General features: G+C 48.0%; 1 protein-coding gene across 1 annotated transcript; it reads right to left on the minus strand.

Annotated features, from left to right (window-relative positions):
• Window positions 1-41569: 41569 nt before the first annotated feature.
• On the minus strand, window positions 41570-104384 carry LOC311241962 (NXPE family member 3-like; the record flags this gene model as incomplete). Its single annotated transcript, XM_084330920.1, has 6 exons — window positions 41570-42123; window positions 67771-67977; window positions 71082-71152; window positions 77454-77755; window positions 102643-103140; window positions 104373-104384. 6 exons carry the CDS (start codon window positions 104382-104384, stop codon window positions 41570-41572), a joined length of 1644 nt encoding a protein of 547 aa, XP_084187046.1.
• Window positions 104385-144179: the final 39795 nt, after the last annotated feature.

Below are 144179 nucleotides of genomic sequence, written 5' to 3' on the forward strand. Positions count from 1 at the left end.
ATGATCGCCGTGGACGAGTTTACACGTCATTCCTAGCCATGCTCATTCTGCCGAAGACGCCGTAACTAGTCTTTGATGTCAATATTTCAAAAATCTGTCATCGAAATCATATTTCCTTTCCGGAGCCCTGAGACACACTGCTGATCTCCACTCAACTCTCTAGCGGTTCAAGAGCCCCATCTGGTGGCCAATCGGCAGATCGCCAACCGGAAATTAACCTTTGAACCGGTAGTGCTCATCCATATGTGGTCCGGGCACTCGCTATCGTTAGAGAGACTCCGTATTGACACAGTGAACATCGATCGGTGCAAATAACTCGAAAAAACATGATTTGGACGTATATACTATTATACAACCTGGAAATGGATCGGGCATTTCTCCATCCCATAATAGAAAAAATTCTGTTCCACGCTCATCTGCCAGCGGCGCGAGGAAGCCACGGTGAGTTTCAACGTTATTTTCTAACGTCTTCTATACTAACTGATCTGATGAACATATGACCCACTCTGGATGAATCATCTAACGCTGCCCACGGAATTATAAACGATCCCCCGCCCATCCGGTCATCATCAGATGATGCGTAGAAACTTCTAGAACCACGTCCAGTTGAATTTTTTTTATCTCGCACAGATTCCTACCAAACTGTATTTGATCATCAATATAATGCATTTAGGGCTATAAATCACGTTATGAACAAAGCTGCAGAAAACGATAAAAACATACTTATACTTTAGACCATATTTTAGTATGAATATGTGAATGAAAAAGTTTAATGTTGCTACACCCTGAACAATACATATAGGACATTGAATGGGCCATAATAATGGCAATTTAGCAATAGAATTAAAAAAGTTATAGCCCTGCAAAGAAAGGGAACTTCTCCATAGACAAATAGAGCTGGCGAGGGATGGTAAATTATGAATTTAACCCATGGTGATTAAAGTGTTAACATTCTATTTATTTTTATTTTTATAAAAAAAAACAATACATTTTTTTATTTATTTTTTCTTCTCGCGAGGCCCCCCTTCTTGCGAGGCCCTGTGCGACCGCACTGCTCGCGCACCCTAGCGGAGGCCCTGTCTCTACCACAACGACAGCCCGAGCTGTGAGTGAATTACGCAAATTGATTGATTGATTGATTGAAAACTTTATTTAACAGATTGCAGAGTGGGTACAATACAGTACGGCTCAATACACACAATTGTTAAGGGGATGCAGACCAAAGCTGAGCAAAGTCTTTATTATATGCCTGATGCGCACTGTCTTTATGCTACAGAGATATACACTTTCAATTTTGACGGAGAGATACAATTGAACACAAACGTTTCCAAAGATATTAAACTTTCTCTGCATATTTTCACACCGCCAACAAAGTAGCCTAATGGGTCCATTGTCTCGGACTCGATTTGGTAGCTGTTATGTCTGAGCATCTGTCTCCGACACCTGAGAAGTACTCAGCCCCTCCCCTACGACCAGTGGCGCTGCTATTACAAATGTGCAACTTTTAAATAAAAACAAGAACACCCTATACATACTATTAATATATAAATTATAAGGCGGCATGTCTTAAACAAATCCTATGAAATGTTCAGAGATGGCTGCACCAACTGATGACTCGCAGTTCACTACTCTCAAGAAAGACAATAGACAGTTGTTCTGTGTGGCTAATGTCCGGACTGGAGTACAGACCATTGTGACCATTGTGATGGGCTACAAACCTAACGCAACTCCCAGAACTGTCACTCTCCTCCCTCGAATATCATGCAGTATCTGTCTCTAATCCTTTCACTCTCACCATTGTTACACTCTATCGCCCTCCAGGTCCCCTCGATCACTTCACAGATGAGCTGGACATGCTTCTAAGCTCCTTACCGGAAGATGGTACCCCGCTCCTTCTATTGGGCGACTTTAACCTGCCTGACTCATCTCAGTCGGTCCCAGTGGTCTCCCTCCTACAACAATTTGACCTGACTCCCACTGCCATGCCTCCCACCCACAAAGCAGGCAACTCCTTGGATCTCATATTTTCCCGTAACTCCAGCATCATTAACACCACAGTAACTCCCCTACATGTATCTGACCATTCCTTCATATCCTTCTCACTAACTCTCATGCTTAACCGAAAAGTCTTCACCCCAACTCAAACCGTCTCACTCAGACGCAACCTGCCCTCCCTATCCCCCTCCACCCTCTCCTCTGACATAATATCCGCTCTACCTTTGAGTGACACCTTCTCTGCTCTCCCCACAGAGATGGCAACCTCCACCCTCCTCTCAGCCCTTGCAACCTCCTTCGACAAGCTCTGTCCCCTCGTTGAGAAACCTGCCCGCCGTTCCCCACCCAGTCCATGGCTGACGGATGCAGTGAGAGAACAAAGAGGTCCTGAGAGCGGCTGAGAGGAAGTATAGAAAGTCACGCCTCACTGCTGACATCGACACATATCACAACTAGGGATGCTCGATATTGGCTTTTTTACCGATACCGATATTCCGATATTGTCCAACTCTTAATTTCGATACCGATACCGATACCGATATCAACCGATACCGATATATGCAGGGTTTCCCCCAAAAAAAATGAATAATTTCAGGTAATTAATAATTTCACTGGATGCATTCAAAAGGCTTTCTAAATGTAAGCATTATCTGTGCAAAATATGATAATTAAAAAAGTAAAAATTAACATTACATATCTCTTGTTGTTGAATTAAACCAACATGCATACTTTTGACAATAAATAAAATAAGAATTGGTTCTTACTTGCTTGCCTGGTTAAAAAAAGGTTAAATAAATGTAAAAAAAAAAAAAAAATTTTTTTTTTTTTTTACCGATACCGATATTTTCCGATATCACATTTTACTGCCGATATCGGCCGATAATATCGGTCGGCCGATAATATCGGACATCCCTAATCACAACCTCTTGTTAACATTCTCCAAAACCATTACTAATGCCAAAGCTTCTTTCTTTCACCATAGGATCGAGGCCTCTGCCAAGAATCTTCGCAAACTGCATGCTACCATGTCCTCCCTCCTCACTCCCCCCCCACCTCCTCCTCCCTCATCTTTTTCTGCCGAAGACTTTGCGATCTTCTTTGAGGAAAAAGTGGAGAACATCCGCAGCTCCTTCTCCCAACCCCCACCCATTCCAAACGCTGAATCGAGAACCTCATCCTTCACTCTGTCATCTTTCTCTCCCATTACAGAAGCCGAGACCCTGACACTGGTAACGTCGAACCGCCCGACTACATGCCAGCTGGACCAGCTACCCTCCCCACTCCTCCAGACCATAGCACCGGACATCCTCCCATTCCTAACTGCAACCATCAACTCCTCACTCAACTCGGGGGTGGTCCCCACCTCCCTAAAACAAGCCAGAGTCACGCCCCTCATAAAAAAACCAACCCTGAACCCCACCGTCATAGCCAACTATCGTCCTGTCTCTCTTCTCTCCTTCCTTTCTAAAACACTTGAACGTGCTGTATCCAACCAACTTACTGCTTATCTCTTACAGAATGACCTCCTAGACCCCAATCAGTCTGGCTTCCGGACTGGCCACTCCACAGAAACGGCCCTCATTGCGGTCACAGAGGCACTTCACTTAGCAAAAGCGAAAGGCCTCTCCTCTGTCCTGATTCTCCTAGATCTATCTGCAGCCTTCGACACAGTCAACCATCAGATCCTCCTCGCGGCCCTCGCAGGAATGGGAGTGGCTGGATCTGCGCTGACATGGCTGACATCATACCTCAATGACCGCTCCTACCAAGTGTCATGGAGAGGGACTCTGTCGGCCACCCGCCCCCTCCGGACGGGTGTCCCCCAGGGCTCGGTCCTAGGACCCCTTCTCTTCTCCCTCTACACTAAATCACTGGGTAACATTATCACGTCTCATGGCTTCTCATATCATTGTTATGCCGATGATACTCAACTCTTCCTCTCCTTCCCTCCCTCAGATATCCACGTCTCTGAGCGGATCTCGGCCTGTCTGTCCGACATCTCCGCCTGGATGACGACCAACCACCTCAAACTGAACCTAAGCAAAACAGAATTGCTCCACCTGCCGGCCAAATCCTCCCCCCTGACCGACCTCTCCATCACAGTCGAGAATGCAGCTGTGACCGCGTCGCCGACCGCCAAGAACCTTGGTGTTGTCCTCGACGACCAGTTGAACTTCTCTGCTCACATCGCAGCGACAACCAGAACCTGCAGATTCCTCCTGAGCAACGTCAGAAGGATACGCCCCTTCCTGACAAAAGAAGCCACCCAACTCCTCGTCCAATCAACAGTCATCTCCCGCCTCGACTACTGCAACGCACTGCTAGCTGGCCTCCCGGCCACTGCCACCAAGCCTCTTCAACTCATTCAAAACGCAGCGGCCCGCCTGATCTCAAACCTACCGAAGTCGGCCCATGTCACCCCACTTCTTAGGGACCTGCACTGGCTCCCCATTGCTGCACGTATCCGCTTCAAGGCCCTCGACCTAGCATACCGTGCGGCAAAGGGAACCGCTCCCGCCTACCTCCGGTCAATGGTCTCTAACTACACACCCTCAAGACCCCTACGCTCTGCATCTTCTGGCCGCCTCAGATCTACTCCTATCCGAGCTCCCGGAGGGTCATCAAAAAGAAGCCGCCTATTCTCAGTCCTTGCCCCACAATGGTGGAATGAACTACCCATCCCAGTTAGGACAGCCGAATCCCGTCCAATCTTTCGCCGTCGACTAAAGACTCACTTCTTCAACCATTATCTGAAATGATAAAAAAAAAAAAAAAAAAAAATGTAACCCCGACTAACCTTACTGTCATGCACTTGTCCTAATAAACTAACCTACACTGTAACACGCAACACTTTGATGAACATTGTTACTCAGCTGATATAGTTATACCCTTCTTGCTGTCTTGTCGCACAGAACTTGTAAGTCGCTTTGGATAAAAGCGTCAGCTAAATGACTAAATGTAAATGTAAATGTAAATGATGGAAAAGTTTGAGCTGGTTTCACCTGTTTGACTATCTCATCACTTATTTAGTCTCCAATCAGTGCTATGATTTCATTTTGAATTTCACTGCTGAGGTAGTGCACCTTTGTTTCTTTGTTTTGAATCCTCCTCAAATGTTTGAAAAGAAGGAGAAGAAAGAACTCAAAGTGTTCCGCCTTGCCTGGAATGACAGTTTACATAAATACAAAAAGGCACTATCACTTGCCAAAACCTCATACTTTAGGCCCTGCCCTACTTAACATCTCCAACACTTCACAGTCTATTGGCGTGGTGCTCTTGGCCTTTAACCCTTTCACTGCCACACGACAGCCGGTTAACCCTTTCACTGTGACAATACAGAAGGAAGCGGAGCTAATGATGCTAATGATGGAGCATCGCCGTCGGTTGTGTGATAGTAAAGGGCTAACCTGTCGTGTGGCAGTGAAAGGGTTAATGCACATATTAAAAATGTCTCCATAATATTGCAAGAATTCGCTCTATTTTAACTCTGGCCGACACTGAAACCCTAATTCATGCATTTGTCTTATCACGTCTAGATTCCTGTAATGCGCTTTTTTTCAGGCCTACCTATTTCAGGCGTCAAAAATCTTCAACTTGTGCGAAATGTGGCTGCACGGATGGATACTAACTAAAACAAAAATGTTTTATCACATCACACCAATGTTGTCCTCCCTACACTGGCTTTCCATTCAGGCCCGATCTGACTTTAAAGTGCTACTCCTCACTTACAACATTTGAAATGGGCTCGCACCGCTCTATCTATCCGATCTCATCTCTCGATACTCGCCCGCTCGTGCTCTGCGCTCACAAAATGCGGGGCTCCTATCGATTCCTAGGGTAAAAAAGAAATCCGCCGGCCACACCTGTGGAATAAATTACCCGCCGTCGTCAGTGGCGTCTGCTCTGTCGAAGCTTTTAAGTCCTCGCTAAAGGCCCAGCTTTTCTCTCTCTCCTTCAACCTACCCTGATCTCACCTGGTCGGGGATAGACCCTTGATTTAATCTGTCTAATTCAGTTAGGATGTCTGTTATTTGAGATTTTCTAACCCCTGTCCCTGTCTCTCTGAGTGGATATATTGATATAGAGATTCCAGTGACCGTTCTACCTCATACTGGACATGAGCACCACTGGCCCCATGGATCAGCTTCATACCGTCTTCTGTCCAACCTACAACGTCAAACCATACCTGCTCTACCTCAACCTTTAGCCCCGGGGCAAATGGCCCTGAGCCATGGTCTTGTATCTCATCCTGTATACTAGCGCTTGTAGTAGTTCTTAGTTCTATTTACTAATAACTAATACATAACATCATTTTCTTATACTTTGATTCTATTGCTACTATGTATGCCTATATATATGCTTACTTCATGTATCTATTGCTCCTATCTCTGCCCACTGCAGAGTCATTGACTGGAGTGTTAGTATGTCATTATACAGACTGCAGTGACTGTTCTACCCCACATTGGTTATGAGCACCACTGAGGTCATGGACCAGCTTCATACCGTCTTCTGTCCGACCTACAACGTCTAAACCATGCCTGCTCTACTTCATTGCTGGGCTAAGTACTTCTATTATATTCATATGTATGGTAAATGGCTGCTTTTTTATATAGCGCTTTTATCCAAAGCGCTTTACAATTTGTTACTCACATTTTACACATTCACTCACACATTCACACACCGACGGCGGAGGCAACCATGCAAGGTGCCAACCTGCTCATCTGGAGCAATTAGGGGTTTAGTGTCTTGCTCAAGGACACATCGACATGCTGCCCGGGAGGAGCGGGAATCGAACCGGGAACCTCCGGGTTGCCAGACGACTGCTCTACATCCCGAGCCACTGTCGCCCCACGCATATGCTTATTACATGTATCTAGTGCTCCTATGTCCGCCCACTACAAACACAGGAACTCTCTAACCCCTGTCCCCGTCTCCCTGTCTCTCTGTGAGTGGATGTCTCGGTGGTGGATGTCTCGTGGTGGATGTCTCTGTGAGTGGATGTCTCGTAGTGATGTCTCGTGGTGGATGTCTCGTGGTGGATGTCTCGTAGTGATGTCTCGTGGTGGATGTCTCGTAGTGATGTCTCGTAGTGGATGTCTCATGGTGATGTCTCGTGGTGGATGTCTCGTGGTGGATGTCTCGTGGTGGATGTCTCTGTGAGTGGATGTCTCGTAGTGATGTCTCATAGTGATGTCTCGTGGTGGATGTCTCTGTGAGTGGATGTCTCATAGTGATGTCTCGTGTTGGATGTCTCATAGTGATGTCTCGTGGTGGATGTCTCTGTGAGTGGATGTCTCGTAGTAATGTCTCATAGTGATGTCTCGTGGTGGATGTCTCGTAGTGATGTCTCATAGTGATGTCTCGTGGTGGATGTCTCGTAGTGATGTCTCGTGGTGGATGTCTCGTGGTGATGTCTCATAGTGATGTCTCGGTGGTGGATGTCTCGTAGTGATGTCTCGTGGTGGATGTCTCGTGGTGATGTCTCGTGGTGGATGTCTCGTGGTGGATGTCTCATAGTGATGTCTCATAGTGATGTCTCATAGTGATGTCTCGTGGTGGATGTCTCGTGGTGGATGTCTCATGGTGGATGTCTCGTGGTGGATGTCTCTGTGAGTGGATGTCTCATGGTGGATGTCTCTGTGAGTCGATGTCTCATAGTGATGTCTCGTAGTGATGTCTCGTGGTGGATGTCTCTGTCTCGATGTCTCGTGGTGGATGTCTCGTAGTGATGTCTCATAGTGATGTCTCGTGGTGGATGTCTCGTGGTGGATGTCTCGTAGTGGATGTCTCTGTGAGTGGATGTCTCATGGTGGATGTCTTTGTCTCGATGTCTCGTAGTAGCGGCGGGTGAGCTGGACATTAGGGTAGGCTATAGATGGGATGGGACCCCGCGCGGAGCGTGCAAAATTTTCCCTTTTTCTTTTTTGCTTGCACGCAAACGGTGCTGTCCAGGTTCTGATTTCATACAATACACACACCCACGTCTACTAGGCTACTACAGCGAGCCCCACTAATTTCATATAGTGCAAATTAATTGTTCAAATGAAGGCATCCAATATGATTAACCATTGTCTTACCTTAATGCAACAAAAAAAAATGCGACGTTTCGCGCATCAATGATCTTTTCTGCTTTAAGTTGGTCTGTGAGATCACTTTCTATGTGAAGTGGACTCAGAGTTGACCGTCTCTCCTGGCGCATATTGTTGTTCTTTTAGCCAGTTTGGGATGCGCCTCATTGGGAAAGGCTGTTCACAAGTTGCGGTGCCGACGGCAATGAAGGAAACGTTTTCCGTCATTTGGATCTCATCATGCTTTGAAAACAATGTACATAGTAGCTCTAAAAAGTTTCCACGGTTTGATTAACCCTGACTCAGTCTCATCATGCCCTCGGCCTCAGGTGATCCGTGTTATGCCCAGGCGGCATGTAACTTGGAATGGAGTTCCAGGTCTTGGCAGCTCTCACGGAGAGGGCTGATTGGCGGCACACCAGACGCGATTCAACACGGATGGACGGACGGGCCACTGCCGCCTCACTTCCGCTCCCATGTTAACGGGCGGAGCTGTGCACACTGGCCGCAAGCGGGCGCACGCCTCGCATGCGGCAAGCTATCTTTTCCGCTTTGGTTGGATTCGTAATGGAACAGCCAAGTCACCCGGTAGCGTGTAGCCTTTTTACAACGCATCCGCGTTTCCGGGTTCCCGTTTTGCGCTCTGATTGGCCGCTGACCTACGCTAGTACGCCCCCCTTGCTATGAGCGTAGAGGACGGACGCTGAAATCGAACAGCTGTTGGTCATAGTACTACTGGCTATATGGCGCTGGCTAACGTTAGCATTATGTCTACTGTCGTGAACCATTTTAGATCGGGGCATGTAGAGGAGTTTGGGGAACGAGTAAAATCATGTGCAGGTCCTCTTCTCAGACCTGTGGGGCAAAGCACTGCACACGCATCATGCAAGCTACACGTCGCGGCATGTTGATAGCACAATAGTAGCCAGTCAGTGACTGTGATGCACCGAGTGGGCTACTATTGTGCTATCAACATGCCGCGACGTGTAGCTTGTTAGCCGGCATGAATGCCCGATTTAAAATGGTTCTCTCCTCTTTGTATACTTTTGTCCTCACAAGTATTCTGCCAGGGAACTTATGGACACGACAATAGTAGTAGTTATAAGGTGTTTGATCATTGTAACGTTAGTTAGCTCATAGCTATCGTGGTAGCCAGGTGATGCACCGAGTGGGCTACTATTGTGCTATCAACATGCCGCGACGTCACGCTATCGTGGTAGCCAGTTTCTCGATAGCTATGAGCTAACTAACGTTACAAGCTCAAACACCTTATAACTACTACTATTGTCGTGTCCATAAGTTCCCTGGCAGAATACTTGTGAGGACAAAGGTATACAAAGAGGAGAGAACCATTTTAAATCGGGCATTCATGCCGGCTAACAAGCTACACGTCGCGGCATGTTGATAGCACAATAGTAGCCCAAACTCCTCTACATGCCCGATCTAAAATGGTTCACGACAGTAGACATAATGCTAACGTTAGCCAGCGCCATATAGCCAGTAGTACTATGACCAACAGCTGTTCGATTTCAGCGTCCGTCCTCTACGCTCATAGCGAGGGGGGCGTACTAGCGTAGGTCAGCGGCCAATCAGAGCGCAAAACGGGAACCCGGAAACACGGATGCGTTGTAAAAAGGCTACACGCCACCCGGTACAACAGTTCTGAACCCGAACGCGGAACTGCAAGTTTGTTGGTAAAAGACTACACGCGAACCTGGAGGTGAAAAATCGGAAAGTGGGGGTGGGGATAGACCATGGAGGGTTTTGAAGACCAGACTGGCATCGGTTAGTTTGATGATGCGGCGTGATTGGTTACTGCCGGCAGTCTGGAATGTTAACGGCCACCACACCTACTGCCATTGACACCTTGGTTGGCCGACCCTTGCGTATTGTCACCACCAGGCTGCAGCAGCCCACACACTCACACACAATATCGTAGCCTAGGCTGCCTATAATAATGCGCAGACTGGGTCGGCATTGCCTCCCCTGGCCTTATATACCCGCCGCCTATGCGGCGTTAGCTATCATATGTTTGTGTGTGCTGCCGTCGCCGTCCCGTGGGCTGTCGTACGCGGTCCGCGTCTATTCGAAACCCAAACGTGTGATGACCTGCCTTGTGCAGAGCAGACAGGTTTCAGATCACGTGTAGGCAGCTTAAAACGCCTTAGACACCATTATTCTGTACTAGAGATAAGTAATAGAGATAAGACTTGTAATACACAACAGAGTAATTCGGCCACCACATTGTTCGGGTGTAATGCCGGTGGATATGGTGCAATATTGCCCTAAATTATTCTCCCATAATTGAACTACGCAGTTACATAATTAGGCCACAAGATGGCCCCGTTGTATGACTGAAGTAATGGTTCAGTTTTGTCAGCATGTAGTGTATGTTTCAGTTACATACTGCTACGGTCTTTCATGGATCAACAATCATTTTAACATTCTCTTTAGTCTGTGTTACAACCCCAGTAAGTCAAGGGGAAGGGGTAACTAGCATAAACGAGGTCCAGCATGGTCCAGCTTGGTCATGCTGGACCTACTAAAGGCCTTCGACACTGTCAATCACACCATTCTGATTGACAAGCTAAAAGCAATTGGTTTTGATAGTCTATCAGTGAGCTGGATACAATCCTACCTGGAGGGGAGAGAACAGATGGTGGAGGTAAACTGTACCCTATCCCCCCCCCCCTCACAGTGAACTGTGGTGTTCCACAAGGAAGCATACTAGGACCGCTACTATTCCTAATTTATGCAAATGACATGTCGTCAGCTTGTGACTGCAACTTGTTCCTGTTTGCGGACGACTCAGCCCTGCTGGTCTCTGACAAGAACAAGTTACAGGTTGAAAAAGCCCTCAGCTCAGAACTAGGCAAAATCTGCATATGGCTCGCCGACAACAAACTATCAGAATAAATAGTAGGAAACATGTTTGTATAGGAAATTACTAGTTTTAGTTTAGTTTTTGTAAATATTGCCTTGGAATAGAGAAGCTGAAAAAGGTAGCAGGATGTAGCCTTCAATATATAAAGAAATTATATTGTCAACAGATATGGTTGAAAAACAAACAATGTTTTAAATGTAATTGTAGTTACAATTTCTTTAATTGAATGAACTTAAACTAGAAAAGTAAATACAAACTAAATTAACAATGTAACTTAGTTTACAGAAGGACAGTTTCCTTCTGAAGCACAACTTAATGCCTTATCCTTGATCCTTCCAGTCGGGACCATTGTCACATAGTGAGAGGTTCCACAGCTCAAGCAAACCCCCACCAATTGGTACAGGCTTGTATTTTGGTTTGGCTCTTCTCGTTCTTTGTTATGCTATCGGTATCCTATTATTATGCAAAGTCTAGGTGATAGATAAGTGCCGGCCGCCGGGTACTTGGCACACAGCGCGACGAGTCCAGTGACAATTGTGAATGCATTTTTGTGTGTGTGAGCGTGCACATCCGTGCGCGATTGCGCGTACTTCTGCTCAGCGAACTACTAGGACGCCGTGGTACCCCGTCCACCCATCACTGCATCCCTGATTGTTACTCAGCTGATAGAGTTGTGCCCTTCAGGATGACTTGTCGTACAGAACTTGTAAGTCGCTTTGGATAAAAGCGTCAGCTAAATGACTAAATGTAAATGTAATGTAGGAGGGGGTGGAAGGGGGGTTCAGACATTTACTTTTTTGATTACATTGGATGCCATCTTGTCACAGGAAAGATTTGCCTCTGTTTTACCCAGGTGTAATGATAGTTTGTTATCAGCGAGCCAGGTGCAGATTCTGCTGAGTTCTGAGCTGAGGGTTTGTTCAACCTGTAACTTGTTCTTGTCAGAGACCAGCAGGGCTGAGTCGTCTGCGAACAGGAACAAGTTGCAGTCACAAGCTGATGACATGTCATTTGCATAAATTAGTATGCTTCCTTGTGGAACACCACAGTTCACTGGTTTAGTCAAACTAAACAAAACTAACTCAGTAGGGAATAGACTTTTTCTAACTTTACAATAACACAAAAGTCAAATAAAAACCTAATCCTGACTACTTACACTATAACTACCCAAACATATGCCCAAAACATACAAAGGGTGGCATCACTTCTGACCTAGACAATACTAACGTGCACTAGCGGACTGACCATCGGGAGCAGCGGGAGTTTTCCCGATGGCCTGGCAGACTTGCATGGCCTGGCTGCCCTGGCAGACTGGCAAATGGTTTTTTTTTATTTTTAAATTTGTTTGTTTGTGCCCGCAGTCAGGCCACTGAACTCCGAAGCAGGCCAGGTTGGTATACATGTTTCTATTTGCGCATATAAGTTCAGGCAAGCAGGCAGGAACAAATGAGTTAACTTGTTATTCACAAGGAATTATGGTCCCAGTCCGCGACTTCTAACGTGTATTACAAAATGGGGCAGCTTAGACGCAAGTTTCTCAGTATGACATTTAAAGGTACATTTTTCGTCTATGCAGGCCCAGATATTTATATTCAGTGACTCTGCTCATTTGTGTACCATTTAGTGATGATATCTGTAAACTATTGTAATAAAAATGTTTTGCCCTGGAAAATATCATGAATTTTGTTTTATTAGAATTGAGAACAAGCTCTTCCACCCGATGGGACCGGTACCGGTCCCGAAATGACATCTGGTCATAAATCAATACTTTTTAGACTGTTGTATAAAAGTTGCGATTTTTATTTCAAACGTATTTCAAGTAATAACATCATGAACATGTCACAACAGCATGTAGAATGTATATTATCATCAATATGTTAGTTTAGCAATAGGTTAAAAGTGTCATTAGATAGATTTAACTTTTCGATTTGGTCAAGTCTATTCCGAGAGGGCGACCATTTTGGAAATTTTGAACCATGGGAATTGTAGTCTTTTTGCTGCCATTTTGTAAGAGACATCGCTAGCTGTCGATCAGCGTTGGAATTTTTCCAAACTACACTTCCTGAAGGGATCTATGGGGTTCAAGGTTCTTTAATAACACTTATTATTCTGGATAATATAACACAAAAGGTAAAGTTTTTGACAAATATTGAAAGGCTTTCAAGTTTCTCTTCCTATTGTCAACATGTAGGAACAATTAGATCTGAAATTAGTTTCAAAACGGTTGCACTGTGGGGAAAATAAGAAAGTACAGTAGATTACAGTAGATTTCATTATCTGTTCTTATGCACGCCTGGTGATACTAAATCCAAATGGAACTCGGGCATTTGAAAGATAATATATGTATATATAGCACCTGAGGAAGCGATAGCGAAACGCGTTGTGCAACAATAAAAAAGCAAAAACCAGTCCTGTGGAGTGTGCGGCCCCTTCTTTCCCTTGAAGGTATTCTCCTTTTAGTTTATATATATATATATATATATATATATATATATATATATATATATATATATATATATATATATATATATATATATATAAATGTGCGAATTGGCTATAATAAGGTAATTTATAAGCCTCCTATTCTATATTCTATAATAATATTTCAAATTGCATGGTCCGGATGGGAGAATTCAGTACTGTATCTACAGAACCTTCTGTTTAATCATCTTCCCTTTATTAATTTCCTTAGATTTTTTGTACACATGATCTCAAGAAGGTATTGAACGAGATCAGTGGCAGTTTTTAATGTTTGGTCATTATTAACATGGTGTTATTCACTGTCAAAGATGCAAAGAAAAATCATAATTCATATTCTCCTTTGTTTCATCACAATTTAAGCAAGCCTAGTAATAGACACAATATTTCTGACACTGTGAATCCATTCCCTGAGGTCCATAGATGTCCCTAGATACCAAGAATATTCCATTTACCTAGGTATATATTTTAGGTGGATTTTCAGAAAATATTCCACGGGTGGAACAGGTTAAGTTGATGTAGGGCATATTGCAAAGCAATAAAAGAGAGCTGCAAGTTTTCAATAGCTAACTGCACAGAATCCGCCATACAATAGATAACCATGTCATCAGCATATAAATGGGCTTGACAGGATCAATTTAAAGATGATAAAATGTTGTTTATGCACATTTACATTTACATTTAGTCATTTAGCTGACACTTTGTACAACAAGTCATCAGGAAGGGAATGAATGACTGAATGAAAACTTTATTTAACAGATTGCAGAATGGGTACAATACAGTACGGCTCAATACACACAATTGTTAAGGGGATGCAGACCAGAGAAAGACGTTTGTCTTGTTTACATCAGGGTCCCCCATTTTCAATTCATATTGACATTTATGACATACACAACATACATGACATTTATGGCATAGGGACATACAGGTATTTAGTACTGATACATTTGTGACATAAACGGTATTCAAATATACAGTACTGTTACCTGTGAGGGCTGTGTGTGTGTGTGTGTGGGTCATGAGCAGATAACAGGGACTCTTAAAGTTATCCGTGACACGGACAACCACTAGACTGCTTACGCAGATATTTTAGGAGAGGGGAAAATTAAACAACAGAAAACAACCTTTACAGGTGAAAATCTCAAAGTGAGTAATTAAGAAAATAAATCAAGTCCCAAAAAACAGGACTACTCTCAATAATGAGGTATAGTATAAAAGTAAATAAGCCACAAGGATACCTCCTAATAAAGGAGTTTATATTTGAAAAAGTAAAACAATAAACCTCCACTAAGGGAGTGTATGTGTAGAATCACGTGAGTAGCCTAAAATAAGAATGACTACCATAAAGCTCAATTCTGAATCAGAGATCAGACTACACTTCAATATAATGAGCGTGACCAAAAGGACAACCAACACTAGGAAATGAAAAAGCAGTTGACACTGCGATCTCCAAACTTAAATAGACTCCACATGGCCATAGGGACAGCTGGACTGCATCAGGTGCAATCAAGCCCACACACCTGCCGACCCATGAGGCAATTAACCACAGGAAACAGGGATTGACAGCTATCCCTCACAGAGAGGTGAAATAAAGCAAAAATAGACAGCTGTCCCTCACAGAAAGGTGAAATAAGGCAAAAACCATGACAGTTACCCATAGATCCTGACAGAGTATATACATATGATGGGGAGGGGACTGTACATTAGGAGGGGGTGGGTGGGTGGGAGAGAAATATACATACGGTGGGGAGGAGACTGTCTATTAGGAAGGGGTGAGGGGTTTGGACATTTACGGTGGCCAGTTTAGAATTGCAGCCTCCTGTAGGTGCTCTTTAAGAGCGGTTTTGAATGTGGGTAGGGATTCACATTCCTTTACAGCTTTGGGTAGGGCGTTCCACATTGATGTGGCATAATTGCGAAACGTGTTTAGTCCCTTGTTTGAGCCGAATCTGGGTTTAACATGATTTGTTGAGCTTCCTCTGGTGTTGTGGTCGTGGTATTCACTGACCTTTGGGAAGTATTTTGACATGTACATGGGTACCTTAGTCGTATAGTGTATCTTGTAGACCAGGCCCATTGCAAGTTGCTGTACTCTGTCGTCTACTCAAAGCCATCCTAGGTTGTCAAAGTGGACAGGGGTGAGGTGGGTTCTAGGGGTAAGGTCAAGTAGTAGTCTGACCAGTTTGTTTTGTGATGTTTGTAATCTTGTTTTTAGCGCCTTTGAGGTGCTTTGGTACCATGAGGTGCAAGCATAGTCGTAGTACCCTTGAATGAGTGCTCCTGCCAGAGTCTTCAGGGTGTTCTTGTTTACCAGAGAGGAGATCCGGTACAAGAATCTAGTTCGTTGGTTGACTTTTTTTTTATTACATTGGATGCCATTTTGTCACAGGAAAGATTTGCCTCTAGGATGGAACCCAGGTAGGTAATTTCATCTTTCCTTGTGACAATATTGTCACCCACTGTAACTGAGAAGCCGTCGGTCTTGCTGAGTTTGTTATTTGAACCGAAGAGAATGGACTCTGTTTTGCCCATGTGTAATGATAGTTTGTTATCAGCGAGCCATATGCAGATTTTGCCTAGTTCCGAGCTGAGGGTTTTTTCAACCTGCAACTTGTTCTTGTCAGAGACCAGCAGGGCTGAGTCGTCCGCAAACAGGAACAAGTTGCAGTCACAAGCTGACGACATGTCATTTGCATAAATTAGGAACAGTAGCGGTCCTAGTATGCTTCCTTGTGGAACACCACAGCTCACTGTGAGGGGGGGGGATAGAGTACCGTTTACCTCCACCATCTGTTCTCTCCCCTCCAGGTAGGATTGCATCCAGCTCACTGATAAACTATCAAAAGTTCAAAACCAATTGCTTTTAGCTTGTCAATCAGAATGGAGTGATTGACAGTGTCGAAGGCCTTTTGTAGGTCCAGCATGACCATGCCGCAGTATTTGCCCGCGTCCACCTCTTGTTTGATGTGGTCGTTCAAATAGAGAAGGCATGTGTCAGTGGAGTGGGATGTTCTGAAGCCAGATTGGAATTCGTAGATTAGATTTTTTTCCGCCAGGTACTTTTCGACCTGTTCGAAAAGTAGGGGGTCACTCTCGCAATTTTGAAGTCCTTGGGGACGTGTCCCTGTTTTATGGAGAGGTTTATTATGTGTGTGATGACTGGGGTGTGTTATGTCCTGTTATGCTACGTATAGGTTGTGACATACTAGCAGTTACATTGTAGGCTACTGTGCCTTTAATAGACGGGCGTGGTTAGCGCTTGAGGTAGGGCTGTGTTTGTAACCTAAGAGTCAGTCGAATAAAGTAATGAAACCACACGGTCGTGTGTTCATTGTCTCAACATAATAATTGGCGAACGAGGATGGCTGATTTCGTTTTACCACCGCCACCACCGTTTCTACCTGTTCCCGGTGACCCAGCGGTTCCATGGGTTAGATGGCTAACGTCATTGGAGGACTATTTATTGGCGTTGGGACTGGAGGATCTGGAAGAAGCTAGGAAGTGCGCACTTCTGCGACACTGCCTCGGACAGGAGGGGCAACGGATTTATGCTACGCTTACATTAGCCGACGATCAGTACTCTACTGCTACCGAGGCTCTGAAGTCGCATTTTAGCTCGGGAAGAAGCCGTCGGATGTACCGGTTTGAGTTCCGCCAGAGAGCACAGAGGTCTGGTGAGACTGTTTCGCAATATGTGTCTGCCCTGCGGGAGCTAGCCAAGCATTGTGATTTTAGGAACTTGGAGGATGGACTCATAGTCGACCAGCTGATTGAAAGAACATTGTGTGCTCAACTGAGGGAGAGACTGTTATTAGAGCCGGACGCCATGACACTAGCTGATGCAGTAGTGATTGGAAAACAGTTGGAGACAGCTATCTCTGAGGCGCGCAAGTTTTCCCGCGCGGTGCATGAGCCTGTGACGTCACCTCCACCCGGAGTTCAGAACGTGGCCCAGGAGGCAGCTGGCGCAGACGGTGACAACTTCGATGTGCAGAGAGTGGCAGACAGGGCGCCGAGGGAGAGGGAGAATGGACAAAGGCGTTGTGGTAACTGTGGCTCCCCTAAGCATGCAACCAGGGACCTGTCCTGCCCTGCTCTAGGCAAGCGCTGCCGTAACTGCAACAGGGTTAACCATTTTGCGCGCTGGTGTCGCTCTCCTCCTGATCACGCACAGTCTGGGGCTGTTCCCATCAATACAGTACAAAGCCCACAGGCCTCATTCAGTCATTGCACATGTCGTGTGGGTGGGGCCTCCATACCACTCCTCGTGGACACAGGGGCTAAAGTGTCGCTCCTGAATAAGTCCACTTATGACCGGCTCTTCAGTCACGTGCCGTTGACTACAGCAGCAAACGCCCTGTCGGGGTATGGCCACGCCCCGATCACCACTTTAGGGGTAGCCTGCCTACCTGTGGAGTACAAAAAGAGACACATCCCTGACACCGAGTTCTACATCACACGGAGAGGGGCTAACATCATGGGGCTAGACCTGTTTCATGCTCTGGACTTCACATTGACCGACGCTGGGGGTCTACGCGTCCTGCAGGTCACCGCGTCCTGGCCTGACCATCACCCGACACTGTTCGAAGGCCTGGGCTGTATGACTGGATTTGTGCACCAGCCCTCGGTGGACACGTCTGTCCGACCCGTCATTCAGCCGCTGCGGCGCATTCCCTTGGCCCTCCGTGATACGGTGGAGGAGGAGATTCGTCATCTGGTGAAGGAGGACGTCATAGAACCGATCAACGCCTCTCCCTGGGTGTCCAACCTGATGATAGCCAAGAAACGGGGGGGGCGCGGACTGCGTCTATGCGTCGATCTGACAGACGTAAACAAAGCCATCATCCCTGACAAGTATCCCCTCCCCACAGCGGAGGAGCTGACTAGCCATTTCCATGGCTCCACGATTTTCAGTAAAATGGATTTACGTCACGGCTACCTGCAGGTTCCCCTGGCACCGGGCAGTATGGACCTCACAGCGTTTGTCACACATGTGGGGGTTTTCAGGTACAAGCGCATGGCTTTTGGCCTGTCATCAGCCCCAAGCTGTTTTCAGAAAATAATGTCGCTCATTTTGGCTGGCATCCAGGGGGTCAGCATCTACTTGGATGATGTGGTGGTGCATGCGCCCACCGCTGCACTCCACGACGCTCGCCTGGAGCAGGTCTTCCAGCGCTTCAAGCAAAACGGGGTCACACTCAACGCGGAGAAGTGTACATTTGGAGCTACTGAGGTCGAGTTCCTGGGGTTCAGGCTCTCCAGGGAGGGTATCACCCCGATCATGTCCCACACCGAAGCAATCCTGTCCCTGCCGGACCCGCAGTCGCCGTCCAAGCTGTCTTCTTTTCTGGGCATGGCTGCCTACTACCTCCGGTTCATGCCACACTATTCTGACTCGACGGCCCCTCTGCGCCAGCTGTTACGCAAGGATGCGGTATGGGACTGGACCCCGGCCTGCCGGGAGGCTGTGCGCGTCATCAAACGGCAGCTCACGTCCCCGCCAACACTGGCGCATTTCAGCCTGACCGCGCCCACCTTGGTCACCTGTGACGCCTCTGGGGTGGCGCTCGGCGCCGTGCTATCCCAGGTTTGTGGAGGGGTAGAGCGTCCAGTGGCTTTTGCCTCTCGGGCCCTCACACCAGCCGAGCAGAAATACTCTGTGGGGGAAAGGGAGGCCCTCGCCTGTCTGTGGGCCTGCGAACGCTGGCATGTCTACCTGTATGGCAGGGCGTTCACCATTCGCACAGATCATCAGTCTCTGACAGCGCTGCTGGCGACCGGAGGGGCGGGGCACAAGCCTATGAGGCTACTGAGGTGGGCTGATAGGCTGAATCAGTACAACTTCGGACTCGAGTTTATGCCGGGGCGCTCTAACACGGTAGCTGACCTTCTTTCAAGAGCCGTCTCTACGACAAAAGAGGCGGGTGAGGCGAGTCCTGAACAGGAGGACGACGTGGACTGGGTCCACATGCTGCATGGACCGCTCAGCGCAGTAGTCACGCTGGCTGAGCTGCAGCAGGCTGCGGCTGAAGATGAGACATTTACAAATCTCCGTGCCTATATCCAGGACGGCTGGCCAGCCACGGTGGAGGACAGACTGCTCCCCTACCGCCGAGTCCGCGACGAGCTCTCCTGCTGGGGGGAGGTGTGCCTCGCCCGCGGTCACCGCGCTATTATACCAGAGGCGCTGAGGGCCAGGGTATTGCACATGGCGCACGACGGCCACCTGGGGGTGGTTAAGTTGAAACAACGCTGCAGAGACACAGTGTGGTGGCCTCACATTGACGGCGACGTAGAGGAGCTGGTGCGCAACTGTACCTGCTGCCTGCTGAGTGGGAAAACGGGCCAGCCGGCTACAGCACCCCTCACCCCGACCCCGTGGCCGTCCGCGCCGTGGGAGCACATTCAGGTTGACCTATGCGGAGAGCTTCATGGGGCCCCGGCACATGCCCGCTACCTGATGGTCGTGCACGACCTACACTCGAAGTGGCCAGAGGCCATCGAACTCAGCTCCATCACCACACAGAGCATCACCGACAACCTCGTCAAGCTGTTTGGGCGCTGGGGCCTGCCCAGTGTCGTCACCACAGACAATGGGCCTCAATTCATCTCGGCAGAGTTCTCTGAGTTCCTGTCACTGAGGTCCATCAGGCACATCAGGACGTCGGTCTACCATCCTGAAAGTAACGGCGGCGTTGAACGCCTAAACAAATCTCTGAAGAATGGAATCAGAGCCTGCCTGGAGGAGGGGAAAACCTTCAGCGCTGCACTCACCCAAACTCTCCTGACCATCCGGGCATCCAAGCACTCCACCACAGGGGTCTCTCCGGCTCTGCTCATGATTGGGCGAGAAATGAAACAACCACTAGACTGCTTGAGAGCTGAACCGGCCCCTGCATGCGAGAGCCCTGGGCTCGAGAAGGCCAGAGATCAGGTCCAAAGCTCACAGGCTCAGATGAAACGGAGGTATGATGCCTCTCACAGAGTACAGACTCCCACTATGTCAGCAGGGGATTGGGTCAGGATTAAACACGCCAACCGCAAGAACAAGCTGAGCTCATACTGGTCAGCACCCCTCCGAGTGACCCGTCAACTGGGTCCGGCCACCTACAGACTAGATGATGGTTCTCGCTGGCACTCAAACCGCCTGCATAAGGTGGGTGCCCCGACACTGCCTGCATCATCCATGAGCCAAGCTGCAACCCGCAGTTGGCAGCCCCGCTTGGAAGCAACCAGGGTGGGAGGTAACCCACCACAACCACCAGACCCTGCTCCCCAGCCTGCTCGCCCTCAGAGGGTGAGGGCTCCACCCGCTTGGCATGGGGACTATGTTACTGGGTAAATGCCACGGGTTGGTGGACTGAAGTGTTCAGTTTCTGTTCATGGACTGGAATGTTCTATTGCTGTTGCAAGAGGGAAGGGGGGGGGAAATGTTATGTCCTGTTATGCTACGTATAGGTTGTGACATACTAGCAGTTACATTGTAGGCTACTGTGCCTTTAATAGACGGGCGTGGTTAGCGCTCGAGGTAGGGCTGTGTTTGTAACCTAAGAGTCAGTCGAATAAAGTAATGAAACCACACGGTCGTGTGTTCATTGTCTCAACATAATAGGGTGATGGCGGCTGCTGAGTCTCTGAGGAATTTGGAGGGGACGTTGTCATGGCCAGTGGCCTTGTTAGGTTGGAGGGCGCTCAGTTTTTTGAGTACCTCATCGGTTGTTATCATTTCTAGTTTGAAGTCGTCTTTGCGGACCCCTAGGTTTTTTTTGTATGCTACTATGTGTTCTATCCCATAATGCCCTGAGTGGGAGGGTAGTTTGTTTACCAGTGTTGTGGCTATGTTTGTGAAGAAGATGTTTAAGATGGTTTAAGATGGTACAACTCTATCAGCTGAGTAACATGACAGTAAGGTAATTTAATTTAATTTGTTCAGATTTTGATTGAAGAAGTGGGTCTTTAGTCGATGGCAAAAGATTGGTTGGGTTTCGGCTGTCCTAACTGTGGTGGGAAGTTCGATCCACCATTGTGGGGCAAGGACAGAGAATAGGCGGCTTCTCTTTGATGACCCTCCCGGAGCTCGGATAGGAGTGGGGCTGAGGCGGCCAGAAGATGCAGAGCGTAGAGGGCTTGAGGGTGTGTAGTTAGAGACCATTGACTGGAGGTAGGTGGGAGCCGTTCCCTTTGCAATGGGGAGCCTGCAGTGCAGGTCTCTAAGAAGTGGGGTGACATGGTCTGACTTCGGTAGGTTTGAGATCAGGCGGGCCGCTGCGTTCTGAATGAGTTGAAGAGGCTTGGTGGCAGTGGTCGGAAGGCCAGCAAGCAGTGCATTGCAATAGTCAAGGCGGGAGAAGACTGTTGATTGGACGAGGGGTTGGGTGGCTTCTTTTGTCAGGAATAGGCGGATCTGTCTGACGTTGCTCATTCATTCATTCACCTACATTCATGTTCTGTTTCGTTATGGATCTCGCTCAGCATCAGACTGCACTTCACTTTGTGCACGAGCACTGAATAAAAAATTCCACCATGTACCTTTACATCCCAACATTCGTCTGGCCACACCCCCATCCGCTTACCTTCATAAGCAGGTGTGTGGTCACCTACTCGCCTCCTTCTTCACTTTCACCACAAGGAAGTGCCTTCGGTAGATCCCACACTTGACGAGGTTGTTAGCTGAAGAAAGTTGAGACATGTTTACATTGTGCTTATTTTTTTCTTCTCTCATATTTTCGATAGAAAAAACTAAGTCATAATGTCTACCCCGGAGAGTCGTGTTCGCAACGCTACTCTTCACCAGCGGTTCTCCATTTCCGCCTCCGTCATGTGTCTTGGAGCGGGGCTGAGACCTCTCTCGTGGTCGGCAGCCACGCCCGGTAGGCGTCCGATGGGTAGTTTGCCTCTCCAAGGAGCTGGTGCACCGGTGCCGTCGCCTGTGCGATGGCCTGGTTCCGGCTCTGGTTCCTCTGTTTCCGAGGAATCGTCCGCTGTTGGGCGGCCGGTTCCCTTGGTTGCAGGGGATTTGAGACGCAAACTTTTTGCGTCGGCTCGTTCCCGTCGCAAGATGGTGGCTTGCAGACGCGAACGGCCGGGTTTTGGTGAGTTGCTGGAGCCAGGTGAGGATGCGTCGGTCTCTACATGCCCGATGGAAACAGAGGACTACATGATAGAGGCAGACGGGTTCTTATTTGAAGGCCCGGTGGAGACAGCTCTCCCGCCCGCCCAGGTAACACTGGAGGGGGGTGAGATGTCTCCTTGGGGCGCCTCGTTCGAAGACGTTGGGGTAGACCCTCTGACTCGTCGGCGGGATGCCCTGCTATCAGCCACATCGGAGTGTGGCTCCTTGACCAGTAGTAGCCTGCTGTTTGTGAGGGATGCAGGCTCGGTGGAGGAAAGTCTGCAGGGGGAACTGCGGGCTTTGTTTCCCGAGCTCATGGCGGCGGCGGCAGTCGCAAACAGTGTGCCGCTGCCGCAGCCACTGCCTGTTCCTGTCGCTGATGATCTCATAGGTCATCTATGGCAGCGTCGCCCGGTGAGAGGGGTGGACGTTGTCTACCCATTTTTCCCCTCAATGGGGGCCTATGTCCGTCAGGACCAGGTGGTCTCCCACATCATAGGCCTTACTCCTGCCTACGTGCAAGTCACGCGGGTGGCGAGTTTGGTCGACGGTATGAAGGAGGGCGTGCCACGGCTTGATAGGCCGATGGCGGCGCTCCTTTGTCCGGAGGTGGTGTGGGAGCCTTTACGGAAGCCGGTTCCCCAAGGGAAATCGGCGAGGCGGTTGGCATATTGGAGTGACCAGTCATTTATTTCCGGAACACAATCTCTAGCTGCCGCGTCTAACATCGCGCAGCTGGCAAGATTCATGTCCGGGATATTGACGGGCGGCATGGAGCTGAGTGATGTACAACATGACCAGCTCGCCCAGTCGGCAGGAGCCATCCTGCATCTGACTCAGCCGCAGGCTATAGCCGCTGGGAAAGTGCACGCCCTGGCAACTCTGGTCCAGCGCCACCTTTGGCTGGAGCAGGCTCGTGTGCCGGAGAAGAAGAGAGTTCCACTTCTGACGGCACCCCTCTCAGATGCTGGACTATTCGGGACGGCCCTGCAGTTGATGACCTCGACGTGCAGAGAGATGCAGGAGGAGCGTTCCGTGCTCCAGCCTCATTTTCCCCCTCCCGATGTCGCCGGTGGAGTCAGACGGCTGCCACGTCGTCGAGCAACTTCCGCCGTGGCCGCCGCTGCCACCACCGCCACTGCTGGTCCTTCGATGAAGAAGGCCAGGAGGAGAGAGGGCGCCTCCGCTACAGCCGGCCCATCTACGCCCGGAGGCGACGGTAGGGACCGTCGAGACCAGCCGCCGATTGTTTACCGTCCCTCCGGTGCTCCACGGGGTGGCAAATCCCGAGCGGCTCGTGGCAGGCGTCGCTAGGACCCAGTGACTTTTTCCCCCTGTGGTCCCCTCTGTTGCCCTTCCCGGCCCACTATAATATGATTTTGTTTGAAAATAAAGAGTCCCCTCTAAAGGGGGACTGTATTTTTTGTTAACAAACTGTGTGTTTATTCACCAAACATATGATGGGGTTGCAACGTGTGAATCTTCACTAGTATGGGTTGATAGGAGGGTTACGTTCATGTTAAGAGCTTAAGCAAGGCCTGCAGCCTACACTCGGTTGAATTAGGGTTTTTTCTGCCTCGGCCTGAATCTCCACATAAAGGTAGAGGCTACTTGTATGTTCTGTTGCTTACACAGTGATGTTGAGCTACAACACTGTTGTGTTGGGTTTGCAGTAATGCTCATATGAAAACATACCACAGCTCAGCCGTTCTCTCTCTCTATCAGTGTTTTTTCTGTGTTACAACATGGATGCGGGTGTAGGATTCACACACACACGTGACTTGGTCTTGTTATAAACCCTGTTCACAGATTGTCTGTGGTTAGCGTGCATTGTATTAGCTTGCGCTATTCATTAGCATTGCTACTAAAGGTATCATATGGCTAAAGTAGTTGTTGCATGCAAGGGCTCGGCTTGTGAGGGGGTACCGGATAAACCCCTCCTTCCCTCTTCTGATTGGTCAGGGGGTTTATTCCTTTCTTGTTAGTCCAGTCAGGGCCAAGCTGTTAGGCGGCTTGGCAGGGAGGGGGAGGGGGGGAGGGTTTCCCAGACTCTGCACCTATTAACAGGCGTTGAGTCTTGGGTTTCCCCCCGTCATAGCACACGTCACTACGCACGTTGCTATTTGACGATGGCTTCCGTGAGTTAGACCCGTATGTAAGGTCTGTTATTGTCAAAGTGTCGGGATAGATTACGGTTCCACTACGCTCGATATATGTGTAACTTGAGTCGGTTGGTCACATGACTCAAGATTACCATGGCTTTTTCAATCTATGGCTCACGTGGGAAGTCTTTCTGGGGAGTTCGGTCTATCCTCTGTGGTGGGGATGACGGGATATAAAAATGTAAACAGTTTTTATCCTCAGCTGCGTCAAGTGGGATTCATGTCAGTCGGTGTTTCTTTCTTTTTTAATAAAAGAGTGTGGAGTATGTGAAGCACCACACCCTTCTTGTCGTTCTCCCAGGCGCCTTGAGGGTTCAATGTGGGGTCTGGTTAGACTGTTCATTGATGTGTTTTGTGTCCCGACGCATGCATGGTGCTAGCTCGGGGTGTTTCTGATAAGAATCATGCGGGTGGCTGGTACGCCTTGGTTGCTTGTTATTGATACAGCGTTTTTATAAAGCAACTGGGATGGGGTTTTTTTCATCTTCCGAGAGCCTGTTACTGGGTCTCGACGGATTCTCGTTCATATCTGGGGGATGTTAACGGAATAGATCAGAACATAGGTAGAGGGGTCTCACGCCCTTGGGGTGGGCCACAGAGCACGGTTCAAACCAGCCCGTCTGGGTGGCGCCCTCTTTTCATGTTTTAGATCAACACGCATATCTGCCCCTTCTCCTGGAGTAGGCATGTCGGCGTGGTTAGGGCACGGGACTGGTTCTGGTCACGCTGGTCCAGGTCAGTTAACCCGTTTGTCCGCCGGGGATGCAGATCTGCTGTTCTGGTACCCTGAGGGACTTGGGCTTTATTCAGGGGGAAAAATGCCGGGTCGGCCCGGGTGTCACAAGGTTAGGCGTTATGGAGTCCCTTGTTGGGTACATGTTGTACTCTGCACTATCATAAGGGGCTGGTTCTCTTTTCTTCGCTCCTCTCTCACGCATGGCGAAGAGGGGGCTGTTGGGGTGGTCTTTTGGACCTCCTCTGGTAACCCTGTGCTTCCCGAGCCGCCGGGCCCGGTCCGAAGTAAAGTTTCGTTGATACCGTAGGCCTGGGATAACCCTTTTGGAAACTGAAACGCTTGTACTGCGTACTTGTACTGTGTATACCCGCAGGTGTGTTTTGGAGTTTTTCTTGAGGGGTTATAGGAACAACCACCGTCTGTACCAAGAGGGTGGTTGATTCCCTGGTATGTTGGGGCAGTGTCAACTCCCGGGTTGCCCGGTTGAGTGTGCCCCTGCACGTTCATGACGTCTACCAATCATGTCAGCCTTCTCTGCCTCGACCCCTCTGGGTGGGTTTTTTTTAATGGAGGCTTTGTCATGGTGACCAACAACGCCAGCATACGCCCCTTCCGCCAGGGGGGGCTGTTTCAGCGTACTCCTTTGGCGCCTGTCTCGTCCGCAGTGCTCCAGGCTCAGGTTACAGCCTGCTGCCTGGTTTCCCCGGTGTGCTGCCTGCTTCCGTTGGTTAACCTTTTTGAGTGCTTACGGCCATGCTGACTGCCTATTTTTTCAGAGTCAGTGTGCCAGGCGGTGTGCTATTGGGGGGAAAGGGCCCGCTCTTGGAGGGGCCTTATCCGAATACGCTGGCGATGTGGGGGGCGGTGTCACTAAGTGACCACCTGGTGGGGTCTTGATGCCTGGCGTCATTGACCTCTCCGGGCCCCCTTTTTCCAGGGGATCCAGTCCCTTCAGTGGGTCTGGGTCTTCCTTCGCGCTCCGCTGCTACGGCCTTGCGACGGGGTTGGGTTTGCTCTTGACCCCGTGATTTTGGGGGCAGTAACGAGGTTGTTCCTTCCGTTCGTTCCCTGGTGGCATGCGGGTTGTGCGTGTGTGTAGTCGTGGGGTCAAGCCACGGTCTGCTCACCCTGTGCGTTGAGTTGCTTGAGTTCCTCTTCGCACGGTCGGATCCGTCTCCCTCCCGTAAGCCTCCAATAGGGGGGGTATCCTCCATTAGGGTTATAACCAAGTTCTGCGGCCCTTGATCTCGCCTTGTGGTGAAAGTTTGGGAAGGAGGCGAGTAGGTGACCACACACCTGCTTATGAAGGTAAGCGGATGGGGGTGTGGCCAGACGAATGTTGGGATGTAAAGGTACATGGTGGAATCTTTTATTTAGTGCTCGTGCACGAAGTGAAGTACAGTGCAGTCTGATGCTGAGCGTCACCATAACTCACAGAACTTGGTTATATACATAACCTTACGTTATCTACTGAGTTAGTCTTCTATTCATTCATGTTAACTACTGAGTTAGTCTTCTATTCATTCATGTTAACTACTGAGTTAGTCTTCTATTCATTCATGTTAACTACTGAGTTAGTCTTCTATTCATTCATATTAACTACTGAGTTAGTCTTCTATTCATTCATGTTAACTACTGAGTTAAACTTCTATTCATTTCATGTTAACTACTGAGTTAGTCTTCTATTCATTCATGTTAACTACTGAGTTAGTCTTCTATTCATTCATGTTAACTACTGAGTTAGTCTTCTATTCATTCCAAACAAACTGCTGTTGCTGCTGTGTGACAGATGTTTTTTCCTGGAATGAGTTTAGAACAGTTCTGTTTCGTTAAGGGGCTCAGCTTGGCATCACCTTACTGCACTATCTCGCGTACGTGCACGCGCACTGAATAAATTCCACAAATGTACCTTTAATACCAGTATTAGTCTGACCACACCCCTCATCAGCTTACCTTCATAAGCAGGTGTGTGGTCACCTGCTCTCCTCCTTCTCGCTTTCACCACAAGGAAAGTGCCTCGGTAGTACCCCACTTGACGTGTTTGTTAGTTGAAAAGAGTTGTGACTGGTTTACATTGTGCTTAACCTTTTCTTCTCTCACTTTGTTGTATAAGAAAAGGTTTGGGTCATAATGTATTCCGCGGAGAGTAGACCCGCTAGACCTACTCTTCACCACCGGTTCTCCATTCCCGCCTCCGTCGTGCGCCTCGGTGCTGGGCTGTTGCCACTCTCGTGGTTGCCGACCCAGCCCGGGAGACTGCCGGTGGATAGTTTTCCTCACCGACGAGCCGAGGGTTCGGTGCCGTCGCTCCGGCGATGGCCTGATCTCGACTCTGGTTCCTCTGGTTCTGGGGAATCGCCCGTTGATGAACGGGGGATTGTTTTGGAGCCGGAGGATTTGTGACGAAAACTTTTTGCGTCTGCTCGCTCGCGTCGCAAGATGGTGGCGTGCAGACGCGAACGGCCTGGGTTTGGGGAATTGCTGGAGACCAGCGAGGATGCGTCCGACTCTGGATTTCTGATGGAAACTGAGGACTTCATGGAGGAGGCGGACGGATTCTTGTATGATGGTCCCGTGGAGGAGAGTATCCCTCCTCCGGAGACCCCGGAGGGGGGAGAAATGGCTCCATGGGGCGCCTTGTTCGAGGATGTCGAGGAACCACCTTGGCCTCATCAGCAGGATGCCCTACTGTCGGCCGCATCGAATTGTGGCTCCTTGACCAGTCGCAGCCTGCTGTAGGCGAGGGATGCGGGGTCGGTGGAGGAAGGTTCGCAGGGGGAACTGCGGGCCTTGTTTCCCGAGCTCATGGCGGTAGCTGCCACCGCAAACGGTGTGCCGCTGCCGCTGCCATTGCCTGCACCTGTCCCTGATGACCTCATAGGCCATCCCTGGCAGCGTCCCCCAGTGAGAGGGGTGGATGTTGTCTACCCATTTTTCCCATCGATGGGGGCCTATGTTCGTCGGGGTCAGGCGGTGTCCAACATCATGGGACTAACTCCCGCCTACGTACCAGTTACGCGGGTGTCGGGGTTAGTCAAAGGTATGGGGGAGGGCGTGCCTCGGCTTGACAATCCGATGGCCGCGCTCCTCTGTCCGGATATGGTGTGGGAACCCCTATGCAAGCCGGTCCTCCAGGGGAAGTCGGCTAGGCGATTGGCTTATTGGGGTGACCAGTCATTCATCGCTGGTACACAATCGCTGGCTGCGGCGTCTAACATCGCCCACCTGGCTAGATTTGTATCGGGGATAATGACGGGCGGCACGGATCTGAACGAGGTAAAATGCGATCAGATCACCCAGGCTGCGGGAGCTGTCCTGCACCTTTCCCAGGTGCTGGCCATAGCCATGGGAAAAGTGCGCGTCCTGGCCACCCTGGGCCAGCGTCACCTTTGGCTGGAGCAGGCCCGTGTGCCAGAGAAGAAGAGAGCCCCTCTTCTGACGGCCGCCCTCTCCGACGCTGGCCTGTTCGGGAAGGCCCTGCAATTGATGACCTCAACATGCAGAGAAATGGCAGAGGAGAGATCCGTCCTTCAACCCCATTTTCCGCCTCCCGTCCTTGCCGGTGGGGGCAGAAGGCTTCCGCGACGTCGAGCTGTCTCCGTCGCCGCTACCACTGCCGCCGCCGCCGCTGCTGGCCCTGCCAAGAGGGCCAGGGGACGAAACGGCGCTTCGGCCACCGCCGGCCCATCCCAGACCGGAGGAGACGGTAGGGAACGTCGTGTCCAGCAGACTGTAACCTACCGTCCCTCCGGGGCTCCCCGGGGTGGCAAGACTCGAGCGGCGCGAGGTGGCAGACGCCGTTAGGAGTGACTTTTTCCCCTCTGTGTCCCCTCCCCTACACCCTTCCCGGCCCCTCTGTGATATTGTGCCTTACACTTATTATTAATTAATAAAAAAAGTTCCCCGACATAAGGGGGACTGTGTTTGGCCGAACAAACTGTGTGTTTCTTCATACAAATCATATGGTGGGGTTGTGTAAATATGAATCTACCCTGTTTACGTTGGGGGGTGAGTTGTGTTGTGTTACGAGGTTAAGCAAGGTCTGCAACTTACACTCGGTAATAGGTTCTATTTAGCTTGATGCTCCACATGCAATTAGAACTGGTGTTATTCCATTGCTTTAACTAAGTATATGTGTTTTCACAATGCTGTGTTGTTAGTTGCAGTAATGCTCGTACGCACACTTTTCACGGCCTAGCCGTTACTCTCGTTCGGCGTTCTTCCTATGTATGACATAGGCAACGGGTATGGGATTCACGCACAGGCGACTTGTGTTTTGTTGTAAACCCTTTTACACTTTTTGTGGGTAGCAGGCATTGTATTAGCTTATGCTATGCATTGTTTCTACCGGAGGTTTTTCAAGATGGCTACGGTTGTTTTCTGTGTGTAGGGATAAAGGGTGTGTTTTCGGGAGGGGGTGTCGAATAAACCCCTCCTTTTTCCCACTTGATTGGTTTAGAGGATTTTTGATCTTTTCTGCTGAGCCAGTCAGGGCCAAGCCAGTGCTTGACAGGGGGGGGGGGGGGGGGGTATTCTACCGACTCCTGGATCCGGTGGGTTTTTCCCCGCCCGTTGTAGCGTTGTTGCTATGGCGACGCCTTCCATGAGCTGGTGTCTTAAAGATGTCGAGGTTGGGCGCAGGGCTTACAGGCCTGCTGCGCCCGGTTTATGTGTCAAACTTGAGTCTATTGGTCACGTGTCTCACAGTTTACATATCTTTTTTCTTGACCGTAGTCTCATGTGGGAAGGTGTTTCTGGGAGAGTCTGGTCTTACACTCTGATTAAAAGGAGTGACTGGATTAAAATCATGTGAAAAACAGGGTTTTTACTCCCAGCTGTGCAGTTAGGTCATACGGGTGATGCCTTTTCTTTATTTTATAAAGAGTTGAATGTGTCTTGATGGATTGGAAATGAGGGTCCCTGATGGAAACAAGACTAACGTCTTTCTCAGGTCTGCCTCCCCTTATCTTTTTGTGTGTATTCCTGTACTGCAGTCTGTTGGGTAAATATTTTCATTCATTCATTCATGGAGTTGATTGCATCTCGCCCCTCTTGTCGTTTCCCTGGGCGTCTTGGGGATTCAATATGGTGGTCTAAACGGCCTATTGTTGATGTGGGTATGTCAAAACGCACACATAGTGCTGGTTCAGGATGTGCTTTTGGGCCATTTGCTGACTGGCGCGCCTTGTTTGCTTGGGTGAAACAGCGTTTTTATGGAGCAATTGAGATGGGGTTTTTTCCTCTTCCGACATCCTGTGTGTTGTCGATGGGTTCCCGTTCATGTCAGGGGATGATGACGGAATGGGTCTGGACATTTGGGGAAGGGTCTCACGCCCTAGGGGTGGGCCACCGGACGCGGTTCATACCGACACGTCTGGGTGGCGCCTTCTTTTTTGTGTTGGGATCAAACGCGCATATCTGCCCCTTCTCCTGGGGTTGGCAGGTCGGCGTGGTTAGGGCACGGGACTGGTTCTGGTCGCGCTGGTCCAGATCAGTTGCACCCGTTGTCCGCTGGGGATGCAGATCTGCTGTTCTGGTACCCTGAGGGACTTGGGGTTTTTTCAGGGGGAAAAATGCTAGGTCGATCCGGGTGTCACAGGGTTGAGCGTTATGGGACCCTTGTTGGGTGCGTTGTATTCTGCACTGTCGTAATGGCTTACGGCCGTGCCGACCTGTACGCGTCCGATCTCGTCGGATCTCGGCCGCTGTACGGGTTGGTCTTGGTTGGTACTTGGTTGGGTGACCTCCTGGGAATACCGAGTGCGGGGTGCTGGGGCTGGTCTTCCTTTTTTACGCTCTTCTCTTGCGTTTTGGCGCTGAGGAGCCTGTTGGGTGGTTTAACCTCCTCGGGGACCCTGTGCTCCCCGTATCACCGGGCCCGGTCCGGGGTGATGCTCGTTGACCCGTAGGCCCGGGATAGCCCTGTTGGGAACCGGAACGCGGGCTGCGGCAGTGCCGCAGGTGTGTTCGGGGTTTCTTTCCTGAGGGGTTATGGGACCAACCATTGCATGGGGTGATGCCTGGGTGGTTGGTTCTCTGGTGTGTTGCTGCAGTGTCAACTCCCGGTTCTCCGGTTGAGGGTGCCCCTGCACGTTCATGACGTCTGCCGATCGTATGGGCTTTTCTGTGGGCAGCTGTCAGGGGCCGAGTGGTCTACGGATCCCACTTCTGACGTGCTGTTTGAAAGCTTGGTTATGCGACAACGCCAGCATACACCCCTTCCGCCGGGGCGGCTGTTTTCAGCTGTCCTTTCTGGCGCCTGCCTCGTCCGCAGTTTTCCAGGCTTGGGTTGACAGCCTGTTGCCTGGTCTTTCCCCGGTGCACTGCCTGCTTCCGTTGGTTACCTCTTGTGTGTTATGACCATGCTGTCTGCCTGTTGCAGGGCTTGTGTTCCAGGCGGTGTGCTGTTGGGGAGGACAGGGCCCGCTCGGCTGAGGGGCCTTTTGTCCGGATACGCTGGCGATGTGGGGGGCGGGGTCACTAGGTGCCCCCCTGGTGGGGTCTTGATGCTGGCATCATGGACTTCTCCGGGCCCCCATTCCAGGGAGTCCAGTCCTTTGGTGGGTCTGGGTCTTCCTTCGCGCTCCGCTGCTACGGCCTTGCCACAGGGTTGGGTTTGCCCTTGACCCCGTGATTCTGGGGGCAGTAACGAGGTTGTTCTTCCGTTCGTTCCCGGGTGGCATGCGGGTTGTGCGTGTGTGTAGTCGTGGGGTCAAGCCACGGTCTGCTCACCCTGTGCGTTGAGTTGCTTGAGTGCCTCTTCGCACGGTCGGGTCCGTCGCCTTCCCGTGAAGCCCCTAATAGGGGGGATACCCTCCATTAGGGGGGGTCGGGGGGGCTCGGCCCTCCCTGTTCTGATGGTTGTGGGGGGCTGTCAGCGGGGTGTATTTGTCAGCCAGCGGCTCCGCTTGGCCTCCCTTGTGCAGTAAGGTGATGCCAAGCTGAGCCCCTTAACGAAACAGAACGTTAGGTTATAGCTATAACCAAGTTCTGTTAGTTAGGGGCGATGCTTGGCATCAGACGGCCGCTGCAGCCCTTGACCTCACCTTGTGGTGAAAGCTTGGGAAGGAGGAGAGCAGGTGACCACACACCTGCTTATGAAGGTAAGCTGATGAGGGGTGTGGTCAGACTAATACTGGTATTAAAGGTACATTTGTGGAATTTATTCAGTGCGCGTGCACGTACGCGAGATAGTGCAGTAAGGTGATGCCAAGCGTCGCCCCTAACTAACAGAACTTGGTTATAGCTATAACCTAACGACAACTACCCCTACCAGTGATTAGAACAGGAACGTCCTACCAGACATCACTGATTAGAACAGGAATGTCCTACCAGACACCACTGATTAGAACAAGAATGTCCTACCAGACACCAGTGTTTAGAACAGGAATGTCCTAACAGCCAAGAACAGCAAATGTAAAAGCATTAGTGAACTGATTATAGGTAAAATCACTATTGTGTTTCATCAGTTGGTGACAGAGAGTGGCAAAATAGACATTTATTTATATAAAATGTATTACTTTAGGATCTATTCAGATCTATTCATTACCTGCATTACTGCACAGAGGTATGGGGTAACACATACAAAACAACCATAAATAGATTGACTATCCTACAAAAAAGAGCAATAAGAGTAATAAACAATGCAGGATATCGGGACCACACACACACACAGTTTCTACAATCACACATTTTGAAGTTCATTGATATGGTAAACTTTAAAACTTTAAAAGCAAGAAATAATCAATTACTGGTAAATGTAAGAAGCAAATGTCTGGCTACAACCTCAGAGGACCATTGAACTTCAAAAAACCTGTGATGAAAACCAACCTGAAAAGAATGTGTATCTCCTCTTACGGAGCCACCCTGTGGAATGGGCTAGAGGGGTCGGCAACCTTTTTGACATGAAGTGCCAATTTGAAATGCTCTTGTTAACTAGTGTGCCATATCAACAATATTCCATCCATATACAGTAGGCTACATGCATCGTAACAGCATTTTAAAGACACATTTTAATCTCATAATCAGGTATTTTTAATGATCATTTTTACATTATTATTATATTATTATTAACCATATTATTATTATGGTTGTATCCTAGGGTGACCATATTTTGATTTCCAAAAATGCTGGCTCCAGCCTCGAGATACATAACCCTAAATCTGAATTGGGGGACACAAAGCTACATTGGGGGAAACAAAACGGCTACATACATACATGAGATGACCATTTCACTCGCATTTGCCTATTCAGGGCTGAACAGTGCGAGATATATGTTGCATGTGCTACAGCAACATCGATCTGTGCGATGAATGGATTTACTTCAGTAGCACTGGTGCAATAGGCATTCGCTTCATATCGATACTCTTATTTTGAAAATCCTGTGGCGGGTCTCATTTCCGCCCCAAGCGCAGCTCCAGCTATAATAACTGTGGCTCCGGCAGCTAGCAACGTTCGGTTCATATCGATACTCTTATTTTGAAAATCCCGTGGCAACTCGGCTAGTCATATCCGCCCAGTCCGTGCTGTCTGCTGGCATTAAAGCAGAGCAGGGCTACACAGCAGTGCGCCTATTTTGCGACCCGAAATAAGTCTGTGGTGTTTTTTTTTCTCACAACAAGTCAAATGCATCGTCGCCATTCCTTTATGCCCACATCGCCCGAAATTAATGTTACGTTAGCGTAAGCTAACAAGCTAATCATGATCAGAGGCAGAGCCATAGAGAACAGCAGAAAGTGTGGACTGGGGAAAGGGAAATGGGGGGGGGGGGGGCACTCTCCCTTTCTCTGTGTGTGTGCGCGTTTGGAAAGACGATGAAGTCAGGAGTATATTATAGTAAACTGAGGATTACTGAGGATGGACAGATAATGTTGATATTCAAATATAAAAAAAAAAAAATTATAATAATAATAAATGAATTCATGATCATCATGCAACATAAAACAATTGTAGAAACAGTTTGGGAGAGGAAGGGGTTTTAGGTTGCGTGTTGTGAGTTCCAAAAATATTTACTTGAAGTTTAAAGCTCAATATATCAAAACGTGGCACTTTACAGTGAACAGGAGGTCTATTTGTATTAAAAACAATAGATTGTTTTTTCATTTAAATGTCTGGAAGAGCTAAATTTATTTTTTTCAAATTATATTTTCGTTACCTTTTTTGAGTTGATCTAAATGTTACTTATTGTGTTAAATGGGCTTATGATATCATCTCATATCGATTGCAGGCACCTGCATCGTATCGTGGCAGATATCGGCAAAGAATCGATATCGTATCGTATCGTGATGAAACTGGTGATTCCCACCCCTAGTAGAATCCATACATCCAACACCAAATCCCATAATTCCGTAACGTGTCTGACTGTGTGACATCAACTTGTCAGCATGAAAATGACAGCCAAACATGGCACTGCAACTAAATAACACAAATACAATAGGCACATTTGTGACTGTTACAAATATAACACGTTTTATACTTGTGCTACAAGATTTTGGCCTGTGCTACAAAACTATCAACCTCTGTAGCACCAGTGCTATGTGCAAAAAAAGTTAACGTACAGCCCTGCTATTCATTGTAATTTTAGAGCGAAAAATAGACGGAAAAAAAGAGAATCCGACGAGGGGGATTCGCAAGCCTCATCTAACGAGGTGTCGCAAGGTTTAACTGAGGCGGCTAACGTTAACATGACAGCACTCACGTTACCAGGCTAATGTCGAGCAGCTGTACTGTATTGTACCCATTCTGCAATCTGTTAATAAAGTTTTCAATCAATCAGACATGACGTAGCTCACGTCACACTCACACACACTCACTCGCTCGCACGCACGCACGCACGCACGCACGCACGCACGCACGCACGCACGCACGCACGCACACACACACACACACACCTAGAGAGAGTTAGAGTCTTTATGGACAGATCTCCAATAAAATAAGGTTGTTTCTCAGTCTCTAAAAACACATCAATCCCAGGTAAGTGCATACATGTGCGCATGCATGAACATGCCACATATATGCGCATATGCTCTATATATGCACATTCAAGTTCATGTTCACATGCAAACCCATGTGTAGGAAAATAAACAGCTTCCTACCAGTCAGTGTGATGTGATCCCTGTTTTGCAATGTTTGACAGAGCTGCACAACATGATTCAGAGACACAGACAAAACCAACTGCCACCTCCAGAGATACACCTGGAAAGAGGACCTGGACGCCCAAGGGTAGTAGTCGACATGGATCGCTTGGTTAATCTCCTTGAGATAGGGCTGCCTGTGGCTTGCATCGCCAATTTGTTGGGGGTGTCATATGCCACCCTCTACAGAAGGATGCAAGACAACAACATATCAGTCAGGGCATTGTACACCACCTGTACCGATGAAGAACTGGATGCAATGGTCACAGAAATTAAGACGAGGATGCCCCATGTCGGCTATCGACTTGTGAAAGGGAGTCTGCAGGCACAGGGACACCGTCTGCAATGGGACAGAGTCAGAGCATCCACGCACCGTGTGGACAGTCTTGGGGTTTTGTCCAGAATGACTCAGTTGGGATGCGTCATCAGGCGTACATACTCTGTGCCCTGTCCAAAGTACCTTGTGCACATAGACACAAATCACAAGCTGATCAGGTAACCAGAGTTTAACGTTTTCTTTTCGTATATTATATATACAGGCATTAATATTTTGATTTATATAAAAAAATTAAATATATATTTTTTTAATATAAAGTTTCCCAATAGGGATGTATCAGTAGTATTGGCAGTGGTAGTAGTCGTAATAGTAATCCAGTCTATTATTTAAAAAAAATTCTAAAAAATAAACTAGTTCAACACAGGTAACCACATTTGCTTAATTTCTTTGATGGCTCAAATGTATGCTCTAGTGTCTCAAAGTGCACCAGATTGATGCATTTAACTTTAAAACTTAAAAAGAAAAAGTCAGGACAGTAGGTTCTACAAGTAGGCTCCCTTAAAACGCTAACGCTATTAAAAAAAATACAGTGGAGGTTAAAATAAGAATATGACTTGGCCTATAAAACAATGATTTAAAAAAAAATAAACCTTACAGATGTCTTCCATAGACTCACAGGAATTGTGTAAAGTTGCCCAAATAGTGCAAGGAATAGCAATGCATGTCCCCTTTAACTGCTGCATCATGAGATACTTGGTACTCAGCACCACACTCAGACCAAAATGTTTCCAGGGGCACTTCACTGAAACGAGCTCTCCAGGTGGTATCAGATGAGATTTAAATGAGTTCTTCCAAGAGTTTGGATGGAGATGTGTCAGGAAGCTTTGTCTCAATGTTGTCTGTAAAGGGGTTCTTTATCCAGAGTAACTTGGTGATCCTTTTAGAATCCACAATCGTAAAAACGATCCACACACACACACCACTCAATCTGTGTTTCATAAATCATAAAAACACGCATCCTACCTCACCATTTTTGTACCAGATGTACATACTGTAAATAGAGGTATACTGAACAATTGTTGTTTACACTTGTTTTACTTGACTCTTGACTTTAATTATTTTTTTACTTATTATACTTATCTATACTATCTGTTATTGTCTAGCACAGTGGTTCCCAAAGTCGGGGTCGCGACCCAAAGGTGGGCCGCGAGCAGCCACGGGTGGGCCGCGAGATGATTTAAAAAAAAAAAAAAAAAAAAAAAAAAAAACTTATTTTTATTTTTTATTTTTTATTTTTTTATTATTATTTTTTTGTCAGGCCACTGAACTTAGAAGCAGGCCAGGACAGTGTTTCTAGTTGTATTCTAAAATTCTATTCTATTGTATTCTAAAATGTGACTATATGGTTTTATATTAACTTAATAAATAAACAAAAACGAAAAATCTACTTATTTCAACGAACATTTCAAACTAAATAATTATGCACATAAAACGCTGAAAACAACCGAAACAACAATAGTATTTTAATGAGGCTATTATTATTATCATTATTATTTTGCAACAAGTTAGCCCTCTCATAAATAGCACATATAAATGAATAACTAACTTGAACTAACTTAATAGGATTGAAGTGATATTTGGCTTAAAAAAACGGTCGCATGGCAAAAAAAAAAAAAAAAAAGCCCGACGATGTGCATTGGGCCGCGGCTCTCTGATGCCTTATTTTCTGGGCCCTGGCCTGAAAAGTTTGGGAACCCCTGGTCTAGCACACTCTCAGGAGCAGAACAGAAAGAAACATTTCATGCAAGGTATTCTGTATTTCTGTATGACAAATAATAAATTAACTTGAACTTTTCTGTGTTTTATTAAATAATGATTTTCAGGGCGCCAGGGTGGTGCACCATGTAACTGTGCTGCAGTGCAACGCGGCCGTCCTGACCTTTGCTGAATTTCTTCCCCCATATCTCTCTCCCATCCTTCCTCTCTGCCGGACTTGTCCAATAAACAAATGAAAAAGCGACCAAAGACATATTAAAGAAAATTTAAAAAAATAATGATTTTCAGTTTTGAGAAATGGTCAAACTTATCCAAATATGGTATTTTTAGGGAAAACTGCAGCTGCAACAGATAGCACTTTAGTGATAATTTTCTGTAATCATATTAAAACTATTTTTATTTTTTTGAGAAATCTCAAGGCACCCTAGTGTGCCGCGGCACCCCTGTTGAGAACCGCTGCTCTAGGAGAGAGTGGGGCCGGTTTGATTGTCTGACTCGGCTTCCCTGTGTAATGGGAATTATTAAAGGACAAACGATGAGCCGTTTACATTAATCATTCTGAGTCATTATTAATAATAATAAGAAGGTTTATTTAATAAAGAAAGTTCATGACAGCGTGGCCACGCTGCCAGGCCAGTCACCCGCCAGAGACAGACATGTTTACCCCCTAGCGTCTGACAGGGACTGACCTAGAGGCCTGGTCAGACATACAATTGAATACATGAAATTACGTAGAAGAAAACAAAATGGCTGGTTAGAGAAATTAATAATACGACTATGTTATGGCTAAGCCTGGAAGGAAAACAGCTCCATCTTACAGTTCCCATGACCTTGGGTTATGGCTCTATGGCTGGTAGAAACAGCAACTTCGTTATGACTGATGAATGATAGAGTAATCTTAAAGAGACATACACACATTAACCAGTAAATCTGGTCAGACTGAAACTCAAGCTGTATGACATGATAAAATAACAGAGACTCATAATGACATGATAATATATTCCACGACAGTTCCCTCCTCTTGATCATTATTAATCACAATCATTATCATTTCATAAAGACAACAAAAAATATTATCATTCAAACACAGATTCTAATAACCCAGCAAAAACTATTTTTATTATCTAAAAAACAGTCACTAGAGGGAGAACGAAATCCACGATCAATGAATGATGACGGATGACAGGTAAACAGGTGGTCTCCGGCAAAACCCCTGTCTGGATGGTCGGGATTTCACAACACAGTGTCCAGGCTCTGGGCGGTCAAGGGTGCAGAATACAGATATCACCAACCACCAGGCTGGAAAGAACACAACAAAACCCAGGAAAGTATTTTGCCGAACAATAACAATTCCCCCCGCAGAGGAGAGACTCAAGGCTGCTACTCCCCAGAGCAAAGAGATGGCACAAACCAAAACAAACTTGCAAAATTTATGAAACATAATGCAGAGGCAGTGTTCCCAAAACAAAATTTCTGAGATAATGTAATGTGATGTGGGTCAGACTTGCCTCTTAATCAGTTGTTGAATCTCAGGCAGGTCCCCCCTCTCCTCGCACCAAACACCCCCGGGCCGACCCAGTCCGATGGTTCCCTCGTCGTTGCCGATGGACCTGTTCTCTCGCACTGCCCCTGGTTCAGTTAGGATTGAACTGTCTTAGTTCTTTATCTTCGGCCAATGACTCGGCCAGTGATGGCCCAGCTGTGGTCAGCTGTTGGGCAGTGTCTGATGTAGCTCATAGCTGCGTCGTTGTGTCCAGCTGCAGGCCAGAGCAGGCTGGCATATACCTCTCCGGGCACAGCTTCCTCTCACTGGGCAGTAGTAGGGCCGGCGGGCATTGGTTTGGCACAGAGATGGAGGACCCCCCCTGAGAAACTACAAAGGAGAGGGGTACATACATAGGTGTATGTGGGAGAGAAAAGACAAAAGAGAGATATGAGTGGCTGGCTGTAATCTCACTATTCCAATCTCTTTTTTTTTTTTTTTTTTTTTTTTCTCAGCCACGCTTAAAAAACATTTGCCCGTTATCACACATTATAGACAGTTATCCACTAAAACGGTAGAAAGGGTCCACTCCAGGCTTGAAGTTAGGACATTCTATAGTACCTCGATCAGCTCCAACAAGCAGGCAGATTCCCTAAGTCATGACAACAACAAACAACGTCTCTAAGAGTCTCGTCGGCAAACAGGTCATAATGATTTCTGCAGGTCACATGAAATTAGATGATGGCCGTTGCTAGCAGCTACTATAAACATGCAAGTACTGAACAGGTCAAAACAGACTGAATGGCAAATGACGGGTAGGTCTGAAAAACATAGGTAAATTCTCCCGACTCACAGTCCCGCGTTCCCGCCTCTTGTGAGAAAAGAAAACCCTTATAGTACAGACAAACAAAAATGGAATTAACCCTCAGAGCACTGCCTCCCTTGTCCATGACCCCATGAGAAAGTACCCTTATACCCTAGTTCTTACCAGGTAAAATAATTAAAGATAATCAACCCCTGTGGAACATACTGACTCTTTTTCCTTTACACCTATTCACAGCGTTCCAAAGGGCCCTTTAAAACCCCAAAACAAATCCTCTCTCAGGATCACACAGCTATCTCCCTCTACTAACAGCCCTCATTTACAATCCCACAGCGCAGTCCAATTCCTGCCCCTATGTGAAAAAGCCAAATACAGAGCCTGCAGAGCGAAACTAGCGCTATATATAATTTTGAAGCCCAAAAAACCCCCACCCCTCTTCTTCGGGATGCAGACTTGAACTCAACATATTTTATTATACTCGTGGTAGGCCCCCGCACCCCGTCTATAAGGCACGAGCCTAATCCCTGCCTAATACATTCGGGACGTACCAAGATTGAGAAACTATAGAAAAACCATCGCCAGTCTACCAAGCACAGTAATACACCAATACAATGAAAAAAAACAACCACTGCAGAGCACATAGTAATATACATTTAAAAAATAGCTCTGACCGGCACCATGTTCTAGTTTAGACCTCTAATTATAAATTTAAAAACAAAAAATGTTTTAAACAGAAATCAGAATGTCAACAGCTCACGAGTGTTCCTTATCACGCGTCCCCAAGGTTCATGCCGGAGGTGACAGCCAAGCGGACGGCGCAGCTGGTTCTCTCCCCTCGGTGTCTCGCACGGAGGAGCCTCGAGACAGCGCTCCCCCGGAATTCCAGGATTCACCCTTTCTGCAGAGTCCGTTTGGCGGCCGACCTCGACACCCATCGGTTAAAAAAAAAACATCTCGTCGCCATCTGTAATGGGAATTATTAAAGGACAAACGATGAGCCGTTTACATTAATCATTCTGAGTCATTATTAATAATAATAAGAAGGTTTATTTAATAAAGAAAGTTCGCTGCCAGGCCAGTCACCCGCCAGAGACAGACATGTTTACCCCCTAGCGTCTGACAGGGACTGACCTAGAGGCCTGGTCAGACATACAATTGAATACATGAAATTACGTAGAAGAAAACAAAATGGCTGGTTAGAGAAATTAATAATACGACTATGTTATGGCTAAGCCTGGAAGGAAAACAGCTCCATCTTACAGTTCCCATGACCTTGGGTTATGGCTCTATGGCTGGTAGAAACAGCAACTTCGTTATGACTGATGAATGATAGAGTAATCTTAAAGAGACATACACACATTAACCAGTAAATCTGGTCAGACTGAAACTCAAGCTGTATGACATAATAAAATAACAGAGACTCATAATGACATGATAATATATTCCACGACACCTGTTAACTGACAAGTGTGACACATTATGATGTAAGCGGAAACATCACGTTTTAAACCGGGCCAAAAACGGTCTCAGTGCACGGGCATACGTTTTCCTCACTCCCTGATGCCTTGCAGCCAGCTTCCTTCTCATCCCCCTCTCTGCCACCACCTCTAGTCTGACCAGCTCGACTCCCACCACGGAGCTTTTACACCTTCTTCTGCGGGCAAACGTAGGACAGCAGAACGTCGATCATGTTCTTGATGATGGGGGGCTGAGGGTGGAGGCTGTGGGGCAGGTGGTGGGCCAGTGTCATGTCCCAGGCGTCCACCAGGTGGACCCTCAGCCCCTTGAACATGGCGCGGAGAACCCTGTCGCGCTGCAGCGAGAACCAGTCGCTGTTGGTTATGGTCTCGTAGAGGGTGAGTGCCTTGAGGTTCGCCGTGCGGACGACCACCGTGGTCGCGGGTGAGCGGTCCAGGAGGCGCGCCACCGCTCTCCGGATGTTCCTCAGCCGGCGGATGTAGAACTCGACCGGGAGCGTGCCGAAATGGGACCAGACGCTGAGGACTACCACCGTGTGCGCGCCCCCGACCATGCCGTCGATCTCGTTGGCCGCGTAGCGTAGCTGACTGGTCGGAACGTTGTTGAAGCGGATCGGGGGGCCGTGGCAGCGGTACGTCACCAGGATGTTGCGGCCGGTGTCCACCGCCATGAACGGCCCCACCTGCCTGTCATTGTGCAGGTTGATCTCCTTCAGCTCTGAAATTGACAACATAAATGGTAAATAGACTGCATTCATACAACAGCTTTTATCCAAATCGCTTTACCATTTGTTCCTCACAATCACCCGTTCACTCGCACATTCATTCACACACCGACGGCGGAGACGACCATGCAAAGTGCCAACCTGCTCATCGGGAGCAGTTAGGGGTAAAGACTCTGGCAGGAGCACTTGTGGTAACATTGACTTGGAAATGATAAACTAATGTGCAATGTGTAAACTGTTGGGTGACCAAAATGCCAGATAACAGGGTGGGGGTTAGATCCTGGGGGCAATTTAAACTGACTGGTCTACGCTAAACATCGTAAATAGTTCACCAGAGAACGCTGTGTAGTCACCAGGCCAAAGCTGGGGGTGACAGTGGCATCAGATAACAGCAGAAACAGGAACAGCCAATCGACCCCCACTATGTTAAACTGTATCGCCAACAGGAACCAACCCCCCACCAGAGCAACTGCTTATCTGTGAAACTCAGAGCCACATTCCAGGGGTCTGAGTGGGGCCGCTGAGGTCAGAAGATCCTTAAGACTTAAGAAAGAGCATATTGGATGTATATGGTGTAGACAACAGGATATTAATGTGTAGAAATGTTCATCATGAATTTCACACAATACAAATAGGAACATGTCAGTCATATTTCATAAATCAAGGTAAAAGGTTTAACTATCTGTAGCACATTAGTGCTTAGTGCCAACTGAAGGACACATTGAATATCACACTAATCTGACTTATTAGATAAAAAAGGGATATTTTAATGTCATTACAAATTCAACTGTCTGTGAAGATAATGAAATATGTTCTGCTAATTCTCTGTTGAAATGTTTATATAAATAATCTGCAAATCTCTATATCATTAGTTCAGTCTGGTAAATACAGGTTTTGTCATCTTATATAGAATGTTTGGTATTAAACTATGGATAACGACTACATTGTTTTAGTTCTGGATATATGTAACTCATTACACTGAAGATAAATCTTAGAAATGTTTAATTATTCAACTGCCCATACAAGAAATTACTCTTGAGGAATTAGCCTCTCTGCCACAAACAGCAGGACGCCGGGTGTGAAAATGACATGACCATATTTGGAAGAGGCAGACCCAGGCCTCTTGGTTTAGTATCAAGACACCTGATTGGAACAACTCCATATTTAGATGAAACTGTGATTGGTTAAACCCAGTCTAAACTTGTGAGGTCATGGCTAGTATAAAAACCAGAACACAGTGCTAATTCAGGAGGCCAGACACCCCCGTCTGAGCCTCCAACCGCCGCGCCCACCAGAGAATGTGCTTTGCAAATACGTGAGTAAACCATGGAACCACTGTTTTGTGTTGTATAGTGTAAATGTAAAGGTAGTTAATCTTGGACCAGGTGAACCATGTGATTGCACAGTACATTCATTTAATTTACAAACATGACTAATATGTGTGTACAGACTTGTTTGATGTGAACAGCCAATATGATGGGCTCAAAGTATGTATAAGCATCAACAACCCTTTGTGCATCATGTTTGATGGAATATGAAATAATCCCTGTATGTAATAACCTGCTCTCTACACCTTTTGGGCCTCTGGCAATAAATATTATTTTGAATCCTAGTTCGGTTGTCCTGACTGCACAGTTTATTTCCCCGTCATAAGGGGGAACCATTCCACATTCTATTTCCTCCATCCAGCTTAGGAAACCTGTGTATACTGTAATTAACCTAGAAATGTACATGGAATATACGACACACTCATTCAAGGGTACTACGACTATTGTTACAAAGGATCAGATTAAACCGAATATATATATTTATTGATTGATATATATTGCATAATATTTGTATATCGTTTGATATCCCTTGTATATTCCTTGTACATATACACGGAATATCCCTTTAGCCTAGTACAGACCATAATATTTCATTCTCCTATTGGACAGCGGTCCACAGGCGCCAAGGCCATGCCTCCAAAGTCAGGTTCAAAGTCACCGCCGGGGACATGCCTGGACATGAACGGTATTGCGCAAGGATATGAGACTGGAATAAAGCTGGTACTAGTTTATTCACCTAAGCGTATAAATACGGCGCAGGTGAATACAGAAGCACTTAGTCAGAAGTCTTAGTAACTAAAGTTGAAGCCTCACCCACGATACGACGTGCGGTGAAGTATGGCCTGTTTGGCCCCAAATAGAGCATTGAGACCGCGTGCGAATTAATAACTGAATTGTCACAGTTTAACGCTGTACCGTCGAGTGCGACCTATTCTATTAAGTCAGTAATAGTCTATTTGTGTATAGTGTATCGTGCGGCTAAAGTTCTACAGTGACCAGCATCACCAACGTTTCTTCGTATCAGCTAGAGTGCTTATCCAGGCTGGGCTGCTTATCATGGCGCTTTCACCCGAGGAGCCCTAGACGAGGACCGTGTGGATATGTACACTGGATTATCTACCCGACGACTGCATAGCCCTTTTCGGCTGGATTATATTTGCTTTTGGTCCTGTAATTAATGGAGCGGAGAATCGCCGACACCCACAAGTGTGTGGGATTTACCCTGTGAGGAGCCACGTCGAGTCTGCCCCTCAGAAGCCTGAGGCAGGCTAGCTTTCTTCCATGTGGAGCTACATGCTACGGAGAACAGCTGTATTCGTCTGTGGATCAAGATCTTATTGCACCGTCTCCTGTACTCGGAGTCTCCTTATCATCGTTGACCCAGGCTCTACTACCGACAGACCCTCTACCCTTGCTGGCTTACAACCGGGGGGACCCTTCCAGTATCTCCCGCTATATTACTAGTGTACCATAGATATAATTCCCTAAGATTCAGGTTGTATGATTACCTCCTGCGTAATATGAGAATGGACATTCGTTATTGATTTGCCTACGCACATTCCTTTGCCTTATAAGCGCATTCAAAGTGAAGTAAAGTAAAGTATATTATGTACCTTTTGCTGCAATAAATACTTAAATACAACTTTGTGTAGAACCGATTCATTGTGGGGAAGTGTTCATCATTAGATACCTGTGTACTGTATGGCCAGTAGGAATGTACATAAAGACGGTAGTGGTTTAATGAAACCATACTTATCAATACAGTCAGGGAATTGTACCCCTCAGTTACAATTGGTCCTTCGAGCCGGAGGGTAATTAGCGTAATATTAATATAGTGGTATTAATATTGACATGGCCAATGATGAACACTCCACAAAACGGTTCTCCTAAAATAGATCGCCCGCAGCGTAGACGGCAGACACCTCAGTACTTAGAGGATTACGTTGCCAGCATACTACCTAGCTTTCTACAGACGGTAAACGCGGAAAAAGTAGATAGTAAAATTATGTCCGACCCTATCGACCAGGCTACCCCGCCAATAGAGACCCTAGTAGGTTCTAACGTAACTGACCAAGCTCACGGTGGGGACCAGGAGGGACCTGACATGACTTTACCCCCCGCCAAGACCGAAGAAGTAGTCCCCGGAGAGCTCCAGGATAAAGACAGCCCTCCAGGGATGGAACTCGACCCACTACTAGAAGGGGCGAGCACCCCGGAGATGGATCTCCTCGACTCGCCACAGGAGAACGGATCTCCAACGAGTACTACCAGGAGCGGATCACCTCAACCAGCGTCTTCCCCCAGCGAGGCGGACAAGATGCTGGCACAGGCCTTCCTCGCCAGCCTGGCAGCCTCAACAGAGCGCGATCGAATCCAAGCACAGACGCTTAGTGAGCGCGAACATTCTTCCATGGAAAGAGAACGCCTTCAAGCGCAGCAACGGAGTGACGAAGACCGTATACGTCTAGAGATTAGACGCCTTCAGACGGAAGAGAATATGGGAAGAGACCGGGCCGAAGCCCAGCGCGCCGCCGCCGAAGCCCAGCGCGCCGCTGCCGGTGCCCAAAGAGAAGCAGAGCGCGACCTCGCTCTCACCAAGCGCGAAGCCAAGCACGACCGATTACAAGCACAGATAATGGAGCAGCTGATTACCAGGGCAACACCCCCTCCCTCCGCACGGGGCTCCAGGGCCTCGTCAAGACAAGGGTCAAGGGCACCCTCCCCTACCCGATCAAGCGACCCTGAGCCCGTCCACCAGAGAGAGCCTATACCCCCCTCCGAACCCCTTCCCCGACCGGTCCAAGCGAGACCCAGCTACAAGGAAGAAACGGTCTATACCGCGGAGAGGCTAAATAGACGACTACAGGATCTAGATGACCTGCCAGAGGAAGAAGAAGAGGGAGAGGAGGAGAGCCAAGCCCAACAGCAGCACAGTACTCCACAGGACCAGGAGGTCCAGTACAGCCCAGGCTTTACCCCCGCGGCTCTGCGCTACAGACCCCCGACTCAATTCACGGGTGAGCTTGACGCACGACCAGCCCCGAGGAACAGCACCTGGGTACGCGGGCCATGGTATCCAGCAGGTACCAGCCCACCAAGACACGTAAGAGGAGACTCACCTAGGAGGCCTCTCTTCCAACGCTCACCGATGTGCCAGCCATCCATGGCATCGTACATTGGCACACCGACGTTCCCGGACTTCACACACGAGAACAGAGCACAGTACACAGAGCTACGAATGTGCTTAGAGACAATGATGTCCGATGTAGCTGATGAACCGTACAAATATGCTATCCTACTAAAGCACCTCAAGGTGCCCCGAGCGCACAATATTGCGCTGGCATATGCCACCTCTACTACCCCATACACCGCGGCTCTAGCAGCACTCGACCAAAGATATGGACGCATATGGGACTACGTAATACAAGAGATAAGGCATATTGACCGCCTACCCCCAGCCACAGACAATCGCTCACTAGATGACCTGTCTATCAAGGTACAATCCCTGGTAGGGATGCTGGGGGCGCAAAAGGAAAAGGGTATGCACGAACTGTACGCAAACTCTAATGTCGAGAGGATTTTAGAGAAGCTTCCGCCCGCCCGACAAGAGCGCTTCAGGCGGCAAAGAGACCACCGTGATCCTAACGGTCCCGAGCCATCCCTCCTAGACCTAGCCGACTTCCTGGCGAGAGAAGTCAACAGCCTACGGTTGGATACGTTCATGCGGAGCACACCAAGCTCCAGAGAGGGACCTAGGAGAGCAAACGATGGCCGCAGATTGGTGACCGTCATGCACCAATCAGAATCAGTACCGAGCAGCAAGAACCACAGTACCCCCTCGATGAAAGAGAAGTGGAAGATGGTGTGCCCGTACTGCGAAAAGGAACACTGGCTGTCACAATGTGACACGTTCAAGAAGATGACCACCGACGAGGTGAGTCAATGGATAAAGTCCAACCGACGCTGTTACCGATGTGCGCGCAGTCACATGGCAGCCGATTGCCGCTTAAAGAAGAGGTGTAGTCGGTGTGACGGAGCCCACTTAGACGTCCTACACGACAGTAACAGAAGAAAGCCTGCACCCTCAAGCAGCACAAAGGCAAGTGTTATGTACATTGACCCCGCCAGCAGCGGGGGCGCCCGGGTGCTCTTAAAGGTGGTCCGCGTAACACTGAGTTACCAAGACAAGGTCATGGACACTTACGCCGTCCTTGACGACGGGTCAGAGAAGACCCTTCTCCTCGCGTCCGCTGCGGCCCAGCTGGGGCTGCGGGGGAGCGAAAACCAGATGACGATTCGGACAATAAGAAGAGATCTAAAGACGATAAAGGGCGAGAATGTCTCCTTCACTATCGCAGCAAGCGGGCAGCCAGAGAGACGGTATAGGATCACTAATGCTTTCACCAGCCAAGACATAGGCCTGTCGCAGTACACCTACCCCATCGCCAAGCTGATGGATAAATATGTGCACCTGCGTCAACTACCTATACCGCTCATAGACGGTGCCACCCCGACCCTGCTGATAGGCTCCGACCATGCAGACCTCATCGTCCCGATGGACCGGGTCCACACAGGGCCCAGAGGCTGTCCTGCAGCAGTCGAGACCCGCCTAGGATGGACACTACAAGGCCCCCTCGCTAGGTCTCTTAACCGAACAGCAGCCACTAGCTGCCTCCACTCCAGAGTGACAGAAGAAGACACCACCCTCCTACAGCATGTCGAGAGGCTATGGACACTAGAGACAATGCCCTTTAAGAACGAAAAGAAAGACATTCGTTCCAAGGAAGACATTTACGCTATAGCCCTCCTCGAGCAGGGGACAAAGAGAGTCAAAGTCAACGGAGTGATGAGATACGCAACTCCACTCCTGAGGCGAGAGGGTATGCCTACCTTCCACGCCCCAAAAGAAGCGACGGAGCGGTATCTACTGAACACAGAGCGGCGCCTAGCCAGAGACCCCGCTCAAGAGACTGTGTACCGCGCTGAGATTGACAAGCTAATCACAGCGGGACACATAAAGAAAATTGACATTAAAGAGGCCGATCAGACGACCGAATCCTGGTACGTGCCGCACCACAAAGTCCACCACAACGGCAAGGATCGTATTGTGTTCAACTGCAGCTACCAGATCGGATCACAAAATCTGAATAAAGAGCTCTTGCCCGGCCCAACACTCGGCCCCTCTCTACTAGGCGTGTTACTACGTTTCCGCCAAGACAAGGTGGCTATCAGCGGCGACATCAAAGGGATGTTCCTGCAGGTGAGACTAGTGGAGGAGGACAAGCCCCTGCTGCGGTTCCTATGGAGAGAGAGGATCGGGGACGAGCAACCAGCCATCTATCAATGGGAAGTCCTCCCTTTCGGAACCACATGCAGCCCATGCTGTGCTACGTTTGCACTGCAAAAACACGTCGCAGAGGACCCAGCAGCCGATGAAGAGGTCCGACAAAGTGTAGGAAATAGTTTCTACGTGGACAACTGTCTGCAAAGCGTCTCGACGCCAGAAGAAGCCGAGGCCCTTCTACTCAAGCTTCGCGCCTCCCTGATCAAAGGCGGCTTTGATCTCAGGCAGTGGGCCAGCAGCGACCCGCAAGTATTGCGCAGCCTCTCCCCCGAGGACAAGGCCGCAAGCAGCGAGACCTGGATGGCGACCATCCCAGGAGAAGCCCAAGAAATGACATTAGGACTAGTCTGGCGCTTCAAAACAGACTCACTCCATTATAAACACACACCCCTGACCAAGGAGCAGGGAAGGTCGACTGCACTACCGACCACAAGACGGAGTGTATACAGAACACTCGCCAGACAATATGACCCGTTGGGATGTATTCTACCTTACACCACCAGGGCAAAGATGATTGTAAGAGCGTTATGGGACAAGGACCAGGGCTGGGACGACCCCATACCCGAACACCTTGCCTCCACATGGAGAGAGTGGGAGACAGAACTCAGCTCACTCCCAGGTGTCAACATACGCCGCAGCTACTTCCCACCCACAGTGAGGCCGGAGACGTGCCAGATGGACCTGCACGTCTTCAGCGACGCCTACGAAGTAGCCTACGGTTCGGTGGCCTACTTGCGTGCCCGAGAGGAGGGAGGAGAAATACATACTGCTTTCATCCTGGCTCGCTCAAGAATAGCCCCACGCAAGCAACAATCTATCCCGCGTCTAGAGCTCTGCGCAGCCCTAGCAGGAGCGCAACTCGCCACGTTAATCCAACGTGAACTCACCATCCCGGTGCAAAGAACAATCTTGTGGTCAGACTCCACGACAGTACTCACATGGATCCGGTCTGATTCGTGTAGATACAAGGTCTTCGTGGGAGTCAGAGTCACAGAGATTCAAGATTTAACAGAAGCAGCAAGCTGGAGGTATGTGGACACAAAACACAACCCAGCTGACGTCATCACCCGGGGAATGTCCCTGGATGACCTCACCCGTCACAATCTATACAGTGACGGGCCAGAGTTCCTCAAGCTCCCGGAAGAAGAGTGGCCTACACCCACCCCACGGGAAGCGAGTAAAGAGGAGGCAGAGAACAAGAAATCTATGTTCTGTGGATTGACCACACTCGTCTCCACAGACCCCGACATAGACGATTGCCTCACCCTTGAGAGTGCGCAGCTAAAGACATTCCTGTGGCACCACCCAGAGGTTCAGCTCACTACTGACATTACCGCAGCTAACTACGAAGAAGCAGAACTTCTTCTCCTGCAACGAGCCCAGAGACACTCGTTTCCCGATGAGCTAGACTGTCTACAGGGAGCAAAGCCCGTCCCGTCAGACAGCAGATTGCTCCACCTAGCCCCCGGGAGCGACGCCCATGGTCTCATCAGAGTGGGTGGTCGTCTGCGGAGAGCTCCAGACTTACCGGATGACGTCAAGTACCCGATAGTCTTAAACAGCCGACACAAGGTCACAGAGCTGATCATAAAGAAATACGACGAGGATGTGCAGAGAGAGTCTTCGCGGAGATCAGACGTCGTTATTGGATACTGCAAGGGAGAGAAGCAGTGCGGCGTTTCCAGCGGACTTGTCTAGACTGTCGTAAATGGCGAGCGCAGCCCAGTATACCCCGGATGGCTGACCTACCTCCCTGTCGCCTCCGACTCGGCGACAAGCCTTTTCACTCCACCGGTATGGACTGTTTCGGCCCGCTGTATGTAAAGAAAGGAAGAGGGACCGAGAAGCGGTGGGGTATTGTATTCAAATGCATGACCACCCGAGCGATGCATATAGAACTCCTTCCAACCATGAGCACAGACTCATTCCTTATGGCCTTCCGAAGATTCACAGCGCGGAAAGGCAAACCGTCTATACTATTGTCTGATCACGGGACAAACTTCAAAGGCGGAGAAAGAGAGCTGAGAGAGAGCTTCCATGCTATGGGCCCAGAACTTAAGACCCACCTCGCTCCATCCCAGATTGATTTCCAGTTTAATCCCCCGAATGCACCTCACTTCGGTGGAACTTGGGAACGAGAAGTACGTTCAATCAAGACAGCCCTGTACGCCGTGCTTGGGGCCCAGACCGTGGCAGAAGAAGTCCTAATGACAGTCCTCACGGAGATCGAGGGAGTATTGAACTCAAAGCCCCTCGGTTACGTCTCAAGTGATGTAGCAGATGTCGACCCAGTCACCCCCAACACCCTCTTGATGGGGCGGCTGGACCCCGCGCTACCACAGACAGTGTACAGGCCTGAAGAAGCGAACGGCCGAAGAATGTGGAGGTACAGTCAAGTATTGGCTGACAAATTTTGGAACAGCTTCCTACTCCACTATCTACCGTCTCTACAGACCCGCCAGAAATGGGTAAAAGAGAGAGACAATTTGACAGAAGGAACAGTCGTCATGATTATCGACCAGTCACTACCCCGAGCTATGTGGCCGGCTGGCCGCGTAAGCAAAGTGATCACCAGTGCCGACGGAAAGGTCCGAGCAGCAGAAGTGCTCGTCCAAGGGCGGATCTACACCCGACCCGTGGCGAGGCTAATCGAGTTGCCAAGGCTTCCCGATACTATTGATGACGACCATGACCCCATGACTTTGTGAACTGCCCTACCCCTCACAACAGACATTGAGTAGTGGACAGTGCGGTTAATCTGTCTCTGCTTAGCTAATTAGGTGGGACTAATTAGGAGGCGGCTGTTACAAAGGATCAGATTAAACCGAATATATATATTTATTGATTGATATATATTGCATAATATTTGTATATTGTTTGATATCCCTTGTATATTCCTTGTACATATACACGGAATATCCCTTTAGCCTAGTACAGACCATAATATTTCATTCTCCTATTGGACAGCGGTGCACAGGCGCCAAGGCCATGCCTCCAAAGTCAGGTTCAAAGTCACCGCCGGGGACATGCCTGGACATGAACGGTATTGCGCAAGGATATGAGACAGGAATAAAGCTGGTACTAGTTTATTCACCTAAGCGTATAAATACGGCGCAGGTGAATACAGAAGCACTTAGTCAGAAGTCTTAGTAACTAAAGTTGAAGCCTCACCCACGATACGACGTGCGGTGAAGTATGGCCTGTTTGGCCCCAAATAGAGCATTGAGACCGCGTGCGAATTAATAACTGAATTGTCACAGTTTAACGCTGTACCGTCGAGTGCGACCTATTCTATTAAGTCAGTAATAGTCTATTTGTGTATAGTGTATCGTGCGGCTAAAGTTCTACAGTGACCAGCATCACCAACGTTTCTTCGTATCAGCTAGAGTGCTTATCCAGGCTGGGCTGCTTATCATGGCGCTTTCACCCGAGGAGCCCTAGACGAGGACCGTGTGGATATGTACACTGGATTATCTACCCGACGACTGCATAGCCCTTTTCGGCTGGATTATATTTGCTTTTGGTCCTGTAATTAATGGAGCGGAGAATCGCCGACACCCACAAGTGTGTGGGATTTACCCTGTGAGGAGCCACGTCGAGTCTGCCCCTCAGAAGCCTGAGGCAGGCTAGCTTTCTTCCATGTGGAGCTACATGCTACGGAGAACAGCTGTATTCGTCTGTGGATCAAGATCTTATTGCACCGTCTCCTGTACTCGGAGTCTCCTTATCATCGTTGACCCAGGCTCTACTACCGACAGACCCTCTACCCTTGCTGGCTTACAACCGGGGGGACCCTTCCAGTATCTCCCGCTATATTACTAGTGTACCATAGATATAATTCCCTAAGATTCAGGTTGTATGATTACCTCCTGCGTAATATGAGAATGGACATTCGTTATTGATTTGCCTACGCACATTCCTTTGCCTTATAAGCGCATTCAAAGTGAAGTAAAGTAAAGTATATTATGTACCTTTTGCTGCAATAAATACTTAAATACAACTTTGTGTAGAACCGATTCATTGTGGGGAAGTGTTCATCATTAGATACCTGTGTACTGTATGGCCAGTAGGAATGTACATAAAGACGGTAGTGGTTTAATGATACCATACTTATCAATACAGTCAGGGAATTGTACCCCTCAGTTACAACTATGCTTGCACCTCATGGTACCAAAGCACCTCAAAGGCGCTAAAAACTAAATTACAAACATCACAAAACAAACTGGTCAGACTACTGCTTGACCTTACTCCTAGAACCCACCTCACCCCTGCCCACTTTGACAACCTAGGATGGCTTAGAGTAGACGACAGAGTACAGCAACTTGCAATGGGCCTGGTCTACAAGATACACTAAGATAAGATAAAATAAGATATTCCTTTATTGATCCCCTTGGGGAAATTCAGGCATCATAGCAGCATGGGGGGAGGGGGGGGGGTACAGGTAGTAAAACAACACAGTGTACAGGGAGTAAAAAACAACACAGGCAGTGTAAACAATTGATCAATATGGTCAATATAATTACTATCTGACTAGCTGAAGAAATATTCACATTATTCACAGTGTCACATAAGGTGCAGTATGCATAAGGTAGTGTTATAATTTACTATCTACTGAGTATACATTATTCACAGTATCACGGTATCCACTGAAATATACATTATTCACAGTATCACAGTATCACAGTATCCACATAAGGTGCAGTAAGCCTAAGGTAGTGTAGGTTGTCCTCCTTGGGTTCCTATGAGTCCCAGGTCAATGTCTGGTAGCAGTCGCTGTCGCTGCCCCCTGTTGTGGAGCCTGAAGGCTGCTAGTCGCTGCCCACTGTTGTGGAGCCTGATGGCCGCTGGTATGAAGGACTGTCCGAGGCGGTTAGTTGAGTGTCGGGGGGGAATGAGTCTGTGGCTGAACGAGCTTCTCATCTTGACTAGCTCGTCGTAGAGGGGGTGGTAGGGGTTCTCCATGATGGCAGCCAGCTTCCTTATCATCCCCCTCTCTGCCATCACCTCAAGTCTAGGTAGCTCGACTCCCACCACGGAGCTAGCCTTCCTCACCAGCTTGTTGAGCTTGTTGGTGTCCCTTGAGTTGATGTAGCCTCCCCAGCATGCCACAGCATAGAAGAGGATGCTGGCCACAACAGACTGGTAAAAAGACTGCAGCAGTCTGTTGCACACATTGAAGGACCTGAGTCTCCTCAGGAAGAACAGCCTGCTCTGTCCCTTCCTGTAGAGCAGTGGTTCCCAACCTTTTTCCCCCCAGGGACCCCCAAACATCTCTGATAAAATTCGCGGACCCCCTCCTAATAAGATACCATAAAATACTTTTTTTTTTTCATTTTAATAACAAACTGCTTATACACAGGCATATGCATCACAATTAGACCCACTATGCTTCTTTGACTTGTGCCTTCAATCAACAAATCTCATCTTGCACCATATGCATTTCAAAATGTTTGGCCAATATTCAAATGCTGTATTCATCCTCTCAAATCAGGCCCTAATGGTGAACGGTTTGCATTTATGGAACAAATCAATGCAACAAATTAAACTAAATATGAGACAGGAAATTACAATCAGTAGCAGAGAGAATCTGTCCTAGCTGGGTTTAATACCTTTTTTTTGTCATTTTAATAACAAACTGCTTATACACAGGCATATGCATCATAATTAGACCCACTATGCTTCTTTGACTTGTGCCTTCAATCAACAAATCTAATCTTGCACCATATGTATTTCAAAATTTTGGCCAATATTCAAATCCTGTATTCATCCTCTCAAATCAGGCCCTAATGGTGAACGGTTTGCATTTATGTTGAATGAAGTAAGAATCCACTGCAGTAAAAATATCCTCACCTCGAGTGGTGGTAGTAAGGTTGACTGACATGAGAATGTCCTGCTTCAGATCCTCATTTTCGATATATTGCACATAAACTATGAGCACAGCCTCGTCTGCGACAGTTGTAGTTTCATCAAGTTGTATGGCAAATGGCAAACCTTTCTAAGCTTTTCTGACAGCTGCTGCTCGCAATCACTTGACATCTTATCAATTCGGTCTTTCACTACATTGTTCGAGAGTGGTACTGATTTTAGTTTATCCGCCACCTGTGGGCCGCACAGTTTCTAAACCATTTTGATGCAGGCTGGTTTGATGAGCTGCTCGCCAATATTGTGCGGTTTCTTTGCTTTTGCAATTAAAAGCAAACACTCAAAGGAGGCTTCGGTAGCCTTCTGTAAATCACTGCCACCCCTGCTCCACGCTACTCTAACATCAACAGGCTTGTTCGCCTTGAGAGACTGTTCTTTCCTCCGAAAAAAGTCCGGATCCTTCCCAACGGTTTCTGGGTGCTTAGACGCCTGATGTCTCTTCAGCTTGCTGGGCTTCAGGCTCGAGTTTGCCAACTTTTCTCCACAAATCACACACTCAGGTCGTTTGTCTGGTCCCTCAGTGAAGCCCATGGTGATGTAATTTTCGCGATTGCTGTAGGTCCTAACTTTTTTTGCAGGTGAGCTGCCGTCATCTCCTTTTCATTTGTCACACATTTTCGCCTCTGGCGGCTGACTGCAGACGAGCCGAGAAAGTTAACTAGCGTGCTAGGCTAGCTACAGAAAGTGATACAGTCAACTGATTCGCGTTTTAGCGGCTACCCGGTAGCCTACTGTTAACGTTCAAAAATCATGTCTAGATGTTTATTTATTTATCTTTATTTTTTATTGTAGTGGAGAGACTATTCATGCTTCTGATGATACAAATATGCTAATTAAATATTTCTCTAAAAAAAAAAAAAGGTAAAAAAAAAAGGTAAAAAAAAAAAACCCTCAAATCATCTGTGGTCTGGCGGACCCCCTGCGCCCCCTGGCGGACCCCCAGGGGGTCCGCGGACCCCAGGTTGGGAATCACTGCTGTAGAGGGCCTCTGTGTTGTCCGACCAGTACAGTTTATTGTCCAAGGAACTTGTATGAGTCCACCATCTCCACATCCACCCCTCAGATGGAGATGGGAATCGGGGGGGGCCTCTTCTTGCCCCTCCGGAAGTCCACCACCAGCTCCTTGGTCTTACTGGTGTTGAGTTGGAGGTGGTTGCTGTCGCTCCACCCCACGAAGCTCTCCACCAGGGCTCTGTACTCCTCCTCATCATCGTCGGTGATGTAGCTTACGATGGAGGAGTCGTCTGAGAACTTCTGCAGGTGGCACCCGCTTGAGTTGCGGCAGAAGTCTGAGGTGTAGAGGGTGAAGAGGAAGGGTGACAGCACAGTTCCTTGGGGGGCGCCGGTGTTGCTCACCAGTACGTCAGACTGACTGTCCTTTAGTCTGACGTACTGTGGCCTCTCAGTGAGGTAGTCCTTGATCCAGGCCACCAAGCCGTGCTCCAGCTGCATCACGGAGAGCTTCTCCGCTAGCAGTGACGGCTGGATGGTGTTGAAGGCGCTGGAGAAATCAAAGAACATAATCCTCACTGAGCTGCGCGGCTTCTCCAGGTGCGTGTACGCTCTGTGGAGCATGTAGATGATGGCATCCTTCACCCCGATGTTTGCCTGGTATGCAAACTGCAGGGGGTCGAGGGAGTCACGCACCAGGGGCTTGAGGTGTTGCAGGACCAGTCTCTCAAACGTCTTCATGACGTGTGACGTCAGAGCAACTGGCCTGTAGTCGTTGAGGGTGCTGGGACGTCCCTTCTTGGGCACCGGGACAATGCAGGAGGTCTTCCAGAGCTGGGGCACCCTCTCCAGCCTCAGGGAGAGGTTGAAAAGATGCTGGAGCGGTGCTGCCAGCTGCTCCGCACATACTACACGACTAAGGTACCCATGTACAACATGTCAAAATACTTCCCAAAGGTCAGTGAATACCATGACCACAACACCAGAGGGAGCTCCACAAATCATGTTAAACCCAGATTCGGCTCAAACAAGGGACTAAACGCGTTTCGCAATTATGCCACATCAATGTGGAACGCCCTACCCACAGCTGTAAAGGAATGTGAATCACTACCCACATTTAAAATCACTCTCAAGGAGCACCTACGAGAGACTGCGATTCGAAACTGGCCCCTGTAAATGTCCTAACCCAACCCCCTCCAATGTACAGTAAATGTCCTAACCCAGTAATACAGAGACCTTCTTCTTGGGACCACGTAAGGTTTCGTCGATAATCCAATGTACAGTTTTCAATCAATCAATCAAGTGTCTTTCTCAAGGATACTTCGACACGCTGCCCGGGAGGAGCGGGAATCTAACCGGAAACCTCCGGATTACCAGATGACTGCTCTACCTCCTGAGCCACTGTCGCCCCTTTATTTATTTAGAAAATGGTAAATAAATGGTAAATGGTGCTTTACAATTTTTGTTCCTCACATTCGACCCATTCACTCACACATTCACTCACCGACGGGGGAGGCGACCATGCAAGGTGCCGACCTGCTCATCAGGAGCATTCTGTCTCGTTCGTCTCAGTTTGGGGAGCTCCCAGCTCCGACGTTGGGAAAGCCTGCCTTTAAGGGTGCTGTAATGGGTATTTTCTTTGTTAAAATAAGTGGTCGACATGTTAAAATAATAGCTCTACATTCTGATAGCCATCACTGATATAGAGTGTCTGGTCAGTAACATGGGTCTCCCAGTCCCTCCACTCGGCAGTAAACAAACAGCCATCACTGATATAGAGTGTCTGGTCAGTAACATGGGTCTCCCAGTCCCTCCACTCTGCAGTAAACAGCCATCACTGATACAGAGTGTCTGGTCAGTAACATGGGTATCCCAGTCCCTCCACTCTGCAGTAAACAGCCATCACTGATATAGAGTGTCTGGTCAGTAACATAGGTCTCCCAGTCCCTCCACTCTGCAGTAAACAGTCATCACTGATATAGAGTGTCTGGTCAGTAACATGGGTCTCTCAGTCCCTCCGCTCTGCAGTAAACAGCCATCACTGATATAGAGTGTCTGGTCAGTAACATGGGTCTCCCAGTCCCTCCACTCTGCAGTAAACAGTCATCACTGATATAGTGTGTCTGGTCAGTAACATAGGTCTCCCAGTCCCTCCACTCTGCAGTAAACAGTCATCACTGATATAGAGTGTCTGGTCAGTAACATGGGTCTCCCAGTCCCTCCGCTCTGCAGTAAACAGCCATCACTGATATAGAGTGTCTGGTCAGTAACATGGGTCTCCCAGTCCCTCCACTCTGCAGTAAACAGCCATCACTGATATAGTGTCTGGTCAGTAACATGGGTCTCCCAGTCCCTCCGCTCTGCAGTAAACAGCCATCACTGATATAGAGTGTCTGGTCAGTAACATGGGTCTCCCAGTCCCTCCACTCTGCAGTAAACAGCCACCACTGATATAGAGTGTCTGGTCAGTAACATGGGTATCCCAGTCCCTCCACTCTGCAGTAAACAGCCATCACTGATATAGAGTGTCTGGTCAGTAACATGGGTCTCTCAGTCCCTCCGCTCTGCAGTAAACAGCCATCACTGATATAGAGTGTCTGGTCAGTAACATGGGTCTCCCAGTCCCTCCACTCTGCAGTAAACAGTCATCACTGATATAGTGTGTCTGGTCAGTAACATGGGTCTCCCAGTCCCTCCACTCTGCAGTAAACAGCCATCACTGATATAGAGTGTCTGGTCAGTAACATGGGTCTCCCAGTCCCTCCACTCTGCAGTAAACAGCCATCACTGATATAGAGTGTCTGATCAGTAACATGGGTCTCCCAGTCCCTCCACTCTACAGTAAACAGCCATCACTCATATAGAGTGTCTGGTCAGTAACATGGGTCTCCCAGTCCCTCCGCTCTGCACTAAACACAAAATACATGTTCTGGTATCCCGTTCCCACTTTATGCAATCAGGAGACAGAACTCCACAATGTACCAATGTTCTGACGAGAAATAAAAACTAGTTGTAAGCACATACAAGTAAAATAATCTGCCAGTGCAGTAAACAAATTTGGCTTGGTGTTGACAGAGTCACTTATGGGGCGACAATAAGTTGGTCATGACGACAAGGTTCTCTCACTTCAGCCATTAATCGGCGTGGTTTATTATCACATTGAGCATACTAGTACATGAGACCTTCTCTCCATGAGAGGTAGATGGGAAGAGACAGAGGGGGAGTTAACATCTCCTTTTATACCTCTTACCTGGCGCCAGCATTAATAGCTCCGCCTATAGCGCCCTCTTGTGGAAACAGTTATACAGTTACATGCAATCGTATACATCACATAACTTTAACACTTGGCAAGATTTCTTTTAACAAGTGAAAATATCTAGCGTTCTCTCTCCCCTTAAATATATCACAGCCAATAATCACTTGATTACCCCAGATATCACAGCCAATAATCACTTGCTTACCCTTTAAAGATATCACAGCCAATAAACACTAGCTTACTCCTTAAAGATATCACAGCCAGTAAACACTAGCTTATGTGAGGGCTGGCCCAGCACTGCGCGCTTCTCAGCGTCAATTACCATCACGCACCTGAGAGGAGTTTCCAAACAGATAGTCGGGAGGACTCTTATACACGGTTTGCAGAACATTCATTGTCGGGTCGTTTTGTCACCACCAACTCTACTGCTGTTCCCTCTCGTGTTTCTCCAGTGCGAGACGTTTCGCTTCTCCGCCGTCCCTTGGAGTTTGTTGCTGTTTTCTCTCTCTGCCTCACCGTGGACCCTTGCCTCGTTTTCGACTTCGACCTTGCTTCTGGTGAGTCTTTCGGAAGACTATTTTTCTCTGAACTTATATCCTTATTTTTGTCCTGGACTCACTGTCTTCGTCCGTTTTTTGTGTGTTTCGTTAAACACTGAAGAATTGTTGTATTGTTTTGTTACTGGACGCTGCCTTGTACTAATGACATTCTGCGTTTCTTTTTTCCCCTCGAGTGGGATAGCATAAAGCTGCAGTGCTGCAAAGCTGCAGAGCCGCAGAGTCTACTTTGCTAAAGACAGAGCTGCAGAGCCGCAGAGCCCAACTTTGCTAAGGGGACATTCCCCTCAACTGGAGTAACATAATTGTCGCACATTTCTGTTTGTGAAAATAAATACGCCCTTAGTTTTTGGCTAACTCTGAACTACCTGTCTGTGTTGTGCTGTTGGGGTTGATTACAAACCATAACATTACGACCCGACCATGTCAACCCCAGCCGACACAAACAGCCTTGGCAGGTCAGATCCAGCTGACCAACGCCCACACCCAACAGCTAGAGGCGACTGCGGCTGCTGTGCAGGGCCTCCGGGCCCAGGTCCAGCCACTCCAGACTTCTCTGGACGTACTAACCACCCAGCAGACTGCACAGGGTAATCAGCAGGCAGATATCCTACACCAGTTGCAGGCTCTCAGTGCAGCATTTAACACCCTGCTTTTAAACCCACCATTGGCAGGAGTCCCAGCCGAACCACCTCCCGCTGCCGCGTCTGACCCTGCACCTCCCAACCCCGCTCCCCTGGAGCCCCATCTCTCCAGCCCACGACTGTTTTACGGTAACTTCGAGGACTGTGCCACGTTCATCATGCAGTGTGAGTTAGTTTTTATTCATCAACCCAGCAGATTCACGACGGAGGCAGCCCAGGTGGCTTACATGACTAACCTGCTCACAGGCCGAGCAGCACAGTGGGTTACTGCTTCCTGGTCCATGAGGGCTAACTTCTGTTTTTCCTACTCAGATTTTGTGGCAGAGCTCCGAAGGGTTTTCCACCACCCAGCTTGTGGCCAGGATCCTGGAGCCCGGTTGAGCACCTTCCAGCAGGGCAGTGGCAGTGTCACCGACTACGCGCTGGAGTTCAGACTGGCTGCAACCGAGAGTGGTTGGAACGACAGAGCGCTTCGTCTCACCTTTCTGAGGGGTCTCAACGAGGCTGTGAGGGACCAGCTCCCCACCCGGGAGGAGCCAGATTAGCTCGAGGCCCTAATCAGCCTCGCCATTCCGCATCGACGGACGCCTCCGGGAGAGAAGGCGCGATCGAGCCAGACTGGGACCCCCAACCGTCCCCTAGTTCTCCCACACTCATGACTGGACTGCTGCTCGTCCTGCCGCCCCCTCGACTGGTAGGCCCTTCACCTCCCAGCCTGTGACCAGGGAGGGACCCAAGCAGCTGAACGGGAGGCTCAGTGTCCCATAAGGCCGCAGTAGAGGCAAAGGCCCGGGTCCGGCCTTTGCCTCTACTGCGGCCTTATGGGACACCGAGTCTACAATTGTCCTACCCGGCCAAAAGCACCACCTAACCATCTGACGAGCGTTATCCTGGCCTGGACAGACCAGCGGGTCACCGTGGGTGCTCTCGTTGACTCGGGGGCTGAATTTTGAGTTTGCCACCCAGGCTAACATTCCTCTTGAGAACCTCGAGAAGCCCTTGGAGGTCTTCGCGCTGGACAAGCACCGCCTGGCCAGCATCACTCAACGCACCTGTCCTGTTCTCCTCACCATTGCTGGTAATCATGTTGAGAGAATCCAGTTCTTTATTACCAGGTCCCCTTCTGTCCCAGTAGTTCTGGGTCGTCCCTGGCTCGCGCAGCATGAGCCCCACATCGCCTGGTCTTCCCCATCCGGCACCATCATGGGGTGGAGCCCCTCCTGTCATGCCCAGTGTCTTCAGGCTGCATCCAGCCCGTCACCCCAGAGCCCCCCTAGTGTCCCGCCTCCAGACCTCTCTACTATCCCTCCTGAGTACCATGATCTCGGGGAGGTTTTTAGCAAGCTCAGGCCCTTCCTCCTCATCGGCCTTACGACTGTGCAATCGACCGCCGCTCTGGGGCTTCCCTTCCCGGCAGCCGCCTTTACAGTCTGACCATCCCTGAGAAGGCAGCGATGGAGGAGTACATCTCCGAGTCCTTGACAGCAGGCCTCATTCGGCCCTCGTCCTCCCCGGTGGCGGCCGGATTCTTTTTTGTTAAGAAGAGGGACGGAGGCCTCCGGCCCTGCATTGACTATCGCCAACTTAATGAGATCACCATCAAGAACAAGTATCCTCTTCCTCTCATGAACTCCACCTTTGAGCCCCTCACCCAGGCTACCGTCTTCACTAAACTGGATCTCCGGAGTGCCTACCATCTGGTCCGGATCCGAGAAGGCGATGAGTGGAAGACCGCCTTCAAGACTCCCAGGGGTCATTACAAGTATCTGGTAATGCCGTTCAGCCTCACCAACGCCCCGGCGGTATTCCAGGCGCTCATGAACGACGTCCTTCGTGACATGCTCGATGAGTTTGTGGTGGTCTATCTCGACGACATCCTCATCTTCTCCAAGACTCTCGAGGAGCATGTCCATCATGTCTGCCGAGTACTTGAGCGTCTTCTCTGCAACCGGCTCTTCGTTAAGGCAGAGAAGTGCCGTTTCCACTCCGATTCCGTTGATTACCTTGGCTTCATCGTGGAGAGTGGTCAGACCCGAGCCGACCCCCGCAAGATCCAGGCTGTGGTAGAGTGGCCGGAGCCCTCTTCTCGGAAGGAGCTACAGAGCTTCCGAACTTTTACCGGAGGTTCATCCGGAACTACAGCCAAGTGGCGGAGCCACTTACCAAGCTGACCTCTCCCTCCCTGCCGTTTGACAGCGGCCTGCGCTGCGTTCCGTTCCCTCAAGAACAGATTCACCACCGCCCCGGTCTTGCTCCACCCAGACCCCAAGAGGCAGTTCATTGTGGAGGTGGACGCCTTGGATACTGGACTAGGGGCTATCCTGTCTCAGCGTTCAGCGACGGACCAGAAGGTCCATCCATGCGCCTTTTACTCTCGTCGTTTCCTTCCTGCTGAGAGGAACTACGACATAGGGAATCGGGAGCTGTTGGCAGTGGTAGCTGCCTTGGAGGAATAGCGTCATTGGCTGGAGGGGGCAGAGGAACCGTTCACCATTTGGACTGACCATAAGAACATGACGTACATCCGGCCGGAAGGCAAGGTGGGCCAGTTTCCTCAGTCGGTTTGACTTATCTTTGACTTTTCGCTCTGGGTCCCGCAACACGAAGGCCGACTCTCTGTCCTGGCTACACTCCAAGGGGGATCCAACTACCGAGGATCCAACTCCCATTCTCCCTGAGGCCAGGGTGGTGGGAGTGGTCACCTGGGGCATCGAGACCGTGGTCAAGCGTGCCTTACGTTTCCATCCTGCTCCGAGCAACGTACCCTTTCGTCGCCTCTTCGTCCCCGACTCTGTCCGGTCCCGGGTTCTCCAATGGGGCCACACCAGCCGGTTTGCCTGCCACCCCGGCGTCCACCGCGCCTTCTCCTTTCTGGCTCGACGGTTCTGGTGGTCCACCATGAGGAACGACGTCAGGGAGTTCGTGTTGGCCTGCACGGTAATGCGCCCGCAGCAAGGCCTCTCACCAAGCACCCGCCGGCCTGCTGCAGCCACTTCCCATTCCGAGCCGCCCTTGGTCCCATGTGGCGTTGGACTTCGTCTCTGGCCTTCCTCCCTCCCAGGGAAACAGTCATTCTAACAGTGGTGGATCGTTTCAGCAAGAGGGTCCATCTCGTGGCTCTACCCAAGCTTCCATCAGCTCCCGAGACGGCGGACCTCCTGACGAGCCACATGTTCTGCTTCCATGGTTTTCCCCAGGACGTCGTCTCAGACCGGGGGCCCCAGTTCACCTCCCAGGTATGGCAGGCTTTTTGTAAGGGATTGGGGGCCACTGTTAGCCTTTCCTCTGGTTATCACCCACAGACTAACGGGCAGACGGAGAGAATGAACCAGAGTGTGGAGTCTGCTCTCCGGTGTGTTGCCGCCAAGAAGCCTGCATCCTGGAGCCGGTTCCTCCCCTGGGTCGAGGACGCCATCAACTCCCTGGTCAGCTCCGCCACCGGCCTCTCGCCGTTCGAGGTATCTCTGGGCTACCAACCCCCTCTTTTCACGGCACAGGAGTCGGAAGTGGCAGTTCCCTCCGTGCAGGTTCATCTCCACCGGTGTCGTCGCATCTGGGAGATCACCAGGACTGCTCTGCACCCGGCATCAGAGCGCGCCAGTCGGGGAGCTAACCGACGCCGGACCCCAGCACCGGCATACCAACCAGGGCAGAGGGTGTGGTTATCCTCCAAGGATCTTCCACTTCAATTCACCGCCAAGAAGCTGAACCCCCGGTTCGACGGCCCTTTCGAGATCCGGAAGGTGCTCAGCCCCACGGCGGTGAGTCTAAGGCTTCCTGCCTCCATGCAGATCCATCCTGTTTTTCATGTGTCCCGTGTAAAGCCTGTCTCTCTCAGTCCCTTGATGCCTCCTGCCCCAGATCCGCCTCCTCCCGAGATGGTGGATGGACACCCACAGTGGAGGGTTGGACATCCGACGCAGAGGATTCCAGTATCTGGTGGACTGGGAGGGATACGGTCCCGAGGAACGGAGCTGGGTTTCCGCCAGCTCATCATGGACCCCGCCCTGATCACCGACTTTCACCGTTCCCATCCGGACAAGCCGAGGCCGGGCAGGTCGCCAGGTGGCTCCCGTGGAGGGGGACAGCTTACCCCTTAAAGATATCACAGCCAATAAACACTTGCTTACTCTTTAACTTATTGAGCACCAATCACGAGATATCTTGTTTTTGAGAGCCAGCGGTTGAGCGCCAAAAACGAGATATCTCGTTCCTTTTTCTCTATTTTCTTATTCTAAACACTCACACAGGCCTTGTGAGTGTGGCTGGGGCCTGCAATGACGATTGAATCCTGACAGGTGGCAGTATTGCCTACCTTATGAACTGCATGGGCTGAGAGTAACCAGATCACTAGGGCGCTCCCAGCAGTGGCAGCAGTGGCATGGCAGCACTGAGCAAACTACAGCAATCTAACGTTCGACAATGGCGATCGCCGCCCCAGAGCGAACTATTGGATATTATGAAGAAGACAAAACAGATTATATGGATGATGATTATGGACAATAAGGTGTGTTTCCACCAGACTATGTTGGACTCAGCACTTCTGGTAAATCATAAAAATACTATAGTCAAACCGGCCGATGAGGAAACCTATTGGGCTACGTGGTATAGTCTGGCCCGAGCAGACTGTAGAAGAAGAAGACAACGGATGAGGGCCACCTAACGTTTCTTTATTAGTTGTCATACAGAAGTACAGAATACTTTTATACAAAATGCTTCTTTCTGTTACGCTCCAGAGACTGTGCTAGACAAAAAGATAAGTATAAAATAAAATAAGTATAGCAAGTAAAAATAGAAGTCACGTACGTAGACACAAGTGTTCAGTATGTACATATGTACAATGTTCAATGCAGAGTAGAAGTAACTGAGTTACCATACAATATACTATACAATATACTAATATACAATCTACTATATAGTGCAAAGCAGAAATGGGATGAGATACAATTTAGGTACAATTTACAGTAAGGTGTACTGAGGTATGGGTTGTAGTGCAAATTCTTTGCCAATAAATATAAAGTGTGTTTAGGTGTTCTAAAGTGTGTAGAGTGGGTGCTGCAGTGAGTTGTTTGTTTAAAGTGAGTGTGTGCGTGTGGATGTGTGTGCTGTGAGTGCATTTGATGGTTGTCGCATAGTGTTATTGTTCGTTGAGCAACCTGATGGCCTGGGGATAGAAGCTTCTTCTGAGTCTTTCTGTGCTTGCCATGAGACTCCGGTATCGCTTGCCTAACGTTATATGTATTGATCCTGTTCTGATTCAAGACACTTGGAGCGAGAGTGGAGTACCTTCTGACAAAGGTAATGTCTATTTTACGTCTATTTTACCGAACCCCATCATAAAACAAGCTTTTGTAATGATCACAGCGTCGGAAAACGACCCCCCCCTCGATGGCTTTGTGAAGAAACATAATGGTTGTGTATTTTACGTCTACTTTACCGAACCCCATCATAAGACATGTGTTAGTAATGATCGCAGCGTCGGAAAATGACCCCCCCCCCCCCCCGATGGCTTTGTGAAGAAACATGGTTGTGTTTACCTTTACTTACTTACGCCTTTTACCTCGTTTGGGGCATAGGCCGTCAACAAGGGTTCTCCTAGCATCCCGATCCTGAGCCAACCTCTCAAGCTGGCCCCAGGTCTGTCCCATCTTCTTGGCATCATCTTCCAAGTCTCGGCGCCAGGTGTTTCGTGGTCGGCCTCTCTTTCTTTTCCCTTGGGGGTTCCACCTGAGAGATTGTCTTGTGATGCTCAGGGATGGTTTACGGAGTGTATGGCCAATCCATCTCCAACGCCGTTGGAGAATCTCTTTCTCTGCTGGCTGTTGTTGTGTTCGTTGCCACAGGTCTTTGTTGCTGATGGTGTTAGGCCAGCGAATCTGGAGGATTCGGCGCAGACAGGTGTTTAGGAAAACTTGTAGTTTATTGTTTGTGGTGACAGTGGTCCTCCAGGTCTCAGTACCATAGAGTAGGACTGACTTCACATTGGTGTTAAAGATCCTGATCTTGGTTGTGATGGAAATGTCTCTTGAGCTCCAGATGTTTTTTAGTTGGAGAAAGGCTCCTCTGGCCTTGCCACACTCTGGCTCTCACATCAGCATCTGTTCCACCTTGCTTGTTTACCATGCTGCCCAGGTAGGTGAAGTTGTCTACCTCTTCCAACACTTCTCCTTCCAGAATGATGGGTGATGTGTTGTGAGCATTGATTCTCATGACCTTGCTCTTCCCTCTGTGGATGTTAAGTCCAAGCCGAGTAGAGTTGACAGCGATGGTACTTGTCTTTTCCTGCATCTGCTGCTGGGTGTGAGAGAGAAGGGTCATCTGCAAAAATGTGCATGTTCTTGGTATCTAGGAACATCTAGGGACCTTGTATTCCCAGTGTCAGAAATATTGTGTCTGTTACTAGGCTTGAGTAAATTGTAATGAAAAAAAGGAGAATATAAATGATGATATTTTTTTGCATCTGTGTCGGTGAATAACACTATGTTACAATTGTGAGCAAACCGACCTTGCTCACTGAGCTCATTCACCACCTTATTGAGATCAAGTGTAAAAAAAATCTAAGCAAATGAATAAAGGGAAGATGATTAAACAGAAGGATTTGTAGATACAGTAATAAATGATAATCGATTTTAATTATAAATTCATATTTGACCTTGAACTTGACCTTGACCTTATTATGGCCAAATCATACATCTATGGATAGAAAATGCTCCTCTTTCCAATGGCAGGGTTAAATCTGGATTTAGTAATTTCCTCATGGTTTTACGATAAAAGAGATATAATTAGCATTTTTCCGATAAATTCTTATTTTCGGTAAATCTTACAAAACATCGGTAAAAATGAAAATATACACTTTGCCTGCTGTTTTGATACGGTTATGGTCTTTACTCTTGGCACAAAAAATAAATAATTAAAACATTACCTTTTAACATCCAAGGGCCCACATGTGGGCCCTCATGAGGACGTTTCGTGACGCGCCACTTTGCTGACCTCTAGCGGCTTGGGTGTGCATTTCCTTTAATACAATATATAGATCGAATTATAGCCCTATTTGTTGCCTGTCAATTGCCCTTTCAGGTGACAGAATCCGTTCAGCGGTTCTCGAGTTACATGCCGATATGTGAGGCGTACGCCAAAGTACACATTACCACCACCGACCTCCGGGGGCTTTAGCTCCGTCAATCATTTGGCGATCTCGAAAAGGTTTGGACAGAGTTGTAGCCAATGAGTATGGCTTTCCAATGATACCCCATGATATGATAATTGGGGATCTAATACGGTATCTATTGATCGATTTATGATAAAGAAAAGCAGGGTCCCCCAATTTGGGGACCTACAGGCTTAACAGGTTAAAGATATCACAGCCAGTAAACACTAGCTTACCGCTTAAAGATATCACAGCCAGTAAACACTAGCTTACTCCTTAAAGATATCACAGACAGTAAACACTAACTTACTCCTTAAAGATATCACAGCCAGTAAACACTAACTTACCCCTTAAAGATATCACAGCCAGTAAACACTAACTTACCCCTTAAAGATATCACAGCCAGTAAACACTAGCTTACCGCTTAAAGATATCACAGCCAGTAAACACTAGCTTACCCCTTAAATATATCACAGCCAGTAAACACTTGCCTGGTAAAGCTGCATTGAAGTACTCAAACCACTGTCTTGCAGTGGAGTCACCAAAGATGTGGACCTCCTTGTCTCTCAGACACTCCGAGATGGCGGCTGCGTCGCTGAACTGGCGACCTGTGACCCCTCCGAGGGTTCTCCATGCTCCCTGATAGTAGTACCCAGAGGTCATGACCTCCAGGCTCCGTGGGTTCACCTCTGGTTTGTCTGGGAGCAAGTAAAAATAATATACATCATATCTTTATGTACAATAGTGCTGTATATGCCGTATATAATATACATTTATATATTTGTATTTACCGCATAGTTATATCCATATCTGTCTGAATATACCTGCATATAATCCTTCTATATACATACTTATACACCTGCATATGTGTAAGGGGGTAGGGATCAATTAGCCCCTTTCGTGACTGCTGATGCACGCCTTGCTTTGAATACAGCAGTCGCTGGCTCGAGCTAACTAGCCATAGGAACATTCACTCTGAAGCACTGGTTATTTACGAACTGTTTGTTCTAAATTTATCACAGAGAAATGTCAATGGTACTCACAGATGCACGAGGGTTTCACACACAAAACCGGGGTGGTTTGAAAGCCCGGCGTTGCTAATAAACATTTTAAATATTTTTTATAAACTGATCAACACTGCATTATTTCCGGCGTTGGGTGCATGATGCTCATGCGCTGTGATCATCAAATAAGTATCATGCAAGCAGGGGTGTCTCAACAGAGATACCAACTTTACATACAGACACCTAAGTCAGCTTCAAAGGAACATACACAAAGAAACAGGTTTGACCACATTAGAGTGTGATTTATCAGGCCCTGGTGCAAAGAACAGAGACAGATGAAACCGCCCACGAAGTAGCTGGAAAAATAGATATTACAGAAAGCCGTTTTACTTTGGAAAAGTAAATTGCTATAATAGAAACCAAATACAACTTAATTTGAAATGCCAGTTATAATAAAGTATATATATTTTAATAATAACTCATTCTGTAACTAAGTAATTCAAGGATCAGGAGATGCTGGGACTGAAACTGGAAAGGGGGACAGCTGACAATGAGTATTTGCATACAAGCAGGTCAACAGCTGTGGCTCACAGAGGTATGAGAAGTGAACTCTTCTGATAAACAGAGACACAGACAGTGGGGAGGATTTGATATGGATTAAGAATGTATTGAAAAAACTTTAAAAGGCAATTGTCTATATTCAATTTAACTTTGATTAAACAACAATTATCACTGAAATGATGTGTTCAATGAGGGGAACAGAATGATATTAAATTTGAAGTGATTTATAGCCAAACTCACAGGATTAATGAAAGAGAACTTGCAAATAGTTGATATTAGTATTAAATAAATGTAATTATTTAGAAAGGCATGGTTTAAGACTTTAAGGAATCTAGGTAAATAATTTGAATAAGTCAAATGATGAAATGCAATCTTTATACACTGAAATGGAAATAACTAATGTGACTATAAGCTTTGTGGTTTACTCTGGCACAAACTAGTAATGTTTTATGTTGACATGCGTGTCCTTGAGAGAAGTACATTAATATCTATGTATCATGTTTAGTAAATGTAATAGTGACAATGATTAGGCCTTAAAATCATTTGGTAAGAAATGCTGTCGCAGAGCCGTTAATGAGAGTTGTATGGGTTATATGCAGGTGTATAAGTAGATATATAGAAGGATTATATGCAGGTATATTCAGATAGATATGGAGATATATATACATATACATACACTGTATCTATATACACAATATGTATATAGATACTGTACTGTATAGGACTGTGATGCTCTGTATCCCCCCCTCCCCCCATGCTGCTTTGACACCCGAATTTCCACAAGGGGATTAATAAAGGATCATCGTATCTTATCTTATATATATGCAGTGAATATAAATATATAAATGTATATATACCATATATACATCACTACTGTACATGCTATCATACAGTTTATCCCCTACCTGGTCGTTGCGCACTCTACCCCTACCGTCGGTCTGGGAGGGCGGAGACTATCACATGCTTCCTCCGACACATGTGTAGCCAATCCCCACTTCTTTTCACCTGGCAGCGCGGACTCTCACTGGGAGAGTGTAACGTGTGGAGGCGCCCTGACCGACCTGTAGGAGTCGCTGTTTTACAACGACCAGGACCCACCCTCGCCGGCTTCCCACCCGCTGACACTGCCAATTGTGTTAGTATGGACGGTCGACCAAGCCGGAAGTACCACAGCTGGATTCGATCCCACTGTCTCTGTGGTGGTAGACAGACTCGTAGTCCGCTGCGCTACCCGGCCACCCATTCAATCTTTATTTTACCTGGAAAGATCATTGAGAGCAGCTCTCATTTACAACGACGTAGAGAGGAACAAGACATAATACAGAAACTATATAGAAAAAGAAAAGTCAATCAATTAAACAATTCAAATCAATCAAAACAACTACAGGCTGAGGTGAAATGGTCGGCCGTTATAGATGTAAACAGACCAATGGATACTAAAGTATTGAGTTTTAAGGTGCTTTGCAAGTATGATTATTATGATTACTATGGTCTCTAACTACACACCCTCAAGACCCCTACGCTCTGCATCTTCTGGCCGCCTCAGACCTACTCCTATCCAAGCTCCGGGAGGGTCATCAAAGAGAAGTCGCCTATTCTCAGTCCTTGCCCCACAATGGTGGAATGAACTACCCACCCCAGTTAGGACAGCTGAAACACGTCCAATCTTTCGCCGTCGACTAAAGACTCACTTCTTCAACCATTATCTGAATTAAAAAAAAAAAAAAAAAAAAAAATCTAACCCTAACTAACCATACTGTCATGCACTTGTCCTAATAAACTAACCTACACTGTAGCACTCAACACTTTGATGAACATTGTTACTCAGCTGATAGAGTTGTGCTCTTCCTGATGGCTTGTCGTACAGAACTTGTAAGTCGCTTTGGATAAAAGCGTCAGCTAAATGACTAAATGTAAATGTACTATGATTACAGTGTCACAGCACAGTGTGGCTGTCATGGTGGTACAGCATTCAGGGAGATCAAAGGTAAACGGTGCATTTATACAACAGCTTTTATCCAAAGCGCTTTACAATTCTGTTCCTCACAATCACACATTCACTCACACTTTCACACACTGACGGCGGAGGCGACCATGCAAGGTGCCAACCTGCTCATTGGGAGCAGTTAGGGGTTAAGTGTCTTGCTCAAGGACACTTTGACACTGTGCCCGGGAGGAGCGGGAATCGAACCGGGAAACTTCCGATTACCAGACGACCGCTCTACCTCCTGCTGTACCTTTCTCCTCTGGAGAGACCATCACACTGTTGATCCCTGAAGCAGGAATAGAGACCTTCATGTTGACACCACTGAGGAGGAAACAACGAGACAGAAATTAGATGATTATGTTATATTATTGAGATTCAGAAATGTGGTGTGCATGTGTACATGTTCTCCAATCCCATTAGATTAGATTAAAATGTATTGTCATCATACAGCACAAGCACAGTACAATGAAAATAAGTTATAGACATATATAAATTTGTACTACTGAGAAATCAAATGCAAATGCAAAGACACACAATAAAGCACAAATCACATGGAATCTATTCTTTTCAATTCTGATTTGGGCCACTTTCATATGTGGTCGTGAATCAAATAGGTCAGATATTTTTCAATGTGACCTCAGTCTGAAAAGTCATGTGACCAATTTCTTTTTGAATGATGTGAACACACAAACAAAAGAAATCGGATCAGATCTGAGCAATGAATCAGAATTGAGCACTAATAATAATAATAATAATAACAACAATTAATTACATTTTATATAGCGCTTTTCTAGACACTCAAAGCGCTCCCCACAATGTAGGGTGGAAATTGCCTCCTTCACCACCACTGGTAGCACCCAACCTTGGGGTACGCAGGCTCACACATCTGACTACCATACACTGGCACCAGGCACACAGCACACTACACAATGACTACCATACACTGGCACCAGGCACACAGCACACTACACAATGACTACCATACACTGGCACCAGGCACACAGCACACTACACAATGACTACCATACACTGGCACCAGACACACAGCACACTACACAATGACTACCATACACTGGCACCAGGCACACAGCACACTACACAATGACTACCATACACTGGCACCAGACACACAGCACACTACACAATGGCTACCATACACTGGCACCAGGCACACAGCACACTACACAATAGCTACCATATACTGGCACCAGGCACACAGCAAACTACACAATGACTACCATACACTGGCACCAGACACACAACACACTACACAATGACTACCATACACTGGCACCAGGCACACATCACACTACACAATGTCTACCATACACTGGCACCAGGCACACATCACACTACACACTGACTACCATACACTGGCACCAGGCACACATCACACTACACACTGACTACCATACACTGGCACCAGGCACACATCACACTACACACTGACTACCATACACTGGCACCAGGCACACATCACACTACACACTGACTACCATACACTGGCACCAGGCACACATCACACTACACACTGACTACCATACACTGGCACCAGGCACACATCACACTACACACTGACTACCATACACTGGCAGCAGGCACACATCACACTACACAATGACTACCATACACTGGCCAGGAACGTCGGGGAACCCCCTACTCTTTACGATAGGCGTCCTGGGTTCTTTAACGACCGAAATTGAGTCAGGACCTCGGTTTAGCGTCTCACCCTAAGGTGTCCCTAGCACCATAACAGGGGCGTTGTTACTGACTATAGTCCAGAGGACAGAGTGCCCCCTGCTGGACAACAACACCACTTTCCCTTGACCGGGGCTCGAACCGGTGATCTTCCGATCATGAGTCCGTAGCTCTGCTCATGTAGCCACGCTGCCGAATAACTAAGGCTTGCAGTGTGAAACGTAGGTCAAGCGAGCACTGCGGCGCAGTGTCACGTCACCCGGTTCTCTCTCCCCCTCCCTTCTCTCTCCCCCTCTCTTCTCTCTCCCCCTCTCTCCTCTCTCCCCATCCCTTCTCTCGCCCCCTCCCTTCTCTCTCCCCCTCTCTTCTCTCTCCCCCTCTCTTCCCCTCCCTTCTCTCCCCTCCCTTCTCTCTCCCCCTCGCTTCTCTCTCCCCCTCTCTTCTCTCTCCCCCTCCCTTCTCTCTCCCCCTCCCTTCTCTCCCATCCCTTCTCTCTCCCCCTCCCTTCTCTCTCCCCCTCTCTTCTCTCTCCCCCTCGCTTCTCTCTCCCCCTCGCTTCTCTCTCCCCCTCCCTTCTCTCTCCCCCTCTCTTCTCTCTCCCCCTGGCTTCTCTCTCCCCCATCGGCGTATTTAGACCACTATCAGTAGGGCACGTGCCCCACTTTTTTTTTTTCTTTTTTTTTAAACATTTTTTTAACATTTTTTTTCTTCCTTTTTTAACATGATCAAATGATCATTTAACATGATCAAATAATTATTATAATATTTTTTACTTCGCTTTGAAATATTATAGTGAAATATTTTGCACTGCATTTATCTTGTTGAAATCCTCCAACAGGCTCTTTTTTGTAAGTTGACTGGTTTGCACACCAATAATACAGTGCAATAATAGAATAGTAGAATAGATAGTAAAATTATGCAATAGAATGGCCAGAGTAAAATAGTGCTACAGTACAATCAACAGCGGGGTGTATTAGAAGGCTATGGTGAACATGGCCGTAGCCAGCTATGAGGTCACCGAGGTCCGGACCTCGGTAACTATTTGTAACTATTAAAAAAAAAAAAAAAAATTATATAATCTTTTTTTTTATAATTTTTTATTTTTATTTTTTTTGTCAACGACCAGCCCACTACTAGGCTGAGATATCGGCCCATTGGTACTGACTGACACTGGGCTGGCTCAATCACATCTCTTACTAAGCACCCCCCCGCCAGTCGTGCAGGTATATGACTGAGAGGGGGGCTGGTACATGACTGAGATGGGGCTGTGGTACATGACTGAGATGGGGCTGTGGTACATGACTGAGAGGGGGCTGTGGTACATGACTGAGAGGGGGCTGGTACATGACTGAGAGGGGCTGGTACATGACTGAGAGGGGGCTGTGGTACATGACGGGGCTGTGAGAGGGGGCTGTGGTACATGACTGAGAGGGGGCTGGCTGGTACATGACTGAGAGGGGGCTGGTACATGACTGAGAGAGGGCTGGTACATGACTGAGAGGGGGCTGGTATACATGACTGAGAGGGGGGCTGGTATACATGACTGAGAGGGGGCTGTGGTACATGACTGAGATGGGGCTATGGTACATGACTGAGATGGGGCTGTGGTACATGACTGAGAGGAGTTTAAGTTTATTTAAGTTTATTTGGATCCCCATTAGCCACAGCAGTGCTGCTGGGGCTATTCTTCCTGGGGTCCATAACACATAAAATACAGTTACAGACGTATACACTCACAACATTTACATGTCATACAGACAATTAAAACAACAATAAAAACCCTTATACACTCATAACATTTACATGACATACAGACCATTAAAACAACAATAAAAACCCTTATACACTCACAACATTTACATGTCATACAGACAATTAAAACAACAATAAAAACCCTAATCAAATTCATAATACAATATAAAAATACAAAATTATACAATATTTTAACAATATATCCCTATCAGACACATGCCTTTTCATCCATATATACCTATCTCTTTATCAGACACATACATTTTAATTTACGTACACACTATCTATTAGGGAATGTCAATTTCTTTGGTTGAAAATGTTGTTTTACCACGATTTTGAAACGGCATTTACTATTCTCCTGCTTAACATGTCTGGGAAGAGAGTTCCATTCCTGCATACCACGGAACATGACAGTTCGCTTCATTGCATTCGACCTCACTTTTGGAAGTGTAAAACCTCGTGCAGAAGCATGTCTAGTGGAATGGTTGTGTCTGTCAGGAGGCTGGTACATGACTGAGAGGGGGCTGGTACATGACTGAGAGGGGGCTGGTACATGACTGAGAGGGGGCTGGTACATGACTGAGAGGGGGCTGGTACATGACTCAGATGGGGCTGTGGTACATGACTGAGAGGGGGCTGGTAGATGACAGAGGGGGCTGGTATACATGACTGAGAGAGGGCTGGTACATGACTGAGAGGGGATGGCTGGTACATGACTGAGAGGGGCTGATACATGACTGAGAGGGGGCTGGTACCATGTATTGTGCATCATTGTAGGTCAAACCATTAAAAAGTTAATTTCCACGGCAGCCATTTTGGATTTTGGTCTCTCACAAATTTCCCCCGCCTTTTTAAAAAATCCATTGAGAAACGAAGTGCCACAGATGACCCAACTACTAGGTCCATATCGTATCATCATAATATTATTTTTTAAATCATTAGGATAAGGGTTCCCTTGATAAAGATGCATGAAAAGGCTGTATAATATACAACACCAGTACAAAAACAGCTTTTTTTTATTTGATTAGATTTATTTGGAAATTAAAAACACATCATAAAAACAAATGATCTTGACCAATTTGTATTCCTGAGGATATCACCTAAAAGCATTCATTAACAAGCATTAACACTTATTTCCAAGGTGGTCCTCGATGGAAGACATAAAAACACAGCACATTATAGCCTACTCAACTGCAAATTTTTCCTCAACTGCAAAAATGTATGCCTACTTATGTATTAGCCTACAGGGAAAAACACATTCACAACAGGCAGCAAAGTTTGTTTTCAGCCAAGTATGGTAATAAGGTAACTATTAGGATATATATGGTATGGATTACTTACTCTTAATAACTTATTACTATCTGTGGTAGCTCTAGTCTCCACCTACACAAATTGTTTTTGTGCTGTCCATTGATCATGCACCTTCACGTGGTAAGCACATAGGTCAAACTCCCCAAACAAACACACCATTGATTTAATTGCCATATAAATCACATACAAAGATCTAACTATTACTCCTCTCTGAACATGAATATAAAACAAGAAGGTGATCTATTAACTGTGTAAACCTTATGCAATATTCATCATTGATATTTGAATACTTGAAATCTGTATGAACTGAGTAGTTAGTATCAAATGAAATAAGATGGAACTGCTCCATGCATTCATTGAATAAACAACTATTTTCTCATTACCAGTATGGTATTGTTTAAATTGTACAGCTTTTTGCACATCTTTGTCAGGGGATTCCAACAATTCTGGACCTGAATGTACCAGTTAATTGTAATCATCTCTCTCCTTATGTCTAGTCAAGCCAGGTTGTGGAGGAGAGAGACAGGGATGAACAGGCTATAGACTACGTTGCCCATCCTGAGCCTGCTATGATGCAGGTGTTTTTACATCACCACCCAAAACAAGATTCAGCCAAGAGCGAGTGAGTACACTGGTCCACTTGTCCATGGCACTTACTACCCAGCTTTGTAATGGGTTGGGGGGGGGGAATAGTACAGTAGGTACGCATATTTAAGGGGACCGTAAGGATGGTGTACTGGTGGGTGGTGTCCGACCGATTATAGTGGGCCGGTCTGGGCCAAACAAATAAATGGACCTCCCTAATTTCTAAACCCTGGCTACGGCCCTGATGGTGAAGAGGTACGTTTTTAGCTTATTTCTGAAAATATTAAGAGATCTAGCTTCCCTAATGTCCATAGGTAGTGTGTTCCATAACTTTGGTGCATAGTTAGCAAAGGCTGCATCCCTGATTTTCTTTAGACTGTGGCTTGGAACCTTCAATATACCAGTAGTAGATGATCGCAATGTTTATACTTTGTATATAAGGAGGAGGACCTTGAAATCAATTCTAAATGTTACCAGAAGCCAGTGTAGGTTACTTACTTGTAACTTCGGGTTTGATCCAAGGAGTAAGATGCCCCATATTGCTCTGTAACATTTCTCTTTTTGTTATAGGACCGACTAGTAGGATTTCAGTTTTGCCCTCATTTAATTTTAGGAAGTTGTTCGTCATCCATTTGTTTAATGCTAAGAGACAGGCGGAAATGGAGTTTATAGCTGTGTGATCATTTGGTTCAGCGGAGATGTACAATTGTGTGTCATCTGCGTAACTATGGAAACATACATTGTGCTTGTGTCTCCTCAATGTTCAATGTTCAATGCAATGTTCAATGCAAGTAAAGCACTTTAAACTTTAAGTATGACTAAATGCTTTCTTGACTATATATATAGTAACTATTCCAAAATGCATAGATTTCTATGTATTTTAGGGGTTTGGGTGGCTAGCTCTTTTTAATATAAATGTCAGATTGTTTTATTTATTTCATAGATTTCTATGCATTTCAGGAGTTTGGGGGGCTGGCTCCCCAAAATAATTAAATAACATAACCCTAACCTAACCCTAAAACCGAAATAAAGTTAAAAAAAAATAGTTACAAAATCCACCCATTTTCGCCCACAAACCGGCCAAAACCGGCCAATTTTTTTTGGTGCCCTTCTGTGCCCTACTGAAGTGCTGGGTCTAGATACGCCCCTGCTCTCCCCCTCCCTTCTCTCTCCCCCTCCCTCCTCTCTCCCCCTCCCTCCTCTCTCCCCTCCCTTCTCTCTCCCCCCTCCCTTCTCTCTCCCCCCTCTCTTCTCTCTCCCCCTCGGGTTCATTCACCTCTTAAAAAGCATGTCCTCCTTGGGCCTGAGGTTCTGCCTGAACCCTCCGCGGACGTGCATGCTCCTGGTGTGGCAGCCCAGCTGCTGGGGCCTGTAGCAGAACCAGGGCTCCCCCTGGTGGAGGTCCGTGAAGTTGCACAGCGGCCGCGGCCCAGGCGGCAGGCAGACGTTGCAGACGGTGCTCTCGCTCTGTGAGCCGGAGCGGAACAGGCTCTTGAAGAAGATGCGGTCCGGCTGCTCGCTCGTCAGCCTGCTCAGCACGGAGACGGCCTCGCTGGGATGGACCAGCGTCACCTCCACCTGCAGGTTCAGGTTCAAGTTACAGTACAGCAACTTGCAATGGGCCTGGTCTACAAGATACACTACATGACCAAGGTACCCATGTACATGTCAAAATACTTCCCAAAGGTCAGTGAATACCACGATCACAACACCAGAGGGAGCCCCTACAAATCATGTTAAACCCAGATTCGGCTCAAACAAGGGACTAAACACGTTTCGCAATTATGCCACATCAATGTGGAACGCCCTACCCAAAGCTGTAAAGGAATGTGAATCACTACCCACTTTCAAAACCACTCTCAAAGAACAGCAATTCGAAACTGGCCCCTGTAAATGTCCTAACACAACCCCCTCCAATGTACAGTAAATGACCAAGTATGGTTTTGTCAATATTCCAATGTACAGTCTTGCTTGTACAGTTGTACAGTGTTCCCCACCCACCCCTCCCAGAAAAAATTGAAAATCAGGCGGAGAAAAAGAGGATACAAAAAAGAATAAAGACCAAACACTACACAAAATATACAATATACAACTACGAACTAAAGTACACAATAAAGTACAAATGCAAACAATGAAGTACAAAATGCAAACTTTCTAAAATGTTAAAATGCAGAAATTAGGTAGAGATGTGCAGACATGAGGTAGGGATGTGCTGAATAATAATAATAATAATAATAATAATAATAATAATAATAATAACTTTATTTGTATAGCACCTTTCTTACAGGGGATTGCAGTTCAAAGTGCTTTACATCAGTAAGACATAAGACATACAATCTGTGTAAAACAAGCAGCAAGAGCTAAGCATAAAGTGGGATAAAATAATGCAGATATATTAATCAAATCATATCAGAACCTCACGTTCCAATAGGCTTCTTGAAGTTCTGTAATCTAATCATGATAAAGGTCATAGTATGCATATCATAAAAATGATATCGAAAAATATCGGTATTCAAATTTTAATTTTAATTTAATTTTTTACATTTATTTAACCTTTATTTACCCAGGCAAGCCAGTAAGAACAAATTATTATTTTATTTATTGTCAAAGTATGCATAAAGTATGCAGAGTGTAACATGTGGAAGGTCACACTACCTCCCTCCAGATCCTTCCCTCGCTGTGCAGGTGCCCCGACCAAACTGTAGGAGTCGCTGTTTACAACAACCAGGACCCACCCACCAGCTTTCCCACCCCTAACACTGCCAATTGTGTTAGTATGAGCGACCAGCCAAGCTGGTAGCAATGCCGAGAGCTGGGCTCGAACCCAGCGTCTCCTGCGTTGGTGGCGAGTGCCTTGCCCACTACACCACCTAGCCGCCCCTGAATTACTGTTTTAACAGTTTAAAGTCGTCTTTACCTTCTCTGTTTGGTATCCACAGTTTAAAACCTGACAGTCTTCCCTCCTGTTTGATACCCACTTTGACCCTTCGAACCTCCCACTCAGAGCAAACCTCCCTTTCAGGGCGCGGTTCCCTCTCTCAGGGCGCGGTTCTAGGCCTGGGTCTTACAGTTTTAAAGCCTGACAGTCTTTCTTGCATGATACCACACATCAATAATACCCGACAGTTTTGAACCTGTAATAAAAAACAGTAGACAGAGTAAAATAGTGCAGTGCAATAACAATAATAATAAATAATAAAGACACCAAGACTTGGTCTCTAAAGCCTTTCACATTTCCTGCTCATGGTCCCAAAACCTCCTGCCTATCTAGTACAGATGTCCAGCCTCGTATATATAAAATACAAGAGAATAAAAACATAAAGGGGAATAAAAACATGGGGAATAAAACATAGATAAATAGTGCAATGTCAATCACAGAGAAATAGTGCAGTATAATAGTGTAAAGTCAGTCAAATGCTTTGGTAAAGAGATAGACATTTTTAAAAGGCAGCTTATTAAAACCTAACGTATTGGCTTCCCTAATACTGTTGGGTAACATGTTCCACAGTTTTGGGGCGTAGTTTACAAACTGCATCACCAATCTTCTTATGACTCTTTCTGGTGACCTCTAATAGACCTGCATCTGATGATCGCAGTGTTCTGGCGGGTGCGTGTGTCATTTATTAGAGAGTCAGCAATGTTGCTGGGTCCTTGTCCATTTAGAGCTTTGTGAGGAGAAGCACCTTAAAATCAATTCTAAAAGTTACAGGAAGCCAGTGTAGAGTAGCTAAGACAGGACTAATGTGTTCCCTCCTTTTGGTATTGGTTAGTAGTCTAGCTGCAGAGTTTTGAATGAGCTGGAGTCTTTCAGTAGTTTTCTTGGGGAGACCAGTGAATAGTGCATTGCAGTAGTCTATTCGGCTAGATATAAAAGTATGAATTAGCTTCTGAATTTAGATTTATGAATGGTCGTACCTTCGCTATGTTTCTGAGATGAAAGAAAGCTATTTTGGTCAAATTGTTTAAATGGGCGTTGAAGTTCAAATCTGAGTCCAGGATGACACTGAGACTTGTCACCTCCAGTTTAATCCAAGTTGTTGTGAAGGGCCAGATTAAACTGAGAATATCCCTTTATTGTTTGATATACTTTGTATATTATTTATATATATACACGGAATATCCCTTTACCTGCGTTCAGACCAGAGTAATATTCGCTCTCCTATTGGACAGCACCCCCAGACGCCAGCGCGCAAGCCCCCAACGGCAAGTTCAAAGACAACTGGAGGCATGTCGGAACATGCCCGGAGTCAGCGTAGTAATACGAGACAAGGACTGAGGTTGGGACTAGATATTCACTTAAGTATGAATACAGCGCAAGGTGCGCACACCGTGCTTAGTCGCTTAGTTCAATTCAGTTACGTTCAGTACCTTACCCACCTTCACCACGAGTCAACGTGCAGTGAAGTGAGCAACCTTGCGTCTAACAGAGCATTGAGAACCGCGTGCGAATAGAATGATAAAAGTGTCAGAGTTTAATGAAGTAACGTTGAGTTCGACTTAATCTAATGTGAAGTAAATAGTCGATAATTTATTGTATATCGTGCGGCCACAGTTCTTTCGTGTGTAACATTACCCAGCGGTTCGTCGTGTCTTTAGCTAGTGTACTTAACCAGGCTGTGTGGCCTAAATACGTCGCCCACACCCGAGGAGTCCTAGGCGGAGAACCGTTGGACATGTACACAGGAGAATCGGCGTCGGCGATTGCAGAACCATTCCTGGTTGGATTATATTGATTTGGGACGTGGTACCCGGAGAAGAGCATCGTTGATTTCCACTATCGTTTGGGATTCAACCTCGTGAGGATTACAACTCGGGCCTGCCTCGTGGACGGGGCTGGCTAGCTGTCATCAATGCTGTCGGGCATTTGGATTACAATTATTGCTTTTGCTGCTGATCAAGGGAGTTTACAAGGACCGACTCCTGTACCTGGAGTCTCTTTATTCCTCATTGAATCAGACGGAGTACCCGAACATTCCTCTACCCTCCAGGCCTTACACCCCGGAGGGAACCCATTGTCTCAGTCGGTACCAGTGTTGCCCTATATAATTGCTACTATACGACAGGTGGTGTCAACTTAGACCCATCGTAGGATTCCTGCTATTCTTAGTGACTCATGCTCTTGACTGACTTTACGTATATTCTTCGCCATACAAGCGCGACCCTAATTCTCATTCTGTAACCTAACGTTGCCTAATAATAATAAATTACCCTCAAATACTATTTCTTTGTCAATGCCGTATTCTTGTGGGTGTTCACCATCTATATTTGATGTACTGTCTGGCCAGTAATTAAAGTACATAACTAGCAGTGGTTTAATCTATCACAATCTTTAATACAGTCAGGGTTTTGTAACCCCTCAGTTACAATTGGTCCTTCGAGCCGGAGGGTATCAGTGTAATATTTAATATAATATTAATATTAACATGGCCAGCGGTGAACACTCCCCAAGCGGCTCCCCTAAGCTAGAACGCCCGCAGCGCAAACGTCAGCTACCTCCATATCTGGAGGAATTCGCTTTCGTTCTACCCCCTAGCTTATCTAAACAGACGTTAAATACGGATAAAGCGGATAGTCTAAGCATGTCCAATCCTATCGACTTGGCGACCCTGCCAGTAGAGACCCCAGTGGGTTCAAACGAAACTGACTCAGCTCACGGGGGGGACCAGGTGGGACATGACGTGACTATACCTCCAGACAGCGTCACCGGGATAGACCCCGGAGCGCTCCAGGATAAAGAAAGCGCTCCAGGGATAGAACCCGACACACAACCAAGAGAAGAGAACCGCGCCCAGGAGATAGACCTCGGAGCGCGCCAGGAGAACAGATCTCCAACAAGCCCTGTCAGCACCCGATCACCTCCGTCAGTGTCATCCCCCAGCGAGGCGGACCAGAGACTGGCGCAAGCCTTGATCGCCACACTGACAGCCTCCACCGAAAGAGACCGACTTCAGGGTGAGCGCGACCGGCTTCAAGCAAAGACGCTTAGTGAGCGCGAACACTCTGCCACGGAAAGAGAGCGCCTCCACGCGCAACTCCAAGCGCAAGCCCTTAGTGAGCGCGAACACTCTGCCGTGGAACGAGAGCGCCTCCGGGCGCAACAATTAAGTGAGCGCGAACACTCTGCCATGGAACGAGAGCGCCTCCAGGCTCAACAGATGAGCGAGCGCGAACAACGAGAGCGCCTCCAGGCGCAACAATTAAGCGAGCGCGAACACTCTGCAGCGGAACGAGAGCGCCTTCACGCGCAACTCCAAGCGCAAGCCCTTAGTGAGCGCGAACACTCTGCAACCGAACGAGAGCGCCTCCAGGCGCAACAAAGGAGTGAGGACGACCGCATAAGACTGGAGGAGAGGCGCCTTCAGACGGAAGAGAACATCGAACGAGAACGCGCCAATGCACAGCGCGAAGCAGAGCGCGACCGGCTGCAGGCGCAGATGATAGAACAATTGATCGCCAGGGCGACACCCCCTCTCTCCGCACGGAGCTCCCGGAGATCATCACGACAAGGGTCTAGGGCACCTTCCCCTACCCGACAAAGCGACCCGGGACCCGGCCAACAGGAGGAACCTGTCTACGTCTCCGAGCCCCCTCCCCGACCGGTCCATACGAGACCCAGCCAACGGGAAGAACCGGCCTACGTCGCCGAGAGACTGACTAGAAGACTCCAGGACCTAGAAGAGGAAGAGGAAGAGGAGGAATATCAAGCCCACCAGCAATAACGTACTCTGGACCAGGAGGCCCAGTACAGCCCCGACTTCAGCCCCGAGTCACTGCACTACAAACCCCCGACCCAACTCACGGGTGAGTTTGACGTACAGTCAGCACCGAGGAACAGCACCTGGGGACCCGGCCTCTGGTACCCACCAAGTACTAACCCACGACCACACGTACGGGGAGACTCGCCCAGGAGGCCTCTTCCCCTACGCTCACCAATGTACCAGCCATCCATGGCATCGTACCTTGGCACACCGACGTTCCCAGACTTTACGCGCGAGGACAGAGCACAGTACATGGAATTACGCATGTGTTTGGAGACTATGATGTCCGATGTCCCCGACGAGTCGTACAAATATGCCATCCTCCTCAAGCATCTCAAGGTGCCCAGAGCGCATAACATAGCGCTGGCATATTCCAACTCAAGCACCCCATACTCCGCGGCTCTGGTGGCCCTCGACCAGCGTTATGGACGCATATGGGATTACGTGATCCAAGAAATACGGGATATCGACCGCCTCCCCCCAGCCAAAGACAATAGAGCACTTGATGACCTCTCTATCAAGGTACAATCCCTAGTAGGGATGCTGGGGTCCCAAAAGGAGAAGGGGAGATATGAACTGTATGCCAATTCTAATGTGGAGCGAATACTGGAGAAGCTCCCTCCAGCCCGCCAAGAGCATTTTCGGCGGCAGAGAGACCACCGTGATCCCAACGGCCCCGAGCCATCCCTCCTAGACCTGGCCGCTTTCCTCGCAAGGGAAGTTAGTAGCCTACGACTGGACACATTCGTGTGGAGTGGATCTAGCCCAAGAGATGGACCTCGGAGGTCCAACGATAACCGCCGGTCAGTGACCGTTATGCACCAGGCCGAGTCAGTACCGCAGCACAAGAACCACAGCACCCCCCAGACCAAGGGGAAGTGGAAGATTGTATGCCAGTACTGTGAAAAGGAACATTGGCTGTCTCAATGTGACACCTTCAAGAAGCTGACCGCTGACGAGGTGAGTCAGTGGATCAAAGCCAACCGCCGCTGCTTCCGCTGCGCGCGCAGCCATATGGCAGCTGAGTGCCGCTTAAAGAAAAGATGCAGCAAGTGCGACGGCGCCCACTTGGAGGTCCTACACGACAGCAACAAGAAGAAACCCGTACCCCCAAGCAGCTCGAGAGTGAACGTCATGTACATAGACCCTGCGAAGAGCGGGGGCTCCCGAGTGCTCTTGAAGGTGGTCCGAGTGATCTTAAGCTACGAGGACAAGGTCATGGACACTTACGCCGTCCTAGACGATGGGTCAGAAAAGACTCTCCTCCTCGCATCCGCCGCAGCCCGGCTGGGTCTGCGGGGGAGCGAAGAAACAATGACAATCCGTACCATTAGAAGAGTCCTGAAGACCATAAAGGGTGAAAATGTCTCCTTCACGATAGCAGCGGTCGGGCAGCCCGAGAAGCAGTATAGCATCACTAACGCCTTCACCAGCCACGACATAGGCCTGTCACAGTACACCTACCCCATCCCAAAGCTGATGGAAAAATACGTGCACCTACAGTAGAAGCCCTTAGAAGTCAGGCATTTACTGCTACTCTGCCACTACTTCACCACTCTGATTTTGTGACTCCTATTGTTCTGGACCGGGCCAGATTTCACACCTCCACGGCTGGGGAGATTTTCATCTTACATTTTTATTCGTCCCAAATGTCCCAGCCCCATCCGATTTCTTAGATTTTTTCACTGTTTATTTATCATGCATTGCAACACTAATATATGGTCAGTACGTCAAGTCAGACTGCCCATATACAAATTATTTTGGGGGTCTGAGGGCAGTAGCCCCCGACCCCCTCCCTGGGGAAGCACTTAAATTAAGTACCAGCCCCCGAAAATTAACACCTGAGTGAGTTCTAAAGTGACATTGGAGTGGTAGATGAGTGGCAGTGGGGACGTGATTCTCGAGGGCTTCTACTGTACGTCAACTACCTATACCGCTCATCGACGACGCCACCCCGACCCTGCTCATAGGATCCGACCACGCACACTTCATCGTCCCAACGGACTGGGTCCACATCGGGCCCAGAGGCTGTCCAGCAGCGGTCGAGACCCGCCTGGGTTGGACACTACAAGGCCCCCTCTCCGGGTCTTCCAACCGACCGACAGCCACTCGCTGTCTCTACACGAGGATAAACGAAGAAGACACCACCCTCTTACAGCACGTCGAGAGGCTATGGACATTAGACGCGATGCCCTTTAGGAATGAAAAGAAACTTGTTCACTCAAAGGAAGACACTTATGCCATAACCCTCCTCGAGCAGAGGACAAAGAGAGTCGAGGTCAATGGAGTGATGAGATACGCAACTCCACTCTTGAGGCGAGAGGGTATGCCCACCCTCCACGCCTCAAAAGAAGCGACAGAGCGATATCTACTGAACACCGAGCGGCGTCTAGCCAAAGACCCCACTCAAGCCACGGTGTACCGCGCTGAGATCGACAAGCTGATCACAGCGGGACACATAAAGAAAATTGACATTCAAGAGGCCGACCAGACGATCGAATCTTGGTACGTGCCCCACCACAAGGTCCACCACAACGGCAAGGATCGCATTGTATTCAACTGCAGCTACCAGATCGGACTACAGAATCTGAATAAAGAACTCTTGCCCGGCCCGACACTCGGCCCCTCTCTCCTCGGCGTACTACTACGTTTCCGCCAAGACAAGGTGGCCATCAGCGGCGACATCAAAGGGATGTTCCTGCAGGTGCGACTAGTGGAGGAGGACAAGCCCTTGCTGCGGTTCCTATGGAGAGAGAGGATCAAAGATGAGCAACCATCCATCTACCAATGGGAGGTCCTCCCCTTCGGAACCACATGCAGCCCATGCTGTGCTACGTTCGCACTGCAAAAACATGTGACAGAAGACCCTGAAGCTGACGAGGAGGTCAGACAAAGTGTAGAGAGGAGTTTCTACGTGGACAACTGTCTGCAAAGCGTCTCGACGCCAGAAGAAGCCGAAGCCCTGCTCAAGCTCCGCGCCTCACTGATCAAAGGCGGCTTTGATCTCCGGCAGTGGGCCAGCAGTGACCCTCAAGTACTTCGCAGCCTCTCCCCAGAGACAAAGGCGACCTGGATGGCGACCACCCCAGGTGAAGCACAGGAAATGACATTGGGCCTAGTCTGGCGCTTCAAAACAGACTCGCTCCATTACAAATACACACCCCTGACCACGGAGCAGGGAAGGTCGACCCCTCTACCGACCACCAGACGGAGCGTATACAGAACACTCGCAAGTCAATACGACCCGCTGGGGTGTATCCTACCTTACACCACTCGGGCGAAAATGATTGTACGAGAGCTGTGGGACAAGGAACAGGGCTGGGACGACCCCATACCCGACCACCTAGCTTCCACCTGGAGAGAGTGGGAGAGAGAACTCAACTCGCTCCAAAATGTGAACATACGCCGAAGCTACTTCCCACCCACAGTGTGGCTGGAGACGTGCCAGATGGACCTGCACGTCTTCAGCGACGCCTCAGAAGTGGCCTACGGTTCGGTGGCTTACTTGCGGGCCCGAGAGGAGGGAGGAGAAATACACACAGCCTTCATCCTGGCTCGCTCAAGGATAGCCCCCCGCAAGCAACAATCGATCCCGCGTCTAGAGCTCTGCGCAGCTCTGGTAGGCGCGCAACTCGCCACGTTAATCCAACGTGAACTCACCATCCCGGTGCAAAGAACAATCTTGTGGTCAGACTCCATGACCGTACTCACATGGATCCAGTTCGATTCTTGTAGATACAAGGTCTTCGTGGGAGTCAGAATCACAGAGATTCAAGACCTAGTAGGATCAGCGTGCTGGAGGTACGTGGACACGAAACAGAACCCAGCCGATGTCATCACACGGGGGATGTCCCTAGATGACCTCACACGTCACAATATCTACAGTGACGGTCCTGAGTTCCTCAAGCTCCCGGAGGAAGAGTGGCCTACCCCCACCCCTCGGGAGGCTAGTCAAGAGGAGGCAGAGATCAAGAAATCTATGTTCTGTGGGTTGACGCACACCACAGTCCCCACTGACCCTAACATAGACGACTGCCTCACCTTTGAGAGTGCGCAGCTAAAGACATTCCTGTGGCACCACCCTGAGGTTCCCCCCACTACCGACATTAACGCAGCGAACTACGAAGAGGCAGAACTCCTTCTGCTACAGCGAGCCCAAAGAGACTCGTTCCCCAACGAGCTAGACTGCCTGCAGGGAACAAAGCCAATCCCGTCAGACAGCAGACTGCTCCACTTGGCCCCCGAGCGCGACACCCATGGCCTCATCAGGGTGGGTGGTCGTCTGAGACGGGCCCCGGACTTAACGGATGACGTCAAGTTTCCTATAGTCCTCAACAGCCGACACAAGGTCACTGAGCTCATCATAAAGAAATACGACGAGGATGTGCACCACGCTGGGGCAGAGAGAGTCTTCGCTGAGATCCGACGTCGCTATTGGATACTGAACGGAAGAGAAGCAGTACGTCGCTTCCAGCGGACTCGACCAGACTGTCGCCAGTGGCGAGCACAGCCCAGTATACCCAGGATGGCCGACCTGCCTCACCGTTACACCCGACCCGTGGCGAGGCTGATAGAGTTGCCGAGGCTCCCTGACTCCCCTGATGACGATCATGACCCACTGACTTTGTAGATTGCCCTACTCCCCACAACAGACGTTGAGCAGTTGACTGGACTATTAATCTGTCTTCCTTTAACTAATTAGGTGTGGACTAATTAGGAGGCGGCTGTTGTGAAGGGCCAGATTAAACTGAGAATATCCCTTTATTAATAATAATAATAATAATGGATAGGATTTATATAGCGCTCTTCTCTGACTCAGAGCGCTTCACAGAGTCCATTATTCGTTCATACACAGTCATACCGGTGGTGGTAAGCTACAATTGCAGCCAGAGGTGCCCTGAGGCAGACTCACGGAAGCGTGGCGAATAATCATCGCCTACGGCCCCTCCGACCACCACCAACATTCATTCACATGCATACACATTCATACGAGGCAAGTAGGTTAAGTGTCTTGCCCAAGGACACAACGGCAGTGGGATGGACATGGGCTTGAGCGGGATTCGAACCACCAACCCTTCGATCATTGGACGACCCGCTCTACCCCTGAGCCACGCTTGATATACTTTGTATATTATTTATATATATATGTGACCGGTGTACTCTCTGACGGCGTTGTGTATTAAGGACGACAGACATGGATGACTGTTGATGGTCTTTATTTTCCTCCTGTTAGATTACAATGCAACACAATGCACCAGCATTAGGAATAGTCATCTGCACTGCAGCACGTGAGCTCTCGGAATCCCCGGAGAGTCTGACTCACAACCAGGAAGCAGGTAAGATGCGTGTCCCGGAGGACCGGAAAAGTAAGGGTGTCGATTTCAAAATAAAAGCCTTAACTCCCAAAAGTGCAATAAAACAAAACGAAAGGAATGAAATCAACTTAAATCAATAAAATAAAACGTTTAGGAGTATTAGTGGAATGTATTAAAGTGTATTTTGTGATGGGGTGTAATTATCTATACAAGGCAACAAGGCACTTGTTACATTCACCCCACAGAATTACACCTACATCGAAGAAAATAAAACTGTGCCTACCTCGTGTCACACTAGTCACAAGCTTACTATGAGAACCACACACTGCGGAACAATCCAACGATACCTGTCACCTAATAAAAGGCCAGGAGGGCACCAGGAGTGGCCAACTCCCACCATACCTCCAGGGATAACGACGGTGCCTTATACACCATCCAGCTACACTTGACCATACCATGACGAGGGCACATACACATAAATAAAACTGTTACTCCTTATCACCACAAAGGACACTGTATCAGGCTGTAAGCGCTATACACAACACTGCAGCTAACCTCACACACGTTTGATAGAGGCTTGTGGCTCGAAGCCCATCATACTCTCAATTTGGACCATTGTCTCTATCAGCCGAAAGACTGGCTTGATGACCCTACCGAACCTGGACGTGTAGTGTTCAGTGGTCTGTGGACCCTGGCTCTGACCAGGCACACTGACACTCATTAGCTCAGGAGTACGCCCTGGTTGTGTGGACACAACACTGTCATCATGCTGGACTACAGCAGGGGGGGAACTCGGTGGAGCAAGCAACAGTGGGGGACTGGCGGCACTTGCCACTGGAAGCTCACTCAGAGCAGGGGACATCCCCTGGGGGGAATACGGACATAGCCCGTCATCCTCACTCTCCACTGAAGACTGCTCTTGCACCCATGATGCGGTGCGATCCCCATCTCCCATGGAAGGCTCTGCTGCCACACTGTCCACGTCTGAGGCGCTAGCTTCAGGCATGACTGAGAGGGAGGCTTCCTCTTGCACCCATGATGCGGTGCGACCCCCATCAGGTCCATCTCCCATGGAAGGCTCTGCCGCCACACCGTCCACGTCTGAGGCGCTAGCTCCAGGCATGACTGAGAGGGAGGCTTCACCAGGCGCACAGGTGTCGCTGTCCGCGGCTAGACCCTCATCATCAAATGACCCGTCCAAGGGGAGGAAGTTGACCTGAAGCAGGAGGTTCCTGTGGACTGTCTTCTCCCGTCCAGTCCGGTCTCTGATCCGATATATGTGGCACTGTGGTCTGGAAGCGATGACGGTGTAGACGTCCGGCTCCCATTTGTCCGCCAGCTTCCGCTTCCCTCTGGCGCCCTTGTTCGCCACCAGGACCCGATCACCCACCGAGAGGGGCAAGCCCTTCATCTTTTTGTTGTACTGGTCAGCCTGATGCGCCTGTTCCACTGAGGTGTGCCTCTGGGCCAACAGCATAGCAGACTGGAGATCGGCCGCCAGGGACTTCACATAGGCATCATAGTCACAGACCACCTCGTCCTGGAGCACATTCTTAAACAGCAGATCAACTGGCAGACGCGGGACCCTCCCGAACATCAGGTAAAAGGGGGCAAAGCCAGTCGTCTCATGCTGTGTACAATTGTAGGCGAAGGTCAGGCTCTGGACCATCTGGGGCCATCTGTGCTTAGACTCCGATGGCAGGGAGCGCAGCATTCCACCCAGGGTCCGATTGAATCTCTCAGTGCCACCATTCCCCATAGGGTGATACGGAGTGGTCCGGGACTGCGTGACCCCTGCTAACTCCAGCAGCTCCGCCATCAACTCACTCTGGAAGTTCGCTCCTTGGTCCGAATGCAGGCGCTGTGGGAAGCCATACACACAGAAATAGTTGTCCCACAGCTTTTTAGCAACCTTCTTCGCGGTTTGGTCTTTGCAGGGGAAGGCGTGGGCCAGCTTTGTAAAGTGGTCAGTTATGACCAGAACATCCACAGACTTATTGTTATTATCTTCAGCTGACCAGAAGTCGATGCACACCAGCTCCAGTGGTGCAGAGGTTATTATGCTCTCCAGAGGGGCTCTGGCCGCCGGCTCTGGAGTCTTGCTGAGTACGCATCTGGGACAGTTCCTCACATGGCCCCGCACATCCTTCTCCATGTCATACCAGTAGAAACGCTGACGTACGAGAGACAGCGTTCTAGGTTGACCTTGGTGACCAGCCAAGTCATGCACTCCAGACAGCGCCTCCAACTTCAAGGACTCAGGCAGAACATACTGGAACCTCTTGTGCCTGGTCATGTGGTCCTTCGTAACCCTGTACAATATGCCGTTCTGCATAGCGAGCCTCTCCCACTGCTTCAGCATCCTCAAGGCGGGCTGATCTTCCTAGCAGCGCTCGCGTCTGGAGGGTCTGCGGCCCCTTTCAACGTAAAAGATGACTCTGGAGACGGTGGCGTCTTTTCGCTGGCGGGCCTGCAGATCGGCCAACGACAAGGAGGAGACTGCGTCGTGGTCGGCAGTGACAACAGTGGACAGGTGACCCGCCATAGATACTGCCCTGTGTCTTGGTGCAGAGTCCCAGTCCTCCTGGGAGGAAAGCACCGTGGAGGTCTCATCCGCCGACATGGACACATCAGCAACCGCACATCCAGAAGGGGTCACTAGAGCTAGGGGCTGGCATGTCAGACGGAAGATATCCTGCACCCCCCTGTTCTCCACATCACACACCTGCTCCAGAAGAGCGGAGTAAGGCTCGGTCAAGAGACGCCGGCTGAGCGGCCTCACGAAGGGATCTCTGCTCAGCGCATCGGCCACTGTATTCAGCCTCCCAGGCACATGCTTGATGTCGAAGCAGTAAGGGGCCAGCTTGGACACCCAGCGCTGCTCGCATGCGTCAAGTTTAGGCTTGGTCATGATGTACGTGAGTGGATTATTATCAGTCCACACAGTGAACTTGTGACCCTTGAGCCAGTGACTGAATTTGTCACACACTGACCATTTGAGGGCCAGGAACTCCAGTCTGTGGGCAGGATAGTTCGCTTGACTGCGGCTGAGCGACTTGCTCGCAAAGGCGATTGGTCTGGCCTTTTCCTCCCCGACAGGGACTTGAGAGAGCACTGCTCCAATACCGTCCAACGACGCGTCAGTGGAGAGGATGAACGGCCTCTCAAAGTCCGGGTGAGCCAGCACTACACATTCGACGAGCGCCCTCTTGAGCTCCTCAAACGCAGTCTCACAGGCGGGAGTCCAGTCCTCAGGAGTCAGCTTCCGGAACGTACCGGCTCTCGTACGACCAGCACTGGTCTTCCCTTTTCTCTTCTGGCCAGCTGTCAAGGCGAAGAGGGGCTTGGCTATACTGGAGCAGCCATGTATGAAATTTTGGTAATACAACACCATGCCGAGGAAGGATCTCACTCTCTTCTGAGCGGGAGTGCGGCCATCCGACTCCATCAGATCCTCTCTCTGGAAGCCAGAGATGACGGAGACCTTCTCTTGGTCGACAGAGACTCCACTGGCATCGACCACATGACCCAGGAACCTGACCGACCTCTGTAAGAAGTTACATTTCTTCTGTGCGAGCTTGAGGTTGTTCACTCTGAGTCTGCAGAAGACCACCTCCAATCGCTTCAACGCCTCCTCCTCAGACGGCGCAAACACCAGCAGGTCGTCCAAGTAGCACAAGAGGCTGGAGTAGTTGAGGTCGCCAAAGATGCCGAGCATCATACGCATGAAAGATGCCGGACTGTTGCACAGGCCTTGCGGGAGTCTGTTGTACTCGTACAAGCCCAGTGGTGTTGTGAAGGCAGTGTACCGCCGGTCAGACACATGGAGAGGGACGTTGTAGAACCCTGAGGTCAGATCCATGGTGCTAAAGAAAGCGTTCCCACCAAGGGCAGCAAGGCAGTCGGACTGATGGGGCAACGGATGAGCATCTTTGACGGTCTTTGCGTTGAGCCAGCGGAAATCCGTACAGATCCTGAGGTCTCCATTCTTCTTCCACACCATGACCAGAGGTGAGGCATACTCGCTCATCGACTTGGAGATTATCCCCTTCACCTCCATCTCAGTCAACACCTCTCTCAGTTTGTGATAGTCAGCTGGGGGGACACGCCTAAAGGGCAGGCGGAACGGACGGTCGTCCGAGAGGTGGATACGGTGCACAAAGTCTTTGACCTCTCCACAGTCCAGCTTGTCCTTGGAGAAGACATCTTGATACGTCACCAGTAGGTCAGCTAGCCTCTTCTTCCCATCAGGAGACACCTCACATGACTTGATGTTCACGTCCTCCAGTCCACAGTCGGCCAACATCTGCTCAGCATCTAACGAGGAGCCAGGAGAGGCGGAGGAGCTGGAGACACCAGACTGCTGCTGACACAGGCCCTGAGTGATAGACAGATCTTCAACAGCAAGACAAGGTGAGACATCAGCCAGTTTGGCATTACGACGGAGCGTGATGGGGCTCTGTGTCGGGTTCAAGACCTTCATGGGGACCCAGCGGTCGCCCCACATGGGAGTCACCACTCTCCCCACTATGATGTCGCTGAGGTGGGCTCCACAATGACTGTACTCCCCGGAGACACATGTGCACTGGCTGGTAGCTTCCCCCACACTAGATACTCCTGCTGAAGGAGGAGGGTAACCGCCTGGCATAGCTTCACTGTGCCTATCACCCCGGGCGGGTCTGGGCCCGACCAGCGGGAGGTGCAGCTTAAGAGCTCAAGGAACTTCTCACACTCAGGGTCTCTGTTTCTGCAGGACACAAGCTCCCAGTACTTTTCAGTCGACTTCAGCCTTTGGAGAACGGACTTGATTACATTAGTGCCAATTATAAACTCGTCTCTCTGACCTGGCACAACCAACGTAGGAACCACAAATTTTGACCCACAAACTTCAATCTCCAAATCATAGACACACTTTGGTCGAGTAGTCAAGCCACCACAACCAACCAGCACCACATTCACAGGTGCCGGCTGGACACGAGGGAGAACACCAGCGGTTTGTAACTTTTGTTCAGCCTCCTCACTGAGCGTGCATGACAATCCAACATCCCCCTCAATGTGTACTTGTCACTGACTAACACTGGAGCATAAAACAGTTCACTAGCTCCGTTCACTCTCTGTGACCCAACAAAGATGGCTGTTTCGTTTTCTGGAAGTAATCTGCAGCTGTTTACATAGATGGCTTCTAAGTCTGGTTCTCTCTCGAGGGTTTCATTCACCTTGCCCATACTATCCCTCTCATTGCATGGGCTGGCTAGTTTAAAGGGGCAGCATTGACAGGATGGGTCTGAGCGGGTCTGTTGGAGGGAGATGCTGATCCAGCTGATGGCTGGGAGATGCCAGGGCATGAGTCCTCATAGTGACCAGGGCGGAAACAGCGGTGGCACAGCCGATAGAGCATACAGTGTTGATAAGTGTTATGCCTGCTGTCTTGACACACTTTGCATGGGTCGTGCTGGTTGTGCGGGTAACTCTGCTGATTCGGTCTGGCCTGGTTGCGCGAATAACCCTGCTGACTCGGTCTGGCCTGGTTGCGCGAGTAACTCTGCTGACTCGGTCTGGCCTGGTTGCGTGAGTGGTACGTCTGCCCATTACTTGGCTGGATGTGGGAGCGAGACGGCTGACCAGGCTGAGCCTGTACTGCTGGGGCCAGCGAGGCCGAACACAGTGAGAGCACACGGTCTAACAAGTCAACCACCTGATGAAGGCCAGGGTCTACAGAGGGGGGACACGCCGGGGCAGGAGTCATTAAGATGGGTGTAGGAGGGCTGAGGGCCTGCGCTGCGGCTAAGACCCTGTGGGGCTCACCAAGCTGTTCATGAGAAGAGCCAAAGGAGGGAGGCTGCTGTGACTGCACAACAACAGAAGACTGCTGGGCCCCACCATACAGGACAGGAGGGGATGGGCCACCAGCCATGGGGCTCTGACTGCATGCCGAGATGTTAACCTGCTGTGCCCGTGAACTGGATCTCCTTTGGTCTCTCTGGTAACCATCTAGACGCTCCTGGACCTCAGCTGCAGTCCACTGCTCCACAGGCTTCAGCTGGAAGGACATAGCTAGACTGGGATCTGGGCAGTGCGTGATCAACATCATCACGACCTCGGCGCTCGCATCATCAACACACCGACCCCGGCGACGTAGACACTCATCTGCAACATCGATTGCTTTATTCAGCCGGACCCAGTAATCCATCACTCCCTCACTAGGCCTGGGAACCATGGCATAGAAGTCGGCCATGGGCATACTGGAGTATGTCAGCTCGCTGAAGTTACGCTTTAAAATGTCAAACACAGCTGCAGGGGTCATATTGGCAGACAACTCAGGCCGGCTACGCAGTGACACCTTCACTATGTCTCTAGCTTTACCAGTCAACCTGCCCATCACTAGATCACACAATTCTCTGTCGGTTTTACAACTCGTTCTAGACAGATACACTAGCATCATGTCTTCCCACTCATGTATGGAGACTGGCTCAGTGCGATCACCTCTGAAGAACGGAGGTGGTTTAGTCTCCGCCTGAACTATTACTTTCATCCTTGACATGTCTGCACACCCAGAAAAACATTGTGGTTGGGGTGCGGGGACCTTGGGCTCAGGGGCGGGGACCTGGGGCTCAGGGGCGGGGACCTGGGGCTTATAACTGGTCTGGTGCATGGCATGCAGAGTAGATGCAATTTGTTCTCCTATCTGTATGGCAAGGTCTGTGACGAGGCTGCCTAAATCCTCTGACCTAGCGAGTTGCGGGGCTGCATCATTGCCATGCGTGATTGGAGTAGATGTGGCCACTGGCCCCACTGCTTCAAACACTGACTGGCGAACTGTAGACTGACTCAGTTCCACAGGTCTTCCCCTCCCACACATAAGAGCTGACTGACCCCTGCCATATACAGGCATCATACCCACCATCTCCAGATCTGGTGGTACTTCTTCAGACATGTTCAAGAATAAAAACAAAAATGCTTTAGAGGGCTATAAACAAAAGAGAAGTATGTGTGAATGTGTTAAATGGCCGCTCGTTACTGCTCAGACTTTAAACACTAGACTACACACGAATACATGTAGGCTACTGTATGGCTATCCATTCACAATTTACCAGAACAGATGGGGGGGAAAAAACTATATATATATATATATCTCATCACCAGCCAACCATATAAACAAATTAGTTCCCAATTATATTTACAGTGGGCATGTGTTAGATAGCAACACTTGTTACTGCTCAAACTTTGAACATTAGACCATAGGCTATCTATTCACAATACATAACAGATGAAAGAAAAAGGAAAAAAAAGAAAATACAATGGTCTTGTACAACTAGTGTCGTTTCCAATTACTGTATCATTACAATAATATTTACAATTACAATCTATAGAATATTATTATCAAACAAAAACAACCAATATCACATATGCGCTTATCCTATGCGCACACGTTAACGTTCGACGTTGTACTCAGCACAGCCAGTTGAATGAAGAAGCGGCGTGCAGACAGCGTCCCCGGTGGACAGACGAGCGTTGTCCGTTGTCCGAGGTCTAGCGGCACCAAGTGTGACCGGTGTACTCTCTGACGGCGTTGTGTATTAAGGACGACAGACATGGATGACTGTTGATGGTCTTTATTTTCCTCCTGTTAGATTACAATGCAACACAATGCACCAGCATTAGGAATAGTCATCTGCACTGCAGCACGTGAGCTCTCGGAATCCCCGGAGAGTCTGACTCACAACCAGGAAGCAGGTAAGATGCGTGTCCCGGAGGACCGGAAAAGTAAGGGTGTCGATTTCAAAATAAAAGCCTTAACTCCTGTTGTGAAGGATCAGATTAAACCGAATATGTATATTTATTTATATATATATATTTAATTGTATTTGTATATCGTTTGATATCCCCTGTATATTCCTTGTACAATATGCATTGAATATCCCCGTTTCTACTAAACAGCCCATAATAGTTTCATTCTACCATTGGACGAGAACCTGGCGCCAGGTTGCCATACCCCCTAGGTTCAAGTTCAATCGTGCCGCCTAACATGTCGAGGCAACCCCCGGTTCCGCGCAGTAATATGCCAGGCGAAATACGTGTGGTACTATTTGTTCATAGCGCATATATATATGGCGCTCGTAAAGTAGAACTTTCTTTTTAGTCCAGTTCTTTACCCTCCAACAGAGTGACAGACGCAAAAGCCTCCCCACGAAGCACGTGCGGTGTAGTAGGGCCTACTTGGCCCAGAATAGGCATTGAGATATCGTGTAGATTAATAGTTGAATGGTCATAGTTTGGCACCATACCGTCGAGTTGGACGTATTCTATTAAGCTAATAATAGTCTATTTATGTATGGTGCATCGTTCGGTTTGAGTTCTACAGTTATCAGTACCCCCATCGTTCCTGACGTTATCTGGACGCTTATCCAGGCTGGTCAGACCCCTAGTGGTGATTGCATCCGAGGAGCTCCGGGTCAAGAGCGACTGGACCTGTATATTGGATTACTCTACCCGACGACGGCGAGCCTTCCACGGCTCTTGGATTATGCTTTATGTGCTTTGATTATTCCATGGATAAAGGCCAACACTGTCGAGTGTTGGAATTACCCCCCCGGAGAGGACTACAGGTGAGGCGGCGCTCTACACGTGAGGTCGCACCACGTCTCTCCGTTGTGGACCGGCAGATACCGTTCCACAGAGGGTCCAGCTGTGTTCGTCTGCGGCCCGAGGTTCTGTGGGCACTGGGTCTAAGACTTTGGATTCTCCCAAGACACCGTCGGCCAGATGGGATACCGCCAGCGACTTCTCTAACCCCCCCCTCCTACTGTCTTACAACCAGCGGGACCCCCCCCCCTTAGTGTATCCAGCTATAATCATTTAAGTACTATCGCTATCGTTTCCTAAATATTCCAGGTTGTATACTTACTCCCTGCGCAACCAGAGATTGGACATTCAATGTTGATTTACCTACGAATACTCATTTGCCATAAAAGTGCATACTTAACATTTCAAATCATAAATGTAATTAAGTGAATGTTGTATACACCCTTTGCTGTATTAAATATTCGATTTGGTCCATTTGTGTTGGTTCGTTTCATCAGGTGGGAAAGTGTTCATCATACTTATATCTTGTACTGGGTGGCCAGAAGTTAAAGTACATGAGGTAGTGGTATTAAATATCATATCTAACAATACAGTCAGGGAATTGTACCCCTCAGCTACAACTCCCAAAAGTGCAATAATACAAAACGAAAGGAATGAAATCAACTTAAATCAATAAAATAAAACGTTTAGGAGTATTAGTGGAATGTATTAAAGTGTATTTTGTGATGGGGTGTAATTATCTATACAAGGCAACAAGGCACTTGTTACATATACACGGAATATCCCTTTACCTGCGTTCAGACCAGAGTAATATTCGCTCTCCTATTGGACAGCGCCCCCAGGCGCCAGCGCGCAAGCCCCCAACGGCAAGTTCAAAGACAACTGCAGGCATGTCGGAACATGCCCGGAGTCAGCGTAGTAATACGAGACAAGGACTGAGGTTGGGACTAGATATTCACTTAAGTATAAATACAGCGCAAGGTGCGCACACCGTGCTTAGTCGCTTAGTTCAATTCAGTTACGTTCAGTACCTTACCCACCTTCACCACGAGTCAACGTGCAGTGAAGTGACAAACCTTGCATCTAACAGAGCATTGAGAACCGCGTGCGAATAGAATGATAAAAGTGTCAGAGTTTAATGAAGTAACGTTGAGTTCGACTTAATCTAATGTGAAGTAAATAGTCGATCATTTATTGTATATCGTGCGGCCACAGTTCTTTCGTGTGTAACATTACCCAGCGGTTCGTCGTGTCTTTAGCTAGTGTACTTAACCAGGCTGTGTGGCCTAAATACGTCGCCCACACCCGAGGAGTCCTAGGCGGAGAACCGTTGGACATGTACACAGGAGAATCGGCGTCGGCGATTGCAGAACCATTCCTGGTTGGATTATATTGATTTGGGACGTGGTACCCGGAGAAGAGCATCGTTGATTTCCACTATCGTTTGGGATTCAACCTCGTGAGGATTACAACTCGGGCCTGCCTCGTGGACGGGGCTGGCTAGCTGTCATCAATGCTGTCGGGCATTTGGATTACAATTATTGCTTTTGCTGCTGATCAAGGGAGTTTACAAGGACCGACTCCTGTACCTGGAGTCTTTTTATTCCTCATTGAATCAGACGGAGTACCCGAACATTCCTCTACCCTCCAGGCCTTACACCCCGGAGGGAACCCATTGTCTCAGTCGGTACCAGTGTTGCCCTATATAATTGCTACTATACGACAGGTGGTGTCAACTTAGACCCATCGTAGGATTCCTGCTATTCTTAGTGACTCATGCTCTTGACTGACTTTACGTATATTCTTCGCCATACAAGCGCGACCCTAATTCTCATTCTGTAACCTAACGTTGCCTAATAATAATAAATTACCCTCAAATACTATTTCTTTGTCAATGCCGTATTCTTGTGGGTGTTTACCATCTATATTTGATGTACTGTCTGGCCAGTAATTAAAGTACATAACTAGCAGTGGTTTAATCTATCACAATCTTTAATACAGTCAGGGTTTTGTAACCCCTCAGTTACACAAGTGGATTCCTAGATTATATGATTTTGATTTGGGGCCAAGTAGGACTTCAGTTTTGTCCTCATTAAATTTGAGAAAGTTATCGTTCATCCATTTGTTTATTGCTGACAGACAGTTGGTAATGGAGTTTATGGCTGTCGCATCATTTGGTTCAGCAGATATGTACAATTGTGTATCGTCCGCATAGGTGTGGATTGGAAATCTATACCATACTCTCTGATGATGTTGCCGAGCGGTAGCATACAGAGAGAAAAGAGTAATGGACCTAAACAGCATGCCTTGTGCAACCCCATAGCGACTCTTATGTTTATCTGATGTATTTTTGATAAACTCCTGTCTTGTCCTGTGTCCACCACTTTACGTTCAAGGCCTAAATGAGCCATATTGTAGGGTTGAACGTAACAGTCTCCTAGACTAATATAAAACACCCTTCCTCTGATATATGTTTTGATCCAGTTCAACATGCAGCCAGAGAAACCAAAACGCTTTTCAAGTCGATTAGGATGTTGTGATCAATAGTATCAAAAGCTGCACTGAGATCTAATAGGATAAGGATGGAGAGTTGAGTCTGAGGTCACTAATTACCTTGTGAGTGCAGTTTCCGTACTGTGGTATCTTCTGAAACCTGACTGAAAGACTTCTAAGATGTTGTTTTCTTTAAGATAGGAATTTATTTGGACTGAGACTATTCTTTCCAATATTTTACTGATAAATGGTAAATTTGATATTGGTCTGTGGTTTGCTACTGTGTTGTTATCCAATTTAGGTTTCTTTAATAGAGGCTTTACAACAGCTGTTTTAAAGGCATCTGGGAAGATGCCAGTTTTAAGAGATGTGTTTATAATGTCCAGGATCAATATCTGAGGTTGTGGAGTTTGCTTCTGAGACAGTTTTACACAGTTCGCTTAGTGTGATGCATGTAAAGTTACTCATGGTTACATTGCATACTTGACTGAGATCCGCCATTTTTCATCAGATTGCAACGCCGTTTTTTGCTAGACCTTCACAGAAAGGTAGATAAACTAACTGTGTTCTAATTTGTGGTAGATAATCCCAAAAATAATATAAATAAAAAGTTAATCGACAAGTAATTTGATTGACAGGAGCTGGCTTGAGCTGGGTAGTGTCATTTTTCGAAATTCCAACGCCATTCGAAAGCCCTGGGTCTCCTCTCCTCATATGACTACAAACAAAATGGCGCAGCACATTTCCTTCTGTCGATATTTGCTAGTTTCTGAATACATTTCCAAAACTCATATTTCACTAATAAACTGAAGCTAAGCTAGGTACTTAGCTGGTGATGGTGGGCCTTGTTGTCTTTCGCTGGTCGCTTCACAACCGGGGTCTAGAGTACTGTCTCTTTATGAAATATCCTCATCTTCAGCAGTGCAATCCTCTCTCCAGGTGCCCGACACAGTCCTTTGTGTTTAGCTGACAAGACGGAGACTCCCTTCACCTCCCTTCACCTCCCTAGTCCTCCCACGGAGAGATCCTGCTACGCTAGTCCTTTCGACAATGCACTGCGGTCATAAATCTGAGTAATATAGATTAAAGGTTCTAGAGAACTACTATCATAGGAACTGGAAGTCTGAGTATTTAGAATTGAAGGGTTATAATTAGTGCTGTCAGGTGATTACAAAAATTAATCTAATTAATTACAGGATTTGTAATTAATTAATCTAATTAATCGCATTTTAATCGCATAACCATTTTATGCCTGATATTCTATATTCTATAATCATATTTCAAATTGCATGTGTCCGGATGGCAGAATTCAGTACTGTATCTACAAAACCTTCTGTTTAATCATCTTCCATCTATTAATTTGCTTAGATTTTTCAGGTCTGGTAAATTTGAGCATAGTGTTATTCACAGTCAAAGATAAAAAAAAATGTAATTGATATTCTCATTTGGTTCATTACAATTTACTCAAGCCTAGTAACAGACACAGTATTTATGACACTGGGAATACATTCCCTGAGATCCATAGATGTCCCTAGAATCAGATACCAAGAACATGCAAATGGACCATATAAAAAAAAGTCTGTAAATGTGTATTCTACGTTCTTATGGAATGAATGAGATCAAAAAAAAATTTATATAAAAAAAAAAAAAATGTAATTAATTTTGAGTTAATTTTCATAACGTGATCATTTGCTGTGTAATTAATTAATCTAATTAACGCGATAAACTGACAGCCCTAGTTATAATTAATCATTAATTATAAGGTTAAGGTAGCAATAGGGCAGAGCGACAGAAAAAATCAGCCGACAGCAAGAAAGCAGGAAGTAATGAGGTAGAGATGTGCAGAAACGAGGTAGGGATGTGGAGAAACGAGGTAGGGATGTGGAGAAACGAGGTAGGGATGTGGAGAAACGAGGTAGAGATGTGGAGAAACGAGGTAGGGATGTGGAGAAACGAGGTAGGGATGTGGAGAAACAAGGTAAGGATGTGGAGAAACGAGGTAGAGATGTGGAGAAACGAGGTAGGGATGTGGAGAAACGAGGTAGAGATGTGGAGAAACAAGGTAAGGATGTGGAGAAACGAGGTAGAGATGTGCATAAATGAGGTAGAGATGTGGCGAAACGAGGTAGGGATGTGGAGAAACGAGGTAGAGATGTGCAGAAATTGATTGATTGATTGATTGAAAACTTTATTAACAGATTGCAGAATGGGTACAATACAGTACAGCTCAATACACACAATTGTTAAGGGGATGCAGACCAGAGAAAGGCTTTCGTCTTGTTTACATCAGGGTCCCCCATTTTCAATTCATCAGGACATATATGACATACATCACATACAGATAGACAGTACTGCTACATCTATACATTTATGACATACCAGATTTGCAAATACAGTACTGTTTGTGATACAAAAGGAGTCAAGAAAAGGGAGTATATACATTTGACGTAGAAACTGTACATTGGAGGAGGTTGGGTGGGGTTGTGTGGGGGGGGTTGGGTACATTGGGATATTGACAACCATACTGGGTAATCTACATTAGAGGTGGTTGGGGGGGGGGGGGGGGGGGGGGGGGAGAAACACTGTATAAACAAGCAAAACTGTACATTGGGGACACACACACACACTGTACAAACAAGCAAAATTGTACATAGGAATATTGACAAAACCATACTAGGTAAATTACTGTACATTGGAGGGGGTTGGGTTAGGACATTTACATTTTTAAATGAGGTAGAGATGTGGAGAAACGAGTTAGAGATGTGCAGAAATGAGGTAGAGATGTGGAGAAACAAGGTAGGGATGTGCAGAAATGAGGTAGGGATGTGCAGAAATCAGGTAGGGATGTGCAGAAATCAGGTAGGGATGTGCAGAAACGAGGTAGGGATGTGGAGAAACAAGGTAGGGATGTGCAGAAATCAGGTAGAGATGTGGAGAAACGAGGTAGGGATGTGCAGAAACGAGGTAGAGATGTGGAGAAACGAGGTAGGGATGTGGAGAAACAAGGTAGGGATGTGGAGAAACGAGGTAGGGATGTGGAGAAACGAGGTAGGGATGTGGAGAAACAAGGTAGAGATGTGGAGAAACGAGGTAGGGATGTGCAGAAACAAGGTAGGGATGTGGAGAAACGAGGTAGGGATGTGGAGAAACGAGGTAGGGATGTGGAGAAACGAGGTAGGGATGTGCAGAAACGAGGTAGGGATGTGGAGAAACGAGGTAGGGATGTGGAGAAACGAGGTAGGGATGTGGAGAAACGAGGTAGGGATGTGGAGAAACGAGGTAGGGATGTGGAGAAACGAGGTAGGGATGTGCCCACCTGTGCCCTCCCCTCCCAGAGCAAGGGGAAGAAGGCAGAGTAGGACCCGTTGAGGTGGTCCACCAGCCGCCCCGCCACGCCCGCCACCAGCTCCGGGTCGTGCAGCCGAGCAACCAGGACGTCTCCCCCGTAGCGCTTGGGATTACCCTGGAAGTCGAACATCCGGATGACGGCCTCCAGCCGCTCCCCGACACGCCACCCTCTGCCTCCCTGTCGTGGGGGGGGGAGGAGGGTGAAGCTGCTGTGCGCGGGGTCGCTCGTCTGGCTCAGCGGTCGAGGCGTGACGTCCGGAGGCTCGGGCCAGGCGATGGAAGCGAGGAGAGAGCGCTCCTCCAGAGCCTCCTCGGGCGAGGGCTCCTGGCCGCGGTAGCTGCATGCTCTGTGGGCGGGTTGAGGCGCCGGAGCACAGGTAGAGGTTGAGGTGACGCTTGCTCTGTGGGCGGGTTGAGGCGCCGGAGCACAGGTAGAGGTTGAGGTGACGCTTGTGTGGATTTCATCCTGAAAGGGCAACAGGTGAGGATGCAAAACGTGACATGTTTAAAGTAAGGCTGGCAAAGTTAAAGGATAACTCCACTTTTTTTTTAAATTAGCTTATTTAACATCTTCCCTGGAGTTAGACAAGAAGATGCATACCTTTTTTGTCTCTGTGCGTGCATTTTAGCTTTGGGAATAGACGCTCCGTTAGCATAGCTTAGCTTCATCACTGGAAGTGGGGGAGGACAGTAGCCTTACAGTGCCTTACAGTGTATTGCAAGGTCTGACATTGACCAAACTTGATATGCATGACCTTGGTGGGCTCTAGGTCAACTCCTGAAAAGGGGGTCAATGTCAGACCTTGCAATCAAAAGTTAGGGGCGCACTGAAATTATGGCAAGGGTTATTAGCCCCCTAACTTTTGATTGCAAAGTCTGACATTGACCCCCTTTTCAGGAGTTGACCTAGAGCCCACCAAGGTCATGCATATCAAGTTTGGTCAATGTCAGACCTTGCAATACACTGTAAGGCACTGTAAGGCTACTGTCCTCCCCCACTTCCAGTGATGAAGCTAAGCTATGCTAACGGAGCGTCTATTCCCAAAGCTAAAATGCACGCACAGAGACAAAAAAGGTATGCATCTTCTTGTCTAACTCCAGGGAAGATGTTAAATAAGCTAATTTAAAAAAAAGTGGAGTTATCCTTTAACGCGATATTAACGCTCAATTCTTTTGACGCCACTATTTTATTTAACGCACGATTAGCGTTACAATTTTTCTAATTATTTTTTACTCAGGTGTATTATTGATACTCTCATTGATACTATGTTATTATTATTTTTTTTTCATCCTGTTTTTCTGTGTTTTTCTCCCATCCCAATTTTAGTCTTTATGCCAATTCCACCCTCCCCCACTGGTCGGTCTAGGGAGCCCTGAAGTCTATCAGATGCTTCCTCTGAGACATAGGAGTCAGCCAGCCACTTCTTTTCACCTGCCAGTGCGGACTCTCATTGGTGAAGTGTAACGCGTGGGAGGTCACACTACCTCTCCCAGATCCTCCCCTTGCTGTGCAGGCGCCCTGACCGACCTGTAGGAGTCGCTGTACAACGACCAGAATACCACCCTACCGGCTTCCCTCCCGCTGACTCTGCCAATTGAGCCAGTATGACGGCCGGCCAAGCCGGAGGCACCGCTGACAGCCAGATTCGATACCAGTGTCTCTCGCGTTGGTGACAAGCGCTTAGTCCGCTGCGTCACCCTGCCGCCCATATACTATGTTTGTTTCTGACTCAAAGTGTGTGAGAGAGAGAGAGAGAGAGAGAGAGAGAGAGAGAGAGAGAGAGAGAGAGAGAGAGAGAGAGAGAGAGAGAGAGAGAGGTGGGGGGGGGTGGGTGAGAGAGATGAGGAAGGGGCAAGAGAGAAAGAGAGCTGGGAGAGTGTGTGTGTGTGTGTGTGTGTGTGTGTGTGAGAGAGAGAGAGAGGTGGGGGCGGGGGTGTGAGTCCTCAGCCCTTGTGTGGGTGAATGTAACAAGTTCCTAACATTTTCTTTCTCCTATTATTTCATGCACTTTATTCATTGTTTTAAATTATTATTTTCTTTTAAGTTATTTTGTGCATCACTGTTTTTTATTTGATGCAAATTTGCAATGCATGAGGGTCATCCTTTTGTGTTAAAGGGCTGCATAAAGCAAGCATTTGTTGACTCTCATGTTGATAAGAGTATTAAAACTTGAAAAAGATCCGTTTAAGGTAGATTTAGAACAGATACAAAATATGCGATTAATTTGCCATTATTAATCGCGAGTTAACTATGGACAATCATGCGATTAATCAGATTCAATATTTTAATCGATTGACAGCCTTAGTTTAAAGATAGCTATGTTCACACTGCGTGCAAAAGTGGCCCAAATAGTTTTTGCTCATAATGTGACTCTGTGATCTGTTTTTTCTTCACGACAGTGTGAACAGCACAAATCTCATGGAATCTTTTCAATTCTGATTTGGGCCACTCATACAGGGGCGACAGTGGCTCGGAAGGTAGAGTAGTCATCTGGTAATCCGGAGGTTCCCGGTTCAATTCCCGCTCCTCTCTGGCAGCGTGCCGAAGTGTCCTTGAGCAAGACACTTAACCCCTAACTGGCACCTTGCATGGTTGCCTCTGCCGTCGGTGTGTGAATGTGTGAGTGAAATGGGTCAAATGTGAGGAACCACCCATCTTCGATATTTCTTCTTCTTTATTTGCGGGTCAGTTCATGAGCAGTGACCGGTTCACACTGGAATCTGATATCGGCCGGATTTAAAAGTTAATGTGAAACAGCCAAACAAAAAGAAAATCAGATAAATCTAAATTGAGCACTAATGCTTGCAGTGTGAAGGTAGCCTTATACTCATGGTTATAAACACAGTTATAAAGCATTAGAAGTACAGTCATAATTACACACAGATGGGCGTAATGTTTTATATAACACACCTCACAGCTTGGTACTCTCTCTCCCCTGAAATCCGCAACGCCCCAACCCTGGATACGTTCAAAACTGCTCTCAAAACACACCTCTTCACCAAGGCTTTTCCCCATTAGTTAGTTTAGATTAGATTAGGTTCATTATCCCTTACCTGCCCTCATCCTCCCCTTTTTTCCCTTTTCCCCTACTGCCCCATTTCCCTAGCTCTCTTGATTGTAAAGCGACCTTGGGTTTACTTTCATGAAAGGCGCTCTAAAATTTTTATTTATTATTATTATTATTATTATTGGTACGGGAACTGCACTGCTCACAGCCGCAGAGCAATACAGAGAGTTGTTAAGACACTTCAGAAAATCTGGGGCTGTGAGCTCCCCTGTCTACAGGACATGTACAACAGCCGGTGCATCAGCAAGGCCCGGAGGATCATGTCAGACCCCAGCCACCCCAACAACAGCTTGTTCCAACTGCTGCCTTCTGGGAGGCGTTACCGCAGCCTCAGAGCCAGGTCCAGCAGGCTCAAGGACTCGTACATCAAGCCACTATTTAGTCATTCATATCTATTTAGTGTTCTACTATAAGCGTTGGCGTTTCTTGCCTGGACACGCTACTATTTCCAAATCAAATGTATATAATAGGTATTATGTTTCATCATGAATGCATGAAAGGGGGGGGGGGGGTTGTTTTTTATGCTTTGATGGCCAGTAACGGCATTCATGTTGAACACTACAGATGCTGATCAGCTGGATCAATATGAAAACATTGTTGGATCAAGCTGAAATTGATGTCAGATAGTCCTTACCTTTGGCCGGGGGTATTCCAAAAAGAATATTCCAATTGTCTGATCGCGATTTCCAGTATTGGTGTCCATCTGGCACATAATTTGGCACAACTTATGGATCGAGTGTGCCAGATGCGTTTCGAAGTGGTCGGATGAAGCGATTTACTTGGCTCCGTCTAAATATAGCACCCGGAGGGATTTAACCGTAACACAGGGTGAGATACAAGGTTTCAAAGGGTGGGCGACACTGCCATCTGGCAGGATGCTGCCGGTATTGCACTTTGGCGATCTCAAAATCCTTTCCTATGGCAACACAGAGGTCAGTGGATGAATAATAAATAAAAATATTGAATAAAAGAAAAAACGACCAAAACCCGAGATATCTCGGGTCTGGCGTCCAACGCATGGCGAGTTAACACGACTTATCTCGAGTTTGGCGTCGAAGAGGTTAAGAGGTTAACTTGTGTTGTCGGGCCTTACAAATAAATAAATTTTTTAAAGATTTATTTTTTAGCGTTTATCGCTTTTTTACTACTGGGCAGTCCAGTAGAGAGAGAGAGAGAGGAAGAACGGGAGACAGAGTGGGGGGAAGACATTCGGCAAATGACGCCGGGTCCGGGAATCGAACCCAGGTCGGCTGTGCCGCGCCGCAGCGCGTTACATGGTTCGCCATTTGGGCGCCCCCTTACAAATACATTTGATTTGATTTGATTTGATGCACTACCAGAGAGACATGCACTACCAGAGAGTCGGAGACACTACCACACTTTGACTAAATTACCGTTTTGTCAGTAATTTACCACTGACTTTAAATAAGATGGAAAATGTATCATAATGCATGACAGATTCAGGTCTTGTTATTCCCCATTATCAAGACATTAGCAGAGTAGGTAGTAATATAGGCACAGTAGATTAATTAGTAGCAAAGTGCATAATAGTAAAAGACAAAGGTTAGTTAAAGGGGAACTATTTTACTATTTCTTTCACTATTTGGGCACTTTTACACAATTCCTGTGAGTCTATGGAACACTTCTGTAATATATATATATTTTTTATTCATTGTTTTGTATTTCTAATCAAGTCCTCAAAAACAGCATTTTTCTACCTCAAGATCTCGAGCTGTTTTGAGCCTGGGCTCCTAAACCACTGCGCAGCGTCGTCTTCGCCTGAACATTAACATGCAGCGGTGTCTCTCTGACATCACATATCATCACATTTTCAAACGACTCAGTTCAGTGAGGGTGAATATTGTGAGAGGAGAATTGGAAGAATGCGCCAATATGAGAATTTTGAGACATAGATCATATTAATATAAGTTCACATAGCTAGGAAACAATGCTAAACACTCAAAAAGGCCATTTATAAGATAGTTCCCCTTTAATGTCAATTCTCTGCTCATTTTATGCCATCTATAATTATGTACATTGTATGCAAATTGTATGCCTATGTCTATTTGTGAGGTTTTTGTCCGTTGCTCACCTACTCGCTCTGTTCCTTTAAGCCTACTCGCTCTGTTCCTTTAGTTTTCTGTTAATCAATTGCATTCTCCTCACCTCACCAGCCCCCACCCTCGCGTTCGTTACTCTCGTTTGCTCTTCAGCAGCCACACCCTTGGACTACCTGTCATGATGTGTTTGATTGGTCTGGTGCCGAACACACACTTCTAGTTAAAGTATCAATTACCTTCACGCACCTGATGTGTATTCTAATTAGCACCCCTTTGGGCTTTAAGTACCTCGCTCTTCCCCTCTGGCCTTGTCGGGTCGTTCCGTATCATATCTCTATCACCAAGACTCCTTCGGGAGGTTCTCTGTCTAAGGGCTCCTACGGGAGTTTCGGTTTCTGTCTGTTATGCTGTTTTCATCTCCGGCGTGAGATGCGCTCAAGCCTTCGCCTCCTGTCGCCGTTTGCCTGGAAGGAGACACTGGACTGCGCTCTCTAAACTTCCACGGGAGGTATTCCAGTGTTCCACTTCAGACCTCCGCGCAGCAGACGTCCAGACGCGCATCCAGACCTCCGCGCAGCAGACGCCCAGACGCGCATCCAGACCTCCCGCCACCTGTCGCCGTTTGCCTGGAAGGAGACACCGTACTGCGCTCTACGGGAGGTATTCCGGTGTTCCACTCCAGACCTCCGCGCAGCAGATGTGCTCTCCGTACCGGCGCGTACTCCAAGCAGACGCGCACCATCCAGACCTCCGAGCCTGATGCGCTCTTCACTCCTGACGCGCATCCAGACGCGCATCCAGACGCACTCCAGACGCTCATCCAGACCTCCGAGCCTGACGCGCTCTTCACTCCAGACGCGCATCCAGACGCACTCTAGTCGCGCACCACTCAGACCTCCGCTTGGACAACCCGTTCCCGGTAACGACGCTGGACAACCCGTTCCCCGTAGCGACGCGCTCCCCCTGTTTTGATCCTGCTCTCTTTACGCACAGCGCCTGGGTGAGTTTTGCAAAGCTGTCTTTGACCCTATTCGTTTTTCGTGTGTTTTAGACACTGAAGAGTTCCTGCTTTTTGTCAGACTGTCACTCACCCAGTGTCAGCTTTTTGGATTGTTCATTTGGGATAATATTTGCTTGAACATCGCTCACTGTGTGTATTCACACCGAAGATACTGTCACTTGGATTATTATTGGGACTTCGCTCACAGTGTTTATTAGCACCGAAGATTCTATCACGTGGATTGTTGTTGGACTTTACTCACAGTGTGTATTACACCGAAGATTCAGTCACTGGAGTATCTGTTTTGGGACAAGTCACTTCTCCTGTCACCTGCTCTGTTCCCAACTGTACTCTGAGCTAACCCGCTCTCTCTCTCCCTCTCTGTCCCGTTTACCACCTCGGAGAGCTGCCGAGAGGATTCTGCAGAGCGGCTCTGACGTCACTGTCTGATTCCTCAGACGAGCCTTCCCGGGAGAAGCTGCAGAGCAGCAACATTCTTCTAATGCTTGTATCCCAGTCTTTGTCTGTTTTCCACTCTCTAGTCCTCCTAGTCCTCCCTGTCCAGTCCTTCTAGCCCTCCTAGTCCTCCCTGTCCCCAGCCCGCCTCCACGGGCCTCTGTCCCTGTTTCCCCTCTCTAGTCCTCCTAGCCCTCCCTGTCCAGTCCTCCTAGTCCTCCTAGTCATCCCGTCCGGTCCTCCTAGTCCTCCCTGTTCCTGCCCTTTTCCCTTGCCCTGGTCCTGTTCCCTTAGCCTTCCCCTTAGCCAGCTCGCCTCCTAAAGGCACTGTGCCCTTTTCCCATTTCTTGTTTTCCAGTAATTTGTGTTCTCCCTTAAAGGGACAGTGCCGTTTTCTGTGTGTTTCAATAAATGCTCAGTTCTTGGCTTACTCTCATACCTGTCTTGTGTTGTGCGATTGGGGTCGGTTACAAACCATAACACTATTTTATGTCTACAGCTGTGAAGCACTTTGGGCTGTAATTCTTGTATGAAAGGTGCTATACAAAAAAAAGTGTATTATTAGTTTTTTCCTTTTATTAAAGAAATAATATAAATATATATATATGTATTTAAATTTGATATAAATGTAAAAGAGAGCACACGTTTTAAGCAGGTCCACTCATAACCATGGTCTTACCTCCATGTTGATGCAGAGCAGCAGAATGACCACACATGCCAGGACCAGGAGGAGGAAGAGTGTCTTCCTTCTGTGATTAGTTGCCATCTCACGTTCCACTGCCCCCTAGTGGTTGTCGTGTCACACTGTTATCAGTCCCTCTGATATTATTGGCACAAAAACAATTTAAAGGGTAATGTAAACTGTTTGTTTTGTTTAGGCATAAACACACATAACATTTCCTACAACTCATTGTAATTTTTTAAGGGGGTGGAGGGATATTTTCTTTATTCTTTTCAAGATTATCAATTATCCATGACATAAAACATCAAATACAAACATGAACCATGATCCCCTCCCTTCATAAACTCAACATGACAAGAAACAATAACAAAAAAGAAAAAAACTAAAACTAAGTCAGTGCATAGAGTGAAAAACATTCCACTTTAAGGAAGCCTATTGGTTAACCAGAAATCGTTAGATCACTATGGGGTATCATCAAGTATTGATAAATGTGCCTTTTGCGGTGGAAATGGCAGACGTTCAAAGTCATAACATGTGCAACGTGTAATCTAACGAATGCAGTGAATCACGTTCAAAATAGAATTAACTTCTCTTAGACCACTATTCGTGATTCTGCCTAGAGCCAGGACTCGACAGTCACATAGCTTCCGTGTTTCGCTCCAGCTGGAATAACTCCTCTTGGGAGTCTCGCTGTTTCTATGTAAACTCTGCGAGCAACAGGTCCAATAAATGCGTCTTTAACATGCTTTATACCCTCTCCATTACTAACTTATATGCCAGTCGCAGTTAAAAACCTTTTAAACTAACGTTAGCTGCTAGTGCTAACTAAGCTAAGCTAACCCACAGGCACAGGAGCAATCAGTTTCAGTTACCTCTTACCGTATCTAAGTTATATATCGTATTTGCTTATCGCGTCCCGCTCTGAGCCTTATGAGATACCCCTTATCTCCTATGATACCTACTGTATCCCCAACGAACAAACTACATGCACCCACACCTGTATGGGGCCCCGCCCCTATGGAGGCGTAGCCCATATAACCATGACTCTGGTCACCAAACACCCTTCCTCTATTTTCGTTCCAGCGTACTGGCTGCGTGCACCATACGTAACTAGCAGGATGAAAAAGATCAGAGTCATAATGTTGAAAGCTTACCGGAGGTTGCTGGCCCCTGGCATCTTCGACGCATGTTTTCGGCGACACGACGGGCCTATGTTGATGTTCCTCGTCTGATGACAGCAGATCGAGGTTCAGCTGTACAAGATTGGCTGTCGGGCCAGCTTGTACCCAGGTAGGCCCTGTGTCTTCAGGCATGGGTATTAGTGTTAGTAATGCTGGTTTGTTTTGTTACACAACCATGTTGTGTGTTGGCGCCGGGGGCAGGATGGTTTGGTGAACGTTCACTGCAGGGAACGGTTTCCAAGCTGTCTTGGGCGTGCTACTAAACATCTAATGCTATGCTACATGCTATCGCTAATGCCACATGCTACTACTACTGCTAACTGCTACGCTGTTCTAATGTCTCCGCCGTGAGATGTTGTCATTTCTCCCTCCTCTTGCCCGGTTCATCAATGAAGGTCAGTCGGTAGCTGTTGTGGGTTTTTTTGCTGAGTCCTATTTACCTTTTTTCGGGTAAATGGGTTGACAACAGGGTAGGCCGTGGCTAGGTAGCCTAGCCAGGTATGTTACCTTGTGTTCCGGCGGGGTCTATGGAACGGTGTCCCCATCTGGGGCGATGCGTGAGCTCGGCGGTGTAGCAGTAGAGCTATATTACTGCAGGATGGGACTTAACGGCGGGTTATGGCTCAGCTGGCTAGTTCCTATCCACATTGGCGTCGGGTAGTGGGGCTATGGGTCCAGCCGACATGGTAAACATGTTGCGTGTCTGTGCGCAGGCGGTTGTTGATCTGGGTCCCACATCGCCTCACGCTAGGCTGTAGTAGTATAGGGGCAGGGCCGCCTGGGAGAAATGTGAGGCCCTGTGCGAATTTAAACGCGAGGCCCCCCACCCCCTGAGGCGGCCCTGTGTAGTGGGCTATTGTTTCGTTCTGTCACTCTGCTATGAGAAGGTCTGTCTTGCTACAGTTTTCTCTCCTCTCAACCATTCATACTGACGGTCAATCGGTATAGGGCTGGTGTGCTGTTGTGAATATTTTGAATGAAGGCGGGACTAGTTCGCTCTGGTCCGCCTCCCCTTAACGTTGTGTGTATGGGTTTGCTCATTCTACAGTATTTTGTGGTTTAGTTCTTTTATTCATTTAACCCTTTCATGGTGCACACCACAGTGGAGGTTGCTGTTTGCAACCACCACTGGTGCTCCGTGTTAACATCAGTCCTTTGTTTTTGACATATTGAAACAGTGCCCCGCCCGGCCGACGCCATGGGTGGGTCGGCCTGGCGAGTGGCTGGTGGGCTGTTAAAGCTTGTACCGCCACGGTATGGAATTGGCAACGATTAGAACTGTGTTCGAATTGCTGTTTTTTTCTATTAAAAAAATGGTGTCTGGTGGTGGGGCCTTGAGGGCCAGCCGACGTCGACACATCGCGCAAGGTTGTTGACGTTATTAGCTTTGACCCAGCCGCAAGCTATAACCGCTCAGGGTTCCCCTCTCCGCAGGGGATTTTGGTCTTCTGCTGGAGCGCGGGCGGTATTGTCCTAGGCCCTACACCGCCTCACACCGCACAGCCAGAAGAAGAGAGAGCACGGCCTCGTCAGCGGCGTAGACGAGGCCCTCGACAGGCGGCCATGTTTTCCCCCGCCGGAGGTATCCTGGGCGTTGATTCGACAGGTGTCCACAAGGCCGACAGCCTTGGCGGCCGAGGGATCGGCCATGTAGGGTGGGTTCGGCTAGAACAAACAAGCCGTCACCGTCCTGCCGCGAGCAGCCCGCTCTCCGATCACTCCCTTCCCCAACACCAGCGGAAAAAGTGGGCTCTGATTGTTTCCTTTGGCTGCGGGCTGCGTGCCTTTGTTGATGCGCGGGCGGCCCCCCTTTCGCTTGTCATGGGGACAGGGGCTGACATCCAGTTGATGGCTGAGCCTGGGTCTGTCCGTGAGAATGTTGTGCTGTCAAACGGCTCCCACACCTTGAGCTGTGTTGGTTGAGCCTGGTGTTACGTCTGTCAACTTAAGTGTTGTCAGCAGGGGGGCTCAAAACCTTTTGAGGCACACAGTGCGGGCTTCCCCGGCCTCGCCTTCGCCAGGCCAGGTATCATGTTGGTGCCTCCCACTCCTGAAATATTGGCAAGTGGTCGCAGGCACACGTGATTTGGGGTGGTAGTAATATCACTGCAGGGCTACGGTGTGTAGGAACCCATGGGGGCCTTACACCTTGCATGTCCGGCTGCAGAACAACTCCTCAGCATGTTCTGGAGGGGTGTTCAGTGGGGGGGCTTTTTTCATCGGAAGCCCCCCGTATCAGACCGGCCCTTTCTGTCGGGGTTCCCCCTTGGGTGCGATTGCCTCGTGGGTGGTGTCAGGGTCAGATGTTCCGACACGGAACGCGCTGCTCGCACGGTTCCAGGGTTGGCTACGCACAGCGGGGGGACCGGGCCAACTATCTACAGTTCCTGGCGGACCTGCGCCACGTGACGGCGGGTGCGTTGGGAGTGTCGTCACATATGACTACGGCAGTACCATATGTCGAGGTGGATGGAGAGAACGCTGAGGCGGGGACTTGTGTTTACACAACCCCACCCGTTTTCAGGTTTGGTACAGACCCTATTGTCAGGGTCTCCAGCAGTGACAGCTCTGGTCAACGAGATCCAATCTCTGTGGACGAAGCAAGCCATCGTCGTGGCGTTCTCCTCCCGGTGTTCTCTGCCTGAGAAGTCGGGAGGGAGGGGTGTAAGACCCAGGCTGGACCTGTCCCATGGGAAGGTTCAGCATTTTTTGGATCGTTTCCTACCTGTTGAACACTGTCAGGTGGGGGTCTGGTTCTCCTCCATAGACCTGTAGGATGCATATGCGCATCTCCGATCTTCCATCCTAGGGCTTACCTACGCTTCCTTTGCAGGGTTAGTGTATGAGTACCAGAGGCTGCCGTTCGGTTTTCTCTGGCTCCCCGCATCTTCACCAAGTGCGTGGAGGCCGCACTGGGGCCTCTGCGTCGTCAGGGGTTACGGAGTGTTCTGCCCTGATGACGTTCTGGTCCTTCGCGGTCAAGGTGGATCGTCAGGTCTCGTACCAGGCAGGTCTCTACCAGCCTGGGGTTGCTGTAGACTGGATGTAGAGTACTCCTCTTCCCAGTCAACGGTTGGAGGGCTGTGGGCATCCATCTCAGAGCGTGTTGTCAACACGCTCGGGAGGTTCCGTCCTAGGACGGTTACGGCGCTGTCTCACGTCGCGTTTTCACCGACGCCTCCCTCGCTGGTGACGCGTCGGGCCAACGCAGTAGGGGGCAGCTGGCAAACCATGCTGCCCGGTCTGCGCTACGTTCAATGTGTTGGTGTTGAAAGCGGTCCTTCTGGTCCACAAATGGTGTTGATCAGGACGGACGATACGACGTCAGTGTCGTGTATCGACAGACAGGGAGGAGTACGCTCCCCCTGTCTGCACCAGGCGGCGGGCGGCTGGCTATGGGCGTCCTCCATCTGCGCGGCCTGAGGGCTCCCCACATCCGAAAAATAAAATGGCGCCGCTATGCCCTGTCGCCTGTCTGTGCGCTCCGTCGAGATTGTGCTTACTTTTGTTAATATTTATAGTTTTAAGAGTTTTGTCTGCACCAACAGTAGGTGCATTTAATGTGTATGACCGTCAGTCACTTATAGACATCGGATTACGGGAAATTTACCGATTGGATTACTCCCTGGATCAGCTTTCTGAACCGCAGCAATGGCCTGTGGAGATTCTCAGGACAATGGGACCAGATCCTGACCCCAGGAACAAAGGAACCACCAGACGGCGTGGGAAGAGAGCTGGGATCCGTAACAGACTGAGATCCAGACGACACCGAACGCCACTACCCAGTATATTGCTAGCCAATGTACAATCAATTGACAATAAACTGGACGACATCCGAGCAAGGATTCAATTCCAGAGAGACGTTAGAGACTGCAATGTTCTCTGCTTCATTGAAACGTGGCTGTCGCCAGAAACCCCAGATCACGCCATACAACCGGCCGATCACTTCTTCATCCACCGCAAGGACAGATCAGCAGAGTCCGGCAAACAGCGTGGAGGAGGTATTGCCTTCATGTTTAACAACAATTGGAGCGATCCAGCTAACGTGAAGGAATTATCGAACCACTGCTGCCCAGACCTGGAATATATAACCATCAAGTGTCGTCCTTTCTTCCTCCCGAGGGAGTTAACGGCGATCGTCCTGGTCGGAGTGTATATTCCACCGCAAGCCAGCAATAGTGTCGTGCTCTCCAGACTCCACGATGAGGTAAATAGAATCCAAGCGGCGAACGTTAATGCCGCCATTATAGTAGTGGGTGATTTCAATAGCGCCAATCTGAGAAAGGTCTTACCTGACTTCTATCAGCATGTGACTTGTAACACCAGAGGCGGTAACATCCTAGATCACTGTTACACGCAATTCAAGGGTGGCTACAAGGCTCATTCTGCTAGTGGCTTTGGTAAGTCGGATCACGCGGCCATTTTCCTTTCACCAAAGTACAAACAGATAATCAAAAGCACTCCTGTAGTCTCGCGAGAGGTGCAGAAATGGGATTTGACGTCAGAGGAGACGCTCCAGGCTGCGTTTGACTGCACAGACTGGAGCGTGTTCCGCGACACAGATAACATTAATGTCTACACGGAGACAGTGCTGGACTATGTTCGTACTTTGGTGGAAGAAACAATCCCCACTACCACAATGAGAGTTTACCCAAATCAAAAACCCTGGGTAGACAAATCCGTCCGTGAAGCTCTGAGAGCGCGCACCAAAGCATACAACGACGGCCTAGTGGCAAACAACATGAATGACCACAAGGTGGCGCGATACAACGTAAGGAGGACAGTGACAGAGGCCAAACGGTGCTACAGGGATAAAATTGAACTCCAGTTTGAACAGGCTGACTCTAGAGCTATGTGGCAGGGGCTCAAAACGATGACAGACTACAAAGGCGCCTCCCTCAAACTGAATAGTGACATCTCCTTAGCAAATGACCTCAATACCTTCTATGCGAGGTTTGATGCTGGTAATAACAACACCAGCCCACAAGCCACGGCAATGGGGGGGGGGGTCTGCTGCTGATGGAGACTCAGTGTTCAGGGTAACAGAGCATGAGGTGAGGCGGACCTTTAAAAAAGTGAATATCAGGAAGGCAGCAGGTCCGGACGGCATCCCCGGCCGTGTCCTAAAAGTCTGTGCCGACCAACTGGCCCCGGTATTCACTGACATATTTAACCTGTCCTTAGAACAGGCTGTCATCCCCACCTGCCTGAAGAAGTCCACTATTATCCCTGTACCCAAAAAATCCAAGCCTGCTTGCCTCAACGACTACCGCCCTGTAGCTCTCACCTCCATAGCCATGAAGTGCTTTGAGAAGCTAGTAAAGGGCTACATCTGCTCCTCCCTCCCCATCAACATGGACCCCCTGCAATTTGCATACCGCCCCAACAGGTCCACGGAGGACGCCATAGCCCATGTGCTGCACACAGCAGCATCACACCTGGACAAGAGGCAGGGGAACTATGTGAGAATGCTATTCATCGACTACAGCTCGGCATTCAATACCATAGTCCCCTCCATACTCATAGCCAAGCTCAGGGACCTGGGCTTGAACTATGACCTCTGCCAGTGGGTCTTGGACTTCCTGACGGGCAGACCCCAGGTGGTGAGAGCAGGCAACTGCACCTCCTCATCCATCACCCTCAACATAGGGGCCCCCCAGGGCTGTGTTCTGAGTCCCCTCCTCTACTCCCTGTACACACACGACTGTGTGGCTCAGCGGAGTAGCAATACAATCATCAAATTTGCTGACGACACAGTGGTGGTGGGCCTGATCTCTGCCAACGACGAGAGGGCCTACCTGGAAGAGGTCAAGGTCCTGGCGGGATGGTGCCAGGAAAACAGCCTCTCCCTGAACGTCAGCAAAACAAAGGAGATGATTGTGGACTTCAGGAGGTCGGGGGTCAAGGACTACAGCCCCCTCAGCATCGACGGGGCACCGGTTGAGAGAGTCAACAGCTTTAAGTACCTCGGAGCCTACATATCCGAGGACTTGACATGGACCACACACATTGACAGTGTTGTGAAGAAGGCACGACAACGCCTCTACTTCCTCAAGTTCCAAGTCAGTCAGAAGATCCTTAAGAACTTCTACTCATGTACAATAGAGAGCATCCTGACTGGCAACATCACCTCCTGGTTTGGGAATAGCACTGCACAAGACCGAAACAGACTACAAAGAGTGACACGTTCAGCCGAACGCACAATTGGAGGGGGGCTCCCCACCCTCCAGAACATTTACAACAAGCGTTGCAGGGGCAAGGCTAAGAGAATCATTAAAGACTCCAGTCACCCGAACAACTGCCTCTTTGAACTGCTGCGGTCAGGCAAGCGATACCGGAGTCTCAAGGCGAGCACAGAAAGACTCAGAAGAAGCTTCTATCCCCAGGCCATCAGGCTGCTAAACGAACAATGAACACTACACAACAACAACCATCAAACGCACATAGCACACACATCCACACGCACACACTCACTTTAAACAAACACACTGTAGCACCCACTCCACACACTTTATAGCACACACTCACTTTAAACAAACACACTGTAGCACCCACTCCCCACACTTTATATTTATTGATGAAGGATTGCACTACAACTCGTACACCTTACTGTAAATTGTACCTAAATTGTACCTCATCCCATTTCTGCTTTGCACTATATAGTACTGTACATTAGTACACTGCATAGTATTGTATATTATATGGTAACTCAGTTACGTCTATTCTGCATCGAACATTGTACATATGTCTATACTGAACACTGTGACCTCATTTTCTACTTCTAAATTACATGCTATACTATGTTATTTGATACTATCTTGTCTAGCACAGTCTCTGGAGCGTAACAGTAAGAAGCATTTTGTATGAAAGTATTCTGTACTTCTGTATGACAACTATTAAAGAAACTTGAAACTTGAAACTTGAAACATCCCCGGCAGGGAGAATGTGGGTGCAGGTGTACTGTCGCGGGGCGGTCCTCATCCTGACGGGTGAGGATTATGTCTGGACATGGCCAGGCAGGTCTGGGACCGATGCCGTGCCGCCAGGGATTCTTCCCCATAAATCTGTTAGGTCAGTTGTTGGGACGGGTACGTTGAGGGGCGCAGGTTCTTGATCCTGATGGTGTTACCATCTGGAATGCGCATGCTCCCTCCACTGTCGCGCTTACGCGGGCAGATGACGTATGTTCCAAGTGTGGTGTAAGGCGGGGGGCCGTGACTCAGTCTCCTGCCCCCTGGATGCTGTCCTTAGTTACCTCCAGTCTCTCCTTGATAGACTGTCGGCTTTGACGGTGAGGGTATATGCAGCAGCTATATCCTCCTATCATGAGGGGTTTGAGGGGATGTCTTGTTCAGCCACCCTCTTGTGAAGCGTTTCCTGCTTGGCGCTCGACGCGTTAAGCCGGTGCAACGCTCCTTGGCTCCGACTTGGGATCTTCAATTGGTCCTCGGTCGGTTGTCCTTGGCCCCGTTTGAGCCGCTCAAGCAGGTGCCGTTGGGACAGCTGTCCTTCAAGACCGCGTTCCTACTGGCTGTCACTTCCGCTAAACGCGTAGGTGAGCTCTGTGCTCTCTCGGTACGTCCAGAGTGCCTGTCTTTTCGGACCGATTGCGGTGCCACTCTGCGACCTAATCCTGCTTTCGTGCCTAAGAATATCCGGAGTTCCTTCCGCTCCCGGGATATTGTGGTTCAGGCGTTTCGTCCTCCTCCTCACACTAGTGAGTTAGATGCAGGCCTTCACCTGTCATGTCCAGTCCGTGCTTTGGGGATTTACCTCAGCCGTACTCAGGACTTCAGGGTTACCGACCAGCTTTTTGTCTGTTACGGTGGGGCTCGTGCTGGTAAGGCACTGTCGAAGCAGCGCCTGTCCCATTGGTTGTGCGAGGGCATTACCCTCTGCTACACGTTGGCTGGGCAGGATCCCCCTGGGGGCGTCAGGGCGCACTCCACTCGTGGGGTGGCTGCTTCTGCCGCTCTCCTGGGTGGGGCCTCGGTGGAGGACATCTGTGCTGCAGCTTCATGGTCCTCCCCGGGTCCCTTTGTAAGGTTTTACCTCATGGACATGACCGGGGGTTCTGTCTCCCAGGCGGTTCTGGGGCCCGTCCTTGGTCGGGTAGCAGGAGTGTATGGGTATGGGCCACAGTGTGTTGAGTCACACGTGGTTCCGCCTGTACGGTGTGTTCAAGGGGTTCTGGTTCCCTCTTGTTCGCATTCAGGTGGAGTTGACTGCGCCCCCCCTTCATTAGGAAGGATGGGGTGACAGGGCTCCCCGCACCCCTTGATGTGGGCTTACGGGTCCTCAGGGGGTACATCTGTCGGGTCTCGCGTCCGCTCTTCCCCATATCTCATAAGGCTCAGAGCAGGACGCGATAAGCAAATACGATATATAACGATAGGTTATGTAGATAACCTAGTTATATTAGTATTGGCTGAGCGTCCCGCTCTGCGCGGCCCTGAGTTCCCTCTTGAGGGATCTTTTCCTGGAACGGGATTTGGCGAGGAAGGGTGTTTGGTGACCAGAGTCATGGTTATATGGGCTACGCCTCCATAGGGGCGGGGCCCCATACAGGTGTGGGTGCATGTAGTTTGTTCGTTGGGGATACAGTAGGTATCATAGGAGATAAGGGGTATCTCATAAGGCTCAGAGCGGGACGCTCAGCCAATACTAATATAACTAGGTTATCTACATAACCTATCGGTAATCAACAAGTAAGCTAGCGACCAATACAATCAGTTTCATGGAGTTCTAATAATGAGCAAAGGGGGGGGGGGTCTTTCTCTCCCTCTCTCTTTCTCTCTGTACGTTCAATGATGATGATGAATTAAGTAGCCAAAATGTACACTATAAAAACTAACTTGATAGTTGATGATTAAATATTTCACTTTAGCAAAAATATTGTAACATCATTAAGTCTCCTATAAGCTATTCTCCCTCTTGTGTGTGTGTGTGTGTGTGTGTGTGTTGTGTGTGTGTGTGTGTGTGTGTGTGTGTGTGTGTGTGTGTGTAGGTGTGTGTGTGTGTGTGTGTGTGTGTGTGTGTGTGTGTGTGTGTGTGTGCATACATTTACTATATGCTACTCTTTTTCACATGGATTAGGCTAATTAGCTTTAACAATCCTGATTCCTGAGCCTATTTTATTTAAAAGGAAGATATTGATATGTATATAGCCTATATATAAAAAATACATTTGAATCGTATCTCCTGTGCTGGCACAAGCACTACTGTAACTGAGGGGTACAATTCCCTGACTGTATTACTAGATATGATACTTACTACCACTACCTTTGTACTTAATATTCGGCCACCCAGTACTCGGCATAAATATATTATGATGAACACTGTCACGTAGATGAAACGGATCCAACACAAATGTACGAATTAGAAATAGGTCTTTATTTCTACACAGCGATGGTATGTAGAGCAAGCACTTAATCAAATCAATCACATTTATGAATGGGAATTAGTATGCACTTTTATGGCAAGAGTATTCGTCGGTATATCAATAGAGAATGTCCAATCTCTGAAGGCGCAGGTGGTACATATACGACCTGGAATAGTTAAGGAATAACAGCAATGATACTTTAATGATTATAGGCTGGATACACTAGGGGGGGTTAATCCGGTCGCTTGTAAGCCGACAGGAGTAGGAAGGGGGGGGGGTAGAATCCGGCTGCCTCATCCGGCCAAGGGTATCCCAGGTGAACCCACTGTAGTGCCGTTCAATGCGCCGGCGATCCTTGGACCACAGATGAAAGCAGATGGACTCTTTGTGGGCCGGCGTCCTCCGGTCCACGGAGGAGAGACGTGAAGCGACCTCGTCTTGCAGAGCGTCTCCTCACCTTGCGTCCTCTCCAGGGGGGGGGGTTCCAACACACGGCAGTGTCGGGGGTCTTTATCCATGGAATAATCAACGTATACAAAGCATAATCCGTGCCTGGGAAGGCGGGCTGTCGTCGGTAGAATAATCCGGTATACAGGTCCACTCGCTCGTCGGCTCTGGGGCTCCTCGGGTGCAGCTTCACGTGGGGTCAACCACCCTGGATAAGCAGCCAGTTCTCTGCCCGAAACGATGGGGTACTGACTACGGTAGTATTCTCACCGCACGAAGCACTATATATTAACAGACTATTATTAGCTTAATAGACTACGTCCAACTCGACGATATAGTGCCAAATATGACTATTCAAATATTAATATACACGATGTCTCAATACCGATGGTAAGCCGAACTTGGCCTTACTCCCACACGTGGCGTCGCGGGGAGGCTTTACGTCTGTGACTCTATTGGAGGGTAAGAAACTGGACTGAAAAGAAAGTCCTACTTTAGTAGCGCAGTATATATACGCACTATGAACAAATAGTCCCATTAGTGGTGCGGTAGCCAGATTCCTACGCGGAACTAGGACTTGTTCGTACATGTTGAGCGGTACGTTTGAACTGGGTCTGGGGGGTATGGCAGCCTGGCACCAAGGTCTCGACCAATAGTAGAATGGAGACTATTATGGGATGTTCAGTAGGCTAGAATGGATATTCAATGCATATTGTACAAGGAATATACAAGGGATATCAGGGAATATTAGAGAATATACAAATACAATTAAATATATATATATAAATAAATATATATATTCGGTTTAATCTGGCCCTTCACAACAGCCACCCCCTGATTGGTCCCAGACCTAATCAGTTAAACAGAGACAGATTAATCGCGTTGTCTATTTACACATAAGGGTTTGCTGTAGGGGTCAGTCAACTTCACAAAGTCATAGGGTTATAGGGTCATGGTCATCATCGATTGTGTCTGGGAGTCGGGGCAGTTCTATGAGCCTCGCCACGGGACGGGTGTAAGTGCGACCCTGGACAAGCACTTCAGCTGCTCGGACCTTGCCGTCGGCACCGGTGATCACTTTGCTTACGCGGCCGGCCGGCCACATAGCTCTGGGCAGTGATTGATCAATAATCATGACGACTGTTCCTTCTGTCAAATTGTCTCTCTCCTTTACCCACTTCTGGCGGGTCTGTAGAGACGGTAGGTAGTGCAGTAGGAAACTGCTCCAAAACTTGTCGGCTAATACTTGACTGTACCTCCACATTCGTCGGCCGTTCGCTTCTTCAGGCTGGTACATTGTCTGGGGTAACGCGGGATCTAGCCGCCCCATCAGGAGTGTGTTGGGGGTAACTGGGTCGATATCCGCCACATCGCTGGAGACGTAGCCGAGGGGCTTAGAGTTCAATACTATCAGGTATTTAATGTCATCCGGTAGATTGGGGGCTCTGCGTAGGCGACCACCCACTCTGATGAGGGTATGAGCGTCGCTCTCGGGGGCCAGATGAATTAATCTGCTGTCGGATGGGACGGGCTTTCCTCCCTGTAGACAGGCCAATTCATCGGGGAACGAGTCTCTCTGGGCTTGCTGCAGTAGAAGCAATTCTGCTTCCTCGTAGTTAGCTGCTGACATATCAGCGGGGGACTTGCACTCCGGGTGGTACCGCAGGAATGTTCTTTGTTGTGCACTCTCTATGGACGTGCAATCGTCTATGTTAGGGTCGGTGGAGGCTACGGTGCTCAATCCACAGAACACAGACTTCTTATTTTCCACCTCCTCTGGACTTGCTTCCCTCGGGATAGGCCTGGGCCACTGTCCTTCCGGGAGTCTTAGGAATGCGGGGCCGTCACTGTAGACATTGCGACGGGTGAGGTCATCTAGGGGCATTCCCCGGGTGATGACGTCAGCTGGGTTCTGTTTTGTATCAACGTAGCGCCACTCTGTTTCTCCGGTTAACTCTTCGGTTAAGTCTTGAATCTCGGTGACTCTGACTCCCACGAAGACTTTGTACTTGCATGAGTCCGATTTGATCCAGGCGAGTACTGTCGTGGAATCTGACCACAGGATTGTTCTAGACACCGGTATGGTGAGCTCACGTTGGATGAGCGTGGCTAGGTGCGCTCCGGCTAGGGCTGCGCAGAGCTCTAGACGTGGGATAGATTGTTGCTTGCGTGGGGCTATTCTCGAGCGGGCGAGGACAAATGCTGTGTACATCTCTCCCCCCTTTTCTTGGGCCCGCAAGTAGGCTACTGATCCGTATGCGACCTCTGAGGCGTCACTGAAGACGTGTAAGTCCATTTTACATGTCTCTGGCCTCACCGTGGGTGGGAAGTAGCTTCGGCGCATATTAACGCCTGGGAGTGAGTGGAGCTCCATCTCCCACTCTCTCCAGGTGGATGCAAGGTGTGCGGGAATGGGGTCGTCCCAGCCCTGGTCCTTGTCCCACAATGCTCGTACAATCATTTTTGCCCTGGTGGTGTACGGTAGAATACATCCTAGCGGGTCATATTGTCGGGCGAGTGTTGTGTACACACTCCGTCTGGTGGTCGGCGCCGCCGCCGGCCTTCCCTGCTCCGTAGTCAGGGGCTTGTGTCTGTAGTGAAGCGAATCTGTTTTGAATCGCCACACCAATCCCAGGGTCATCTCTTGGGCTTCTCCCGGGATTGTAGCCATCCAGGTCTCGCTGCTGGCTGCCTTGTCCTCGGAGGAGAGGCTGCGCAGTACTTGCGGATCGCTGCTGGCCCACTGCCTGAGATCAAAGCCGCCTTTGATCAATGAGGCGCGGAGTTTAATCAGGATAGCCTCGGCTTCTTCCTGTGTTGAAAGGCTTTGTAGACAGTTGTCTACGTAGAAGCTGTTCTTTACGCTGTGTCGGACCTCTTCGTCCGCTGCTGGGTCCTCTGCTACATGTTTCTGTAGTGCAAATGTAGCACAGCAGGGGCTGCACGTCGTTCCAAAGGGGAGGACTTCCCATTGGTAGATGGCTGGGTGCTCATCTCCTGGCTTCTCTCTCCATAGGAACCGTAACAGGGGCTTGTCCTCCTCTACTAATCTCACCTGCAGGAACATTCCTTTAATGTCCCCGCTGATGGCCACCTTTTCCTGGCGGAAGCGGAGTAGAACGCCGAGTAGGGAGGGGCCGAGTGTGGGACCGGGCAGTAACTCTTTATTCAGATTTTGGGATCCGATCTGGTAGCTGCAGTTAAATACTATGCGGTCTTTACCGTTGTGATGGACCTTGTGGTGAGGCACGTACCACGATTCAGTGGTCTGGTCAGCCTCTTTAATGTCCATCTTTGTGACGTGTCCCGCTGTGATGAGCTTCTCAATCTCAGCGCGGTATACACTCTCTTGGGCGGGGTTCTTGGCTAAGCGCCGCTCCGTGTTCAGCAGGTACCGTTCTGTGGCGTCTGTCTTGGCGTGGAAAGTAGGCATTCCTTCTCGCCGCAGGAGTGGCGTGGCGTATCTCAACACGCCGTTGACCGGGACTCTCTTGGTCCCTGTCTCGAGGAGGTGAATGGCGTAAATGTCATCTTTAGAGCGAATGTCTTTCTTTCCGTTCTTAAAGGGCATTTGTTCCAAGGTCCATAGCCGCTCTACGTGTTGCAGGAGTGCGGTTTTCTCCCTCCGTGACTCGGGAGTGGAGACATCTAGTGGCTGTACTTCGGTTGAGAGATTTGGCGAGCGGGCCTTGGAGAGTCCATCCCAAACGGGTCTCGACTGCTGCAGGACAGCCTCGGGGTCCGGTATGAACCCGGTCTATCGGGACAATGAGGTCTGCATGGTCGGAGCCTATCAACAGGATCGGCATAGCATTGTCTATGAGCGGCATCGGTAACTTGCGCAGATGTGCATATTTCTCCATCAGCTTGGCGACGGGGTATGTGTACCGCGACAGTCCTATTTCTTGGCTGGTGAAAGCGTCTGTAATCTGGTACCGTCGCTCAGGCTGGCCGCTTGCTGCGATAGAGAATGAGACATTCTCGCCCTTTATCGTCTTCAAATCTCGTCTTATTGTCCGAATTGTCATTTGGGTTTCGCTTCCCCGCAGCCCTAGCTGGGCCGCAGCGGAGGCGAGCAGCAGGGTCTTCTCTGACCCGTCATCGAGGACGGCGTAAGTGTCCAGGACTTTATTCTGGTAGCTTAGTGTCACACGCACTACTTTTAGGAGTACTCGGGCTCCACTGCTGCTGGCGGGATCGATGTACATGACGCTCGCTTTGCTGCTGGATGGTGCGGGTGAAGGGCGCCGTCTGTTACTGTCGTGAAGTATGTCCAGATGGGCTCCATCGCACTTGGTGCACCTTTTCTTTAAGCGGCATTCGGCTGCCATGTATGAGCGCGCACAGCGAAAACAGCGCTTGTTGGACTTTATCCATTGACTTGCTTCCTCCGCGTTCAGCTTGGGGAAGGAGTCACATTGCGCTAGCCAGTGTTCTTTCTCACAGTAGGGGCACACTATCTTCCACTTCTCCGTTCTGGAGGGGGTACTGTGGCTCCTGCTGCTCGGTACTGACTCCGATTGGTGCATCACAGTCACCGATCTTCTTCCATCATTTAGTCGTCTGGTTCCTTCTCTGGAGCCAGGGGTGCTCCGTCCGAATGTATCTAGCCGTAGGCTGCTGACTTCTCTCGCCAGGAAGTCTGCTAGATCGAGGAGGTTCGGTTCGGGGCCATTCGGGTCTCGGTGGTCTCTCTGCCGCCTAAAACGCTCCTGTCGAGCGGGCGGCAGCTTCTCCAAGATCCTTTCCACATTTGAGTTGGCGTAAAGTTCATGCCTCCCCTTCTCTCTCTGCGCTCCCAACATCCCTACCAGGGACTGCACTCTGATGGACAGGTCGTCCAGTGCTCGATTGTCTATTGCTGGGGGTAAGCGGTCGATGTGTCGGATCTCCTGGATCACGTAATCCCATATGCGCCCATACCTCTGGTCCAATGCTACCAGCGCTGCTGTGTATGGGGTGGTGGAAGTCGCGTAGGCGAGCGCTATATTATGTGCGCGGGGTACCTTTAAGTGCTTCAGTGGGATGGCGTATTTGTGGCGTTTCATCCAATGCATCCGCCAACATGGTCTCCAGACACATGCGGAGTTCTGTATACTGGGCCCGGTTCTCTTGGGTGAAGTCGGGTACCATAGGCGTGCCGATGTATGACGCTGACTGTGGATACATCGGCGAGCGTTGGGGGAGAGGCCTCCTAGGCGAGTCTCCTCCCGCTCCTTGGTATGGGCTGGTACCGGCAGTGTACCATGGCCCGCTTGTCCAGGTGCTGTTCCTCGGTGCGGGTCGTGCGTCGTGCTCACCCGTGTATAGAGTCGGGGGTCTGTAGCGCAGCTCCGCGGGAGTATAGCCTGGGCTGTACCGGACCTCCTGGTCCGGTAGAGTACTGTGCTGTCGTCGGGCGTGGTTCTCCTCCTCTTCCTCTTCGTCTTCAGTTAGGTCATCCAGTGCTTGTAGTCTCTGGTTTAGCCTCTCCACAGGATATGCTGCTCCTTCCCGGTTGCTAGGTCTTGCTTGGACCGGTGGGGGGAGGTGGTCTGTGGGGGGTATAGACCTCGTCTGTTGGTCAAGTTCAGGGTTGTTTACTCGGCTAGGGGATGCCGCCCTGGAGGTGTGTCTAGACGAGTTCCTGGAGCCTCTGGCGGAGGGAGAGGGTGTTGTCCGTCTGATCAGCTGTTCTATTAGTTGCGCTTGCTGTCTGTCGCGCTCTGCGTCCCGTAGAGCACCAGCAGCTGCTCGCTGGCTGTCTGCTCGGTCTCGGGCCACATTCTCTTCTCTCTGAATGTGTCTTATTTCTAGACGTATATGCTCTTCTTCGCTCCGCTGCTGGATCTGCAGTCGGTCGCGTTCAGCAGCGGCGTTCAGGCTGATGAGGAAGGCCTGCTGTAGGGTCCTCTCTGCCTCGCTGGGAGAAGGCGGTTGTATAGGGGAGCCTTCCCTCGGGGTACTCCTTGCGGAGCCTTGGAGCTCTGTCTCCACGGTGCTCTCCCCGTCTTCTTCCGTGCCGAGTTCTCTCTCGGTAGCGTTGTATTCCTCCCGGGACTCATCGGGGACTACTTCTTCAGTACTGGCGGGGTGTGAAGTCATGTCTGGTTCCCACTGGTCCCCACCGTGAACTTGGTCAGTTACATTAGAACCCGTAGGGGCCTCTATGGTCGGGGTAGTCTGGGCGTTGGGGTTAGACATACTTTTACTTTCTAGTTTTACCGCGTTTACTGTTAGTAGAAGACTAGGTTGTTGACTGACAGCGTAAGCCTCTAAGTACTGAGGGAGCCGTCGTTCGCGCTGCGGGCGTTGGTTAGGAGGATCGTTTCGTGGAGTGTTCATCATAGGCCATTTCAATATTAATAATACTATATTAATATTACACTGATTTCCATCCGGCTCGAAGGACCAATTTTAACTGAGGGGTACAATTCCCTGACTGTATTACTAGATATGATACTTACTACCACTACCTTTGTACTTAATATTCGGCCACCCAGTACTCGGCATAAATATATTATGATGAACACTGTCACGTAGATGAAACGGATCCAACACAAATGTACGAATTAGAAATAGGTCTTTATTTCTACACAGCGATGGTGTGTAGAGCAAGCACTTAATCAAATCAATCACATTTATGAATGGGAATTAGTATGCACTTTTATGGCAAGAGTATTCGTCGGTATATCAATAGAGAATGTCCAATCTCTGAAGGCGCAGGTGGTACATATACGACCTGGAATAGTTAAGGAATAACAGCAATGATACTTTAATGATTATAGGCTGGATACACTAGGGGGGGTTAATCCGGTCGCTTGTAAGCCGACAGGAGTAGGAAGGGGGGGGGGGTAGAATCCGGCTGCCTCATCCGGCCAAGGGTATCCCAGGTGAACCCACTGTAGTGCCGTTCAATGCGCCGGCGATCCTTGGACCACAGATGAAAGCAGATGGACTCTTTGTGGGCCGGCGTCCTCCGGTCCACGGAGGAGAGACGTGAAGCGACCTCGTCTTGCAGAGCGTCTCCTCACCTTGCGTCCTCTCCAGGGGGGGGGGTTCCAACACACGGCAGTGTCGGGGGTCTTTATCCATGGAATAATCAACGTATACAAAGCATAATCCGTGCCTGGGAAGGCGGGCTGTCGTCGGTAGAATAATCCGGTATACAGGTCCACTCGCTCGTCGGCTCTGGGGCTCCTCGGGTGCAGCTTCACGTGGGGTCAACCACCCTGGATAAGCAGCCAGTTCTCTGCCCGAAACGATGGGGTACTGACTACGGTAGTATTCTCACCGCACGAAGCACTATATATTAACAGACTATTATTAGCTTAATAGACTACGTCCAACTCGACGATATAGTGCCAAATATGACTATTCAAATATTAATATACACGATGTCTCAATACCGATGGTAAGCCGAACTTGGCCTTACTCCCACACGTGGCGTCGCGGGGAGGCTTTACGTCTGTGACTCTATTGGAGGGTAAGAAACTGGACTGAAAAGAAAGTCCTACTTTAGTAGCGCAGTATATATACGCACTATGAACAAATAGTCCCATTAGTGGTGCGGTAGCCAGATTCCTACGCGGAACTAGGACTTGTTCGTACATGTTGAGCGGTACGTTTGAACTGGGTCTGGGGGGTATGGCAGCCTGGCACCAAGGTCTCGACCAATAGTAGAATGGAGACTATTATGGGATGTTCAGTAGGCTAGAATGGATATTCAATGCATATTGTACAAGGAATATACAAGGGATATCAGGGAATATTAGAGAATATACAAATACAATTAAATATATATATATAAATAAATATATATATTCGGTTTAATCTGGCCCTTCACAACAACTACCATAGCGTGGAGTGGAGAGACACACAATACATATAATAATTCATGGAAATATACTGAAAAGCTATTTAGTTAGCTCTAGTCTATATTAACGGCTCGCTAGTTCTGCCTCTACTAACAGCCTGCATTATCCAATTCATATCAATCGAAATAACATATCTCTCTATATTAACGGCTCGCTAGTTCTGCCTCTACTAACAGCCTGCATTATCCAATTATCAATCCTCTCTATATTAACGTCACGTGTTTTGAACATGTATGTTGTGTTGATGGAATAACGTGATTCCATCAACACAACATACATGTTCAAAACACGACAAGACCGTTTGCATCACTTTCCACGGTTCTCTGCACTTATTCTACCGGTAGTGCGGTAGTTGTTGCCACGTCGGTATTTGGTCTTTGGGTGAATACTTCATTGGCAGGGAAGAGGAACACTGATAGCGGGGTGTGGACCGTTCCAATATATATTGGAAATCATCTGGCGACCGCCCCCCCCCCCGGCCCCCCAAAGCTGTGTGTGGCCTGGTGTCAGTACCTGGCTACTCTATTTGCAGTTAGCCTATTTAGCTGATGTCGGCCATTGGCTCCTTGCTACTTTGTTTTCTCTGGTATAGACCCTCTTCTCTTTGGATTTAAGTGTTGATCTTTGTCCTTTTGGATCTATGTATATTCACGTTTAAATCTCTCCAGGGCCTATATTGGTTCTAAGGAAAGATCTTAACTAAAGATAGCAGAAGAAGATCTTGTTTCCTCTTCAGTTGTTCAAATGACATGAGAAGTCCTCTGTACAGTGAGTACAGCAGAGGACTGAGAACATGAGAACACAGGCCTGGGGGGGACCCGATGCTCAGGGAGATTAAGTTGGAGGTGTGTCCACCCACCCTGACCGCCTGGGGCGTTTTGTAGATACATTACTGAATTCTGCCATCCGGACACATGCAATTTGAAATATGATTATAGAATATAGAATATCAGGCCTGTAAATGACCATATTATGGCCAAGTCCTACATCTATGGATCGGGTCAAATGCAGGCACGCGTGCCTAGGGTTGCCTACACCTGGTCTAGTCCATAGAGAAAACAACATGATCGTCCTTTTACTCAGGTCAGAGATGAAAAACGATCATTTTAACATTAAGAAAAAATGAAATTCCAGAACTTTCTGGATGATATAAAACTGTAGCCCATTTGTAGCTTCATATTTGAACAGAAATTACACAATAGTGTGTATGGTTAATGATTAATACATATTATTTTGTTTGTGGAATTAAATAGTTTTAATAATCAGATAGTAGGATGCTATATTGTTACCATAATATAGCCTACTTACTCATAAGTAACTAACCATTTCTTTGTGATTTACCATATATCTAAAAGTGAGTAGTAACCTAGTCTCTTTTGATAGTTCTGACAAAAGGTTACAGCTCATTACAACATCAACTATAGCATGTATTATGTTACTTAAAGTAGAATGAGCATTGAGAAATTATTTTGAATAAACCTACCTTTGCAGACATTCATTTCACAAAACGCTCCTGTGTAATCAAGCATCAGATCTTTTCTCTCTCTGTTCATCGTCATGAAGCAACCTCTTGACCTAGTCTACTCACAAGCACTGGCTTGAGAAAGGCTGCAGTGGTTTGGGAGGAGGTGCTATTGTACATAATATTGTGCTATTGCTGTGGGAATATTCCCACAGCAATAGGTGAAAGGAGTGTGGTTAAAAAGGAGGGTTGAGCTCAGGGGCAAACTGTCGCTGGGGACCCGTGTAGGGAGAATAAAGGTTGAGACAACATCTTTTCAGAGTCCGAAGGTTGCAGCCAGTGGAGCACAGAGAGGCAGACCCCCTGGCTATATTGACCATATTGCTTTACTCACTCTGCTAAACGCCCCCTAGTCCTAATCATGCATCATCATTATTTTCTGGACTGGTGGTTAGACGTTGGAGCTCTAGCAGAGCAAACACACAAGCTTCCAATAATGGTGACTGTACTGTTCCCATGTGCAAGAGTTCGTTTGGACAGTCTGCCTTATCTGTTAACGGGGCAAACTTATGGAACTCTCGGCCATACTGGCTTAAAACTGGAGTCCAATGCCAACGTGTTCAGCAGAGGACTCAAGGTATGGCTGAAATCAAAGCAGCAGTGCTCACAATTGTAGACGGTTTTGTTATTTTTTTTTTGACTATTTGTTCTGATTTGTGATTTTAATTCTGTATTTAACTTTTAATTTTATTCTATCTTTTAGAAAAGCCTCAATGGACTAGTGTTGAAAACTAGCACTTGTGCTATAAACACGCAAAACACTACATCTGGTCTGTCCACTGTGGCTGGTCCAATGTAGCTGTGGTGTCCAGTTTAAATAAACCTTTTCATTCATTCAATGTCCATTCTCAATAAAGTCAGAGACTTGTTTCCATTGTGGTCCGGCACAAACATGACATACAGTATCACAAAGAACAAACACGGGTACAACGTGGAAATCATCTCAAGAACTAAACAATCTGCATAGATAAAATAAATATAGCTACCCAAGATAAAATACATTATGCTACACTGCAACATTTTCTAAAGACTGCTGATGCTCTTAACCCATTCTCTGCCACCACTTTGATCATCCTAAACCATTCTCTGCCAGTACTATAAGTCTATGGAGATGTTCACCTTCTTTGCAGGGCTATAACTTTTTAAATTGTATTGCTAAATTGACATTACTATGGCCCATTCAACATCGATTAACTATCGTTCAGGATGTAGGAACGTTTAACTTTTTCATTCACACATTCATACGAAATTTATAATTCCGTGACCGACGTTAAATGATTTATGTAGTATGGGTGATATATAGATCAGGGCAGTTTGTGTCGAAAATGATAAAGAAAAACGCTTAAACTTACGTCAGCTTCCTCGTAGCCTTGGGCGATGAGAGTGGAGCGAGGGATCCACCGATCCACCTAGTACTAAGTACACCCTAGTGATGGGAGTGGCTGGCTCTGCGCTGACATGGCTGTCATCATACCTCAATGACCGCTCCTACCAAGTGTCATGGAGAGGGACCCTGTCGGCCACCCGCCCCCTGCGGACGGGTGTCCCCCAGGGCTCGGTTTTAGGACCCCTTCTCTTCTCCCTCTACACTAAATCACTGGGTAACATTATCACGTCTCATGGCTTCTCCTACCATTGTTATGCCGACGATACTCAACTCTTCCTCTCCTTCCCTCCCTCAGATATCCACGTCTCTGAGCGGATCTCGGCCTGTCTATCCGACATCTCCGCCTGGATGACGTCCAACCACCTCAAACTGAACCTAAGCAAAACAGAATTGCTCCACCTGCCGGCCAAATCCTCCCCCCTAACCGACCTTTCAATCACAGTCGAGAATGCAGCTGTGACTGCGTCCCCGACCGCCAAGAACCTTGGTGTTGTCCTCGACGACCAGTTGAACTTCTCTGCTCACATCGCAGCGACGACCAGAACCTGCCGATTCCTCCTGAGCAACGTCAGAAAAATCCGCCCCTTCCTGACAAAAGAAGCCACCCAACTCCTCGTCCAATCAACAGTCATCTCCCGCCTAGACTACTGCAATGCACTGCTCGCTGGCCTCCCGACCACTGCCACTAAGCCTCTTCAACTCATTCAGAACGCAGCGGCCCGCCTGATCTCAAACCTACCGAAGTCGGCCCATGTCACCCCACTTCTTAGGGACCTGCACTGGCTCCCCATTGCTGCACGAATCCGCTTCAAGGCCCTCGACCTAGCATACCGTGCGGCAAAGGGAACCGCTCCCGCCTACCTCCGGTCAATGGTCTCTAACTACACACCCTCAAGACCCCTACGCTCTGCATCTTCTGGCCGCCTCAGACCTACTCCTATCCAAGCTCCGGGAGGGTCATCAAAGAGAAGTCGCCTATTCTCAGTCCTTGCCCCACAATGGTGGAATGAACTACCCACCCCAGTTAGGACAGCCGAATCACGTCCAATCTTTCGCCGTCGACTAAAGACGCACTTCTTCAACCATTATCTGAAAAAAGAAAAAAAAAAAAAAAATTGTAACCCTAACTAACCGTACTGTCATGCACTTGTCCTAATAAACTAACCTACACTGTAGCACTCAACACTTTGATGAACATTGTTGATCAGCTGATAGAGTTGTGCCCTTCCTGATGGCTTGTCGTACAGAACTTGTAAGTCGCTTTGGATAAAAGCGTCAGCTAAATGACTAAATGTAAACCGATCCCAGTTATGTGAGGCAGGGGAACTATGTGAGAATGCTGTCATCGACTACAGCTCAGCATTCCATAGTCAAAGCTCCACTGTACTTAAAGGAGAGTTTACTCATGTTGTGTCATTTTACTCATGAATGTCATTTTGAATTATGGCAATGTAATTTACATGCATGCAAGCAAGAGTGTCCTTGATTGCCTTAATGTTTTGTATGACTCAGCAGTTATATATATCACAATAGATATATCAGCGCTACATTGATGATATATTCATTATTTGGACAGGGAGTGAAGAGTCACTGGAGGCATTTCACAGGTATCTCAACGCTGCTAACTCCAATTTGAGCTTCACTCTGGAGGCCAGCCCCAGCAGCATCAGTTTCTTACTAAATACTAATGTATCTACACTGCAAGTGCTTTTATTGATGGCAGTATGCAGGCCTGGACTGGCCATCGGGAGCACCGGGAGTTTTCTGGCCTGGCCTGTGCTGTAAAAAAAAAAAAATTATATATATATATTTTTTTTTATTTATATATTTTTTTCAGGCCACATAATTTTTTGCAGTCACGCCACATAACTTAGAAACAGGCCAGGCCAGTGTTTCTAGTTGCAGCGACGCGATAGTTAGATAACCTAATTGGGGAACAAACTAATTGTATAGCACATTTAGACATGACACTTCAAAATGACACATGACACATGAAACACACGTCAACCAAAGTGCTTCACAGTAAGACGCATAGCAAAAAAAAGAAGTGCTCCTAAAATATAAAAAACAGATTCTAGGTAGTACATCCATCTTAACTATTGATATCCGTGCTTGTACTGTGTTTTTAAGTTTTGCCCATCTATCAAGGTCGTCTTTGATTTTGTTTTGGATTTTTGTGTAATTGTGCTTCACCGTTTGTCTTATGGTGGGGAATATTTCCACTCCCAAGCATCTAAAATGTTTTACCATCGGTATCTCTCCTGGGAGGGTTATATCTTTTTTTGCAGGGGTGTTAAGTGGAAGGAAAGCCGACTTCGGCCAATTTATCTTAAATCCCGATAAATCACCAAAGTTCTCAATCAACTTGAGCAGATGAGGCAATGTGGTGTTGGGGTTTTGCATGAACAATATTACGTCGTCCGCATATAAACTAATTTTTTGTTGTGTGCCCTTGATTACGATTGGTTCTATGGATTGGGATTGTCTTATATATTGTGCTAAAGGCTCTAATGATAAATTGAATAGTCCGGGACTAAGAGGGCAACCCTGTCTGGCAGAGCGTGATACCGGAAAGATTTTGGAGATGATTGTGCCTGTTGTAATCATGGCCGATGGGTCTTTGTATAATACTTTAATCATATCAATGAATCCTTTTCCTAACCCCATCCTTTCTAATACTGCCCATAGATACGACCATTCCAGCCTGTCAAAGGCTTTCATAGCATCCAGGGACAATCAATCAATCAGAGAGTACAGACAGAGAGTACAGAGAGTAAACAGACAGAGAGTAACACAGTCTAAACAGTCATACATCTTTTATTCAACTTCAGTCCTGATCATAACCATTTTTATTTTTAGATGTTTGGTTTTTTGTAATGTCAGATTAAAAATGAAATACTCCCACTTTTCTGAAAAGAGTTGTTGTTAAATCTGACATTACAAAAAACTAAAAATCCATCTAAATCAGTGTTGTTGCTAATCATTGACACAGCCTGTAATAACCCCCCCCCAGAAAAATCTATTGCATTTGATATATTGAAAATATAAAAATCTTTGTGTTTTTTTAACAATAATTTGTGATGCCATCACAAACACTGGCATTTAAAGGGTACAATTTCAAACATTCCTGCACCAGAATGCAGGAAATTAAGTCTTTGTAACAAAAACATTTCCTGATGGGGGACCCCCCGCTTAAAAAGTGGCCTGACTGGGACTATATTTTGCGGCCTGAATTATTTCCCCAGTCCGGCCCTGCTATCATACACTCTTCCTACTATACTAATATGTCTTTACTAGTACTAGGCACTCAACACTGCAGCACCCACGTTTCAGCACTGGTTGATGAACATTTTACTCAGTTGTAAGAGTTGTACCCTTCCTGCTGACTTGTCGTACAGAACTTAATGACAAAATGTAAAATGTAAATGTAACAGTGATGTGATGTAAGGGGGAAGTCCATCCAACCTTTTCATAAAGGACGCAGTGGTGGGTATCAACATAGCAATACCTTGTCTCATAGGGACTGCTACCTTGTTTTGTGGCGAAGTGCCCCATTAAGTGCAGAGTTCATAAATATGTTGTTACTGTTCGCTACTGTACTAATAAAAATATATATATATATATATTATAATATATACTAAAAAAATTGTATTTTATTTTTTTATTATTTTTTAAACAAACACATAAACAAACATGACAACACACGATAAGATATACAAGCATTAATTGTCAGAGCACATCCAATGAGATCACATTTTAGTTAATTGTCTTATATAAGATATACCCCTAATACCTGTTATCTAAAAACCTACACACATATGCTCCAGCTCAAACCCCCCCTCCCGGACCCCACCTTGGGAAGTACCTCCACTATCCCTCGCACCTAACCAGACACTACCATTATAAGCTAGCTTTTATTCTCTCCACCACTTCTAACCACATTGACATTTTGGATTCATTGAGACCCAGAATTCTTGCTGTAGATATTTCTTGATAAATCACATCGAGATATGTAAGAAACCAAACTTTCCGGCACATTTTTTCCGGTTGAAACCAGCGTGATGCGATCAGCTTTTTAGCTACTGTGATACCCGATAAAACCAATCTCTTTAGCTGTGGATTCACTGCAAACTCAAAAACATCATTTAATAGTAATACCGAGGGGTGTACAGGTATATTCCAAGATACGAGTTTTGATAATTGTTGGGTCACATCTTTCCAGAATGCCTTAACTGGTGGGCAGTCCCAATACATGTGCATAAATGTCCCTTCGTCCCCATTTGTACATTGGGAGCATTTGGAGTATTGTTTAAGCCCCATTCTGCACAGTCTTATAGGAGTCAAATATGTCCTGTGAATATAGTTAAGATTGATTTGTTGATGATCCGGGTTCCTTGATGTAAGTCGGACATTTGCCCAGGCTCCTTGCCAATCAAAGTCATTTTCCAGGTCTGGTATATCCCTCCTCCAGACAGAGTCTAGTTGGAGGGTTTCATACGAGGACGTTAGTAATTGATGATAAAAATCTGAAACAAAACCTCTCGATGTCTCTCTTTCGTAGAAGAATTTGTGGTATCTGTGGTGTTCAATTGGTATGTCTAATGGAACACCGTGAGACTTCAAACATAGCTGTAACTGTATGTAAAAAAGCCATGTGGACTTGGTGAGATAAAAAAATGTGCGTATTTCTTTATCACTACAAAAACCCTGTTTGTTAAAAACATCCCCTAATGAGTGTATGCCTTGCTCTTCCCATATAGGGAATCTTATAGGTCGTTTTTTTAATTAAGAGTGCATTGTTATTGAATAAGGGAGTATGATTGTGCCATTTGTGTGGGTTAGGATTTTTTTTTTGTGATTCACGCCATATCCGGATCGCATGAGTAATTATGGGGCCAAATTTCCGTTCACAGTGCTTGATTGGTAGTTTAGTGTGTGCTATGTCCTTCAGTCTATGTGGGGCTACTATGTTTTCTTCACATTTTCTCCAGGATACTAATGCTTGGGGGTCAAACCATGTTGTCAATGGTCTTAATGTGTACGCCTTAAAATATTGGAAAAAATTTGGAAATGCCATGCCACCATCTGCTTTATTTCTCTGTGCGGTGGATCTTTTTATACGTGGTGGTTTGTTATTCCAAATAAATTTGTATGTGGAGGAGTGTAATCTTTTCCAGTAACCCTCTGGAGGGGGTAACGGTAGCATTGAACTGAAGAAGTTGATTCTAGGTAGTACATCCATCTTAACTATTGATATCCGTGCTTGTACTGTGTTTTTAAGTTTTGCCCATCTATCAAGGTCGTCTTTGATTTTGTTTTGGATTTTTGTGTAATTGTGCTTCACCGTTTGTCTTATGGTGGGGAATATTTCCACTCCCAAGCATCTAAAATGTTTTACCATCGGTATCTCTCCTGGGAGGGTTATATCTTTTTTTGCAGGGGTGTTAAGTGGAAGGAAAGCCGACTTCGGCCAATTTATCTTAAATCCCGATAAATCACCAAAGTTCTCAATCAACTTGAGCAGATGAGGCAATGTGGTGTTGGGGTTTTGCATGAACAATATTACATCGTCCGCATATAAACAAATTTTTTGTTGTGTGCCCTTGATTACGATTGGTTCTATGGATTGGGATTGTCTTATATATTGTGCTAAAGGCTCTAATGATAAATTGAATAGTCCGGGACTAAGAGGGCAACCCTGTCTGGCAGAGCGTGATACCGGAAATATTTTGGAGATGATTGTGCCTGTTGTAATCATGGCCGATGGGTCTTTGTATAATACTTTAATCATATCAATGAATCCTTTTCCTAACCCCATCCTTTCTAATACTGCCCATAGATACGACCATTCCAGCCTGTCAAAGGCTTTCATAGCATCCAGGGACAGCATCGCCTTAGGTATGGTGTCATCCTTGTCGGCATATAGTACGTGCAGTATTCGTCTTATGTTATCAGTGATCAGGCGGCCTCTTATGAAGCCAGTTTGGTCCGGGTGAACTAAAGACGTCATATGCTTTTGTAATCTAGAAACACTTTTTTAAATTTTTTGCAGTCACGCCACATAACTTAGAAACAGGCCAGGCCAGTGTTTCTAGTTGCAGCGACGCAATAGTTAGATAACCTAAGTGGGGAACAACCAGGAGATCACTGTGACAATCAATCAATCAGAGAGTACAGACAGAGAGTACAGAGAGTAAACAGACAGAGAGTAACACAGTCTAAACAGTCATACATCTTTTATTCAACTTCAGTCCTGATCATAACCATTTTTATTTTTTAGATGTTTGGTTTTTTTGTAATGTCAGATACAAAATGAAATACTCCCACTTTTCTGAAAAGAGTTGTTGTTAAATCTGACTTTACAAAAAACTAAAATCCATCAAAATCAGTGTTGTTGCTAATCATTGACACATGCCAGCCTGTAATAATCCCACCCAGAAAAATCTACATTGCATTTGATATATTATATTTTTGTGTGTGTTTTTTTAACAATAATTTGTGATGCCATCACACACACTGGCATTTAAAGGGTTAAAATTCAAAAATGTATTGAATATGTGGTGGTTATGATCAGGGCGGAAGTTGAATAAAAGATGTATGAAAGAAAAAGCATATCATATTTTTATGGCGTTTTTGAAGAGGACAATTTAGTTCCTTAATGGTACAAAAAACTAAAAATCCATCGAAATCAGTGTTGTTGCTAATACTTGACATTATGCTAGCCTGTACCCCCCAAAAAACTAAAATAATTCCTGGTGGGGGACCCCCCGCTTAAAAAGTGGCCTGACTGGGACTATATTTCGCACTATATTTCCCGGCCTGAATTATTTACCCAGTCTAGCCTAGGCTACTATAGGCTAGCTAACTAAACCTTACCTTGCTTAGCTGATTCTATGCTAACCATGTGTTCTCAATTTAGAAATAAAGTGTACAAATTATTTTAGGATCATTTGCACAAATTATATACCCATAGCACTTTAAAGCTCAGTGTGAATTGCTTTTTAAAGCTAATTTAAGAGTGGTAGTAAACTTAAAAGTGGGTTTAGCATTGGCCTATATTCTATGATTACAGAATGCCAAGGAGAGAAAGAAATCGGAAGAATATTAAAAAGCAGCTGAAAACAGTAAGAAGCATTTTGTATAAAAGTATTCTGTACTTCTGTATGACAACTATTAAAGAAACTTGAAACTTGAACTTGAAAGAGGCAGCTTTTCTTTGAAAATGTTAGTCAAAAGCAGATAAGGATACAGGTATGTATTTGTAAGTCCTCACTACTAGCTACATGTACAAGCTTGTCTGCAGAGCCATAGTTTGGATTATAACTGAGAATCTGGTGCTAACATGGTCAATAATGCTTATTTTGGACAGAACATTTAGTCTTAATGTGAGGTTTTGTCCGCTGCTCACCAACTTTCTCTGTCTTCTTTAAGCCTACTGTTAGGAATTCCCTACTCACTCTCTCTAGCCCCCACCCTCTCGTTCTTTACTCTCGTTTACTCTCAGTGGCCACACCTGGACTATTATCAATTACCTCTCGCACCTGTGGTGGCAGGCTAATTAGTTCCCCTGTGGGCTTTAAATACCAGGGCTCTTCCCCTCGTTTCGGCGTGGGGTCGTGTTGTAAACATGCCGTATCATATTCTCAAACATCTAGACTCTTTCGGGAGGTCCTCTGTTTCTGCCTATGCTGTATTGATTCTCCGGCGTAGAGATGTATGCTCCAGCCTTCGCCTGCTGTCGCCGTTGCCTGAGAGTGGGACTGGTCTGCGCTCCCTAGACTTCCACGGGAGGCATCCCAGTCATCCACTTCAGACCCCCCGCGCAGCTGTCGTCCTGACGCACATCCAGACCAGCGCCCGGCGTGAGACGAGGTGCAAGCTTTGGCCACCCGTCGCCGTTTGCCTGGAGGGAGACATTGTACTGCGCTCTCTAATCCTCTACGGGAGGTATTCCAGTGTTCCACTCCAGACCAGCGCGCCAGATGCGCTCAAGCCTTCGCCACCTGTCGCCGTTTGCCTGGAGGGAGACACTGTACTGCGCTCTCTAATCCTCTACGGGAGGTATTCCAGTGTTCCACTTCAGACCTTCGAGCTTGGCACGCTCCCCCGACCAGCGCGCAGACGCGCATCTCCTAGACCTTCGGGCTTGGCACGCTCTCCAGTCACCAGCGCGGTACGCGCATCTGCAAGGGCTTGGCACGCTCTCCAGTCACCAGCGCGCAACGCGCATCTTCAAGGGCTTGGCACGCTCTCCAGTCACCAGCGCGGTACGCGCATCTGCAAGGGCTTGGCACGCTCTCCAGTCACCAGCGCGCAACGCGCATCTTCAAGGGCTTGGCACGCTCTCCAGTCTCCAACGCGCATTTTCCAAGGATCCTCGTGCTTGGCACACTCCTCCTCGCAGACGCACCCCGATGCGTCTCTCGGTTCCGACGCGCACACCAAGGTGTGGCGCGCCACTCTGTTCCTCGGCTCCGACAGTCGGCTACCCGGTGGACGACACCCTCGCCACCGCCACTGTTCCAGCACTCTGTTCCTCGGCTCCGACAGCGGCTACCCGGTGGACGACACCCTCGCCACCGCCACTGTTCCAGCACTCTGTTCCTCGGCTCCGACAGTCGGCTACCCGGTGGACGACACCCTCGCCACCGCCACTGTTCCAGCACTCTGTTCCTCGGCTCGGACAGCCAGCCACCCGGTGGCGATGCCCTCGCCCCGCTGCTGTCCCTGTACCATTACGCATACGCCTGGGTGAGTTTTGATTGTGATGTCACTCACCCAGCGTAATGCCTCTTGCCCCCGTTCCCGCTGCTGTTTCCTGTACCATTACGCATACGCCTGGGTGAGTTTTGATTGTGATGTCACTCACCCAGCGTAATGCCTCTTGCCCCCGTCTCGCTGCTGTTCCTGTACCATTACGCATACGCCTGGGTGAGTTTTGATTGTGATGTCACTCACCCAGCGTATTGCCTCCGTTAGTTCTCACTTAGTTAGTAGTTTGGACATTTCATCTCCCACTCTGTTTTTGTTCTCACTTAGATAGTATTTTTGGACATTACATCTCCCCCTGTGTGTTTGTCACACGAAGATATTATTACTTTGTTTTCTTTGTTTATTTGGACTGTTCTGCATCTGCTCTGTTTGTTCCCTTTTGAATATTAACCCTCTCCTCTGTTCTGCAGAGCGGCCCAGATGTTTTCCCACCAGTCCCCAGTTCCTCCCTGTCCCCAGCCCGCCTCCGCGGGTCTCTGTCCCCAGTTCCTCCCTGTTCCCCAGCCCGCCTCCGCGGGCCTCAGTCCCCTCTGTCCCTAGTTCTCCCCTTTCTAGTTCCACCTAGTTCCTGGTCCCAAGTTCTCCCCTTCTAGTTCCACCTAGTTCCTTGTCCCTAGTTCTCCTAGTCCCCAGTTCTCCTGTTCCCTAGCTCTCCTTGTCCCGACTTCTCCTAGTCTCTAGTTCCTCTGTTCCTTTAACCTTCCCCTAGCGTTCCTTTAATGTTTCCCCTAGCGTTCATTAACCTTCCCTTAGTGTTCCCTTTTCCTGCCCGCCTCTTAAAGGCACCTAGTTTTTCCCCTCTTGTTATATTCCTGTATTTGTGTTCTCCCTTAAAGGGACAGTGCCCTTTTTCCCTGTCTCTCAATAAATATCTGTTTCTTGGCAAACCATCATACCTGTCTTGTGTTGTGCGATTGGGGTCGGTTACAAACCATAACACTTAAACATTTAAATTGACCAACCATAGACCCTTTTTATTCCAATCAAGGCAAGAGGGCTAGTGGTAGTGCTGTATGACATATTATTTTATAATACAATTATAACATTGTAGGCTACAGTATGAATATTATATACAGTACAATTATATTACTATTATAAAACAAATATTATTTGCTCCACTGTAACGTTTGGCCTTTTGCTCTCTTGTAGGAGTAAAAGTCCTAGCGCCACCCTGGAGTATTTCACCCTTCCTCTCTTCTAATTTGTCCTGATTGCTAATTAACGCCTGCTGTGTGTATAGTTGACTCTCCTTCATATGCTCACCTGATGTCCTCTCTCTTTGTCAGTTCTTCACTGTCCACAGGTGTGAGTACTACCTGAAGCATTTGTTATCACTCATGTCGGGAGCATAATGGTGATACCAAGAGTGGTGTCGTGCTTAGTCCATTTTGTATTAATTAGTGTATTATCGTGTGGATGTTTGCCCTACAAACATTTCTCAGTTCGAGTTTAGAACTACTTCCTCGTTTTTGGAGACTTATGTCTTCCCTGTGATTTGCCTGTTTCAAAGTATTTACTTTATCGTGTTATGCTTCCTGTTCACAATAAAGAAACTGTTTAATTGTGAAAGAACAACTATCGCATTCCAACACACCTACCCCATTGTAACACTCCACCTTAGATAAAGACAGTACAGACAATGAAGATGGAGATATTCAAGAGGGAAATGATGATATCAGGAAGAGATATCATCTATACCGTCTATACCGAACACTGTGACCTCATTTTCTTCTTCTAAATTCATGCTATATTATGTTATTATGTTATTTGATACTATCTTGTCTAGCACAGTCTCTGGAGCGTAACAGTAAGAAGCATTTTGTATGAAAGTATTCTGTACTTCTGTATGACAACTATTAAAGAACTTGAGAAGAGAGATGGTGAAGAAGTGGAGGAAAGAGAAAATGCAGATGATTCTATGGAGAGCAATTATGAAGAAGTGGAGGAAAGAGAAAATGCAGATGATTCTATGGAGAGAAATGATGAAGTTGAGGAAAGAGATAATGCAGATGATGCTATGGAGAGAAATGATGATGAAGACGGTCATGGAGATGCTAAAGAAAGCGATGATGAAAATGATGATAGGGAGAGAAATAATTAAAACTACACAACAACAAATAACTTGAATGCTCTATCTTGTTGCCATTAAAATATTCCACTGATGCAGTATTCAGGTACAATATATTAAGTTTAATGGAGAGAATGGGGAAGATAGAGAGGAAGAGATAGAGATAGAGGAGAGAAGGAGAGGACATGATGAGAGAAGGAGAGGAGAGGACATGAGGAGAGTATAGGAGGACAGAAGGAGAGGGCAGGAGGAGAGAAGGAGGACATGAGGAGAGAAGGGGAGGAGAGAAGGAGAGTTAGGAGAAAGGAAGAAGTTCAACGGCACTTGAATTAACTGCAACTGTTAAACTGTTTTATTACATGGCGTTTTCACATTCGCCGAAATGCTTGCTTGTGATTGGTCAATAGCCCCCCGACAGTGGTCATTATCAGACAATAATGACCGCTGTGGGACAATAATGACCGCTGTGCGCAGCTGTTCGCAATCAAGCCCCACTGACACACACTGTTTCAGTGCAATTAGACACTGCCGGTGTTCTGCTGCCGGCGATGACAGGGGGCGGAGCGACGAGCGGAGCCAGAACGCAGCCAGAACCAGTGTTGCGAGTTGATGTAAAATGAATTAGGTATATTGTTAGTAAGTTAGCCATGTAATAAGCGGGATAATGTATAGCTATACTCGATCATCGTCGCAAAATAATTGACCTTCACTGACGTTTAAAACACCTCGCCGAGGCGGCTCGGTATTTTAAACTCTGTGTCGGTCAATTATTTTGCGACAATGACCTCGTTACATACATTATCCCTTACTTATTACATGGCGTTTTCACATTCGCCGAAATGCTTGCTTGTGATTGGTCAATAGCCCCCCGACAGCGGTCATTATCAGACAATAATGACCGCTGTGGGACAATAATGACCGCTGTGCGCAGCTGTTCGCAATCAAGCCCCACTGACACACACTGTTTCAGGCCCCGTTTAGACGAGCGTTTTGTGAACAGAAACCGCAAAAGTCATCTTGCGGTTTCACTTTAAATTTTACGTTTAGACGAGCGTTTTGGAGTGGAATTCTCTGTGCAGACGACGCTGTAACGACGGAGACCCGCTGTCACACGATTGGCGCATATGTCACATGACGTGCTGTGAAGACCCGCCCTACTCTGCCTCTGATTCGCAGACTGTGGATGGGGAATGTGATTGCACCAAAGCAGAGTCACTCACAGACAGTGGCTCCACTCACGCCGCGGGACAGATTCTTGTGTATTTAACCCTTTCACTGCCACACGACAGCCGGTTGTGTGATAGTAAAGGGGTAACCTTCTGTCGTGTGACTCGTGTGGCAGTGAAAGGGTTAAAAGTACTGCCAATGTAGCCTTCAGGTGATCTCCGTTGATATAAGTCAGACATACTTGCTTTGTTTACGTCTCGGCTACTGGCGCATACCTGCTACCTGTGACGTAAGCAGTACGCGCGACCACAGCCGTGACAACCCTTTCGTCATCGTTTTAACAGATTTATACGTTTTGATAGTTTAGACGAGATCGCAAAGCTTTTGCGTTTCTAGGAATTCCACCCTGGAAGGTAGTCTCACTTTTTTGCGGTTTCACCCCGTAAAAACGTCGTTT

Source organism: Notolepis coatsorum (assembly GCF_963971535.1).
Source record: "Notolepis coatsorum genome assembly, chromosome: 15".
NCBI lineage: Eukaryota > Metazoa > Chordata > Actinopteri > Aulopiformes > Paralepididae > Notolepis > Notolepis coatsorum.